The sequence below is a fragment of the Pelophylax lessonae genome (genome assembly GCF_965119305.1).
Source record: "Pelophylax lessonae genome assembly, chromosome: 3".
NCBI classification, from domain to species: domain Eukaryota; kingdom Metazoa; phylum Chordata; class Amphibia; order Anura; family Ranidae; genus Pelophylax; species Pelophylax lessonae.
The window spans coordinates 144,560,748-144,704,926 of NC_138770.1; the positions used below are offsets into that span (position 1 = coordinate 144,560,748).

The 144,179-nt window shown below is 44.6% G+C and overlaps 1 protein-coding gene across 1 annotated transcript; it reads left to right on the forward strand.

Annotated features, from left to right (window-relative positions):
• Positions 1 to 1,619: 1,619 nt before the first annotated feature.
• Positions 1,620 to 93,649, forward strand: LOC309550411 (ornithine decarboxylase 1-like; the record flags this gene model as incomplete). The annotated part of the gene is made up of 12 exons (XM_082250795.1): positions 1,620 to 2,086; positions 3,204 to 3,311; positions 58,523 to 58,579; positions 58,668 to 58,770; positions 58,916 to 59,086; positions 59,176 to 59,348; positions 63,371 to 63,505; positions 90,792 to 90,957; positions 92,194 to 92,356; positions 92,871 to 92,983; positions 93,229 to 93,443; positions 93,526 to 93,649. 12 exons carry the CDS (start codon positions 1,620 to 1,622, stop codon positions 93,647 to 93,649), a joined length of 1,995 nt encoding a protein of 664 aa, XP_082106921.1.
• Positions 93,650 to 144,179: the final 50,530 nt, after the last annotated feature.

The window sequence follows — 144,179 nt, forward strand, 5'->3', positions numbered from 1 at the left end:
TCCAGAAACAGAAAAAAGGTCCGTACATTGCTGCATGGAAAGGCTCCCAAAATGACATGGTGCGGGACATAGATCTAGAAAAGAAAAACAACCATAAATACATAACAAACAGTATACATGAATAATGCATTTGATTAAACAAAAATCAAAAGAATTTAAACTATAAAGACATATAAGGCAATTACATCAAATGTATCAAAGAGGTATGTAAACAAATAAATCAAACATGGGAAATAATCTCATGGAGAAACCCGGTTATTGCCTTAGTTGATAATAACCAGGGGATTCAAATACCCGGGTATAGTACAATATAAACTCATACTAGATATATAGGAGGCAGAGATCTTGAGATTAAGGTCAGGAGAAAAGGAAGAAAATAAATAGGAGCGGGGATGATACGAAGGAAGACTGGAAAGGTGGGAAGGGAGAGCCAGAAAGGAAGAGAATCCAGCTGACACTATGAAATCACAAAAAAGATTTGTACGAGTGGGCTTCATTTAGTCCGGGAGGGGTGGTGGCATTAAGCCTTTCTATCCACAAAGCCTCCCTTTGTAAGATCCGTTGGTCCCAATTGCCGCCTCTAGGGTCTGGGGGGATGATCTCCAGAACCCTAAAGGAGACACATGCGTTGTTAAATCTGTGATGTAACCTGATATGACGGGTTACTGGCGTGAGAATTTTTCCGCCACCAGAATAATACATATGTTCACCTATTCTCTGTCCGAGCTGTCTAAAGGTTTTACCAACGTAAAACGCTGAACATTGGCATTGCATTAAATAGATCACTCCACTTGTAGAACAATCCGCATAGCTCCTAAGTCTGTGGTTGTTCCCATTTGGCAAATATGTGACAGGGCCCTCCTCAATCCAAGGGCAGCGTGCACAGTTGCCACATTGATATGTACCATATACAGTCTTGGATTCAGGGGGGTTACGGGTATAGTGGCTCTTCGTAAGCAAGTCCTGAATCAAAGTTGCTCTTTTAAATACCACTTCCGGAAATTCTTTTACATATTTTTACATATTTAGACAGTGTAGCTTCCTCACTGAGGAGGTGCCAGTGTCTCTGGATAAGGGCTCTCAAATGATTGTCTGAGTATTGGGTGATAAACCTTACAGTTTGATTGACATTTGTCTTATTTCTCTTTTGCAAAATGTCCTCTCTGTCCCTATGTAGGAGCTGTAAATCACTTGTAAATTGTCACATAAGTCAATATATCGGTTTACTACATATGTTTTTAATTTACAATATTACATTATATTGTTGTTTGTATCCTGCTGTTATCAGTATACAATTTTATATTTTTTCTATAATAAAATTTTGATTTCTATTACACATTTTCTCTTTTTCTAATACCATATCCTTATCAAGCACCCCTATATACAAAAGTCCCAATATACGCCCAAAAACACTTTCTTCTTTGACATTCAGATGGGGACGTGGTGCTTTCATATTTATCTATAATTGGTATGAGCTTGTCTACCCCTTATGTTCTATTAATAGGTGGATAACACACCAGGGGCGTTTTTTTGTTTTTGTTGACAGCTCCACTCTATCTAGAACCTTCTTGTCCTTATACTATTTCTATTATTATTAGTTATTTAATCTTATTGCTGGCATGGATCTTTCGGGTGAAGCCTGGACAGGATTTATGTCGGAAATCCAGTCGACCTACACGTCGAATCACAAAGATATTGAGGAACTAAAAATTTACTCCCAGAAGATCTTTGGCCTATTGAAAAGGAAATCCCACCTTTTCTGGCACATAGACTTTCTACAAAAATACGTTAATGAAGACCTCAACCCGCTGGGTTTACGTCTTCATACGTTCCCTACGCTCAAAAATCCGACAGATACTTTCAAAAAAAGCTGGGAGTCAGCTCTGGATGCCTGCACAAAGAATCTCATGAATCTTTTGATAATTCAGTACAAATCTGACATGAAGGTCTTGGATGATGAGATCAATGATCTCAACTTACAATACAAGCATGTCACAGAACACTCAGAATTTCCGGCCAAATGGCTCGATATTAAAACTAAACTAGAAAGCATGAATCAGGACATCTTCTTCAAAAAGCAGTCCAAGTTCAACCGCGATAAACTCGCTTTCATGGGCGGTTACGCATATAGATGGACACACAACCCTATCCAACTAAGTAAATCTAACAATTCAAGTCAACATCCTTCATCGGATGGGGATCCTGAATTTAATAGACCCAATCCCTCCTCCATTTTCCCACACACGAACACTAGATCGTCGACTACACGGACTCGACCCCAAAAACGCACGCGCAATGCCGGTGGATCACCCAATAACCCGACTGGGAAGAGACGCCATTCACTTCAATCTACCCAGACCAGTGATCTTACTCCCGCACTTCAAAAAATCCTCACTAACCCTCCCTCCACATTATCACTCCATCACCCCCCTCCCAATGATGATGGTATTTTTTTAGACCCACAATCAGGTGCAATCCCGAAAACCAAGAAACAAACGAAACAGACAGAATTTGTCAGTCAAAATCCTACCACAGCCACACCCCCTTATTTGTTTACATACCTCTTTGATACATTTGATGTAATTGCCTTATATGTCTTTATAGTTTAAATTCTTTTGATTTTTGTTTAATCAAATGCATTATTCATGTATACTGTTTGTTATGTATTTATGGTTGTTTTTCTTTTCTAGATCTATGTCCCGCACCATGTCATTTTGGGAGCCTTTCCATGCAGCAATGTACGGACCTTTTTTCTGTTTCTGGAAGGACTATTTTGGGTGCCTCCCCCACGGCGGACACGTGACGCTGGGTGCGTCCTCTACCCCCTTTGGGGATGAGGACGGTACGCCAGATACACGCCGTCACTTCCGGACGCGTTTTGTGATGTCATTCTTGTGAGACGCATGACGCGGCCGTACATTGGCGGGTGTATGTCCGGCGGATGCGCCTGCGCAGTTTGCGATGCGCATTCCCGGCGCCAGCCCGGATGTACGCTAGGACGCATTTTCCTTTACGTCATCTTGGGTGGAGCTCGTGAACCACCATATATAACGGTTCCTTGGCGTTCCTTCCATGCAGTTTGCAGGGACGGGACGCCACCAGTTGCACTACCGCAGGTAATATCTTTCATTTGCTCTATCTGAACCAGGGAATTACTTTTTCGAATAGGACTTTTTTTCATTTGGTCATCTATACCTTTTTAGGTTATGTGCTAAGGATCCTGTTGTGGACATTGAATGCTACACGATCCTAGATTTACTACATCTAATATACCCGCTCCCTGTCCATTTGTCCTATCCGGAATCTACTGGGTAAGAATATACCTGTATATCCCATGTTATATTTAGGCTATGCATTGGAGGTTTTTCTCCCAATTCTGCTAAGCTTTTATATATAAATATACATATGTTTATCTTCTCTAGATGCATTTTGGATGGACCACTATTAGAGGGTGGATACACCATCCTATGCAATACATTTGAATTTATACTTATATATGGCTTATTTGTTCTCTCCAATTTTCAGATAGAGATATTCATTTATTGCAGTATTGCCTTTTGGTTCAGTGGTTTGAGCTCCCGTGCCCGCCCCCGGGGGAACCGTCCCCCTACCTTGTGGTCCCGGTCCTCCACTATTGCTGGCTTCTTGGTTTACCAGACAGGTGCGAGAATATGGATACTTTAATATACTTATACTCATTACTACTAGAAATGTAATACACTGCACAACTTTATATGGATCTGTGTAAAACCTCATATGATCTGTTATGTGTTATGTGATATATTCTTTTTTCTATATAGACATTTATTATTTGTCTCTCTCTTCATTCTTAGTGTTGATATATTCACCAAGTGATACCCCATAGAGAAAGTACCCCTGAGGAAGCATCTTAAGGCCGAGAAACATGTTGGGTTGATACTCTGGGTTTCACCGCTATCCTGCATAGATACCTCTTTTCGGATGAGTTTTGGGTATTTGACAATCACCCCTATGTAGGAGCTGTAAATCACTTGTAAATTGTCATATATGTCAATATATCTGTCTACTGCATATGTTTTTAATTTACAATATTACATTATATTGTTGTTTGTATCCTGCTGTTATCAGTATACAATTTTATATTTTTTCTATAATAAAATTTTGATTTCTATTACATATTTTCTCTTTTTCTAATACCATATCCTTATCAAGCACCCTTATATTCAAAAGTCCCAATATACGCCCAAAAACACTTTCTTCTTTGACATTCAGATGGGGACGTGGTGCTTTCATATTTATCTATAATTGGTATGAGCTTGTCTACCCCTTATGTTCAACAGTGTTTGTTAGTTTGTGTTCCTGTCTGCCGTGTGCTTCATCCATCTTTCTGTGAACCGACTTTGGCTCGTCTCTGACTACTCCTGTTTGCCTGTGACCCTGACCTTTGGCCTGTCCCTTGGTTATCCTCGTCTGCCTGTTGACCTGACCTCAGCTTACCCATCACTATCTCTTGTGTCCTGAGTGGCTGCTTCCCCTCTGTCCCTACGGAGCGTGACCCGGGGACCCCAGGGGCCGCGACCTGGGCCCAGTTGCAGCGAAGTCCATCCTCACCACTAGAGGTTCTGGTGAACAACTGCTGGGTCTTAGACTCCGCGCCCTGGGGAATCTTGGGCTCACGTTTCTGTCCATCCGCAGCAGTCAGTTATTGGGTTCACTACCTTGCGGTGAACCCCTGCCTCCAACAGGGAGCAGTTGTCACCTGGCCACAGCTTTATACATTCCTTATTTTCCTCCAGCACTAACTTGCTAGAAGAACACCACCGGTACACTTGACAAAGATGATCCTGACACAGCACAGTCAGATCTTAGAACAACAGCCTGTTATAGGCAGGAACCCGAGGCCCCTATAAATCTGTAGCAAAAAGTCAGTGTCCAGGTTCCATTACTGTGGCTACTGGTCCCAGCACCACCTCTTCAGGCACTGCTAGGCCACCTGGCTGCAGCTGGCCATCTCACTAGCCATCCTGGCTATTTCTCCACAGTCCTCCCTGACTGACACCATAGTCCTCCCAGACTGCTCACTCACAAGCCCACCCAGCTGACTCCACTGGAGAACTTCTGGAAGTGCTGATCTGCTCCTGCTGTCCTCTCCTTGCTCCCGTGCCTCCAGGAAGGATTTCCTCCACGTGTTATAGAGGGTCCCTCCAGCACCTGAGCCCCAGGCCCGAGGTCACCCCCCCACCCATCCTTTTTGCAGACCAGGACAATTGGGGACGCCCAGACACGGTGGGACTTATGAATCACCCCAAGCTGCAGCATTTCCTCCACCTCCCTTTTTATGTTGGCCAGCACCTCCAGAGAGACATTATAGGCTGACTGTTTAATGGGAGGATGTGCCCCTGTGTCCACCTGGTGGACAGCGAGGTGGGTCCTCCCAGGTTTTCGCATAAACCTGCTATCATGTACTGCCAGCACTCTCTTTTGCCCAGGTACCTGAGTGGGGGTAAGATTGGAGTTTATCTGGAGGTCTGAGTCTAATTCCCTGGTGTCAGCTAGCAGATCTAGAAGTGGATTAGCCTCCTCAGGCTCTGGCCTGCTGCAGACCGGCATGACATAGGTCGTGCGCTCATGATGGGCTTTGATCGTGTTTACATGAAGGGCCTTCTGCCGTCTACTCCCTTCTCCCGAACTGCCTGAGTAGTCTTCTCCCTAGCATTACAGTCGTACCAATGTTTCTGCCTGGTCAGAGACCTTTAGGTCAGCAGTTTTGCCCTTCCAGGTCTCACATATTAGGTCCAGGGGCCATCGTACCCTCTGCCCATACAGAAGTTCAAATGGGGAAAAGACTGTGGACTCCTGGGGCACCTGTCTATAAGCAAACAACAGATAAGGCAGAAATTCACAGTCCTTGCCCTGGGATTACACAAAGCTGTGCAACATTTGTTTCAAGGTGCCATTGTTTATGGATGATAAGGACTGGCCATTATATACATCATCTGTATTTTCTGACAGAGCTTGCATCAAGTCGGACCCAAACTGGGGGCCTTGATCGTTGTGAGCTCGGCCGGTAATCCCATTCTTGTGAAGATCCCCAGCAGAGCATCAGCAACCTTGCCGGTCCGAAGGGAGGAGAGAGCCACAGCCTCTGGATAACGCGTGGCATAGTCGACAACTGTCAGGATATAACATTTGCCTGAACTGCTAGGGATGGCTAGAGGCCCAAAAATATCCACTGCTATCTTCTTAGAAGGTTCATTAATAACAGGCAAATGTTGTAGTGGAGCCCTGTGTACATCTCCTACCTTGCTAACTCGCTGGCAGGTAACACAGGACCGACAGTAGTCAGCTATGTCAGCGAGCATGGTATACCAATAAAAATTATGTATCAACCTCCCCGGGTCTTAGTGATCTCCAAGTACCCTGCTAGGGGAATCTCATGAGCCACTTTAGTAACTGCCCCCTGAACTGACTGCGTACAACAAGCTGCCTCCTACCTGTGTCAGTCTCATTCCTCTTTACAGGCAAACCCTCTCTGTACAGTTTTCCTTTGTCCCAGTAGAACCTTTGTTGATCATTCTCTGCCGTGGGTGATCAGCTAGACTCCTGAGCTGCTCTAGTGTTTGGTCTGTCCCCAGTGCTGTCTCAAAGACAGAACAACAAACCCCAGCAAGCAGTCCTGTGGCAAACAAAGACAGCTTCTGAGGCTCAACAGAGTCCACTGGGTTAGACAAGAAGAGGGCCCAGAGACCTCCTTCTGCTGTTCTGTGACCAGGACCTGCACCTCAGCTGCCTTTGCAGCACTGCGAGTGACTACCAATATTGGCAATGTATCATCATCATCACATTTAACATTTATAGTTGTAGCATTACTGAAACATACACCTGTTAACTTCACAGGCAAGGGGTATCCTCTCCTTCTTTGGAAGAAAGAGGACCTTGTATTCCACTCCACACTCCCCAGGTTGCCCAGATATTAAACCCACATCTGTACACAGTACCTTGAGGGGTCCAAAGGGTCCTGTGGGGGTGTTCTCAGCAGGGGCATACTATACCGTAGGACACAGGTCCCTAAATTGGCACCCAACAACACAGCAGTGGGGATCCTCAGAGACTCCCACCTCTCTTATCCCACTTCCTGCACCCCAATCAATGAACATATATGCACGGGGCATGCGAAAATGGGTGCACCCAACTACGGTGAGGGTGAGAAACTTCTCTGGGATGATGTCTGTTTCTTCTATCACCTCTGGTCTGACCAATGTGACTTCAGCTCTGGTGTCACGAAAACCAGTTACAGTCTGGTTGCCTACGAAAACTGGTTGCAAGCTGGCATTGGTTCCCTGAGGTTCTCCACTGATGAACAGCACAGCGGAAAGGTTGCTGGCTGGTTGGCCAGATGATGTGTTCTTCTTCTACTCAGGGCACTGCGTCATGAGATGGCAGTTTTCCACAGGTGTAACATCTGCGGTTGCCAGTCAGGAATGGCTTGGCCTCAGGAACTGCAGTTGCTCACCGCTGAGAAACTTGGTTTTCAGGTGGAGGAAGGGTTGATATGGGTGATTTCCCTCCTTTCCAGCCATTCAGAGGAGCCTTGCGATGGTCAGATACACAAGAGTTGATATACACAGTAGGTATCTGGCAGTTCTGCTGCTGCTTTGGCAGGGGCTGACTTCCGCTCTGACTCAAACTGTCTGACGTCTGCATGACAGATGTGCAAAAGTTGATCCTCAATCATCAGATCTTCCAACGACTCAAAAAAAATCAGCTTTTAAGCCTCTAGTCCTCCCCCGGGATGTGGTGCGTAAGCGACTTACCACATCCATATATGAGTCCCCAGGCTCCTTTTGCAAGGACCTAAATTGCTTCCGGTACACTTCCTGGGTTAACTGATTCTTTTGGATGATCGCAGGCTTTATGGCCTCATATTCATCGTCCTGCTCCGCTGGCAATTCGACATAAGCATCCAGTGCCTTGCCTCGCAGTTCTGGCGTCAGGTGCCGGGCCCATTGTGCTTGTATTTTAGTTGAATAAATAGCATTCATAAAATATTTTAGTCAACAAAATTACCACTGCCTGCGAGGCCGTCTCTGTACAACTGGGCTCTGAATTAGTAGGATCCCTTTTCGGGTTCAGATTCCCTCGGTATCTTGTCTGGCCGGATATCATACTGCTGTAGGGTATAATTCGTGCCGTCACAATTTTTAGTCTTGACGTCAGTTCCTCTTAATGCACACTCAGCAGTGAGGTTATTTTTGCTCATCTTTTTATGTTCCGATAAACAAGGCGTTTTGCAAGTAGAAAAGATAGAACAGAAAGCAGAGATAGGAAGGAGCTGTAGAAAGTAACAGAAAAGAGGGGGGTTTTTGGTTGAGCTGACCCTTGTGTGCCATAATCCTATTAATTAGAGAAAAAGGAACTCCATGATACAAAACAAGTTTGCTCAAGGAGATAAAGGTTTAGTGGACTTTAAAGGCACATATTAAGTAGGCAAAAGACTACCATAAGTATAAAAAACATATATTCTTTTATTTAACCAAAGTTTTTTTTTAAAAAATAGAACAAAAGTTCAAGAAGCAAAACTATACAATGACATACATATTATTTGAAATAAGAACATTCATCATATCTATAGGTCAAAATATTAGATACACAGATATTGTAGTAGTTACACTTTGTGAGTATTAGGATCGTGGTCTGAAGAGGTCGACGCGTTTCGCCTTAGCTTCTTCTGGACCTCAGACGCTAATATACAATTTTATCTCTTTTAGTAGAAACAGAAACATGCAATTAGTACAAGGTATTTTATGTTACATTTTATTCCTATATCTTTTATTAATTTGTTAATCAAAACAACACACCTCTCAAAATGCAGAAAAACCGTGTGATCCGTGGTCATCAGTATCAGTATATCATATTGATCATAGAGTAGTAAAAAATAGGCGGGAAGTGAAGAGGGAGAAAAAAGGCCCAAAAACTGGTGGAATGGGCCACCTATATATATGGGGCAAAGGGGAAACATATAAATCTCAAAAAGGTATTTCAATATCCTCAAATATTAGTAATGATTTATGTTATATTTACCTCAAATTCCCACACTGGAATCTATCGAGGATTCAGGTCGGGATCAGAGTAGTGATATGGAGGCTGCTATTGGCTGTATCACATGAAGGTCTAGTAAAAGAAGTAGTGTATATATTTATTTGTTTCCATCTCATCCATTCAATAGAAATGGAGAGACAAAAACATAAAACCAAAGGTTCTATACTTATAAATATATCTCCAAATTAATTCATTTTACCTTTATATCCTTCTGTCTAATCTTAGACCATATTGGGACCCAGTCCCCTTATAGCAGTAGATATTGATGTCTTGTAACGTTAGATGGAAAAGTTCCCCCCAGATTTGTAGTGTATCCGCTAGGGTGTAATCAGATAATAGTAGATTATATTCACAAAAAGGGGGTATATATCTCAATTTAAATCCCTTATGTTAATGTATATATTCATATATACATATATTTTATTACTTACATAGTAGAGTATATTCCAGTGTAAAACAATGGTATTATGGATATTGCAGCTGAAATTGCTTGTGAATATAGTTCCCAGGGATAGAAAAGGTATAGTCATCTGGTTCAAAAGGGGGCGACCTAAGACAATTTCAATAGAAAAGCATGTCTAGATTAGTTGGACTATATTGCCAAGATTGGGGTAGATAGTTTTAAAAAAGCTCAAAAAACTTACTGCGCCAAGAGCCTCCATCAGCCTGTTCGTATCCCGCCATGTCCTAGGTGTGTGTGTGTGTCGCATATATACCTGATCATTACCTAATGAATTGTGATCTGGTGTTTGTTTGTTGTCTCCGCGCACCGGAAGTGCGTCACTTTCCCGCCTTTGTCTCTTACCTTAGGACGCAACCGGAAGTGCGTCCTTTGTTTACATTGTTTACATCCCCTTTGCCCCATATATATAGGTGGCCCATTCCACCAGTTTTTGGGCCTTTTTTCTCCCTCTTCACTTCCCGCCTATTTTTTACTACTCTATGATCAATATGATATACTGATACTGATGACCACGGATCACACGGTTTTTCTGCATTTTGAGAGGTGTGTTGTTTTGATTAACAAATTAATAAAAGATATAGGAATAAAATGTAACATAAAATACCTTGTACTAATTGCATGTTTCTGTTTCTACTAAAAGAGATAAAATTGTATATTAGCGTCTGAGGTCCAGAAGAAGCTAAGGCGAAACGCGTCGACCTCTTCAGACCACGATCCTAATACTCACAAAGTGTAACTACTACAATATCTGTGTATCTAATATTTTGACCTATAGATATGATGAATGTTCTTATTTCAAATAATATGTATGTCATTGTATAGTTTTGCTTCTTGAACTTTTGTTCTATTTTTTAAAAAAAAACTTTGGTTAAATAAAAGAATATATGTTTTTTATACTTATGGTAGTCTTTTGCCTACTTAATATGTGCCTTTAAAGTCCACTAAACCTTTATCTCCTTGAGCAAACTTGTTTTGTATCATGGAGTTCCTTTTTCTGTAGAAAGTAACAGTTGTTGTATGTCTCTTTAAAAAACAAAAAATATGCACCGGCTTGTCTCTAAGGACTGTTTCCCCAAACTTTATAATCCTTCAGTGCAGAGCTTATTCCTAACCGCGCACTGAGTGCTCTAATGCAAAACTATCCCATATATGCTGCCAGCCAATATGTGATGAATGCAGGTATCAGATCCCTGCCCTCCTAACTAACTCGTGACTAAGGACCTGCCAATCTAACACCACGCTGTCACTTATGTGACAATTTCACTCTCAGCTGCACCCTGCACTAAGATTTTCCAGCTCGTGGGACCACAGTCTAGGTGCCAGCAGCCTGAGAGCGATTGTCACTGGGCTAATTAAGCAATTAACTCTTTACTGCCACCCCCCCTTCTTTTGGACCGAGAAGGAGGAAACTTGTAATTTTAGTAATACCAATTTTGATTTAAGAATGAATGTCTGTAACACACACTGTCACCACAGACAGATATATTCAGAGATTTATTGCTCAGTAGCACTGTTCAAGAGACAAGTTCTTTTTTAGCTTGCATTAAGAGCCAAGTGTAACACTTTTCAAAATAAGGTTTTTATTAATGAAAAGGTGCAAATAAAATATTTACAGAAAAAAGGTGAAATAAAGGTGGGAAGGAGAATGTGCACAATGTTCTTTGGTTGAACAGAGTTCGGTCGATGAGCCAGGGGTTATCAGTTCTCAAACTTGGCAGATGTTTCTGGTTTGATGGTACATGAGAACTCTCAACTGTCTTGGCATCTCCCTTTTTCTCTGGGATCAAAGGGGTGTTGACAGATGCCCCTGGCCAATAAAATGTATAAGGAGTGCCCATGGGCTGTCCTGGGTTTATAACAATACCATGTCCCTCCCTTACACACAGTTTTATACCACTATTCATATCTTCCAATATGTACTGGTTGTATTCTTGAAACTGATAGATTATTGTTCAGCATTACATTAAGTGTCCAGGGATATCAAACATAGGGTAGCTCAGATAAACTTGTCACCCAGGGAATATCTGACAACTATCTTCCCTTCTCTATGTGCTAGCCTATTTAAGTATGACCTTGATACATTCAGTGTGACATTCCCCATTTAAAGATATACTTATTATTAATGTGTCATGTTCCTGTCTGAGTTTATGAATCGTGTGAGAATTTGTTAAGTTTTGAATTGGGCAGAGGTCTCCAAAGGGTCACTTTTGGCTCTGATGTCCTTTTACAATCCCCCTTAGTTCTGGGTATAATTTTTATGGCATGCTCTTTATTCTTAATGGATTTGGCCATAGTTTTACGATAGGCCTTGACAGACATCATGCCAGAACTCAATTAGCTGTTTACAGCTCTGCACAGGCTTAAGAACTGGTTTTTGATGCTTCTAAGTTGAGATAACGGCTCTTTTGAAGTGTGCTAAAGTTAAGACTATAAATTCCATGAATTAAAGGAGGCTGTGTAACTGTTCTGCAAGACTGTCATGGCTGACCTATGATTCCTGAACAACATGGCCGCTAGCTACGGCTTTTCGTTTCTTCAGTGCGTGTTATCATTACAGAAGGAATATAGTAGGATAACATCAATAAATAACTATTCACACTTCAGGACAGCTTCTTTAGTAGAACTGTGTAGTAGACTGTACAGAACGGAGCAGAGTCCCCTTTAACTAGAGGCAATTGAGTGGACTCTGCTTCTTTAACCACTTTAGCCCCAGCCCTATTTCGGACACTTTTTGTTCACAAGTTAAAACCAGTATTTTTTCCTAGAAAACTACTTAGAACCCCCAAACATTATATATATTTTTTTAGCAAAGACTCTGGAGAATAAAATGTCGGTCATTGCAAAATTTTTTGTCACGCGGTATTTGCGCAGCGGTCTTTAAAACGCCATTTTTTTGGAAAAAATTTGAAAAATCACATTTCACTGCATTTAAAAAATACTAAACAGTAAAGTTAGCCCATTTTTTTTGTATATTGTGAAAGATGATGTCACGCCGAGTAAATAGATACCAAACATGTTACGGTTTAAAATTGCGCCCCCCCGTGGGATGGCGACAAACTACGGTCAATAGAGATCTCAATCTGCGACGCTTTAAATTTATTTAACGGTTACCAGTTTAGAGTTAGAGTGTAGCTCTTTTTTTTTAATTATTGCCCACGCTCTGGCGATCGCGGCGATACCTCACATGTGTGGTTTGAACAGCGATTTCATTTGCGGCTCGACTTGCGTATACGTTTTTTTTTGTGCGCGAGCTAACGGTGACGGGGACGGCTAGATTTTTTTTTTTTTTTTTTTTCCTATTTATTTTTTCTTTTTTTTAAACTTTATTACAGGTTTTTAAAAAAAAAAAAAATCTGATCACTTTTATTGCTGTCACAAGCAATGTAAACATCCCTGGTGACAGCAATATGTCGTGACAGGTACACTTTATGGAGGGATCGAGGGTCTAAAAGACCCTAGACCCCTCCACTACACTTCCCTGTATGCAAAACGCCGAAAACGGCATTTTTGCATACAGCCGTTTTTCAAATCTGCCGCCTTTTGCAGCACAGTAACCCGGACGTGACGTCATGGACGCCGCCTCCGGGTTACGTCATCGGAGACCCGATCGATGCCGTTTCCGGCATTCATCGGGACTCCATCCAGCCGGCGGACGTGCCGGCTGGGTGCTCGGGGCTCCCGGTGGGACGGTAGCCCCGAGCAAAGCCGCGGAAGGCGGCGGGAGGGGGGGGACGTCCCCTCCCGCCCCCCCCGGGTAACGATCGAGCGGCTCCCGAGCCGCATCGATCGTTACCGACGGAAAGCCGACCGTCGGCTTCAAACAACGGTACCGGGATGATGCCTCTAGCTAGAGGCATCATCCCGGTATAACCACTCAAAGTCAGCCGACGTAGAGGTTACGTGACTGGTAGTAAAGTGGTTAAGACACCAGCCAGTGTCCTTTTTAGCTTATACCCAGCAGCTGACTTCTAGCACCCAGAGGGGGATTCAGCAACACCAATCTCTAGAATCCCTTTAGGGGGGGGGGCTGTTCTCACAAGGCCCTGGACGCAGGTCACCTTCCTCTGTGATACCAGGCAGGATCCATGGACATACTCCCTCAGTCAGCTCTCAGGAGAAACCTAGCTTCAGCATATAGTGTTCAGGCCCCCAGGATGCCCACCTGAGGCCGCATGGCAGTCTGTGCTGGGGAGAGGCGGCAGGCCCCCTTCCCAACTGGAGCTCTCCTCTCTGGCAGAAGACACCCTTCCTATGTGATCACAGAATATAAATACCCTTCTTCCCAGCAGGCATAGGGGCCCCATATTCATGCTGCTGGTCTGCATGGGTCACTCCTATTCATCCAGCACTCTCCAAAGTTGCCAAGATACAGAGGAGCCATTACAGAAGCAGCAACCCTATGAAAGCTGCTATGTTTTATCTAACAGTCTCTTGTTAAGCAGAAGACCACACTACGCTAAACTATATACAGTATCTTACAAAAGTGAGTACACCTCTCACATTTTTGTAAATATTTTATTATATCTTTTCATGTGACAACCCTGAAGAAATAACACTTTGCTACAATGTAAAGTAGTGAGTGTACAGCTTGTATAACAGTGTAAATTTGCTGTCCCCCCAAAATAATTCAACACACAGCCATTAATGTCTAAACCACTGGCAACAAAAGTGCGTACACCCCTAAGTGACAATATCCAAATTGGGCCCAAAGTGTCAATATTTTGTGTGGCCACCATTATTTTCCAGCACTGCCTTAACCCTCTTGAGCATGGAGTTCACAAGAGCTTCACAGGTTGCCACTGGAGTCCTCATCCACTCCTCCATGACGACATCACAGAGCTGGTGGATGTTAGAGACCTTGCGCTCCTCCACCTTCCATTTGAGGATGCCCCACAGATGCTTAATAGGGTTTAGGTCTGGAGACATGCTTGGCCAGTCCATCGCCTTTACCCTCAGCATCTTTAGCAAGGCAGTGGACGTCTTTGAGGTGTGTTTGGGGTCATTATTATGTTGGAATACTGCTCTGCGGCCCAGTCTCTGTCACAGTACATGTTGGCATTCATGGCTCCCTTTAATGAACTGTAGCTTCCCAGTGACGGCAGCACTAATGCAGCCCAAGACCATGACACTCCCACCACCATGCTTGACTGTAGGCAAGACACACTTGTCTTTGTACTCCTCACCTGGTTGCCGCCACACACGCTTGACACCATCTGAACCAAATACGTTTATCTTGGTCTCATCAGACCACAGGACATGGTTCCAGTAATCCGTGTCCTTAGTCTGCTTATCTTCAGAAAACTGTATGCAGGCTTTCTTGTGCATCATCTTTAGAAGAGGCTTCCTTCTGGGACAACAGCCATGCAGACCAGTTTGTGTGCGGCATATGGTCTGAGCACTGACAGGCTGACCCCACCCCTTCAATCTATGTCTTTTTCCCAAAGACAACCTCTGGATATGATGCTGAGCACGTGCACTCAGCTTCTTTGGTCAACCATGGCAAGGCCTGTTCTGAGTGGAAACTGTCCTTTTAAACCGCTGTATGGTCTTGGCCACTGTGCTGCAGCTCAGTTTCAGGGTCTTGGCAATCTTTTTATAGCCTAGGCTATCTTTATGTAGAGCAACAATTTTTTTTTTCATATCTTCAGAGAGTTCTTTGCCATGAGGTGCCGTGTTGAACTACCAGTGACCAGTATGAGAAAGTGAGAGCGATAACACAAAATTTAACACACCTGCTCCCCATTCAAACCTTAGACCTTATAACACTAACGAGTCACATGACACCGTTAAGGGAAAATGTCTAATTGGGCCCAATTTGGACATTTTCACTTAGGGGTGTACTCACTTTTGTTGCCAGCAGTTTAGACATTAATAGCTGTGTGTAAAGTTATTTTGAGGGGACAGCAAATTTACACTATTATACAAGCTGTACACTCACTATTTTACATTGTAACAAAGTGTAATTTCTTCAGTGTTGTCACGTGAAAAGATATAATAAAATACTAACATAAATGTGAGGGGTGTACTCACTTTTGTGAGTTACTGTACATCCTAGCAACCTTCCCAGGAGGGTGCTACACTGGTTACTGGTATACAGTGTTATAGATAAGTATGTATTAGCACTTCCTGTCTCTCGGTGATGGCTTAAAACCCCAAGAAGGAGAAAGTGGAGCGAGAGCGAGGAGCTGATACCACATGTTCACATTCAGCAGCTACATTACAGGCAGTCCCCGAGTTCCGAACATCCAAGTTGCGAATGACTTACGAACAGAGGTGGTGTGACGTCACTGCCGGCCACTTGCGCTCCACACTGATCCCAGATTACAGCCAAGCAGCCATCTTGCAGCACCATGCACATCCCACACTGCAGTACTGCATGGGCACAAGGACCCAAATAAACCCACATCACTGCACGCCCATAAGCACTCAGAACATCCCACATCACTGCACAGCCAGAAGCGCCTGGAACCTGTGGAGCTGGTGAGATTACAGTACTGTACTCTGTCCCCACTACTGTCGGGAGTATGCCCTGTACTTGTACCTTTAACTTCTATGATAGCAGGACTATTACTGTACAGTATATCCACCTGTGTTTGAGCTGGAGTTCATGGCATCTGCCTATGTGGAGCTCTCATTTAATTGTGTGTGTTATCATACCATCTAAAGTGTTTTGATGTCCAGGGGCATTGTCAAGGAGAAGAAGAATTTTGAAAGGAATGTTTTTGCCCAAGCAATAAAGTTTAACAGCAGGGACAAAATGGTTCAAAAACGATTCTTCTAAAGACCGTAACTGTAACCCAAGGCTTTGAATTTGCCCACCAAATACCAGTAGGGGATGCCTTAGTGACATTTGGTAGTGCCCTCACATTTAAAAAGTGATGCACTAGCAAAGGCTTGAGCTTTAAATCCCCAAATTCATTACCCCAAGCAATATATACCTTAAATATATGTACAGTAATTAGGTTGTGACGGAAGTGTAGGTGGGACAGAACGCACACGGAGAGCAGGAGTGCCAACAAAGCCTTTTATTGATTGGTAGCGGGTAAGCTCACAAAGAAAGGGGCCAAACAAAGGTGCCCAGGGTCAGATCCAACGTGGGTAGGACAGAGTTCCAGATAACAGGGGTAGTCCGTAACAGGGGGCTCCCGATAGAATGGGCAAAGTCCTGGCCAGCGAGGGATTGGGCCACACACGGAGCAGGGCAAACAATGAGGTGACAAAGTCCAGGCAGAGTTCTGGTAGGCCCAGTGTTAATCCACTCACCAGCAGGCAGGTACAGGATGAATCTGTGTTCTCTGGCCGCAGCCCAGGGACACACACTCTTCCACACACAGGTGTATTCAACTTTCCAACAGTAGACAGTCCCCAGGAAGGGCTGCTGGAGAAATCCCCTCCTCCCCTCTAGAAGCTAATACACATGTACATCCCATAATAGGTTGATCATAAGGCAGACAGAACAACAATATACCAAAGGAATGCAGGTACTTAACAATAACAAACCCCACCCCATCTCAACCTATCTAGCAGAGGTCTATGGGACACCATTTCCAATATTATAACAGTCTGAAATTGTTCATCTTTATATATTTCTTTGAGGAATATTGTTCTTAAATATTGCTGTCATAGGTTCAACACAAACCACGCATACAGAACCCAGGATAGCCGGGATAACACCAAATGCTGAGTCCGGTGTGGTTTTACAGCGAGTCTGGTTAGTGCAGACCCAACTGGGGTTCTTGGTCACCCTGTGCCCCTAATAGACACAGGGGACTTACACATAAGAGGAGACTAGGCGGCAGAGAGAGGGTTTTCCCAACCCCTCTAAGGTAAACTGTGTTCCACAGGACCTCCAACCACAGTGACTACCGTCACATAGGTGTTGGAGAGTGGAAATCTATTTGGATCAATAAGCGGCAATGTTATTGCATTATTATTTAAAAAGGGTGATAGGAGAGATTTAAAGAATTGGAGACCATTTCTTTGTTCAACACTGACTGAAAGATTATTGATAAAATGTTAGCTGATCAGGTGAGGGGTATGATTGAAAAAATGGTGAGTGATGAGCAGACATGTGCAGTACTGGGGTGTAACGCTCATGCGTTTTTGTTAGTGGATGGATTTGCAGCTGCAGAATTGTCACACTCAGTAGTCGTGTAGAGATTCTGTTGAACAAACATATCCAACTCTCAGGACTTCATCACTGTGCACAGCCTGTTTATGCAATATACATACACTCAATCTGATGTTGATGGAGGGATAGAATATGTGAGAGTATATAGGTGAGAGACAGGCTATCGTATGGTGAGCACCTAGGAGTAGTATTAGGAGAGTGTTTAGGTGATGGTAGTAAGCAGATAGGTTCTAATGTCAAGTATAGTGCAGATGGTAGGGGACAGCAGATGGAGTATACAAGACAGAGTAACCTAGTGCAAGGATAGTTGATGGTAGTCCCAAGAGCTAACAGTCTATGCAGATGATAGGAAATAGCTTAGATAGAGATAGTCCTGGTATATGCAGTAGATGACAGTAGAAGTGCAGGTTAGTAGGGAATCCCCTGTGGGGTACTTATCACTAGATAGGTAGTAGTAACAAAGTTCAGTAGTGAGAGGTGATCCAGTAGCGAGATACGGATCGGCAGCGAGGTTCCGGTTCAGTTCAGGCAAAGGGAATAGCCAGCAGCTCCAGCTTCACAAGAGAAGGTGCGGTGAACATGTGGTTTGAACGCGCAATGAGTGAGAGAAACCCGGCGATTGAAATAGCCGCTCATAGCGGCGCTCAGCGATGATGTCAATGCCCTTAAAGGTGTATGCGTCCCATTTGGATAGCAAGATGGGACGCAATATTAAGAGAGAAATGTGGAAATAAGGGTACCAGAGGTACCAGAACATTACAGTACCCCCCCCCCCCTTAAGGCCGGCTCCGGAAGGCCTCTAGAACCGTTTTTTCCGGGTATTTCGAGTGGAAATTGCGAATCAGTCTAGGGGCATGTATATCGGAGGTATCCAGCCAGGTGTCATCTTGGGGCCCATAGTTCTTCCATCGTACTAGATATTGGAGTCTTCTTCTATGGATACGGGAATCCAGAATCTCCTTTATCTCAAATTCTTCTCCACCTTCAACTTGTACAGGAGGTGGAGGTGATATGGTAGGCCTTATTCCTTGGTTAGGAACATGGGGCTTTAGTAGCGACACATGGAAGATGGGATGTATCTTGAGGTCTGTTGGTAATGTGAGTTGTACTGCAGCTTTTCCAATAAGCTTCTTTATTGGGAAAGGTCCCAAGAATAGAGGTCCAAATCTTTTACTAGGGATCTTAAATCTCAGATTTTTTGTAGAAAGCCAGACAAGATCCCCAATGGCATATTGGGGAGAGGGTTTCCTACGGAGGTCGTAGTACCTCTTTTGTTGGCTATGAGCATGTGAGATGGTATTGTTGAGTAATCCCAGGGAATCCTTTATCTGGGCAAGATAATCAGATGCCACTGGATTACTTGATGGCAAAATACGTGGTGGAAGGAGTGTGGGATGAAACTCATAATTTAAGTAGAATGGACTTTGTTTAGTAGTGCTGTGGGTCGCGTTGTTATAGGCGAAGATCCACCCAATCGTCCTGTAGATATGAAGTATAGCAACGTAGATATTGCTCAATGCACTGGTTAACTCTCTCTGTCTGTCCGTTGGTCTGAGGGTGGTAAGGAGAAGTAAGTTTACGCTCTATTCGTAGTATCTGACATAGAGCTAGCCAAAACTTTGAGATGAATTGTGAACCACGGTCAGACAGCAGTGTTTTTGGAATACCATGTAACTTAAAGACATGTTTCACAAGTAATTCTGCTGTTTGTTTGGATGAAGGTAGTCTTCGGATAGGAGTGAAATGTGCCATCTTGGTCAGATGGTCCACTGACACTAAGATGGTGTTGAATCCTTTGGAAGGTGGTAGTTCCACTATGAAGTCTAAGGATACCACTTCCCACGGAACCTGGGGTATTGGTAAACTACAAAGTAGACCCGATGGTTTCGTATTGTCAATTTTAGACCTTGCACAGATATCGCAAGATGAAACGAACTTTTTTACGGTTGTCTTCATGTCTGGCCACCAAAACTGCCTAGTAAGTAGATTGAAAGTTTTAGTCATACCCATATGTCCTGCCATAGGTACATCATGCGACAATTCCAAGTAGGGGGTATGTATAATTTATCATTGTAGTAAAGGAAGCCTTCTGCGTCAGCATTTAGTTGTGGTGGAGGTGAATCCAGTCCTATGCTGTGCAAAATCTCCTCCTTCAGGGAACGAACGACGCCGACAATACGTTCATGTGGTATTATAGGAACTGAGGGAACCTCGGTGCAATCATTCTCGGCTAATCGTGAAAGCGCATCCGCTTTTTTATTTTTGTCTGCAGGTGTGTAGGTTACTAAAAAATTAAATCTCAAAAAGAATAATGACCACCGTACCTGCCGGTGGGAAAGAGTTCTATTAGTCTGAAGGTATTGAAGGTTTTTGTGATCAGTATATATAAGGATTGGCAATTGAGTACCCTCAAGTAGATGTCGCCAATTCTCTAGTGCCAGTTTTATGGCTAGCAACTCTTTCTCACCTACTGGGTAATTCACCTCGGGGCTGCTTAATGACTTTGAGAAGAAAGCAACTGGGTGAAGAGGTGAGGTGTTTGTTGGTCGTTGTGAGAGAACTGCTCCTACTGCCATATTTGACGCATCTACCTCCAAGATGTATTGAAGGGATGGGTCTGGATGGCGTAGTATGGGAGCAGAAGTAAAGCTTGATTTCAACAGACAGAAAGCTCCATTTGCTTCTTCTGACCATTTGAATGATTTTTTTGTGCTTGTGAGTTGTGTGAGAGGTTTCACAATCGCAGAGAAGTTCTTAATGAACTTCCTATAGTAGTTAGAGAATCCGAGGAACCTTTGTAATGCTTTGCGAGTGGTTGGCACAGGCCAATCCAGAATGCAGGATATTTTGCTCATGTCCATTTTGATTCCATTTTTAGATATAATGTATCCTAAGAATAGTACTTTCTCTTTATGGAATAAACATTTTTTTGATTTAACATATAAGTTATGTGCAAGTAGTCTTGACAACACAAGTCTTACATGTTTTATGTGCTCAGGTAAGGAATGAGAATAAATAAGTATATCGTCCAAATATACTACAACACAAACATCAAGCAAGTCTCTGAATATCTCATTTATAAAACGTTGGAAGGCTGCGGGAGCATTACACAACCCAAATGGCATCACGAGGTACTCAAACAGTCCGTATCTGGTTCTGAATGCTGTCTTCCATTCATTCCCCTCACGGATTCGAATTAAATTGTATGCCCCTTTTAAGTCCAATTTTGAAAAGTAGGAAGCTCCGCGCACCTGTTCGATAAGTTCAGGAATAAGAGGTAAAGGATAACGATCCTTTATTGTAATGGTATTTAATTGTCTGAAATCAATGATAGGCCTAAGACTAGAATCCTTATTGCGGACAAAGAAGAGTCCAGCAGCAGTGGAGGAAGTAGAAGGTCGGATGAATCCTTTTGCCAAGTTTTCATCCAGATATTCCTTGAGATGAGAGAGTTCATCTTGTGAAAGAGGATAGACGTGACCGAAAGGCAACTTACTATTAGGGAGTAGATCGATACAACAATCATAGTCCCTATGGGGAGGCAACACTTGAGCGTTTTTCTCAAGGAAAACCTCCAATAAATCCTGATAACATTTTGGTATAATGTCATCCGACACCACAAACAGGATCCTACCATATGGGAGGAGATTACACGTAGTTTCGCAATAGTGAGAAGAGAAGGCTAGCGTTCTTGTTTTCCAATCGATGATTGGTTGATGTATGTGTAACCAGGGAAGTCCCAAAATAATGGGAAAATGTGGTGAGGTTAATACATCAAAGGTGGTGGTCTCCACATGAGACTTGTCAGCAGTTACAAGGAATGCCTGTGTCTGATTGGTGATGGGACCGGAGGATAAAGGGGTACCGTTAATAAAACTAACAGAGACAGGTTTGGGTTTTGGAACAATAGGTATTTTATTTAAGGAGACAAAACAAGTATCAATGTAGTTTCCACAAGATCCAGTGTCGATCATAGCCTTGGTGGTGATCCTAGTTTGGTCCCACTGCAATGTCAATTAAACAAAAAGATAAGGATTAGAAAAGGAAGTTGTTAGTCCCCCTAGCAAGACATTTGAACACTCACCCTCTTTTTTGCGGACAAGGGGACAGCCGCTTATCAAATGATCCGAGGATGCGCAGTACATGCAGAGATGTTCGGTTTTCCTCCTGGCACGTTCGGAAAGGGTCAAAGGTGGGCGTATCATTCCTACCTCCATAGGAGTAGGGTCAGCAGGCGACATCCGAGAAGGACTGGAAAATGGTAAGCCCATCTTCTCAGCCTTTCTTTCTCGCAGTTGTCTGTCAATATTGATACTGGTCTGCATCAGGCCATCCAAAGTGCCAGGTAAATCCGCTCGGGCGAGCTCGTCTTTAACGGCCTCTGATAGGCCGAGTCTGAACTGCGTTTGCAAAGATGTGTCGTTCCACCCTGAATCAGGGGACCATCTTTTGAAATTTGTCACAAAATCTTCAACAGGTCTCCTTCCTTGTTTTAAAGCCCTCAATTGGGTATCAGCAGTACTCTGCCTATTGGGGTCTTCATATAAACTAGCGAGTTGCGCTAGGAATAAAGGATAGGAGTTAAGGAGTGGGTCATCTTTTTCAAAGAGAGCGTCTGCCCAGGCCCGGGGTTCACCCGTCAGATAGGAGATAATGGTACAGACTTTAATTTGGTCAGTGGTGTAGGTCAGAGGTTTTAACAAGAAAAGCAATCGACATGCGTTTCTAAATTCACGAAATTTACTCCGATCACCAGTAAACACTAGAGGAGGGTTTATCTTAGGCTCACGGGGCTGAGCAACAGAAAGCTGCGTGAGACGGCCAACCTGCTGTCTTAAAGCCTGATTTTCGTTTTTTACCTCTGTAAGAGCAAGGATCAATGCATCTACTTGCTGTTTTAATTGTAGTACCTGAGTGGGTAATTCTGCTGAGTCCATAATTTTTTTAAGGCTCGTTCAATCTGCAACGCTCATGCGTTTTTGTTAGTGGATGGATTTGCAGCTGCAGAATTGTCACACTCAGTAGTCGTGTAGAGATTCTGTTGAACAAACATATCCAACTCTCAGGACTTCATCACTGTGCACAGCCTGTTTATGCAATATACATACACTCAATCTGATGTTGATGGAGGGATAGAATATGTGAGAGTATATAGGTGAGAGACAGGCTATCGTATGGGGAGCACCTAGGAGTAGTATTAGGAGAGTGTTTAGGTGATGGTAGTAAGCAGATAGGTTCTAATGTCAAGTATAGTGCAGATGGTAGGGGACAGCAGATGGAGTATACAAGACAGAGTAACCTAGTGCAAGGATAGTTGATGGTAGTCCCAAGAGCTAACAGTCTATGCAGATGATAGGAAATAGCTTAGATAGAGATAGTCCTGGTATATGCAGTAGGTGACAGTAGAAGTGCAGGTTAGTAAGGAATCCCCTGTGGGGTACTTATCACTAGATAGGTAGTAGTAACATAGTTCATTAGTGAGAGGTGATCCAGTAGCGAGATACGGATCGGCAGCGAGGTTCCGGTTCAGTTCAGGCAAAGGGAATAGCCAGCAGCTCCAGCTTCACAAGAGAAGGTGCGGTGAACATGCGGTTTGAACGAGCAATGAGTGAGAGAAAGCTGGCGATTGAAATAGCCGCTCATATCGGCGCTCGTCGATGATGTCATTGCCCTTAAAGGTGTATGCGTCCCATTTGGATAGCAAGATGGGACGCAATATTAAGAGAGAAATGTGGAAATAAGGGTACCAGAGGTACCAGAACATTACATGGGGAGAACGATTGCTAAAAGTCTAATGTAGTGTTCTTCAAACTGTGGCCCCGGCTTCGGATGTGGCCCGCTGCTTGCCTTTATCCAGCCCTTGGAGAACTATTCCTTCCACTGACACCAGCAATTGGGCATAATTACTGTCACTGATACCAACAATAGGGCACTATTCCTCCTACTGACACCAACGGCAGGACAGAACTCTTCCCACTGATGCCAATGATGGTGCACTATTCCTTCACCTGATACCAATACTGGAGCAATATTCCTCCCTCAAATACCAATAATGGAGCCACAGTCCAGTCCCCTCAAAGTCTAAAGGCCAGTAAACCCACCCTTTGTTTATAAAGTTTGGAGACCCCTGGTCTAGTGGGGTTGCATGATGGTGGAATAAGGATATAGGTCACGGGATGGCTGTTTTTAGGATTGATTTTGAAAAGGCTTATGATCGGGTTGTGCATGAGTTGTGCATGAGTTTATGTTAATGGTTTTGGTAGCAAGATACGGATCGGCAGCGAGGTTCCGGTTCAGTTCAGGCAAACTTGGAGTGCCTGCAAGGATGATTGAGTGGATTAAGTGTATGTATTGTGGGATGGTGAGTAGGGTGCTTGTAATTGGGAGGTTGATGAAATGTACAGAGATAGGGGTGTCCTTTGTCCCCTGTTTTGCATATTTGTGTAATTGAGCTATTGTTACGTATGCTGAAAAAAAGTAAGTTGGTTAGGGAAGTGGAAGTGCCTGGGGAAACTGGAAAGTGTTTGAGTGTGATTGGTTATATGGATGATGTCAAAGCGGAGTTCCGGCCTCAAACACCTTTTTTTAACTAAAAATACCCCTATAATACTAATCCATCGCCCTTTACAGAACCTCTATTCTCATACTTACAAGGTGTACAGTATTGGATTTTAGTCAAAATATTACTTTTAAAAATGCTGTCTGAGCGTGGCCATCTTGGATGTGGGCATCTGAAGCCGCAGTGTAATCTGCTGTGTCCTTCTTCCTGATTCCAGGGAGTGTTCTGGGAGTTCTTCCTGATTCCAGCCTCCTGGGAGTGATGACAGACAGCTCCCAGGATGCAATGCAAAGGCGGAAGTGATGTCGGTGGCCGTGGCCACAGAGGAGGGAGAAGGAGGAAGTACAATCAAAAATACCCTGAAAATAAGGTAAGGGACCCCCGAAAAAAATTGAAAATGCCCAATTGTTGATCAGCATAGAGAGCACTCCAGGAATTACTAAAGTTGCAAAATAGGCCGGGCCTGCACTTTAAGGTAGTATGCAGAAATGTAGCTGGACTAAGGATGGTGAAGTTGTTCGTAGATGTGTTTTGTATGGTGAGTTGGTTTAAAGTTAATATGGACAATAGTGGGTGTAAATTCTTTGGTGCATGGGGGGTGAAGGTTAGAGTAGTGTTTATATGGTAGAGAGTTGGGAATATATGTGTGGTAAAATTCAAAGAAAGATACAGTTTTGGACAGTAAAATGTTTGTCTTTGGAAGGAAAAGCTCTGATTAACAAATATGTTTTATTGCATATCTTATTATTTGTATATTATGTATTTCCTGCACCGTATAGGATGTTAAAGAGGATTTTAAAATATGTTTTACATTGTTATGGTCCTCTGAAATGGAGAAACTCAAAAGAGGAAAGGTGGTGAAAGGTAAGTTGAATGCGTGTGAAGATTAGTAGGCAGGATAGTCTGGCTGGGTGTTTGCTGAGGTATGGGGGTGTGGGAGTGTTTAGGAGGTGTAAATTGTTGATTTTGATCTGAGAAAGCCTGTTTATCTTAATTCGCCATGATTTTATGCGAGGGTTGAGAGGGAATAATGCGGAATTGTTTGAGTGGTATAAGTAAAGTGTTATGTTGTGATTGTAGGAAATTGATGAGGATGGTTGACAGGAAGGAGGAATTGGACGTAATTGGATGTTTGAATAAGGAAGATCAATGGACAAAAGGATGTGGCATGGATAGTGATGCATAAGTACAGTGCCCGGGGCAAAAATACCAAATTGCCCCCCCCCCCAACTTCATGATGTGTGAGCTTTTGAGGAGGAGGGGGAGAGAGAACACAACCCGCACCTCCTATTAGCTCCTTCCTCCTCTCCTTGCCACTTTCAGCGCTGGGCTGACAGAAGTACTGATGCCTTTGTCACTACTCCTGTCAGCCTTATAGTAGAAGGAACTTGCGTTGCCCCCATCCCTACAATACATGCTGTGCCCAGGGTGGCCGCCCCTCATTTCCTCATTAGAGCTTTTGCAGGTGCACAGCTGATTGATAATTATGAAACCACTCCCATTAGACTCACTTTCCCACCTGAGCACAGAGAAAGAGAGGGAATTCTTCAGAATAACAAAAGGTCAGAACCTGTAACAAAGTTTGTTAAAATTCCTGCAATGTACATACATAGATCACCCAGAGGGGGATGTTTTTTTCTCCACAATTGTAAAGTTATGCTTTAGGTTCCTGAATCCAGATTGTCATTACACAAGTGGCGGCACAGGTAGGAATGGTTGTTTGAGCTTTGGCCTGGGTGCAGATAGAGCCCCAGCTGGTGACTACTGTGAAGAAGGCCCTTGTGTCCTTCCGCATATCAGTAGGCCTTCACTGCATCTCTATATGAAAGAAGATTTAGGAAACAGATCAGTATAAAATACATAAAATATTGTAGACTTGGTATGCAGGTACTTACAGCAGGTAAAATAAATATTGAACACATCATCATTTTTCTAGGTAAATATATTCTAAAGGTGCTATTGGCATGAAATTTTCACCACATGTCGATATCAACCCATGCAATCCATACATACAAAGAAACAAAAACAAATAAGTTATGTGTAATAAAATGGAATGACACAGGGAAAAAGCATTGAACACACTAAATTACATTTTTTTAATACTTCATACAAAATCCTTTGTTGGTAATGACAGCTTCAAGATGCCCCCTGTATAGAGAAACCAGTCGCAAGCATGGTGTGATTTTGGCCCATTCTTCCATACAATCAGTCTTCAAATCTTAAAGGTTCAGTGGGCCTCTTCTATGAACTCTGATCTTTAGTTCTTCCCTTAGATTTTCTATCGGATCCAAGTCAGGTGATTGGCTGGGACATTCTAGCAGCTTTATTTTTTTCTTTGAAACCAATTGGGAGTTTCCTTGGCTTTAGGATCATTGTCTTGCTGAAATGTTCTCGTTTCATCTTCATCATCCTGGTAGATGGCAGCAGATTTTTATCAAGAATGTCTTAGTACATTTTTTCATTCATCCTTAAAGCGGAGTTCTGGCCAGCAAAAAAAATGTCAATGAAAATACCCCCGGGACAGTCAGGGCTAGTACATTCCACAATGGATAGCCTCTGATCTGTCCCGGTTCGCATTAAAATTTCTTCTCCAGCGCTGCCATCTCAGGTGTGGGCAGCTGAAGCCAGTGCGATCCTCTTCTGCGTCCCCTTCCGTCCTCTTTGGTCCCACGATGCACTGCGCCGGCCCCGCCGTCACTTCCGGGGCTGCAGCGTCATCCCTTCACAGCTTCTGGACATGCCCAGAAGCTGTTTAGCAAGGTATGACGCGCCTGCACCGGAACTGACGTCGGGGCCGGTGCAGGCGCATTGATCCCTGATGACGTTCAGCTCCCAGGAATCATTGCAAAGCGTAAGTGACGGCGCGGGCCGCGGCCGCCGAGGGAGGAAGTGGAAGAAAGGTGAGTATATTTTTCTGCAATTACAAGGTAAGTAAAAAAAAAATCGTAATTATCCATTTCTGTTTCAGGGGACCTAGAAGCAAGCGGATGGCCCAAAATCGACTATGTCGATTTTGGGGCCGGAACTCTGCTTTAAATCAATGATATGAAGTTTATCAGCACTGTATTTTGAAAAACAGCCCCACACGATAATGTCCCCACCTTCAAAGGTCACTGTTGGAATGGTGTTTTTGGGGTAATGTGTAGTGCCATTTGATCTCCAAACATGGTGTGTATTATGGCATCCAAAGAGTTTAATTTTGTTCTCATTTGACCAGACTTTATTCTCCCAGCATTTCACAGGCTTGTCTGAATGTTGTACAGCAAACTTTAAAGAAGCTTCAACATGCTTTTTCTTCAGCAATGGAGTCTTGTGTGGTGAGCGTGGATACAGGTCATGGCAGTTGAGTGCATTACTTTTGTTTGTTTACTTTGGAAAAATTGTACCTGCTAATTCCAGGTATTTTTGAAGCTCTCCACAAGTGGTCTCTTGGCTCTTGGACAACTCTTTAAATAATTCTTTTCCCTCCTCCGTCAGAAATCTTGCAAGGAGCACCTAGGTTGTGCCCGGTTTATGGTGAAATGATGTTCTTTCCACTTACGGATTATGGCCACAACAGTACTTGTGTGACACCTTGGTAATGAGACACTTTTTTATAGGCCATAAGTTGAGACTGAACCAGCTGATTTTAATTTGCACTGACAAGGGACAGAATTGCTTTCTAATTACTGATAGATTTCAGCTGATGTCTTGGCTTTCCATGCCACTTTGTACCTCCCTTTCTTCATTTGTTCAATACTTTTTCCCCCTGTTATTCCATTTTTATTACACATAACTTAAGTTCTGAACATGGGCGTAGGAACCGGGGGGGATGGGGGGGACACATCCCCCCCCAGGAAATAATGCGGGGGGGACAGGTATGGTGAAATCCCCCCCAGTTTAGTACATCGCCGGTCAGTGGCGTGTGCCCGCAAAAAGCCCCGAGTCTCGTGTGGATGATTTTCTGTAATTAGCCCCGAGTGTCCGTCCACTGTCTCATGCTTCCCCTCTCCTGCCTGGCCTGCCGCACTGGTTGCTACTGTCGCCTGGCGACGCATCTAGCAACCAGTGATGTCACTCATCACGTGACCAGCAGGAGAGGCTCTCATTGCACAGCTCGGCGGAGGTTTTTAAATGCCTCCTCGGCGCGTAGAATCGGCTCCGCCTCCACCCGCCTCCCTCTTCTTCCGGCTGTAGAATGTGTAGATCAGAGCTGTTCTGTCAGAACAGCGGCAATGGCGATGGCAGCAGGTGAGTGCCAAAGCAAGGCTCCCTATGTGACTCTATAGGAGGGGGAAGGGGCAGCTGCGTATGGAGGAATTGATCTTTACATATTCCTTCTGCAGCTGCTGGATGCTTGCTTCTCCTCTCCCTTCTGCAGGCATTCAGCAGCTGCGGAAGGAATATGTAAAGATAAATTCCTCCATACGCAGCTGCCCCTTCCCCCTCCTATACAACTTCTTTTGCTGGCCGGGCCCCCCAGTGCTGTCTAACACCCCCCTACTTTCCAACACCCCCACCAAGTGCTCTTCAGCCCCCCTCTCTCCTGCCCCCCCCCCCCATGTGCTCTTCAGCTCACCACAGTGGTTTTCAGCTCTCCCCCCCATGCTCTCTGCACCCCCCCCACCTCAGTGATCTACAGTTCCCCCATTGCTCTCCAGCCCCCCCGTTCTCTCTGTCCCCCTGGGTTTACATGCCCCCCACCCCAGTGCTCTCCAACCCCGGCGCTTTCCAACCCCCCTGCAATGCTTTCCAAACCCCCCCTTAATTCTTTCCAGTCCCCCCCAATGCTCTCCTGTCGCCCCCTCCTGCCCTTCAGCATCTCCAGTGCTCTCTGCTTCCCCTGTGCTCTCCGGCCCCCCTACTGCTCTTCTATCATAACTACAGTCTCTGACCATCTCTTGTATGTTTACAGTCTCTGACCATATCTTGTATGTCTACAGTCTCTGACCATATCTTTTGTCACGTCTGCAGTCTCTGACCCAGTGGCGGCCGGCTCGTTAGGGGCGCAGGGGCGCCACCCCCCCATCCATGCGTCCGGCCCCCCAATCTGCAAGCAGGGGCGCCGGACGCATGGAGTTCAATGGGGCATTTTTTTTTTCATCACCTGATTAGAGCCAGGCGATGGAAAGGGTGGTCTCTGGGGCGCAGAGCAGTGCGTCTCGAGTCCACCCATTGTGTGACAATAGCGAATGAAAATTCGCTATTGTCACACCGATCCTCCTCCTGGCCAATCAGGAAGCGCGTCCGATACACGCTTCCTGATTGGCCACAAGGCAAACCCCATGCCATTGGCCCAGGAGGAGGCGGGACCGGAAGTACTGGAAGAGACGCGGCGGGACCAAGCAGAAGAAGCCGTTCGGGGGACTGAGGAGGAGCCGATCGCTGCCGCTGCTGCTCCAGGTAAGTAAGGGGGCACACACGCTGATCTCTGCATTGGGGACATGTATACTGGTCACTGCATTGGATGCACGCACGCTGATCTCTGCATTGGGGACATGTATACTGGTCACTGCATTGGGGGCGTGTATACTGGTCACTGCATTGGGGGCATGTATACTGGTCACTGCATTGGAGGCACGCACGCTGATCTCTGCATTGGGGACATGTATACTGGTCACTGCATTGGATGCACGCACGCTGATCTCTGCATTGGGGACATGTATGCTGGTCACTGCATTGGAGGCACGCATGCTGATCTCTGCATTGGGGACATGTATACTGGTCACTGCATTGGATGCACGCACGCTGATCTCTGCATTGGGGGCATGTATGCTGGTCACTGCATTGGAGGTGCGCACGCTGATCTCTGCATTGGGGACATGTATACTGGTCACTGCATTGGGGGCACGCACGCTGATCTCTGCATTGGGGACATGTATACTGGTCACTGCATTGGGGGCATGTATACTGGTCACTACATTGGGGGCATGTATGCTGGTCACTGCATTGAAGGGGGCATGTACGCTGGTCACTGCATTGAAGGGGGCATGTACGCTGGTCACTGCATTGAAGGGGGCATGTACGCTGGTCACTGCATTGAAGGGGGCATGTATGCTGGTCACTGCATTGAAGGGGACATGTACGCTGGTCTCTCTGCATTGAAAGGGGGCACGCTGGTCTCTTTGCATTGAAAGGAGGCACGCTGGTCTGTTTGCATTGAAAGGGGGCACGCTGGTCTCTTTGCATTGAAAGGGGGCACGCTGGTCTCTTTGCATTGAAAGGGGGCACGCTGGTCTCTCTGCATTGAAAGGGGGGCACGCTGGTCACTCTGCATTGAAAGGGGGGCACGCTGGTCACTCTGCATTGAAAGGGGGGCACACTGGTCTCTCTGCATTGAAAGGGGGCACGCTGGTCTCTCTGCATTGAAAGGGGGCACGCTGGTCTCTCTGCATTGAAAGGGGGCACGCTGGTCTCGCTGCATTGAAAGGGGGGCATGCTGGTCTTGCTGCATTGAAAGGGGGGCACGCTGTGGTCTCTCTGCATTGAAAGGGGGCACGCTGGTCATTTTGCATTGAAAGGGGGCACACTATACCTTAATTACTGAAGACCCCTTTCACACTTTTGGGACCTCAAAGTCACGCAATTTTTTTACAGCGTTTTTTGCCGCAAAGCAATGTCTATTACATTTTTCTGTTTGCGCCCCCCCCCAAAAATTTTGAGCACCAGCCGCCACTGCTCTGACTATCTCTTGTATCATGTCCGCAGTCTCTGACCATCTCTTGTATCATGTCCGCAGTCTCTGACAATCTCCTGTATGATGTCCTCAGTCTCTAACCATCTTTTTTGTCACGTCTGCAGTCTCTAACCATCTCTTTTGTCACGTCTGCAGTCTCTAACCATCTCTTTTTTCATGTCCACAGTCTCTGACCATCTCTTGTATCATGTCCAGTGTCTCTGACCACCTCTTGTATCACGTCCAGTGTCTCTGACCATCTCTTGTATCACGTCCAGTGTCTCTGACCCTCTCTTGTATCACGTCCACAGTCTCTGACCATCTCTTGTATCACGTCCACAGTCTCTGACCATCTCCTGTATGATGTCTGCAGTCTGCAGCCTTTCAACCTAATTTACTGAAACTGTACAAAGGCACCCTAAACCCTGTGACAACCAATTAGAATTCAACTTTTGCTAGTGTGATGTCAGATAAGTAACATTTTGTTTTGTGCATTGTTTCTTGAACAAGCTCTTGATGATCAACTTTCCCAGGAAGTCATAGAGGAACTGACTCACCATTTTCTGGTTACAGCTAATTTGGAAATATTTGGTGTTGGTGCTTCATCTAGGCTACTGGGAAATGAATTTCTCTTGTGTGTTGTGGATGTTCTGGGACCTCTGCTATTTCGAAAATGACTTAAGCAGTTTCATAGGAGCCTCCAGAAAGGCTTCTGCATAGGACACCCTGAGTGCCATAATCGGTGCTCTCGATTGCTTTTAAGGGAAGAGTTACAAGTAAAAGTGGAGATTGGAAAGTTGAGAGATTAACATGCGTGTGGTCACATTTTATAAAATTTTATGATGGGGCATTGGGTGGAGCTTGGGCGGGACTTACTTTAAAATGTGGGCGGGGTCATCAAATTTAGGTTTGGGCTGAAGCCCCTGGTCTTTTTCTCACCTAGCAACGCCCCTGTCGCCGGTGTTCCGGCCTATGTGGTGGCTAAAGGGGGGGTGGGGTTTACGACCCAGAAAGGCGCCGATTGGCTGCCTTCTGGGGGCATAGCCTGGGCGCAGGAAAGAGCGCTTGGCCACCCCCACCTTCGTGATGTCCTGGCTGTGATTGGTCCAGTCTCCAGCCTGGACCAATCATCATCCAGGACATCCGATCCATGACGTTGCAATGGGGGCGGTGCCGGTGCGTGCGTCAGTCACTCACTGTCACCGCCGCTCACCTTCCCGCCGCTTCCCGCTGCAGAGAAGAGGAGAGGCCGCCCGCCGGTTCCCGCCGCAGAAGAGGATGAGGGAGAAGCCGCTCACCTCCCCGCCGCCGCCGATAGCTGAGCCGCCGCCAGGTAAGTGCATTGGGTTGAAGGGAGCACGAACGCTGGTCTCTGCATTGATTGGGGGACAATGCTGTGGCACTCTGCAATCATTGGGGTACAATGCTGTGGGCACTCTGCAATCATTGGGGTACAATGCTGTGGCACTCTGCAATCATTGGGGTTCAATGCTGTGGGCACTCTGCAATCATTGGGGTACAATGCTGTGGCACTCTGCAATCATTGGGATACAATGCTGTGGGCACTCTGCAATCATTGGGGTACAATGCTGTGGGCACTCTGCAATCATTGGGGTACAATGCTGTGGCACTCTGCAATCATTGGGGTACAATGCTGTGGGCACTCTGCAATCATTGGGGTTCAATGCTGTGGGCACTCTGCAATCATTGGGATACAATGCTGTGGTGCTCTGCAGTGATTGGTGACAATGCTGTGGACACTCTGCAGTGATTGGGGACAATGCTATGGTGCTCTGCAGTGATTGGGGACAATGCTGTGGCGCTCTGCATTGAAAGGGGCTTGCGCGCATATACCTGGCGAGTAAAAATGCTGTCCCCCCCAGATTTGTGTGGGTTCCTACACCCTTGGTTCTGAACTTATTTGTTTTGGTGTCTTTGTATGTATGGATTGCATGTGTTGTTACCGCGTTATGGTATGGTAAAAATGTTATGTTAATAGCACTTTAAAGGCCCATACACACAATAAGAAAATCGGAAGTAAAAATTAGTCCGATGAACGATCTGCCAATTTTCGGATCGTTAGTATAGTGCTTTTGACAGCCAATTCCGAATTTTCGTACGACAAAAGCTGAATGTGCAGGCTATAAAATTTTTATCGTACGTGAACACAACGTCCGATTTTCATTCCATTAGCAAAATTTTAGTCCGAAAAAAATCGGAACAGCAAGATTGTGCATGCTCGAAAACGAAAGAATACATACATAGCAATTCAGCACATGACATCACTTCTGAAGTTAAATTTTGTTGTACGAGAATTTTCGTATAAAAGTAACTTCTTCACTTTCCATGTGAAACTAGCATGCAACAAAACTGATGGAAATTCGTCCAATAATCTGATTGTGTGTACGAGGCTTTAGAAATATATTTACTTGGAAAAATGGTGTAATACTTATCCTACTGCAGGGCTGAATTTTTTCCAATTCCTGAAGTTGGCCTTTAAATACATGGCTCCTGTACTTTGTGATGTAAATTGATACATGCATCTGTCCTAATCGCAAGTGAGGTTGACAAACTCTTTTTGCTTTTTTGGTTAATATAGGGATTTGGCTGGTACTTGTAGTGAGCATCAGCAAGCTGGAAAGCTAATCTGATCAAGGAATTCTGACAGTGAGATGGTATTTATTACATTCTGGTGAGCTACAAAGATGGGGCTCTTTGTACATAAAACTTTCTTCTAAATGAAGACAATTTCCATGGCCTCTATATTTTGTGGCTTGAGCTTGTTCTTGGCTAATATTTATTTTCAGAGATAATCTTTACCTTTTGTATGCACACATAACGTGTATCGGAGATCTATTGCATAACACATAAGCCATTAGTATTGGTCTTGTGATCTTTAGTGACTGCCTGACACATTAGCCTTTTTCTTGGAAAAGACCAAAATAACTTCTAGTCACCTTTAGCACCCGAGCTTATCTTGCAGTCCTACCCTGGGCCTGTTAGGTCATGTGATTAGTGACATCATCAACAACGATAGATATTCAGTTAGAGAGTGGTGCAAAGTACAAGCTCTGGCCTTGGGAATGTATTGTGCTTTATGGTTTCTGAACGGAAGAATGATTATCTGTCAACAGGACTTGGTAATACATAGAAATGCTCATTAGTTTCCACAGCAGTGACATCAGTATGGTCTCCCTTTTCTTTTAGAAACCTGGTTTACTTTTTATTTGTAACACTTGGAAAAGTGGAAGTGTTTTTTATCACCTAGTGACGGTAAAGGATTCAACCACAAAAAAAGTGTTTCGATTTTAGACAGGACACTTGTGAACGAAATCATTGGGTAACTTTTTAGAGCATAGCTCTGGGCAGATATTTACACTATTTATTCTAATTCAGAATCATTAAATGTATGGGTTCCTTGGGCATCAAGTGGTGCAGCCCTGACCTTCAGGAGGTCTGTACTTCCCTTAATCCTCATGTTAGGGCTCTCCTGGGAAGTTCTGAGCCAATTTTATGTCCCCATTCACACCTGTGTGTTTTTTACACACTTGCCGACTGCCCGCCGCAGTTTTACTGCGACAGGCTGGCTCGGCTGCGCAAAACGGCGTAGCCCTACGTCAGTCACACACGTGGTGATGGGGCTGCACTAAGCAACAGGGATGCCGATCTACGGGAGCGGCAGCCGCAATTGCCACCGGGCACCCTCGATCGCTTCATTTTGAGAAAGAAGGACGTGCAGCTGTTGTAAACACAGCTGACCGTTCTTCTTTCTGAAATGATCACAGAGCGCCTGTGATCCTTCTATATAGGATCTCTGTGGTCATTTCACAAGCCCATCCCCCAAACAGTTAGAAAACACTCCCCTAGGCTCACACTTAATCCTTTGATCACCACTGTGTTAACCCCTTCCCTGCCAATGTCATTATTACAGTAACATTGCATATTTTTACCACTGATCACTGTAGTAATGTCGCTGGTCCCCCCCCCCCCCCCAAAATGTAAAAAATGTCAGTTAGGGGATGATCTGTCTGCCGCAATGTCGCAGCCCCGCTAAAAATCGCAGATCGCTGCCATTACTAGTAAAAAAAAATAAAAAAAAATAAATAAATAAAAATGACATAAACCTTTCCCCTAGTTTGTACACGCGATAACTTTTGCGCAAACCAATCAAAATAAGCTTTTTTAGATTTTTTTTATCAAAAATATGTAGCAGAACACAAATTGGCCTAAAATGATGAAAAATTTAGATTTTTAAATTTTTTTTTTTTGGGATAATGTTATAGAGCAAAAAGTGAAAAATATTGTGTTTTTTTTTTTCAGAATTGTCACTTTTTTTTTGTTAATAGTGCAAAAAATAAAAATCATACAGGTGATCAATACCACTAAAAGAAAGCTCTATTTGTGGGGAAAAAAGGACATCAATTTAATTTCTGTACAGTGTCGCATGACCGTGCAATTTTCCATTAAATTAACGCAGTGCTGAATCGCAAAAAATGGCCTGGTCATTAAGGGGGCAAATCTTTCCTGTCCAAAACTGGTGTGTTGGCCAATGCACGACAATGCTTAACAAGAGGATTATAACTATTTTTTATGTGGCTCATTTACACCTGTGCGTTTCTCTTCCATGCGTCCAGGGAAAAAAAAGTACAGGTCCTTTTTTTTGGTGCAAAATTGTGTTGTTTTGATTCCATACAATGAGTGCACATGAAAAACACATAAAATTTAAATGCACAAAACATTCATGAAACTGCACAAGCCTAGCCTCATCTATTAACCACTTGCCCTCTGGAAATTTACCCCCCTTTATGACCAGTTTTTTTTTTTCTGTACGGCACTGCAGTATTTAAACTGAAAATTGTGTGATCCTGCGACGCTGTACCCAAATAAAATGTATGTCCTTTTTTCCCCACAAATAGAGCTTTCTTTTGGTGGTATTTGATCACCTCTGCTGCTTTTATTTTTGTGCTATAAACAAAAAAAGACCGACAATTTAAAAACAAAAAACAAAAAAAAAACAATATTTTTTACTTTCTGCTATAAAACACATTCAATAAAAAAAAAAAAAAAAACTGGAAAATCTAATTTATTCATCAATTTAGGCCAATATGTATTCTGCTACATATTTTTGGTAAAAAAAAAAAAAAAATCCCAATAGGCGTATATTGATTGGTTTGCGCAAAAGTTATAGCGTAGACAAACTATGGGATATTTTTTTTTACTAGTAATGGCAGCAATCAGCGACTTATAGCGGGACTACGATGTTCCGGTGGACAAATCGGACACCTTACTGACACTTTTGACACTTTTTGGGGATCAGTGACACTAATACAGTAATCTGTGCTAAAAATATGCCCTGTCACTGTACTAATGATACTGGCAGGGAAGGCATTAAACATCAGGAGCGATCAAAGGTTAACTGTGTGCCTAACTAGTGTGTTTGTGTAGTGGGGGAGGTGCTTTTACTAGGGGGAGACATGGATCCATGTCCCTGCTTTGCAAGAACACAAGATCCATGTCTCCCCTACTGACAGAACAGCCATCTGCCTTGTTCACTTAAGCCCCGTACACACGTAAATATTCGGCCGACGACCGATCGGCCGATTGTAGGCTTGTTAGTATGATGCTTCCGACAGCCGACATCGCATTTTCGGCCGAACAGAATCTGTCGTGCAGGCATTAAAATTTTTGTTGGCCGTCACCAGAACGGCCGACTGTTCGCCAGTCAGTACAGATTTTGGCCGACAGACAGCAGATTAGCAAGACTGGGCATGCTCAGAAAAGAAAAAAGACACGGAAAGTTAACCATCACATGACATCACTTCTGCAGTCGGCTGTTGTTGGCCGACAAAATTCGTGTGCAGTCTTTTGCAGTTTTCAACAGACACGACAGCCCTGGACAAAAAACGGCCGATCGTTCGGCCGACGATCAGTACGTGTGTACGGGGCTTTAGTCAGATTGCCGTTCTGCCTCTGTGCTGAATGATCGGCGGGTACCGGTGGACATCGAGCCTGCTATACCCGCAGGTCAGCTCCTGCTGTGTATAATTACAGTGGGAGCGGATCGCTGGGGGATGCGCATTCACGCCCCAAACCCGGAAGTGTCGGATCAGGTACTACATATATCTACGGTGGGTGGTCCGCAAGTGGTTAAAATATAACGGAAAATTTATATCAATACTTACCGTAATTTTCCTTTCCTGATGGACTCCATGGCAGCACACGTATGGGTAGGCTCCGCCTCCTCTCCTACCCTATAGGACCCCACTCCCATAAATCTTTGCTCCATACCAGGAGCCGTGTTCCATAACTAGAACTACTCCAGCAGATGGGAGGGGACTCCTGCTGCCATGGAGTCCATCAGGAAAGGAAAATTACGGTAAGTATTGATATAAATTTTCCGTTTTCCTGACAGACTCCATGGCAGCACACGTATGGGAAATAACTAGCCATACACACCCGGGCGGGTAACTGCTGGTTTAACAGAAAAAGGTTTAATTTGCACCGTCAACAGACAAGACTTTTAAACCAAAGTTGACCGAAGATAAAGAAGCCGGTTCAACACAGTAATGCGACATAAAGGTATGAATTGATGACCAAGAAGCCGCTCTGCAAATCACGTCAGGAGCTACATGAAGAGAAGCTGCCCACGACGTAGAGATCCCTCTAGTGGAATGAGCTGTCACCACCTCTGGAGGAGCCAGTCCCTTGGCTTTATATGCCCACTGGATGGTCTGAACTATCCAACTTGCTATAGATCTTGAGGAAGCTTGTTTGCCCTTGTTTTTTCCACAGATGAGGACAAAAAGATGGTCTGACTGGCGGAAAGGAGCTGTAGTCTCCAGATATAGCCGAAGAGTTTCCCCCACGTCCAAAGGATGGACAGAATTTTCATCTTGAGATTTGAACGTGGGTAGGACAATTTCCTGGTTGACATGGAATACCGACATTACTTTCGGATTGGAGCCAAGCATCGGAACCAATACTACCCGATCAGGGAAAAACGTAAGGAATGGTTCCTTGTAACCCAAGGCACCGAGTTCAGAAACCCGTTTGGCCGAAGTAATAGCCACCAGAAAGGCTGTTTTCATGGAGATGTTTTTAAGGAAGAATGGATCCTTCTGATTCAAGGTAAGTGAGGAAAGAAACTCCAAGACCGTAGGAAGATCCCACTTAGGGAACCTGGGCTTTCTAGGAGGTCTTAACCTAGTAGCGCCTCTGAAGAACTGGCGAACCAGGGAGTGTTTCGCCCATGCAGTCCCAGTGAAGGCCGAAATGGCTGAAATTTGGACCCGAAGGGAGCTTACTGCCAATGACAGGTCCAGACCGGACTGGAGGAAGCCCAAAATATCCTGGATTCCTGGGTCAGAGACAGAGCTAGATCTGCTATCCACATAATCCTTAAACTTGGACCAGATTTTTTCATAGACCTTGTTCGTGCCGGGTCTTCTGGCACTCATCATTGTAGCGATTGCCTCGTTTGGACAACCGAGCGCTTTCAATCTTTCCCTCTCAACAGCCATGCCATGAGATGAAGCTGTGCTGGGCAGGGGTGAAGAATAGGCCCTTGGGACAGAAGGTCCGGCCTGACTGGCAGAGGTATCGGGTCCCGACAGCTCAGCTGGAGCAACAGAGGAAACCACGGTCTCTTTGGCCAGAAGGGAAGAATCGCTATGATCTGCACTCTCTCTGTCCTGAGTCTGTGAAGAAACTTGAAGATGACTGGCACTGGAGGAAACGCATAGGCCGTTTGAAAATTCCAATGATCCGTCAGGGCGTCTACCCCGTAGGCCTGGGGATAACGCCACCTCGTGTAGAATCTCTCCAGTTTGGCATTGCTTGGAGATGCGAACAGATCTACCTCTGGATGGTAACCTAGAGACATGACCCATATGAAGGTCTCTGGATGGAGTGACCACTCGTTGTTGTCCAGAGCAGACCTCGAGAGGAAGTCTGCCTGGACGTTCTGGGCACCCGGAAGATAGGCGGCTGACAAGTTGGACAGATGTCTTTGAGCCCAATCCATAATAGGTTTCACTTCTTTCAGAAGAGAAGGACTGCGGGTGCCCCCTTGTCTCTTGATGTAGGCGACGGCTGTCGTATTGTCCAGTCTTAGGAGGACCGAGGCATCGGTCGCCAGATGCTGAAAGGCCTGGAGAGCACAGAACGCTGCCCGAAGCTCCAGCACATTCGAGACCACCCCGTATGTAGGGAAGTCCCATCTGCCCTGGGCCACCTCCGACAGGCAATGCGCTCCCCATCCCGTCCTGCTGGCGTCCGAGGTCATGACCAACCAGGACGCTGGAACGATTGAATGGCAGTTTAAAAGATTCTTTCGCTGAAGCCACCAGGTTAGGCTGTCCTTCATGGACGTAGTTATCCGAATGAGGACTTCTGGATTCTCGAAATTCCATTGTTGGAGGAATCCCATCTGAAAGGGCCTCATCTTCCACTGTGCCCACTTCACCATGGGAGCCGTGGAAACCATGGTCCCAATTATCTTCATGCACTGGGATGCCCGGAGATGAGAGGCTGATAATGCCGGACGAATCCTGTTGCGAATTGTCGGAATCTTCTCTAATGGAAGGGAGATAGTGCCTCTGGAAGTGTTGAAGAGGGCCCCTAGGAAGACCAACGACTTCGTGGGTTCCAGATGACTTTTTTCCAAATTCAGGAGCCACCCGAACTCTTGAAGGGTGGAAATTACTTGAGATCTGTGAAGCAGAATTTGATCCTGATGTTCTGACAGAAGGAGCAAGTCGTCCAAGTAATGGTAAAGACGAATCCCTTTTGCTCTGATCAGGGCTACTACAGCCAGTAAGATTTTGGAAAAGATTCGAGGTGATGTGGTAAGCCCGAAAGGGAGACAGGTAAATTGAAGATGCACCTGACCCACTGCGAATCGGAGAAATTTTTGCATTTCTGCTGCGACTGGGACGTGAAAGTAGGCATCTTTCAAGTCTATGGATATCATCCAATCCTCTGGCTGTACCACTTGCCGAATTGTAAAAAGTGTTTCCATCCTGAACCTCTCTTTCTTGATGAAGGTGTTTAGGTGTGTTAGGTCTATAACCGGCCTCCAAGAGCCGCTTTTCTTCAAGACCATGAAGAGCGGAGAGTAGATGCCTTGGAACCGTTCCTCGGTTGGGACAGGCACTGCTGCACCCTGGGCAACCAGGGATTCTACATATGTAAGAAGAGTTGACTTCTTCTCTTCTGAACGGGGTAAGGCCGTAGGAATGAAGCGAAGAATGGGGCTTCTGTCGAAAATCCACACATGTCCGTGTGATACGGTTCTGACGGCCCATTGATCTTCGATCGAGGCTGCCCAGACGTGCGCAAACTGAAGCAAGCGTGCGCCTACCCGCACCGTCTGGACAGGTTCGATGTCAAAAAGACTTCGTCGCCTCTCGGCTTGCTGAAGATTTTCCTTTGGAGAACTTCTGCCCTGTAGACTGAGGGCGCTTCCAGTTCTTCCTGAACTCACGACCGGGCCTGTAAAAACGGGCCTCTCTGGCACGATCAGGATTTTGTCTGTTTTGAGGTCTTCTCTGATCTATCAACCGGCGATCCTGGGGAAGGAAACCAGATTTACCACCAGTGGCACGGGTAATAGCACTGTCCAGTTTATTACCAAAGAGGGAGGAACCCTCAAAGGGAATTTTGCACCAGGCCTGCTTAGAGGCAGGGTCGGCCAACCAGGGGCGCAACCACAAGGCGCGTTTGGCCGTGACAGAGGACAGCATGACCCGCGCCGCCAAGCGGATTATATCAATGGATGCCTCACCCAAGAAAGCCGTTGCCAGTCTCAACTCCTGAATGGCTGAACTCCTGGCCACCTCTTCGGAGACAGTCTGAAGTGTAGCCTCCACGCTGTCTACCCAGACTTCCATTGCCTTGGATGTGGCTGCCAAAGCCAGAGCCGGCTTACACGCCATACCTGCGGAGAGATAAATCTTCTTAAGATCTGTGTCAATCCGCCTGTCAAGAGCGTCTTTGAATGAGACTGAGTCTTCCAATGGTAAGGTTACGTGTTTCACCAACCTCATCAAGGCCGCATCCACCGTGGGAGCGGAGTCTAGATGTTTCACCTTATCATCCTTAAAGGGATACATTCTGGAGACCTTAGATGACAAAGAGTTTCTCTTTTCAACTCCCTGCCACTCGTCTGTAATAATTTCTCCCAATTCCCCTAGGAGGGGAAAATGGGAACGCTCTTTTTTGAGGTGTTTGAAGTATTTCTTCTGTTTAGCTGGGGACTCAGCTGGATCTTCCCATTTTAATGCCTCCTTGACCGCCTTAACTAGCGGTGGGACCATAGCAAGTTCAAAACCTACATTCTGGTCTGCCAAATCATCTTCACTGTCTGTAGAATCTTCTGACAGACGACTTGGTTGTGAGGTACCTGGCTCCACTTCATCCCTTAGGAGGAAACCAGGAGCCTCTGAAGAGTGACCCGAAAGCCTGCTCGAATCCCAATCTCTAAGGGATTCTTTTACAATCCGCCTGACCATAGCCTCCACTGGTTGTGCAGTGTCTTGCTTTTCCCTCAAAACCCTGGAATAACAGGTATCACATAGGGATCTATCCTCAGGGATATGGGCTCGACAGCCCCAGCATGATTTCCCTGAACTTCGGTCAGAATGGCGGGATTGCCGCGGAGCGACTGAACTGGAAGTGTGCTCATGTCGTTTAGACCTGGAGCTAGACCTATGACCAGACTTTGATGAAGAATGCCTATGGGCTGAAGGAGAACGATCCTTTGATCCAGAAATAGGGCGTTGGTCAGACCTAAAAGGGCTAAATAGGGAAAGAAAAACACACTTAGGCTCCATTCCACCAGCCAACGCAAGCAGGTAAGGGTTAAGAAAAACTAGCTCACCTGTTGCGCAGGGACTGGCCACCGGGGGGTGGTGAAGCATCCATTTGCAGATAGAAGCAAAAGCCTGCACAGGAAGAAAGTAAGCATACATGTACTGACTTTCGTCTCCACACCAACCCTTTTACCCCAAATGGCACCTGGATCAAAGCATGACTCACCGCTGAAGAGCAGAGAAACAGCACGGGGAAGCCACCGCAACGCCCGCAGACATCCCATTGTAAACAGGAATGACAGCTGCTTAAATCTCCCGGGCGCCGCAAAGCCACGCCCCAAACGACGCAATATCGTCATAGGAGATCGGGAGCGATGCGCGCGCATGCGCAGACGATACCAGGGCCAAGCCTCATCCTGGACAACCAATTGAAGGTCCAGCGAGGCAGGGGGAGGAGCCTAAGCGACGATCTGGAACGCAGGAGCGCTCCACCGCACAAACAGGAAATACAATGAAACCAAAAGAAAGTTTTATACTTTACCACCATGACGATAAACGAACAGTCTCAGGCCTGGATGAATTCATGCGTGTGTGACAGGGCACCAGGGCCTATCCGCTCAATAGCAAGGACGTATTGGCCATCAATGCAGCCCACCTCTCATTCAGGATTTACGGCCTCTTCAGCATTTTAAAATAATATTGCCCGGGTCCACCCGATAAATATCGAGATTGCTGGACATAAAACAGGAGGCATCTGACATCAACAAGGTCCACACGCCACCAGCTCGCCTGAAACCGATAGACGTCCTATAAGGTAAGACTTCCTTCTCGCAGGAGGAGGACGAAAAAGGAACACGGCTCCTGGTATGGAGCAAAGATTTATGGGAGTGGGGTCCTATAGGGTAGGAGAGGAGGCGGAGCCTACCCATACGTGTGCTGCCATGGAGTCTGTCAGGAAATATATTTATATATATATATTTTTGTTGTTTGCTTTGTTGTGATCCCCCTACCTGTTAGAGGGTGGCTACATCCATCCCCCTGTATGAAGGAGCATAGCCACTAGGGATGATCGAACTTTTGAAAAGTTCGGTTCGACCAGAACACCCGAACTTCACGAAAGTTCGGCCCGGATTTCAGAACCCCATTGAAATCAATGGGACCCGAACTTCTGTAATCAAAAAACACCATTTTTAAGCCCTAAAACCCAATAAATGCCCCTAAAAAGTGCCTAGGGTTCTGGGTCATGCCCCATTAACTATTAATCACACAAAAAAAAGTTCTTAAAATTTGTCATTTTTGATAAAAAAGCCAATTATTGAAAAATTAAAAAAAAAAAAAAGAGATTTTTTTGATTTTTACTTTGGATTTAGTATCTGGGGGGTCTAAAAGGTGTGCATGTGAAGTTTCAGCTCTGTAGCATGTCCAGAACCATGAAAAAAAAAAAGATAATTTTTCAGTAGAACAGGGATGTGGTTCGGGAGCCTCCTTTAACTTTAACACCTATATGATCTTTTTTTCTGGTTCTGGACATGCTACAGAGCTGAAACTTCACAGGTACACCTTTTAGACCCCCCAGACACAAAATCACACAAAAAAAGTTCTTAAAAATTGTCATTTTTGATAAAAAAGCCAATTATTGAAAAATTAAAAAAAAAAAAAAAAAAGAGAGATTTTTTGATTTTTACTTTGGATTTAGTATCTGGGGGGTCTAAAAGGTGTGCATGTGAAGTTTCAGGTCTGTAGCATGTCCAGAACCAGAAAAAAAAAAGATCGTTTGTATTAGAAAACTTTAAGCACAGGAATATGGCTTCTCTGCTGTAACACCTTGCCGGTTTAATAGCAGGCATTTTTTTGGGTTCTTTGCAGTCAGGAAAAACATCTGAACTTGTGTATAGTAGTACTGTGCACAAGTTCTGATGTTTTGCCTGCCTCCAAAATTCCCCAAAAAATGCCAGCAAAAACACACATGGGCATTTTTTTTTTGACGCTAGCGTTTTTTTTTGGCATTTTTTGGGGTTCTTTTGAGGCAGGCAAAACATCTGAACATGTGTATAGGGGGGCTATATAGACATATATGTCTGAATATATACCCCTAGACATATATAGGTGTGATAGTAGCAGAAATAAATGCTTGCGCTAATGAAATCATTTACAGTAATATATTTCTGCTACTATCACACCTATATATGTCTAGGGGTATATATTCAGACATATATGCCTATATATACACCCTATACACATGTTCAGATGTTTTGCCTGCCTCAAAAGAACCCCAAAAAATGCCAAAAAAAACGCTAGCGTCAAAAAAAAAATGCCCAGGTGTGTTTTTGCTGGCATTTTTTGGGGATTTTGGAGGCAGGCAAAACATCAGAACTTGTGCACAGTACCACTATACACAAGTTCAGATGTTTTTCCTGACTGCAAAGAACCCAAAAAAATGCCTGCTATTAAACCGGCAAGGTGTTACAGCAGAGAAGCCATATTCCTGTGCTTAAAGTTTTCTAATACAAACAATCTTTTTTTTTCTGGTTCTGGACATGCTACAGACCTGAAACTTCACATGCACACCTTTTAGACCCCCCAGATACTAAATCCAAAGTAAAAATCAAAAAATCTCTCTTTTTTTTTTTTTTTTAATTTTTCAATAATTGGCTTTTTTATCAAAAATGACAATTTTTAAGAACTTTTTTTGTGTGATTTTGTGTCTGGGGGGTCTAAAAGGTGTACCTGTGAAGTTTCAGCTCTGTAGCATGTCCAGAACCCCAAAAAAAGATCATATAAGTGTAAAAGAGGGGTCCCACCATCCCTGCTCTACTGAAAAATTATCTTTTTTTCTGGTTCTGGACATGCTACAGAGCTGAAACTTCACAGGTACACTTTTTAGACCCCCCAGACACTAAATCCAAAAAAAGTCATGCCTGCCTCCAAAAATGCCCGATAAATGCAAGAAAAAGCGCCGTAGAGAAGCCGTATTCCTGTTCTAATAAAAATTATAAGAAAATGCTAATTTTTGGGGGGTTCTGGACATGCTACAGAGCTGAAACTTCACATGTACACTTTTTAGACCCCCCAGATACTAAATCCAAAGTAAAAATCAAAAAATCTCTTTTTTTTTTTTTTTTTTTTTTAATTTTTCAATAATTGGCTTTTTTTATCAAAAATGACAATTTTTAAGAACTTTTTTTTGTGTGATTTTGTGTCTGGGGGGTCTAAAAGGTGTACCTGTGAAGTTTCAGCTCTGTAGCATGTCCAGAACCATAAAAAAAAAGATCGTTTGTATTAGAAAACTTTAAGCACAGCAATATGGCTTCTCTGCTGTAACACCTTGCCGGTTTAATAGCAGGCATTTTTTTGGGTTCTTTGCAGTCAGGAAAAACATCTGAACTTGTGTATAGTGGTACTGTGCACAAGTTCTGATGTTTTGCCTGCCTCCAAAACCCCCCAAAAAATGCCAGCAAAAACACACCTGGGCATTTTTTTTTTTGACACTAGCGTTTTTTTGGCATTTTTTGGGGTTCTTTTGAGGCAGGCAAAACATCTGAACATGTGTATAGGGGGTATATATAGGCATATATGTCTGAATATATACCCCTAGACATATATAGGTGTGATAGTAGCAGAAATATATTACTGTAAATGATTTCATTAGCGCAAGCATTTATTTCTGCTACTATCACACCTATATATGTCTAGGGGTATATATTCAGACATATATGTCTATATATACCCCCTATACACATATTCAGATGTCATGTCTGACATCAAACATGTCCTCAAAAAAGCACTGGCAGTGGCAGCCCCTGCAGCATTAAAAAATGCTTGCTGGTGAGAAGCCACATTCCTGTCCCGAAGCAGAGAAATGATCATTTCTCTATAGCGGTCACCCTGCTATGGAAGGGTTTTGTCACCCTGCCATAGCAGTCACTGTCAGTTAACCCTACACTACACTACGGTCCCCTGACACTTAACACTTTCCCTACAGAAACTAAATTTTTGAAGCTAACTTAAGTGTAAAGGAGCACTCTAACTACACTAGATATCCCTTTCCTCACACTAAAAATAGCTAAATGACACTTTTAAAGTAAAATTAACAGAACTGCTTCCACTCTCTTCCATGTCCAGTATAACAATGCTGGGAATATGGTGGGGGCGATCTTATATACTGGGGGGCGTATTCACTAATGATTGGTCTAGGGACCCCCTAGTCACTCCAATCACATTCCTAGCATTCTTCTGCCCCCTCAATTGGCTTTTGCTAATGGTTCTGGTCCAATCACGGGCTTTTAAAGCCCATTTCCTGAAGCATTGCATTTTGGGCGGTTCTGGTTGCCGAATTCCGAACTTTTTGGGCAAAAAGTTCTAAATTCGGCCGAACCTCGAACACCCAATGTTCGGGCCGAACCGATGGTGGACCCGAACCGTTCGATCATCCCTAATAGCCACCCCTCTTTCTGGCTCTCATGATGGACTATGGGATTTGTAGTGTACATAGAGCAGTGCATATAACCACAACTAAAGTGCAATGCTCCTTTCAAGCAAACAGAAGTGATAGGGAAAAGGAGAGGTTCAGGAGCTCATAGTGGACTTTACAAGGAGTCAGAAAAACAGTAAAACAATTTCATGACACAGGGCTAAAAAGGAGTGGATGGTTATGGATTGTTTTGTAGAATAAGTATTTTGTTTAGTGTCACTTTAGAGTGGCTCTTTTTAGTTTTTTTATACCTTAATTCCCAGTCACACTTGTGCAACTTGTCATTCGACTTTGTACATCAAAACCGCATGACAAGTCATACACCCATGTTTTCTAGTGATAACCATTCATATATGTGTGACTTAGTCGCAGCACCTCCAAAGTAGTTCATGCACTACTTTGGTCTGACTTTCATGCAAATTGAGAGCCAAAAACTTCAATGTCATCCCTCAAAAGTTGCATGAAAGTCATACCTGAATGTTTTCCATGCAACAGTGGGTCTGCCTTTACAGAGGAACAACAAGTCACATCCAGGTTGCATCCACCCAAAGTTGCACTCCAAAGTCACACAACTTTGGAGTCATAGAATGTGAATGAAGCCTTATGGGTCATACACACTATAAGATTTTCTGAAGACTTTTTCCTTTAGATTTACCAAAACCATATAATATGAGGTCAAACCTAAACACTTTCTAATTTGTATGCAATCCGGCAGGCCCTTGTACTACATAGAAAAGGTAAATCTGAAGGAAATCTAACCACAAAAGTTGGATAGTGTGTACTAAAGATAGCTTTACTGTATTCTTTGTAGTAAGGTAAAAAGCCTTCTGCATGTGGTTCCCCTGGCAGCCCCCTGAATACATACCCAAGCCCGATTTTGATCCAGTGATGTGCCACAGTGCCACTGTATATTAGTAATGTTATTCCCTGAATAAAATGAATGGCCCAAGCCACCTACATTTTGTATTTATTTATTTTTGTCTGTAATGCTTATAAAGCCCCGTACACACGATCAGATTATCTAACGATCTGTCGTCCGTTTTTTGTGGCATGCTAGTCTGATGTGGAAAGTGAAGAGGTTATTTTCATACAAATTTTCCAATACGACAGAATTCTACTTCAGAAGTGATGTCATGTGTTAGATTGCTTTGTATGTGTTCTTTCGTCTCTGAGCATGCCTAGTGTTGCTCTTAAGATTTTTTTCCGTTGAAAACTGTACTAATGAGATGAAAATCGGACGTTGTGTTGACGGACGATAAAAATTATATAGCCTGCACATCAGGATTTTTCTGACAAAAAGTCTGAGTCGGCTGTCGAAAGCACCATACTAACAATCCGAAAATCAGCAGATCGGTCGTCGGACGAATTTTCCCTTCAGATTTTCTTATCGTACGTGCCTTAAGATGGATACACACTATCCAACTTTTGTGGTTAGATTTCCTTCAGATTTACCTTTTCTATGTAGTGCAAGGGCCTGCCAGATTGCATACAAATTGAAAGTGTTTAGGTTTGAACTCATATTATATGGTTTTGGTAAATCTAAAGGAAAAAGTCTTCATAAAATCTTATAGTGTGTGTGGCCTATTAAGGCCTGTACACACGATATGAAAATCTGAAGGGAAAATTCGTCCAACAATCGATCTGCCGATTTTCAGATTGTTAGTATAGTGCTTTCGACAGCCAACTCCGACTTTTCGGCTGACAAAATCCTGATGCGCAGGCTATAAAATTTTTGTTGTCCATAATACAACGTCCGATTTTCGTCTCATTAGTACAGATTTCAACGGAAAAAAATCTTAAAGCGGAGTTCCAGCCATTCACTCACCTGTCCAACGGTCCAGCGATGCGGCCGCCCGAAGCCTCGATCCTCTCCCTCGGCGCCGACATCACTGCTGTGGGCACCCGGCTGTGACAGTTTGCGGCTTCACAGCCAGGTACCCACTGCGCATGCGCGAGTCGCGCTGTGCGCCGTGATTGGCCGGCAATCTTCTGGGACCTCTGACGTGTCCCAGAAGATTGCAGGGAGGGAGGGGGAGAGGATAACTTCCGTTCAGGGCGCCGCGGCGCTCTGAGCGGAAGTGGGAGCGGGTACCTGTCAAAAATAGGTACCCGCTCCCCCCCCAAAAAAATGACATGCCAAATGTGGCATGTCAGGGGGTCAGGACTCCCTAAAGCGGAAGTTCCACTTTTGGGTGGAACTCCGCTTTAACAGCAAGACTAGGCATGCTCAGAGACGAAAGAACACATACAAAGCAATCCAACACATGACATCACTTCTGAAGTAGAATTCTGTCGTATGGGAAAATTCGTCTGAAAATAACCTCTTCACTTTCCACATCAGACTAGCATGCCACAAAAAACGGACGGCAGATTGTTCGATAATCTAATTGTGTGTACGGGGCCTAAAGGCCCGTACAAACGTAGCGATTGTCAGCCGAACGATTGGCCATCTTTTGTCCAGTGCTGTCCTGTCGGCTGAAAAGTGCTAAAGACTGCACACGAATTTTGTCGGCCAACAACAGCCGACTGCAGAAGTGATGTCATGTGATGGTTAACTTTCCGTGTGTTTTTTCTTTTCTGAGCATGCCCAGTCTTGCTAATCTGCTGTTTGTCGGCCGAATTCTGTACTGACTGGCAAACAATCGGCCATTCTGGTGACGGCCAACAAAAATTTTAAAGTCTGCACACCAGATTCTGTTCGGCCGAAAATTTGCTGTCGGTTGTCGGAAGCATCATACTAACAAGCCGACAATCGGCCGATCGTTCGGCGGCCGAATATTTACGGCCGACAATCGCTACGTGTGACGGGGCTTAAGTCTCTACCTCATTTCTGTCATTTTCCTTCATGTTTGAGTGCAGCCTAAACACCAGCTGGTGAATCCCACCACAAAGAAGGTCTTGATTCCAAGTTTTTGGCACACTGGTGAACTACCACAGTCTCACTGTATGGAAGAAAATTCGGGAACACAGATTAGTATAAAAAACACCAAAATTGTTAGACTTTTTAGATAGTTTTTACATTGTTTTAATTTTTAATTTTGTAATTTTTCATAGGGTTTTTTTTAACTTTTAAATCATTTTTAAGGGGTTTTCTGCATTTTAAAAAATGTTTTAGCATTTTGTATGTTTTACTTATTTATTTTACAATGCTTATGAGTCCTCAATTCACTTCAGGTGCAGTGTGAGCCCCCCCACCCCCCAAAAAAAAACAAAAAAAAAAACAAAAAAATGTTCACTGTGCCCCCATGCCAATTGTTTTGTCTGTGCTAATCCCCTCCATGCACACCTTATATTAAAAGCTAGATATAAATTGGGGGGTTTGCTATTTTTGTTTAGCTTGCTAGTGTGGGTACACCTTCAGCCGCCAATGTACTTTGCGGGACCTCTGGTGTGTCCCTGCACCTTTAAGATGGAACGGGCTGCTTCCAGAAACACCTGTCTTTTATTGATCCATTGCTCTATATGCTTCAATATGAAGCCAATCAAAGAACAATCTAGGACTGCACCTTACATAAGAGCCTTGTTGAGCCAGTGCTGCTTTTACAAATGTACAACTAACTGTTTTAATGCAACATTTTAGACAGTGAAATTTGTATTTTGCTGGTAAGTGTGCTGGAAAATTTTTTTTAATTTTGTTTGTGTTGTGCAAAGCATTTCTATGTGCCCTGTTCTTTACAAACTGGCTATAAATTGTGGTGGTGGCCATTTTTATTTAGCTTGCTGCAATTGGTGTGCAGACACACTGGATACCTTCAGCTGCCATTGTGCTGTTCTGAGCTTCTGGTATGTACCTGCACCTGTAAGGAGGATAGGACTGCTTCCAGACCTACCTGTCCTTTTAATTAATTGCTATATATATATATATATATATATATACACTAATGTGAGCGTTAGGATCACACCTTAGAGTGGCCTTGATGAGGCTTCCATATATATTTGCATTATGTGCAACTAAAACCTCAGTTTTTATTGAAAATCTTTACAATGTCATTTTTGTGTGGTGGTTGTGCGTAGTATTTTTCTTTTCTTTTTTTCCTGCTTAGCTAGTAAGGCTACATTCACACCTGAGCGTAGCGTTTTTCGCGCGTTTTTTACCGCGATTTTACCGCGATTTTTGCGGCGATTTTTACCGCGATTTTACCGCGATTTTTGTGCAGGCGTTTTTAGATTGAATAGAGATCAATGGAAAACGCCTGTAATCTGCCCAAAAAGAAGCTCATGTACTTTTTTGAGCGTTGGGCGTTTTGTATACAGCTTCAAAACGCTCAGATGTGAACAGGGGCCATTGAAATGAATAGGATTTGTCTTGTTGGGCGTTTTGAGAGCTGATCCTAGAGCAGAAAAACGCCCCAAAAACGCCCCAAAACGCCTACATGTGAACGGAGCCTAAGTATGTTGGACATTTTTGTTTACGTGTATTGCTTTTGCTGTGTAAAGCCCTTCCATTTGCACCTTGCTTTAAAAGCTTGTTATAAATTCAGGGTGTTTGCGCCCCCCTCTTCAGCTGGTGACGCCTGCTGTGATTAAGTATTTTGTTCTGAGTTTTTAGCACATCAGTGGGCCACCACTGTCTCTCTATGAAGCAGATTTAGGAAAATAGACGGAGAGGGAAAGTAGTGTTCTTAGGCAGATGCCTTTTTAGAAGTTTTGTGATCCCCGAATGAAATGGAGGGTCTCGGCCATGTATATTGGGGGGGGGGTTTAACCACTTAGGCCCCGGAAGATTTTGGCTGCTCAAAGACAAGGCCCTATTTTGCGATTCGGCACTGCGTGACTTTAATGGACAATTGCGCGGTTGTGCGACGCTATACACAACAAAATTTACGTCTTTTTTTTTTTTTCACACAAACAGAGCTTTCTTTTGGTGATATTTGATCACCTGTGCTATTTATTTATGTATTTTGTGCTATAAACAAAAAAAAGCGACCGTTTTGAAAAAATAACAATATTTTTTTTATATGAAATTCTCAAAATAAAATGTAAAAATCTAAATTTTTTTTAACATTTAAGGCCAATTTGTTTTCTGCTACATATTTTTGGTAAAAAAAAATTGCATTAGGCATATTTTGATTTGGTTTGCGCAAAAGTTATTGCGGGAAATATTTGTCATTTTTTTTGTTTTTGTTTTTTTGTTTTGTTTTGTTTACTAGTAATGGCGGCGATCTGCGGCCGGAAAACAGCAAAGTCCCGCACCATGCCAAGGTGTCTCTCCGGTCACCCTGGCAGGTTGACGTGTAATCAGAAACATATGATCCTACATAGCAGGATCGCATAGTCTCTGTTCTTACATCAAGGAGAATGACAGACGGCTTTGTTTACATCAGCCGTCTGCCGTTCTCCCTCTGCAGCGGGAGATCGCAAGTGACCGGCGGACATCGGAGCCGCCGGTCACTCGAGCAGGGATCTCAGTGAACGAGCGGGGGCGAGAGCGCGCCTCCGGCTGTGCGCACTCGCCCCCCACAGGCGGCTGAGCGAGTGACGTACCCCTAAGTCACTTTGCCCAGCAGCGGCTGCCTGCCGCAGTATATCTGCGGTGGGTGGTCGTTATGTGGTTAAATATGCCACAGAAACCTGTATGCATGTTAACCCCCCTGGCGGTCTGATTGTCAGGATTTCTGTGCTAAAAGCGATATTTTGCATAGAAATCTGTTGTTTTACATTTTAAAACTCCCCTTCCCCTGCTGTCCTTCCGCTGTCCTCCAACCCCCCCCCCCCCCACACCGTCCCTTCGCTGTCCTCCCACTGTGTGCTCGGCCGATGCCGGCACCTGTCTTCCGATTCCCTTCCACGTGAGCACTGCAACGCAGGGGGGTGGAACCGGCGGCAAATTATAAAAAATTTAAATACACTAAATGACATGATACAAAGCTGTGATCCTAACGGATTACACTGTATCATGCCATTTCACCTGGTGACTTTTTTCCAGTGCCCTGCCTGTGCTTTTCCGGTTCTTTGTGCCTGGAAAATATTTACTAAAGGCAAATCCACTGTGAACTACAAGTGCACTTGGATGTGCAGTCGCTGTAGATCTGAGGGGAGGTTCTGCAATAAGGGAAAGTGCTGCTGGTTTCTATCATCCAATCATATGCAAGCAAAAATGCTGTTTATTTTCATTGCGTGTCCCACTCAGATCTACAGCTACTGCACTTGCAGTGCACTTATAGTGGACAGTGGATTTGCCTTTAGTAAATAAACCCCATAGGCCCCTTTCACACATGGACCGTTCATTTCATTAGTTCAGTCATGTATTTTTTTTTTTTTTTTTTTTCAATCCACATCAGTTTCGCATCGTTTGTCATCAGTTGTTCATCCGATCCGTGTTTTTTTTTTTTTTTTTTTTTTTTTTTTTTTTTTACGGATGAAAAATAGCACTTCATTTACATCTGCTTTCCCATTGGAATGTATTGATGTCCATTTTTCATCCGTTACGAATGGATGAAAAATGGACGAACTGTCCGTATGTCTGAAAGGGGCCATAGTCTCTGCAGGCTAACCGGCAGCACCCACAAATATCTCCTCTCCTACAATGAAAAGAATCTCCCTCCCCAAAAGCCTCAGTATGTAGAAGGTGTGCTGCCGCTCTGCATCGATAGCAAGAAGGTAAATAAGCAAGTTGGGGCTTTTAGTCCCACGTGGCCCAAAAAAACCTGTTGTCTACAAAAATAGACAGAGGCAGCAGTGGTAGGGATGGGATCAGTGACACTGGCACTTTCTTGCTGTCAGTCATGTCTCAAGTAATGCCCCATCCAATCTGGGGTTTCTGTGCACAGCAAAAAGCTCCTCCCCCGTCACGCTGTTGCCTATCAGCTGACTTTCTCCTGCTGTTTCTGCTTCCTGTCCCAACATGGCATCTGTCTGGATGGGCGGGTGGTTCGCTGTGTGGGTATGGCAGTGAGTGCTCTGCCAACTCCTGTCATTACCGCGTTACCTCTAACATCAGGGGTGCCGGACCCCCCACAGTGAAAAAAGCAGCAGAGTGGGCGAAGCAGAGCGGGCGGGGGGGGGGGTGGGTCAGCCACTGTATTGGGCGTCAATGTAATGCCCAGGAATAATGGACCCACGAGACCCATGTTGGGGGCGGCCCTACATAAAGTCTAGCTTTTATTAAAGCCAGACACACCAAACTTTTGTTAAAACTTGAGAGGTATGAATACCTTTTTTAAAGCCTATGGAAAACCCAAAAATGTATATATTGCAGATTACCAGTCCTTGGATGTAGCGACTGTATTCGTTTCCTTTTACCCAATGACCCTGTTAGTATCACACTTTCTGTAGGGTGACCACCCTCACTATACTGGATCTATGAGGAAGCAGACTTGTCACCTGATTTGGACTCCAAACCCCTCCTCTTCTTCATTGTTTAGGAAGGAGGTGTTTTTGTAGTGCACAGAAGATAGCTGTGAACAACTATATCATTGTTTGATATAACTGGTGATTGGCAGAGCAAAGTGCCACAGTGCATGCTGGGTGTAACGGATCAACCGCCACCCCGACCGGGTACCTCTGTTGACGGGATACTCCTAGTGCTTCCCGAGGGCTCCAAGCACTCCACCAGATACCGTAACCACTTCAGACCCCACGAACCGCCGCAGCTTGGTTAGGGTCTCGCCGTCTCCTATCCACCCTCAACCTACGACAAGGCTCCAGGTTCCCGTGGGTGACCCTCTTTCCCCAGAGAGTGAAGCAGGAACAAGCTGTTACACAAGCTCTTACAAGAGCATAGTGATTATCCAAGGGAGTATGGAGGACATGGCAATCCCTTATAGCCGATTTTCCCCCAATGGGAGACACGACTCTATATTGAGGGTGAACTAACTCAAACTTTATTGGTACAGCTGCTCTTTTATACAGTTTTCCCCACCTGGTTACCGCCCAGGTGGACCTTGTTGAGGACAGGCCCAATGAAAACTGAGTTTTACACTCCCATACAGTGTACACAGATATACAATGTGGGACAAACCCCCCTCCCCCTTAGCAGCCAGTCCACATACACATAAACATCCCATAAGTTTCTCTTAAGGCAGACAGAACAATGTGAGGTCATTAACATTTAACAATGAGACGGGCAGTACACAAACAATAGGGAAGTCTGTGAATGACAGTCTTGTGTGTGTCTCACAGACCAGCATGGAATACACTGTGTAAGGTGGTATTACATTTTCATATTTCTATATGAAGCTATTGCTAGCAAATATTGAAGCAATCAAAAACCATTATCTGTGTCATGGGGCCTGTCCTGAGAGGGCCACCCCTTCTGCTAGAAGTCAGTGGATGGGTGTTCGTCAAGGGGATGCTAGAGAAAGTCCTGAAGATGTCAAGTCTACTGCAAGAGGCCCTAATTCTTCCATACAAGTGGCAGTATGGTCAAAGCCGTGTGTCTGCTTCCACAAATAACCCGGAGAGATCAAGTGAGAGCTGTCCTTATCTACTGTGAATAGTTCAAGTTGGAGTAGCCCACTATTCCCCTTCCCCATCTAAGTTCCACAATAAATAAAAAAACAAATTCCCCTGGACTGTTTGAGTAACGAGCAACTGGGAGTAAGGATGAATGTGTGAAGAATCCTCTAGTGACTGTCTGCAGGTAATTGGAGGAGACCCAAGAAGACATCACACAGCAAGCCCTACAGGGACAGGGCTACTGTCTTCTGACTTGAGCCCCCCTCCGACTGTACCCTCTGACCCTTGCTCATTGCAATGTATATCTTTCACAGATCCCTCCCCCCTACATCCTACTTTTTTTTTCTTTTTTTTTTTTTTTTTCCCCCCTCCTGGTATTTTCTCACCCAACAAAACTGCACCTTCCCCATTTAGGTGCAGTTTCTTTGCTGTAGAGCCTATGACCCACCACAAAGTCAGCGGAGTTATCCAGGAACCCAGAACTCTCCTCATTACACTTGTTTAAATTCTCTAAGCTCCTGCTGTGCATCTGTTGGGTCTCGTTGCAGGTAGTATTTCGGAGTATACCACATTGGGAGGTCCTTTTCTTTAAAATGGCATCTAAAGTCTCTTAAATTTTAAGGATGTGCAATCTTCCTCCAACATTGTCATTTGCACCAATGTGTAATATGACATCTGAATTCTCTCCAGCCCCACTCAATGATTTGTCTATCCAATCTGCAATGTGCCCAAATTTGAGTGCCTGGCAACAGGGCCAGTGCTACCATGGATCCTGGTGGGTCCATTGGACCTGGGTGGCACTTTCAGAGGGGCGGCATATTGTTGCCCAAGACAGTGGTGGAACACCCACCTGCTCTGCTGCTTTCTTCACTGTGGGGGGGCCGCCACCTATCCCACTTTGCGGGGGCTCGGTGCCGCTGCTGTTAGAGGTAATGACAGGAGTCGGCAAGAGAAAGTCATTTCACAGCCAACAGCGTAAAGGGAGAGGAGCTTTCTGCCTTGCATGGAGACCCCATGTTGGAAGAGGCATGACTAACACTGAGAGCAAGTAAAGTGCCAGCGCCACTGATCCCATCCCCCCCCCCCACTGCTGCCTCGGTCTGAACCCCCCCTTCACCACCACCACTGCTGCCTCTGACTGAACTCCCTCCCCCCACCACCACCGATGCAAGTAAATTTGATTTCCTGGTAAATGTAATTTTAATTGCCATGATATAAATGAATGGATAAGGAATGTATACATGGATACAAGTTATGGGCATAATTAAATATTTTTAAACTTATTAACCTTAAATGCTTTGAGAATTGTACCCTTATGTTGCCCATCAGTACTCGTGATGCTCTTTGGCCACACCCAGTGACCCTTGTTTCTCTACATGACCCTCTGATCAGTCACGGCGCTTTCGGTACTTGATGTCCTTCTGTACTAACAGAACCCTCAGTACTAGGTGCTGCTCCGGCCAGGGCCGTGTCTTTAAAGCAGGGCAAAAGGGGCATCTGCCCAGGGCCCGCCATTGCTAAGGGCCCCAAAGCAGCTGCCACTAAAGCCTGCACTGCCTGCCAGCTTGTTTTCAGCTGTTGAGTTCACCACTTCCGGAATCTGGCGCTGGCTGCTGAGTAGGGATGATCGAACGGTTCGGGTCCACCATCGGTTCGGCCCGAACATTGGGTGTTCGAGGTTCGGCCGAATTTAGAACTTTTTGCCCAAAAACTTCGGAATTCGGCAACCAGAACTGACCAAAATGCAATGCTTCAGGAAATGGGCTTTAAAAGCCTGTGATTGGACCAGAACCATTAGCAAAAGCCAATTGAGGGGGCAGGAGAATGCTAGGAATGTGATTGGAGTGACTAGGGGGTCCCTAGACCAATCATTAGTGAATACGCCCCCCAATATATAAGATCGCCCCTGCCATATTCCTAGCATTGTTATACTGGACATGGAAGAGAGTGGAAGCAGTTCTGTTAATTTTACTTTAAAAGTGTCATTTAGCATTTATTAGTGTGAGGAAAGGGATATCTAGTGTAGTTGGAGTGCTCCTTTACACTTAAGTTAGCTTCAAAAATTTAGTTTCTGTAGGGAAAGTGTTAAGTGTAAGGGGACCGTAGTGTAGTGTAGGGTTAACTGACAGTGACTGCTATGGAAGGGTGACAAAACCCTTCCATAGCAGGGTGACCGCTATAGAGAAATTATAATTTCTCTGAATTGCTTCGGGACAGGAATATGGCTTCTCACCAGCCAAGCATTTTTCATGCTGCAGGGGCTGCCACTGCCAGTGCTTTTTTGAGGACATGTTTGATGTCAAGACATGACATCTGAACATGTGTATAGGGGCTATATATATACACATATATGTCTGTATATATACCCCTAGACATATATAGGTGTGATAGTAGCAGAAATATATGCTTGCGCTAATGAAATCATTTACAGTAATATATTTCTGCTACTATCACACCTATATATGGCTAGGTGTCTATATACATATAATTATGTGTATATATACCACTATACACAAGTTCAGATGTTTTACCTGCCTCAAAAGAACCCCAAAAAACATCAGGCAGGCAAAACATCTGAACTTGTGTATAGTGGTATATATACACACATAATTATATGTATATAGACACCTAGCCAAATATAGGTGTGATAGTAGCAGAAATATATTACTGTAAATGATTTCATTAGCGCAAGCATATATTTCTGCTACTATATGCTATATATGTCTAGGTGTGTATATAAATATAAGTATGTGTGTATATACACCACTATACACAAGTTCAGATATTTTGCCTGCCTCAAAAGAACCCCAAAAATGCCAAAAAAAACGCTAGCGTCAAAAAAAAAATGCCCAGGTGTGTTTTTGCTGGCATTTTTTGGGGGTTTTTGGGGGCAGGCAAAACATCAGAACTTGTGCACAGTACCACTATACACAAGTTCAGATGTTTTTCCTGACTGCAAAGAACCCAAAAAAATGCCTGCTATTAAACCGGCAAGGTGTTACAGCAGCGAAGCCAACCTCCTGTGCTGAAAGTTTTCTAATACAAACGATCTTTTTTTTTTTTTATGGTTCTGGTCATGCTACAGAGCTGAAACTTCACATGTACACTTTTTAGACCCCCCAGATACGAAATCCAAAGTAAAAATCAAAAAATCTTTTTTTTTAATTGGCTTTTTTATCAAAAATGACAATTTTTAAGAACTTTTTTTTGTGTGATTAATAGTTAATGGGGCATGACCCAGAACCCTAGGCACTTTTTAGGGGCATTTATTGGGTTTTAGGGCTTAAAAATTGTGTTTTTTGATTACCGAAGTTCGGGTCCCATTGATTTCAATGGGGTTCTGAAATCCGGGCCGAACTTCCGGGAAGTTCGGATGTTCTGGCCGAACCGAACTCTTCAAAAGTTCGATCATCCCTACTGCTGAGCTGCTCGCTATTGTCACTTGTAAATACGAGGGGGGGGGGGGTCTGTTGGACTTGGATGTACACAACACACCCCCAAATCCTGCACACTAAACAGCTCACTGCTAATCACCCCTCAACCCTGCCATCTAAGCATTGCTCCCCCCCCCCCTCAACCGTGCCCCACCAAACATGGCTCAGCCCTCAACCCTGCCCTCCTGCAGGTAGTCATTTATTTCTAGCAGCCTGTCCTCAGATACTGCTTCTATTGGGCTGTGTTGCTAGCGGCACTCAGTTAACCTTCATGGCTGTGTGTGCTCTGCTCGTTGCTAATAGCACGTTCTAAGAGTTTTCGGTCTATTAGCCGGTCAATTCACCTCCCCAGTCCAGAGGCAAGGTCGAGACAAGGAAGGGTTTACCTCCTAGGATTGGGAATATAGGATATTGTGAGTTGACTGAAATATATATTTGGCTTATTGTACATATTATGACACGTTTGTTCTTACTATATTGTTTGAATCTAATGCATTTTGTTGGTTTTATCTTGCTCCAACAGCACAGCAGTGAACCGATCCTTTGAAAGTACGTATTTGCGGGGCTTCTATTTCACTGTGTGAGTTAAGCTAAAGCCCTGTTTGCAATAAACTTGGCTGTCTTCACTCTACAATTTGTTGCATTCTTCATTCTTTTAACATCAGCAGAATGAGTTGTTTTAGCAATGAAGACTTTGACTTTAGCTTCCTCGAGGAAGGATTCACTGCCAAGGATATCCTGGAGCAGAAAATCAATGATGTTTCCTTGTCTGTAAGTATATCAAGTAATGTCATACAGAAGCTTGGTTGCAGGTATAATGACTTTGAAATTGTCTAACTTTAGTAAAATCTATGATTTTTATATATATATATATATATATATATATTAAAATATTTTTTTTTTTTTTTTTCCCCAGGATAAGGATGCCTTTTATGTAGCTGATCTTGGTGACATTGTAAAGAAACATATCCGGTGGCTTAAAGCACTTCCACGTGTAACTCCATTTTATGCTGTTAAATGTAACGACAGCAAAGCCATTGTGAAGACGATAGCCATTTTGGGGGCAGGATTTGATTGTGCCAGCAAGGTGTGCAATAGAACACAAGCCAAGAGAAAAATCCATTATTTATAAATATATTATGCCTTTTGTATAATAATGATGCCGTTTTTCTTCAGACTGAAATTCAACTTGTCCAGAGCATTGGTGTGCAACCAGAGAGAATCATTTATGCCAACCCATGTAAACAAGTTTCACAGATCAAATATGCAGCTAGCTGTGGTGTTGCAAAGATGACATTTGATAATGAAGGGGAACTAATGAAAGTGGCCAAGAATCACCCCAATGCCAAGTAAGAAGCTTTAATATAAAGGCTTAAAATAAAAAACAATTCTGAATATACCTGTATGTTGTATTACTAATGGAAACTCAAAACCTAATAAAGTGGGAAGTGTGAGTTAAAAAGAAATGAACATTCATACTCTCCTAGCTGGATACAGCATCGGACTGATGCTGCATCTATGACCTGCCCCCTTGAAGACCAAGAATTGAGTGCTCAAACACTGCTGATTGTTCAGTTCTCAGTCTTCAGTGAGCAGAGAGACACTGAGTATTTCAAATCCTTGGACCACTACACCAGCTGCATGAACACTGGCAGCTAATCTCTCAAAAGAAAGTTTAGCAGAGACTAGGGGAGTGGGCAGGCTGCTCAGCTGTCACTAGAAACTTTCACCAAAACTACAAATGTTGCTTCATAATGACTTTAACTGCCTCCTGTTTGCCATTGTACTAAGTTGGCTTCCTGAGCAGGGCTGTAGAAGCTGTGGGCTTTTTTTTCCCCTGGGCAAGAGGGGGGGGTGGAGTTCTGCTCTCACACTGCAAGAGTGACACAAGATTGTGCCCCTTGCACCTGCTTCATAGCGTTGGGCAGTGGGCCTTTGTGCAAGATCAGTCCCCTGCCTGTGTAAAAAATGCACCAAGGCAAATATTGGGTGTGGTTCTCATTAGGCTGTGTTTGCGGTGGTGTCTTAAATAGACGCAAGAGTTCAGGGGTCAGTAGTAAGTGATGCAGATTTCAAGGGTCAGTAGTAAGTCGGGCGATTTTTTTTTTTTTTTTTTTTTTTTTTTTTGGGGGGGGGGGGGGGGGGGTTGCGGCACAGAACTCTAACTTTTCTTAAAAAAATAGTTCTGGTTTAGCAGGAGTTCCACTTGAGGACAAATGAGAAAATGGCACCCACATAGGGAGTGCATTGTTGCCAAATGGGTCATAAGGCTAATACATTTACAGTGGGACAAGCAGGGCAGAATAACATGAGTAGGGTGCTTTGACTGGGAGGAAGGCTTAGGTGAGTATGAGGGAAGGTGGGTAATAGTTGCTGTAACCTGGGGAGTTTAGGGAAGCACAGTCCTTTGCTGGTGCCTGTTACACTGTGCCAGTATCTGGAAGCGATGTGAACAAAATAATCCCCCCCCCCCCCCCCCACGCCCTCATCTACGCCCCTGTGAGGGCATGTATATGGCCACTCACGGTTCATGTGCGCCCAGTAATTGAAGGACACTGCGGACCACAAATAGGGGTACAGGGCCAATGAAAACTGGTCACAAAAATCACTTTGTACAGGGCCAATCAGTGATCACACTTTTAAACAAAGCCTTCATGTTGTAGCATTTGAATGTTTTCCTCAGTGATCAGCTGTAAGAGGAAATTGTATTTCTTACAGTGTTAAAAAAAAATTAATAAAATAATCACGAGTGCAGTGACACTATGGTGACATTATACTGCTGTGGTTAGTGATCAGATACAATAGCTGGCTGTTCTGATATGCCAGTGTCTGATCATCAGCCACAGCAAGTACAATGTCTCCCATACCAGTGCAGCCAGTCGGTGTCCTTGATCGCCATCAGACATTTTGGGGCCCCTTAGACAGCTTTTAGGTCTGGGCCTGACCACCAACTATCCCCAGGACCTGCCCTCTGGCCATCCCACCAAATCCACCCACTGACCATCTCATCGATTCCTTTACTGCACCCACTTTTATTTTAACACTCTTACAACTTAACCACTTTAATACTGGGCACTTCCCTCCCTTCCCGCCCAGGCCAATTTTCCCCTTTTAGCGCTGTTGCATTTTGAATGACAATTGTGCGGTCATGCAACACTGTACCTACACCAAATTTGTCATTTTCCCCCCACAAATGGAGCTTTCTTTTGGTGGTATTTGATCACCTCTGGGTTTTTTCCTTTTTGCTAAACAAATAAAAAAAGACCGAAAAGTTTAAAGAAAAAAAAAAAAAAATTTTTTTGTTTGTTATACAATTTTGTAAATAATTTTTTTTCCTGCACTGATGGGCGGCACTGATGGGCGGCACCGGTGGGCAATAATGGGCACTGGTGGGCGACACTAAAGGATGGCAATGATGGGCACTTGTGGGCAGCACTGATAGGGAGGGCACTGGTGGGCAGCACTGATGGGGAGGGCAATGGGGGGCTCCCTGAGCCCTGATTGCCATCCCTGGTGGCCATAGTGGGCATCCCTGGGGTCATAGTGGGCATCCCTGGTGGATCTAGTGGCATCCCCCCCCCCCGAGGGTCTGCACTGGTAATCAATGATCTGATTACCAGTGCCGACCCCCCCCCCCCCCCCCTGTCAGGGGAGCCACCAATCGGCGCTCCTTTACTCGTGCCTGTCAGGCACGAACTAAGGAAAGCCGATCAACGGCTGTTCCTATTTACTATGTGACCAGCCGTGATTGGACACGGCTGATCACATGGTAAAGAGGCTCTTTACTGAGATCGGAGATGCAGGGTGTCAGACTGACACCTCGCATCACCGATCGCCGCTCTGCGCGCCCCCGGGGGGCGCCCAGAGCTGTGTTATCCTGCCGCCGTCATATGACGTCCGGTCAGGATAACACAACCACATTCCCGCCGTCATTTGTCTATAGGGCGGGCGGGAAGTGGTTAATATATGAAAATGAATCCAATACAGCAAAGAAACCTCCCACTGGCTGACTCTGCAGTTGCCCTGCTTTAGCAATTACTAGTTACAGCAACAGCTCGGCCGCGTTGGTAGGGCCTGGGCGGCCGGGGCTTCCTACATGTATATGGGCTGCCCCCCCTGCCCTGATGGTAGCCCTGCCACCACCACAGTTAATCACCAGACCCCTGCAGCCAGCAACAATATTTCTGATTGCTAGCTGAGGCAGTGCAGCCATCAGCGGTGTCATTGCTTTCCACCAATTCAGTAGTGTCACCAGAGTCAGTGCAGCAAGCAGTAGTGTTCTGATAACATACTGCCACACCTTTGCCTGTACTGACCTAGCCGGTGTATTCAGTATTTTTCTACTTGTTGCCTATACTGATCCTTTGCCTGTTTGCCGACCAAGTCTCTGCCTGCGACTGGGCCTTACCCACTATGCATGTCCTGTTGACCATTTTCCTGCGGGACACTAGTCTCATCCATTCATCCATTTCCTGCAGACAACTGCACCCCAGGAACTTTTATTTGTTCACCTTTTGTTCAGTCTATTGTACCTCCTGGCCAGTGAACATGCTATTCCTGAGGAAAGCAATGTACCTGCAGGCTAGGCTTGCTTGACCTAAAGGCATAGGGACTGCTATAGTTGATGCGACACAAAGCTGTATTTCCTAACCACTTACTCTGGGTTGTCTTTACAGTACATGGTTTTTGATACAATCGGTTGACTGACAGTATGTGATACAAGATGTCAGATATGTAATTAGTCCAAACATTGTCTCGCACGTGTGGTATCCCTATACTAAGGAGTAGCAAAATGCAATTTTGGGGTGTAACTGCTGTGTGAGGGAAATGACAACTTTGTGAAATCAAATTTTACTTAAAAATTGTGGCAAAAAGCTACAACTTTAAAAATCATCATGCCTCTTACTAAAAACGTTTAGACTGTCTAATGGGCCATTTTTGGGTGGGAGGAAGTCTGTACATTAGGGTTTGATAACTTTTTTAGTAAAAAAAATGTAAAAAAACAGTGGTTAATAATGCCACCAAAAGATAGCTCCCTGTGTCAAAGATATAACCTTAATTTGGGTACAGTGTTTCATGACTTTGGTAATTGTTTTGACGGTGCTGAAAAATGGCCTTGGACACAAAGGGGTTTTTAACATGCTAGTTTTCCAGTGGTTGCTTTGAGGATGTAAAAATTTGTTGCCACAGGACCGATCTCCTCCTGTGGTATGCTAGAGCTGTTATGTTGACAAATGTAGAAATACTACTAAAATGCCTGAAGAATTTGTTGTACCGAGACCAGTCTATTTTTATCAGATTGAAAGAAGGATGTCTAGCAGATATATTGTAATGACTCAAGTTCTCTGCTTTTTTTTTTTTTTTTTTTCAGACTTGTGCTGCGTATAGCCACAGATGACTCCAAGGCTGTATGTCAGCTGAGTGTGAAGTTTGGTGCCACTCTTGAAACAAGCCTGTTGCTTCTGGAGCGCGCTAAAGAACTGAACCTTGATATCATTGGCATAAGGTATTATTTTGGAAGGCGCCCCTTTTTAATTTAACCACACGCCTACATAAAATTGTAAATATAAAAGGGTAAGTAGGGTTGGGCAAACAGTTCAGAACATTGGCTGTTCGCCCGTTCGAACGCCCGACTTGTTGGGGCATTCAACCAATTTGTTATGCGCGCCGTACAAAGCAATGAAGGATTTGCCCAAGCAGGGCACAGAACATTGTCAACCACGATTGGAGAAAATGATGACTGCCCAATCAATGCTCAAAGACCCACCCACCCCATCTATAGAAGTATCCTTCCCACAGCAGCCATTTGCATTGTGATATTAGAGTGGCGATGGATAGAACCGGGCAGAACAGGGCTCTGTTCATTGCTACTCGCAAGCTGGTGTGCTATTGTTTTTCTATTGTGCGTGTAGAGTGCCAGTTTAGTGTGAATATAGTGATAGTGCAGTATGAGTGTAGTGTGAGCATTTATTATTAGTTTAGTGTCTAGCATTTCAGGGCAGGTTTACTGCAGTATATTGAGGTGTTGGTGCACTTTTACTACAGTATATTGTAGTGGCAGTGGAGTGTCTGTGTAGTGAGTACTCGTTAAAGTGCACCAAACGCCACTTTCTATTGATTAAATTGCATCCACGTGCACATTTCCCCTTCTCTCTATTACATTACGGTAATAAGCCCACCCATCATATCTGGGAGGCCAGCAAGGAGAGGCAGACATTCCCATGTGTCAGACTAGCCAGAGGAGAGTTGCCCATAGGCCTGGTATAGTGGCCAATTTTCAATATGGCCGCACTCGCACAAAAATGCGCGCATGTTTACCACAGCAAAGGGGTGTGTGTGTGCGCTGGCTCACGCAGTGTTAGCTCTTGGCACCCTCTGGCCTTAAAAGAGGGACTGCAGCATATGGAAATGGCTGACTGGTCCTCAGCTTCCTGTTCCTGTGTGCTCCTGATCACCTGTTACCGACTCAGCCTGCCTTTTGGATAGCTCTTCTCTCCCCCAGCTCTGACCTCCGATTGCCCATGGATCTGCTCTTGTTTCCAGTCCTGTGTATGACTTTGGCTTGCCTGACCATGTTCCTATTTCTTCTGTCTGCTAACCACTTGCTTACCGACCTCTGCATCAGTCTGAGTAAGTTTCCTGCTTCACCCTTTCTGCTTTGATTCGCCCTGGTGCCTACCTGCAGTACCCAGCCTGCTGTACCCATCTGCAGTACTTAGCTGTTGCTCCAGCCTACAATACCCATTTTTAGTGATGAGCTGAACACCCCCCTGTTCAATTTGCACCAGAACACCACGAACGGGAAACGTTTGTTCAAACAAACTCCATTGAAGTCAATGGAACTCAAATGTCAAAAATCAAGTCTTCATTTTAAAGGCTTAAATGCAGGTTATTGCCCATATTGCCCAAAAAAAGTGTATGGGGGTCTGGGTACTGACCTGGGGAACATGTACCAATGCAAATTTTTTTTTTTTTTTTTTTTTTTTTTTTTTAAAAAAGCTATCATTTTTTAAGGAGCAGTGATTTACTGATTTTAATGAGGCTTAAAGTGAAACTATAAAAATGTGAAATTCCTTTAAATATCGTGCCGGGAGGGGTCCCCTAATGTGCCTGTAAAGTAGCGCATCTGTCCAATGTATGTAGCCTGCTGCAGCAATACTGACATCTCTAAAGGAAAAAATGTCATATACAAATATACATACAGAATTTAAAATCGCATGTACTTGTCATACAGGGGCAGAAAAATTAGGCCTTTGCTGTTAGTGGTGCCTGAACACCATAAACCCTCGGTTACTCTTGCTGGGCGCAGGAACGGGCCCTGCTGGTAAAAATCCATACAAATTTGAAATCGCATGTACTTGTCATACAGGTGCAAAACATTGGGCCTTTGGTATTGTTGGTGCCTGAACACCATAAGTTACTTTTGCTGGCCAGGGACAGGGCCTGCTGTTAAAAATTACCTATGAAATTTAAATTGTATGCACCTGTCATAAGTGCAGAAAAATTAGGCCTTGGGTGTTGGTGGTGACCTAAACCAAAAACATTGTTGGAAGCTTGCAGAATCAAGATTGAGGAATAGGATAGGCAGCATATGCAGCCTTCAAGGGATAGCAAATTTAATCAGTTACATCAGCATCAGAGGCTTGATGGCTGCTGCTGTTCCAGGACTGATTCATTTTGATAAGTCAGCTGGTCAACAGAGTCTGTGGACAGACGCACTCTTTTTGTCTGTCACAAAACCTCCAGCAGCACTAACATTCGTTCGGAAAGCACGCTGGAAGCAGGACAGGCCAGTCTCCATTGCAAATAGATAAACTGTCGGTGCGAAGCACCTATTCCCTGCACTCTGAGTGGTGCAATCCTCTATCCAGCTCGGCCACAAATTTGCAGATGTCGAGAACTAATGACACGGCAACCTTGTAATGCTTCAGCCTTGCAGCCCCTCGCAAGATCAGGGTGGTCTGGGAACACTATAAAACGATAAACAGACACAAGGGTGCACCGGCCTAGTGCATTATCCTTTTAAGTAGATTTATTAAAAATAATTAAAAATACTCACATTGATTAAAAAAAAAAAAAGCCCATCAGACCAAGTTTAAAATCCTCAGCATCGATCGGGATTGGGTCGTCCCCTGAAGCTGTACAGGTTTACGCGTTTCGAGGCAGTGCCTCTTCAGAGCCTGAGGCTCTGAAGAGGCGCTACCTCGAAACATGCAAGACTGTACAGCTTCGGGGGAAGATCCAATCTCGATGCTGAGGATTTTAAACTTTGTCTGATGTGCTTTTTTATCAAGAACTCGTTTGAGTATTTTTATTTCATTATTTTTAATAAACTTGCTTAAAGGATAATGCGCTAGGCCGGTGCGCCCTTGTGTCCGTTTATCGTTTTACAGTAGCTCCATTGCATTTTGAGCAAGTTCTGGCCAGCGGTCCATCCTCAAGACCCAGTAACCCAGTGGATGCTCACATGGAAAGGTCTCCCAAGTCTGCTCTTGCCCCTAGATAATCATGCACCATATGATGGAGATGCTGCTGATGATTGCTTAAACCTAACAGCTCTGGGTGCTGCCGAGGACTAAAGAACTGTTTAAAGGCATCGGTCAGCCGGCCGCCTTCTCCACCGCTCCTCCTTTGGCTGAACAATGCCTCTGAAACACATCCAGAGAATGTTAACCTCCCAGTGTCTGGAAAGGTGTTACACAAAATTTTCTTCAAGGCCTCCTGAAGATGTTTCATCCTACTCCTTCTGGGAAGGCAGGAAGAGCTCTGCAACTTTACCCTTGTAATGTGGATTAAGAAAGGTTGCCAAACCGTAATTATCCCTCTCCTTGATAGCACAAATTCTCTGGTCCTTTAGCAGGCTTTGCAGAATCAGGGAGCCCATGCAATGTAAGTTTGAGGAGGCATGAGCTTCTGAGTCACTAATGACATTGTCAGGAGCATCCTCTTCCCCAACCACATACAACTCCCGGGCTTTCTGGGGGAATGAAAACTATCCCTTGAAGACTGCTCTTCCTCTTCCTCCAGCTCTTCTGTCTCAAGTGCCCTGTCCATGATTCCACGAAGCGTGTGCTCCAGCAGGTAGACTAGAGGGATAGAGTCAGTAATGCATGCATCATCCCAGCTCAGCATCCTTGTGGCCTCCTCAAATGGTGACAGGATGGGGCATGCATCCTTTATCAAAAGCCAAGCTCCCCTGAGCCTGTCCTTGTGCCATACTCACACAGGTAATCATTGATGGCCCTCTGCTGCATGTGCAGCTGCTGCAGCATTGCCAATGTTGAGTTCCAACTGGTAGGCACGTCACAAATGAGGCGGTTGTTGGGCACTGGACAGGTTGAATTCCTGTTGAATGTCAGAATCTAGAGGACACTCATCTAGGTAGAGTAGGGTGTCAATTGGCCACCATCTCCAATTGCAAGAAACAAAAAGAACCCCCCCCCCCCAAGGGAAACGGGACTTTAAAGGCCAAAAAACACCACAAATTGATAAATATATTTAATATCATGAGCACGCAAATCTGATGAGGCACTGGTTTCCAGAAACACCCTACACGTTACGGGAAATACCCTTCGTCAGGGGTGTGAATATGGGAAATCGTATGCATGAATCGCTTTTCTGTAATAAAGGATATACAAGGAATATATACATTCATTTTCAATGCGTTTACATATTGAGACAAAGTCTTATGGCAGCTGTAATCCTAAGCGGGTAGCATAGGTTGATCCGCTATAGGGCTGCGCATCTTTACTTGCCTCACGATTCGATGCGATTACGATTATTAGGGTCGCGATACGATTCGATATCACAATGCATCACGATTACTGCCCATGCCCAGCCCACTGCCCAACGCTTTTCAAAACTTTTTTTTTTTTTTTTATAAAAATCAAGCATTAAAGAATCCATTTTTATTTTCATTTGCTTTTAAAGGACACTCTTGTCACACTACAGGAGAGGGTCAGAGACTGCAGACACTACAGGAGAGGGTCAGAGACTGCAGACACACTACAGGAGAGGGTCGGAGACTGCAGACACACTACAGGAGAGGGTCGGAGACTGCAGACACACTACAGGAGAGGGTCGGAGACTGCAGACACACTACAGGAGAGGGTCGGAGACTGCAGACACACTACAGGAGAGGGTCGGAGACTGCAGACACACTACAGGAGAGGGTCGGAGACTGCAGACACACTACAGGAGAGGGTCGGAGACTGCAGACGCACTACAGGAGAGGGTCGGAGACTGCAGACGCACTACAGGAGAGGGTCAGAGACTGCAGACGCACTACAGGAGAGGGTCAGAGACTGCAGACGCACTACAGGAGAGGGTCAGAGACTGCAGACGCACTACAGGAGAGGGTCACCGACTACAGATACACTACAGGAGAGGGGCAGAGACTGCAGACATGGTACAAGAGACGGCCAGCAGGTAAGTATGATAGCTTTTTTATTTTATAGAAAAAAAATAATACCCTTTAGTATCACTTAACAAATCATTGCGGAGTCTTTTGGTAGCAACTTAGATAGAATGCAGGTCAACAACATCAATGAAAGAGAAAAAAAAAAAAAGGAAGGCATTCTATCTACAAGTATACTACTTGTAGATAAGTGGATGTTTCCAGGTGGGAAAGTTTATAGGGAAATCTTAGGAAGAACTAGACAGAAAAAAGCCCCAATGTGATGGGCACAGTAGTACACGGGACTGGAGGTACAGCAGAGGTGGGGGGTGGGCCACTTCTATGCTGCACTCACTCACTCCTCACTTACTTTTAGCATGACAGGCTGGTCTCTCATCTTCCGAGCACTCCTAGCAGTGCACCCCTCCTCGTCCTCCCCTCGCAGCTCATTTCCTGAAGCAGACTGTTTCTTCCGAGGGATGTGATGGCTGCAGCCATGTCTGTGTCAGCTTTGAGCAGGACTACACCCGCCCATGGGGGAGGTGAGAGCTACAAATCCCAAGGAAGGGGGAGAGTGTGGTTGGGGCTACACACCATCCAATGAGAGGGCAACAGCGCCGGATGCAGCCAGGCCACCGCTGCATATTAATCCAGCAATGAAACTTCTGTGGAGGGAGGGGGAGGAGCCAGGAATCGATTATTCAGGGTTCCCGCATCGATGCAGAATCGCGAAGGGTCGAATCGCGATGCATCGATCTTTCGATTATATTCCGCAGCCCTAATCCGCTAACCACATAAATATGGAGTGTGGATCAAGGAAATGGGTAAGGGGAAGAACAGACCAAGATGCAGGAAATGGGTAAGGGGAAGAACAGAACAAGATTCAACATCTACATATAGTTTAGAGAGGTGGTCCAAAAGTGTCTCAACACAGGTCCCTGGAGAGCCCATGTATGTAAAAAAAAAATAGAGAGATTTTAAATTTATTTCAAAAAGAGGGACCAACAAGTTTAAAGAAGCTTATTATGGCAGAAAAAAGGGGGAGGGGTGTAAAAAAATTTTTTTTTTTTTTTTTTTTTTTTTTTCTCCTCTCAAAGTAGCGATTGAAAATATACCTGTGTGAACAGCCTTGCTGTATGCTTATCCTCCCTGGTAGGACAAATGGCAGAGTACTGACAAATATTTCTATGTAGTCCTTGGAATAACCAGCATAAGACACTCTGGTGATCATGAACTATACATGGAATGAGGGTTCTGATCGCTATGAGAAAATAGAAAAAGCGGAAAAAATTGTATCCCCATGAGGATTTTTAGAGATGTCCCCCGATGTAAAAAGAGCAACCATAGACCTAAGCAAAATATTTTACCTTGTGAGGATTTGCTAGAACAGAAGCACGTCTGGGTTAGGTTGGACCAGCATCCCAGTGAGCACAGAGGCTCGCTTATATGGCCACCAGACAGCTGCGCATGCGCCGTTCATGGAAGCCCGGCATACATGCGTCGTTCCGCCAATAGGACCTGTAGGCAGTGGAGCGCATGGCTCTGCCCCTGAGATGAGGGGCGGGGCCATGTGCTCCACGGCCTCCCGACGCAGATCGCAGACACAGGAGACCAGGCACTCAGGGGAGAGGACCGCCCCTGTATTCTTACAAGGGGGGGTAAACAGCAGGAAGAAGAGGGTAGCAAGCCGGGGACATGATGGAGTACAGCCAACCCCAATCAAACTGCAATGCCCCCCCCCCCCCCCAAATTGGTCAACAGCATAGAGAAGGGATGGATGGCATATTTGAACAAAAAATCCATCCAGTTTTTCTAAATTAAATTTAACCCCAGTGAGAATACTGGTCATTCATCGTACCATCCTCCTGAAGAGAAACCTTCCAAAAGCTATTCGGCTCATTAAGACCAGGAGGAGAGGTGGCTCTTGGGGACACGATCCAGCGAGATTCTCGTTGGAGCAATGTCTTGTCCCAATACCCCCCCCCCCCCCCCCCTGGGGTTGGGGTGAATACGGTCTAGGAGCACTTGACTGTAGGGAAGATATTTTGGTGGACATCTCTGACCTGCCTTTCCAGAGGAAAATCTGTGTTGCATGTCTTCATGGTGTGGATGTGTTTGTAAATTATTTCCAAAATTCCTGTTTTTGTCTTCCCGATGTAAAAGCAGCCACATGAACAGGAGAGTAGATAGATTACGCCAAAAGTCTGACAATTGACAATAGTGTCAGGGTTTGAAAAATGTTCCATTAGGAAGTTTGAAGTGTGAGTGTTAATGTACTGGCAATATGTACATCCTCCGCATTTATATGTCCCAAGCCTTTTGCATGGATCCCCTCTGAATTCTCCCTTGAATTCACTTTGGATCAGAATATCAAGAATTGATTTGGTCTTTTTGGAAGTTATAGAAGGATGTGAAGCAAGAAAGGGGTTAGGAGATGGATCAATTTGGAGGATGTGCCAGTGTTTGCCCACAATCCGTTGTACTTCCTTGTGTTGTTGTGTGTATCTCGTGACAATGCATACCTGGTCCTTTTTTGGATTGATTTCTTTTTTGATTTGTGTGCATCATAAAGTAGTTGTCTACTTGCTTCAAGCTTTTCTAAATGCCTTTTTGAGGCATGTTTGAGAGTAACCTCTGTAGAAGCCGAAGTCTTCGTTTTATGAGCTTCTTGCAAAAAGAGTTGATCATTCGAGCAATTCCGCCTGAGGCGTAGATATTGCCCGAACAGGATCGATCGAATCAAAGGTTTGGGATGTGAGCTATTTGCATGTAGTATTACCTTGCCAGCAGTGGGTTTATGAAAGGGGGTACTGGACAGTTTTCCATCTGATTCCTTTATGGCGACATCAAGGAAAGTGATAATTGAGGGACTCGAGACAAATGTAAATTTTAAATTCCAAGAATTATCGTTCATGGCTACCATGAAATTATGTAGAAGTTCCAACAGGTCCATCCCACACCATCAGGATGTCAATGCATTGGTGCCAACTCATCACATGGTCCGCCAAGTGCGACAGATTGTCCTCAGGAAGAATCGTTCCCACTCACCCGCCCCCCCCCCCCCCCCGCGATACCCTGATGGTGTGGGATGGAGCTGTACAGGGCCTCGAAAGCCACCAAAAGGGCATTTGGTGGTACATGTAGTCTGTCAAGGATCTGTAATGGGTGTATTGTGTCCTTAATGTGTGAAGAAAGATTTATAACAAATGGTTTAACTTGTTCATCAATGAAACGACTACGATTTTCAGATATTCCTCTTCGGCCAGACACAATCGGGTCTCCCGGGAGGATTATTTCTGTCCTTGTGGACCTTGGGAAGGCAATAGAATGTGGGTATTTTGGGTTGTGTTGTATAAACGTACTCCCATGTCTGTTTTTGGAATTGTTTAAGTAGGTCATGTCGACCAGTAGGTAGAATTCTTTGTCTATCACCGATTTTAGAGATGGGTTTGTACCAATCCTTGTGTAGAATTTTAGTACACATGGCTCTATATTGGTTGTGCATGACCACAATGTTGCCCCCTTTTGTCGGCAGGTTTGATAAGCTGGTGTTGGCTAGTAAGATTGTCAAGTGCCTCTTTTTCATCAAGAGCTAGGTTTGTGATATTGGGGGTAATTTTTAATCTCCGAATGTCTGATGTGGTAGAAATGCACCCACATTGTGATTACTGTAGGGGGAAGGAAACTTGTTGGATTATTTTTCTTAAAGCATTGTTGGTAAGACTGGGAGATTTGTCCTTATCGAGATGTTCATCAAGTAAAGCCTCAATATCTATTTTGTCAATAAGACATGTGCTCGGCTATCTGTTGAATGTCAGGTAGCCGAGCACTGGCATTGTATGAATGCCGGATATGGCCACAGACTTTTCTGGCCTGCCGCAGGAGATCTTGTAAGCCCAAATATGTGTTCAAGAAATGCTGCACCACCAGATTCAGGACATGTGCCAAGCATAGAACATGTGTCAAGTGTCTGTCGGAGGGTGGAGAGAAGGTTGGTGCCATTGTCGCATACCATTCCTGGCTCAAGCTGTTGTGGCGTCAACCATCTCTGAACCTGCCCCTGCAGAGCTGACAGAATTTCTGCCCCGGTGTGACTCCTATCCCCTAGACCAGGGGTAAGGAACCTATGGCTCGCGAGCTGACGTGGCTCTTTGGATGGCTGCTTCTGGCTCGCAGACAAATCTTTAATGGGGCGTGAGCCGCGCTGGACATGTAGTCCCAGAGCTCTGACGCATCTACCACTCAATCCAGTGCCATCAGTGTAGCTGTGCCCGATGCCAAGGAGATTTCTGCACCCATCGACGGTACACTTTGTGGGCTACCCTCAGTTCGTCTCTGGGTGACCGGATTGCTGCGCTATGGACCCCGCGGCCTACTCGCGGTACCGCCGCCGGCTCGTGTGCTGTGCATCTGAGGGCCTTGGCAATCACCGCCCGGTAAGGAGACCTGCCATCCGCTCCCTGTGCCCCGACAAACAATCTCCTTCCCCTCTGACACCCGGGGACCCACGGGAGCTGCCTCTCGCATCCACTTCTGAGGCCCTCAGCAGCCGGCCGCCATTTTCTCAGGGCCTATACTCATCTCCCATCACTCGCAGGCCTGCAGGCGCTTCACAACTCCGGCCTCATTGCATGCCTGCTCTGCTCTCTTCCTGACCGGACTCCAGGCACTTTCACACGGCTCCATCTACTCACTGTATAGCTGCGGCCCATGAATATTAAATAAAGGTTCCTGACCCCTAAAAGCGTATGGCTCACGGAATTACATTTGAAAATATGTGGTGTTCATGGCTCTCTCAGCCTAAAACTTTTACACACTACACACCGCTGCTGTGTGACCAGCCTTTATATGGTGGGGTGTGTACTTGGCCCCCTGAGCCATGATTGGCTAAATTCAGCCTGCCTTTGTCCAATCATGGCAGAGATGATTTGATTGGCCAAAGCATGGAGGTCAGGGTGCATGCTTTGGCCAATCAATGCGTGCATGCAGTGCATTATGAATGCGGGCGCTCAAATTTCCTGCAAACCACATTTGATCATCATTCGACGATCGGGCGAACAGCCAATGTTCGAGTTGAACTTGTGTTTGACTCGAAGCTCATCCCTACGTATTTTCTGTATGCAGCTTACTGCACCTTCCCCTGCAACCTGTTTCCTGCTGTGTGCAGTCTGCACCATCAGCTCCACTTGGTCCTACTGCTCACCTCATCTGGTATCCACCTATGGAGCGATCTCCACACCTGCATCTCTCATCTGTGGCACAGCAGGCAATCCCTGCTTCTCTGGGCTTCGTGTTTCCTGTTTCCACCTTCAGGGACACTGTGCACTCAGCCCCAAGGAGAGCCCTCTCAGCATTTCGGCTTCAGGACCAGATACAAGACACCATGGCACTGTTGAGGGAGCAAACAGCAACTTGTGTCCACAGGCAAAGGTGGACATGGTCAGTCCTAAGGCAGGGGACCATTTCCTCTGTTAGTGATGTCGCTCATGCTATTCAGCCACAGCATGCAGAGGAGGTGGTGGACTAGCTTACTAAACCATCCTCCTCATACTTTGTCACTCAAGCAGAGACTAGTGAGCAGACCACCGCAGCTACAAAAGTGGCTTTTTCTGGCTCCTTGTCCACAGCTACTCCTGCAATAGCCTCTGCAATAGCCTCAGCATCAGTCATGGAGAAGTCATTTGAACACCGCGTCAGCCATTACTTGATTCAGGTCTTGGTTCTGAGGTTGAGGAAGGTAGGAACATGAGCCCACAAAGAGGGGAGAACACTGGTCAACAACAAATTGGCTGTCATGTTCCCTCAGGAGGGGATGATGTCACTGATGCGACTTGGGTGCTGGATAGAGCAGAGGAGAAAGGTAAGGGTAAGGCACAACTCCAATGAGGCAGCCATCATGGAAGAGTGTAGCGAAGCCACTGTATTCCATCACATTGTGGAGCTGTTATCTCCCGGCCCACTTTCCACAGTTCCGCTGTCTGAGCCTTTTCGCACTGTTGCGATTTGCAAACTGCCTCAAGCAGATCCAAGCATGGCAAAAACACCAGCCATTTAGGTACCACATGCTTGACAAGGAATTTAACCTCCCACCACTGATTCCACCACTGTCCATTGGCAAGAGCACCTGCAAGCCACACAAGGGATGCAAATTCTGCTTCTGTTCACTCCTCCCCTTTCAGGTCTACCCCTGCTATATCTCATGACCTCTCGGCAGCCTCCACTGACAGGGATAATGGTATGGTGAAGGGTGTCCCAGGTCCTTGCAGCACACCACCACCTGTAGACTATAGCAAATGTCTCTGCCCCAGCTGTTGCAGCAGAAATAACAGTCACTGCCACCCACAGTCTAAATTCAAGCTTTTCAAAGCTGCTGGCTTTACACTTTGTCTGGTTGATTTTGCAGAATGTGCTGTACCACAATGGCTGGTTCCCAGTTGGCCATTCCAGCTCTGTACCATCACATGGAAGGCAATGTTGTGGCACTGTTGGGCAAGGCAGTCAGTCGCAAGGTCCATATTACTGCCCTGCAGGGGCAGGCCCAGAGGTGGTTCAAGGCATGCCAGCTGGAACCAGGGATGGTGGTGTGCAATAATGACACTAACCCCCTGTTCGCCCTTAGACAGGGAAAGTTGACATGTGTCATGCTTGCCACATGTCCTCAATTTGGTGGTGCAGCATTTTTTAAGCAGGTACCCTGGGTTGGAAGATCTGCTAAAGCAGGCCAGAAGAGTCTGTAGCCATTTCAGGCAGTCATACACAGCCAGTGCTCAGCTGGCTAAAATTTAAGTGGGAAATCCACCTGCCTGTAAACTGCCTGATTTGTGACATGCCTACCAGATGGAACTCAACTTTGGCAATGCTGCAACGGCTGCATATGCTGCAGAGGGCTGTCCAAGAGTACCTGTGTCAGTATGGCACAACGACAGGCTCAGGCTGACTCCACTTCTTTTCCCTACACCAAGGGTCTTCAAACTATGGCCCTCCAGTTGTTCAGGAACTACAATTACTATCATGCCTAGTCGTGTCTGTGAATATCAGAGTTTTACAATGCCTCATGGGATGTGTAGTTCTGCAACAGCTGGAGGGCCGTAGTTTGAGGATCCCTACCCTACACCAATGGCTGCTGATAAAGGATTCATGCACTGTACTGTCACCATTTGTGGAGGCAACAAGGATGGTGAGCCGGGACAATGCATGCATCAGTGACACAAGCCCTGTTGTGTTCCTGCTGGAGCAGACTCTGTGTGTCATTATGGACAGGGTACTCCCACCAGAGCAGCAGGAAGGAAGAGGAAGACCTCCTTTCCGCTCCATGCCCGCTTTATGCAGATACCATTTTTGTGATGCCACCCAACATACAAGAGGAGTATGATGGCAGTTTTGGAGGCATTGAAGCAGAGGAAGACCTGCATCATACCTTTTTGTAAGATGGTTTTTCAGTCCTCCAAACCCTTGGGATTAGTATGTGGCCTGGAGGAGGCAGTTCCAAATACTGTAATTCTCAGTGACCCTGAGGACTCTGCTTCTCTTGCCTCTGCAAACTTAGGGTGCATGGGCTTCCTCATTCTTCAAAGCCTGCGAAAGGTCTCGAGAATACATGGCATCAAGGAGAAGGCTCACGATTGGTTGACAACCCTACTTGACCACCCTTGCAAGGGAAAAGCCTCCGAACTCATCCCAACCACAGAGGGAGCAGAGGAAGAAATACCTTGAGAACATCTTAAAGCGGAGTTTAAGTAATGCCTTTCCAGACTCTGCTAGGTTAGTCTAGTGCTAGTGGAAAGGCTAGTTTTGAGGCTTCTGTTGGTCAAGAGAGGAGCGGTGAAAAAGGGGGCTGCCTCAGATGCTTTTTCATTTTTTTTTTTTTTTTTTTTTTTGCAAGTCCTCTGCCCAGGGCTGTCAGCTTCCACATCCCATTAACTGTGTCTGCATCATTTGGTGGGAGATTATCTAGGCGAAAACTGATATGGAGAGCTTTTCAGTTGATGATCCAGTGTTTACTGGGTCATGAAAGTAGACCACTGGCCAGAACTTGCCCAGTATGCAGTTGGGCTGCCCTGCATCCAGCATGCTGCCAGAGGTTTTGTGACAGATAAAGAGCGCGTCTGTCTACAAACTCTATTGACCGGCTGACATTTGTCAGAATTTTACCATTCCTGGATTAGAAGCAGCTATCAAGCCCCACTGATTCAGATATAAAGTGTTTTTGGGAGTGGCATCTGTGCAAGTCTGACTAGGCTGCCTAGCTTTGTGTGTGTGGTGATTTTTATTGTGAAACTTTTTTTGGTTAGGTTTCATGGGCACAATTCGCACCCAAGGACCAATTTTTCCGCACCAATTTGACAGGTGCATGTTTTATTTTTTGCCAGCAAAGCCAATTCTTGCTTTCATCAAGAGTACATCCAATATAGGGTTACAGTGTGAGGAGACCAACACCCAAAGCCCAATTTTTCCACACCTGTTATTTCTTCTAGTCTGTAAAACAGACTAGAGATTTTTTTGGGATAAATTCTGAACTTGTTCTGAGTGTACTAAAATGTGACCTCACCATACAGACTGGTTCCCCAAGCCATTTATAATGGAGAGCATGCAGTGAAAATGTCATTTTCTCAAATCGTCTTTCAGGGCAGCATCTTAGAGAGAGGTCTCCTCCTCCCACCTAAAACAGGAAACGCATCATCCAATATTTTAAAAGGTCGTCTCATGCCTCAGTTCTTGTTTCCTCCAAACCAACAGGAGCTACAAGCAGTTTACTTCTAGGCTCTGTGCTAGTTGCAAGAGCCTCCCTGTCTGCCTGCCTGCACAAGCCTCTAGGTTAGGCAGCTTCAGGACAGGGGCAACTAGAGGACCCCCCCCCCTCTGGGTTACTCCCTCCTTTTTTGCCTGAGGTTTCGCTCCCACTGGAGGGTAAGCATATCGGTCCCCCCCCCCCCCCCCATCTGCAAGAATTGAACGGATAGCACCCTGAGTGTCTCACCCATTGCTGCAAGGCCAGGAGGCAGAGGGGCACTTGCTGTTTCTCCCCCAGGCACTGGCTCCTACCTGCTGTGATCTGGAGCACATGGTGGACCAAGATGAGTGTCTTGCTCCTGGGATGTGGTGACATCACTTCTGTCCGGCACCATCTTGGTAGAGGTATGAGCAGATGTGTGATACACCACCCTTCTGGTTGCGTCACTTGCAGGTACATCCTGATTGGGTGCAGCAAGTGACATCCCTTCTGGTTCTGCCAAGGTGGCGTTTTTTGGAACATGTAACCTTAATCGTACCGAGCCAGACACCTTCTGCAGCAGGGAGGACAGCGCACACTATTGGCAGGTAAATGTCCACTCATACTACTGATGGGGTAGTTGGGGTGGGCTGGGGCAGAAAAGCTTTCAAGGAACATGGTGTTGAATGTTTGCTTGAAGCTGAACATATTGAATGCTGCACCATCCTGCTCTGCAGAGCCTGCAAGCCAGGACCCCTCCAAGGTAAGCCAGAGCATGCTAAGGCCACCACCTGTACTTGCCAAACCACTATGTGAATAATGCTAATTTATGGTAGTAGCGATTTTTGGCTAGCAGCGTAGATTCCCTCCCTAAGCATATGCTTCCTATGAGGGCAAATGGCAGCCAGCTGGGCCAAAATCTTTGCCAAAAGTGCATAAGCAAACCTGTGGCAAAAGAATACCTGGGAGTCCTAAAAGGATTAGTCTCTACTGTAAAAGTAGGACCCCATCCTCACCCTTCAGTCTGGGTGCAATCAGGTCTTTGTGCTTGATTTTGGTGTGGATTCTGCAACATATAATTGACTGGATCTTGGACTAGTTGTCTATTCAAGGGCCCGCATAAACAAACCTGTGCCTAATGACTGCTTGTTATCACAGGCAGGCAGGGCCGGACTGGGAATAAAATTCAGCCCTGGAAAAAATTTCATACCAGCCCCATAGCATTATTATACCGGCCCAACAGCATAACGCCATTATTTTCTTGTTCATAAAAGGGAAAGCCATGCATTTTAAAGCAAATTTGAAGAGTGTACTATCATAGATAAGATAGTTATAAAAGCATATAGGGCTTTATATATATAAAAGAGCAAATTCTAGTTAAAAGTAGTAAAAGACATGGTAAAGGAGAGGTCAGAGGATGTGCGGACATGGCACAGGAGATGTCAGAGGATGTGCGGACATGGCACAGGAGATGTCAGAGGATGTGCGGACATGGCACAGCAGATGTCAGAGGATGTGCGGACATGGCACAGCAGATGTCAGAGGATGTGCGGACATGGCACAGCAGATGTCAGAGGATGTGCGGACATGGCACAGCAGATGTCAGAGGATGTGCGGACATGGCACAGCAGATGTCAGAGGATGTGCGGACATGGCACAGCAGATGTCAGAGGATGTGCGGACATGGCACAGCAGATGTCAGAGGATGTGCGGACATGGCACAGCAGATGTCAGAGGATGTGCGGACATGGCACAGCAGATGTCAGAGGATGTGCGGACATGGCACAGGAGATGTCAGAGGATGTGCGGACATGGCACAGGAGATGTCAGAGGATGTGCGGACATGGCACAGGAGATGTCAGAGGATGTGCGGACATGGCACAGGACATGTCAGGGGCTGTGCGGACATGGCACAGGACATGTCAGGGGCTGTGCGGACATGGCACAGGAAATGTCAGGGGCTGTGCGGACATGGTACAGGACATGTCAGGGGCTGTGCGGACATGGCACAGGACATGTCAGGGGCTGTGCGGACATGGCACAGGACATGTCAGGGGCTGTGCGGACATGGCACAGGACATGTCAGGGGCTGTGCGGACATGGCACAGGACATGTCAGGGGCTGTGCGGACATGGCACAGGACATGTCGGGGGCTGTGCGGACATGGCACAGGACATGTCGGGGGCTGTGCGGACATGGCACAGGACATGTCAGGGGCTGTGCGGACATGGCACAGGACATGTCAGGGGCTGTGCGGACATGGTACAGGACATGTCAGAGGCTGTGGGGACATGGCACAGGACTTGTCAGGGGCTGTGCGGACATGGTACAGGACATGTCAGGGGCTGTGCGGACATGGCACAGGAAATGTCAGAGGCTGTGCGGACATGGCACAGGAAATGTCAGGGGCTGTGCGGACATGGCACAGGACTTGTCAGGGGCTGTGCGGACATGGCACAGGACGTCAGAGGCTGTGCGGACATGGCACAGGACATGGCAGAATTATCAGGGGCCCTAATACAATGCTTACCCCCCTCCCCCTAATACAATGCTGATCCCCCTAATACAATGCTGTTCCCCTCCTCCTAATACAATGCTAACCCCCCTCCCCCTAATAAAATGATGACCTCCCCCTAATACAATGCTGTTTCCCCTCCCTCCCCCTAAATTTGGGGGGGGGGGGGGATCAGCATTGTATTAGGGGGAGGTCATCATTTTATTAGGGGGAGGGGGGTTAGCATTGTATTAGGAGGAGGGGAACAGCATTGTATTAGGGGGAGGGGCCCCAGGGGGGATGGCAGGTAAGCATTGTATGAGGGGGGGGGTAGGTTAGCATTAGGGGCCCTAATATGCTGATTCTCTCCCCCAAATGCAAGAGGACGAGGTCCCCCAGGCCCCAGACCATTTACACTTGCCTGGCTGTGCTGTCTCAGGCTCTGCTCCGCTCCGCTCCACTCTTCCTTCAGTCACACAGTGTGACCTGGCTGCGATCATGCTGCTACCGCTGCTGCTGGCTTCTGTGAGGTGTGGGAGGGATCGGCGCCGTGACCGTCATGCAGACAGTCAGATGATCCACCGCCGCGCAGCCGCTCCCGCCGGATGTGACGTCATGCCGCTCATAGCGGCTGACGTAGGAAAGACTCCAAGAATGTATCTGTCACTGGAGCACAGCGGGGCCGGGGCTGCAGCCGCCATCACAGCGCGGCCGCGGCGCGGTTCCAATGCTTAAAGCTGCCGCATCTTAAAGCGGCCCCAGGGCCGGCGGCCCACCGGGGAAATTCCCGGTATCCCGGTACGCCAGTCCGGCCCTGCAGGCAGGTGGTTTACTTCTGACTGCTCTGGACACATTTTCAGGCTCAGATTGTCGGCAGCTTTAATTTACTACCAGGACTGACCAGTTTAAGGCTGGCCATGCATTTTCAATTGTTGTGCAATTTTCCTTTGGATTTACCAAAGACCGTGTGATATGAGGTCAAAACTAAACACTTTCAATTGTATCGAATTAGGGATTGTATAATGTATGGCTAGTCGAAGACCTCAGGAATTGAGACTTTGGGGTGCTTCTCACCTGAGAGATTACTTCAGTGTACTTTTCTCATTCCAACTAAACATTTGGCCATGGTCAGGGAGGAGTGGAAGCTGTACCTATCATGGGTTACTAGTATCCACTATACACACACCACTTGGTGCGCTCACCTTCACGCTTTTTACTTTAAGTCACCCACTACTTCCACTGGATAGATGTAAATGCATTGGTAGCCACAGAGCAAGTTTTTTTACCTAGGTCCTGGATTCTGTTATCTGCTTGATGGCATAAATCTCAATTGGGTATGCATTGCAGATAGAGATGCCACCTCATCCCTTTAAATCAGGACACATATTACACAAGTTCTGAGGCTAATATAATGCACATAAGGCACTAATGGTGCTTTTCCACTGCATGGAACGGAACAGTTTGGCGCTTTTCCACTGCATGGTACCGCATAGTACGTGTTAGAACGGTTTGGTACAGCAACGCTTTTCCACTACATGGTACGGCTCGCTTAAACAGTACCACCTTGGTTGTGGTTCCAAGCGTTCCGTACCTATACCATATCCCACAATCCTTCGCATGCAGCCTTGATTGTTTGTCACTACTAGCCACTGATTGGTCAGAGAATCGTTGTAATCCCACCCACTTACTGCTTTAGTGGAAAAGCAAACCGAGTAGAGCCTATACAGTGCCGAAAGGTGCTGACTCGTACCACGCAGTGGAAAAGCAAACTGAGCCGAGCAGTGCCGAGTGGAGCTGAGCCGGTACTTGCAGTGAAAAAGTGCCATAGTGAATTTAATCAGCCACAGAAGCTGTATAATTGTGTCCTGGTTTAAAGGGACAAGGTGGCAGCCCTAATTTCAGACCAGGGGGTCTTAGTTGAATGCACCATGACTGTCCTTAGGGTTCTGAAGCATGCTAGTATTTTGTCTATCTTGAACATACACATGAAGTGGATATATTGGGGGCAGGATCTCTGGTGGCTGTAGTTCAACTAGATTTCCTTTTTGTTTTGCAAATTGAATTTGCAATCTGTGACTGCATTTCATAAACTATTGCTCCATCTATGCTGTTACTAATAAGCCTTCTCTTAGAAGCAGGTTTTTTCCAGAAGTTTCCGTATGATGGTGCACAGGGCCAGCCTTTGGGGTGCGCAAGCTGTGCGGCCGCACGGGGCGCCATGGGCAACAGGGTCGCCGTGCGGCCATCACAGCTCAGACTGTGAGTCGCAGTTAGTTACTCACATCAGTGGAGTCCAAACGAGTCACACCAGCAGGTGCTGCCAGGTCCCCCTGCCCTGGGACTGGGTGAAGATCAATGCATCGGCACCTGGAAAAAAAAAAGGCTGCTGCCGGCCCCCGAAAGGCACACTGCGCAGGCGCAGCTGCTCGGGAAATCCCGCACACGCTCGGCTATTCTCAGGCAGACAGCGCATGCGCAGTGGCGTCTAAGCGCCAGGAGGCGCCATATTTAAATGCAAAGTCACCGTCCACACAGAACGGTAAGTCACTGAGCCCTGTGCTGTGCATCTACTTTTTTAAGATAAATAATACAAAATAAAAAGTATTTAGCCTAGACAATGAAGGGGAGGATATAAGGGACTTAACATAAGGGGAAAAAAAAGTAAGTAGTAAAATACAATAAAATAATACATAAAAATGTTTACTACATAATTGCATTGGTAATGGCAGTTACATACATGTATGTAGTGTAATGTATACATGTATGTAATTGCCATTACCAATGCAATTATGTTGTAATAAACATATTATTTTTATTATTGTATTTTGCATAATATTTTATTTGTCTTATGTTAAGTCCCTTATATCCTCCCCTTCATTGTCTAGAATAGGGATGGAGGTGCCTGTTTCACATGTGGAAGAAGAAAAAGTTTATTGGGGACTTTTTGTTTGGAGCACCCAGGTTTTTTAGCACATTATATGATAGATTTGTGTATTGAGATTTATTTAATATTCGTGGTACACATCTAATGCACTGTATTTTAATGCACATTTTTGTTGCACTATTTATTTGAGGTGTGCTATCATTGTATACTCATTAGTTTACAGTCACGGTATTGAGGAATTTTTTATGTGAGTTCACATTTTTATTCCATCACCGTTTGTACTCTGTAATCATTTTTTGCACTTTGGTGCTGCATTATTTATTCATTTTGGCCTGTTTCACATGCACCTCGTAAAGTCCCTGCCTTTTTGAGGAGGAATAATTAGAGTGAATCACCAACCTGAATATTGGATATACTCTGTAATAAAACTTGTATATTTATAATCTTACCAGCCAATGCATACAAATGTTGCGGCGGCATATGTAAACTGCGTTAAATCTATACATGTGGGGCATCGCCAAAAACTTTAAAGTGAGAGCAAGAATTCTAGCCCAAGACGTCCGCTGTAGCTCTAAACTGGTAACCTGTAAAATTTTTTAAAGCGTTGCCTAAGGAGATTTTTAAGTAACTAAGTTTGGCGCCATTCCACGAGTGTGCGCAATTTCAAAGTGTGACATGTTGGGTATCTATTTACTCGGCATAACATCTTTTACATTATACAAAAAAATTGGGCTAACTTTAGTGTGTTTTTTTTTTTTTTCTCAAAAAAAAAAGTGTTTGAAAAATTGCTGTGCAAATAGTGTGACCTAAAAGGTTGCAATGGACGCCATTTTATTCCCTAGGGTCTGAGTAATTTTCTAGCAAAAGAATGATGATTTTTATATGTAGGAGCGGATTTTGCTGTCTTACGTCTGGGCCACTTTTTGCGATTCGGCGCTGTGCGACTTTAACTGAAAATTGCGCGGTCATGCGACGCCGCACCCAAACAAAATTTACGTCCTTTTTTTCCCACAAACAGAGCTTTCTTTTGGTGGTATTTGATCATCTGTGCGGTTTTTTTACTTTTTTGCGCTATAAACAAAAAAAGAGCTTTTATTTTGAAAAAATAACAATATTTTTAACATTTTTTTTTTTTATATGAAATTCCCCCCAAAAAAGATGTAAAAACCATTTTTTTTTTTTTTTTTTTTTTTAAATTTTTGGCCAATTTGTTTTCTGCTACCCATGTTTGGTAAAAAAAAATCGCAATAAGCGTATTTTGATTGGTTTGCGCAAATGTTATTGCGTTTACTAACAAAGGGAAAGATTTGTCATTTTTGGTGTTTTTTTTTTTTTTTTTTTTTTTTTTTTTTTTTTTGCGGGACTGCGACATTGCGGCGGACAGATCGGACCCCTGACTGACATTTTTGACACTTTTGGGGGTACCAGTGACATTACTGCAGTAATCAGTGCTATAAATATGCACTGTTACTGTAAAAATGACACTGGCAGGGGAGGGGTTAATGTATGCCTGGTGCTTACTGACGTGTGGGGGGGGAGGTGACTGTGTGAGACAGGGACAGATCGGATGCCCAGCTATGCTGAACAGTCCGATCTGTCACTCCCTGTCACTGAGGAGATCCGCCCGCTCTGTTTACACAGGTGGGCGGATCTCCAAACTGGATTCCCCGACGATCGGGGCAGAGCAGCGGCGATCGCCGCTGCTCCTCCCCTGGCCCGACTCCCGCTGTGAATGAAAACAGCGGGAGCGCGCCTCCGGCGGCGCGCGAGCGCCGCCTACAGGGGAGGAGTCTGGCGACGTAGGTCTACGTAGTCAGACCTACAAGAGCCACTTTGCCGCAGTAGTACTACGGTACTCAGCGGTAAAGTGGTTAATATCTGTATGCTGCTGCTGCTAATCTTGGATGGACCGCTGCAAACCGATAATTTGTTTGTATCCATACTTAAATGGCCTTTCTTTTACATACATATGTATTTTTTATTGTATTGTGTTGCAGCATTATGGGTCCTAAAAAAATTGTCAGGTGCTCAGAATATAAAACGGAGGGCCCTTATGGATTTGGAGGACCAAAAGAGTGCTGGAGCAATAAAAAAAATATTTGTAACACCAGCAGCTAGTGGTTTACAAACCACAGAAGAAAAAGATGAAGAAAGCTGCAGTAGCCAAGTAATGTGCATGTTCAGCTCAGTGAGCCTTCAACATTTAGAACCTCTTTGGAAGAAGAGGATGCTAATACACCTTCTGGCCCAGTGTCTTTTGATGAAACCTAAGCACATGTGAAAAATCAAGCTTCACAGATCCTGCTTTGTGGCCAAAATTGATTTCTATGAACATTGATGGTATTTTAGAGGTTGGTCCTGTACAGGTGCAAGATGTTGATTTTTAAAAAAGATGCCTATAATGGGCATTTCTTCAGCATATTACAAAAGGAAATTAGACAGTGGTGAAGAGCAAAAACGACGATGATTGGTATACTCATCTGCCAATAAAGTATTCTGTTGCTCTTGTAAATTATTTAATAAGAATCCTAAAACATTGCTTGCCCTTGGAGGATCAGATGACTGGACACATATGTCAGGTATTTTGAAATCACATGAAACACCAGTGTTCATTTTACAGCCCAGCAGATGTGGCATGAAACACAACTGAGGCTGAAATCAAAACATGCGATTGATCAAAACTATCAAAATCTCATGAGCCATGAAAGGCAACACTGGAGATCTGTGATGGAGAGGCTGTTAAGCATTGGCCAGTTTTTAGCAGAGCGTAATCTGGCCTTCAGAGGATCTTCAGATTGACTTTTTACATCCAATAATGGAAATTTTTTAGGTCTCGTAGAACTATTAGGAAAATATGACAGTGTGATGGCAGAACACTTGCGCAGGGTGGTATAAAAAAAAAAAACTGCAGACCACTACTGCGGAAAAACAATTCAAAATGAAATAATCTTATGGCGAAACAGGTAATTGAGGAAATAATAAATCTTATGGCGAAAGGTAATTGAGGACATTTTACAACGCTGCAGAAATGCAAAATATTTCTCAATTATTCTTGACTGCACTCCAGATATTAGCCATAAGGAGCAAATGTCTTTTACTATTCGATTTTTGGAAGACGTTTCCGGAAATTTTCAAGTAAAGGAACATTTCCTCGGTTTCAATAAAGTAGAGGATACAACTGGAAAAGCATTAAGTGATTTCCTCGAATTTCTTTCAGAAAAAAATTTGGATATTGATAATTGTCGTGGACAAGGTTATGACAATGGAGCCAATATGGCAGGAAAAAACGACTGGAGTTCAATCCAAAATTTTAAACATCAACCCAAGAGCAGTATTTGTACCATGTGGCTGTCATTGTCTTAATCTTGTAATTGGAGATGCAGTACGCTCATGCAAGGAATCAATGCAACTATTTGGTATTATTCAGCGCCTTCATGTTCTATTCTCAGGATCAGTAAAGAGATGGAAAATTATGTCTGACCATGTTTCTGGCCTCACTTTAAAACCTTTGTGCACCACGCAGGGGGAATGCCGTAGAAATTGTCTTAAATCACTAAGACATAATCTAGGCGAAATACAAGAAGCATTGATTGTTTTGTCTGAGGAAACCCACACTGAACCAAACATTTGTCATTAGGCTAACACACTAGCTCAGCAAATCGTGGAGTTCAAATTCACAATGTCATTGTGTTTTTGGTATGAGATATTGTACCAAGTTAATGTTAGCAAGGCTATGCAGAATGAGGCTGCTGATATAATTTTAGTCTCAGACCTAATCCACAAATGTCACCATTTTTTAATAAATTTCAGCGAGTCTGGATTTGAAAGGTCCTTTCAAATTGCAAAGGAACTAGCAGAAAAAGTGAATGTGGAGCCTGTTTTTAAGCCTTCTCGTATTCACAGAAAAAAAGCCTTGTTTGAATATGAAAGCCAAGATGAACCTTAACAGATCCCACTAAGAAATTTAAGATTGATTTTTTTTAGGTTTTGGTTGATACTGCTACTAAATCTTTGGAGGAGCGTTTTACTCAGATGGAACAACACAACAAAGTATGGAGATTTCTATACAACATGAGACAACTTCCAGCAAGAGAACTTAAGGGACTGTTGCCTGCAGTTACAGAAGGCATTAGAGAAGAGCAGCCAATCGGACATTAATGGTCTAGATCAGTGGTTCTTAACCTGGGTTCGATCGACTCTAGACTCTAGATCTTTCGGAAGAGCTTTGGCATATTCAAAGCCTACTACCTCAAGATGTCACAGCACCCCGCCATACATTCAATTTCATAGTGAGAAATGGCCTGACTGACACATTTCCAAACCTGTGGATAGCATTTCGGATTCTATTAACAATTCCAGTTTCTGTGGCGTCAGGAGAACACAGCTTTTCCAAGTTAAAACTCATTAAAACATATCTGAGATCATCAATGACTGATGACAGACTAACCTCTTTATCAGTATTATCCATTGAAAGTAATGTATTGAAGACGTTGGACATGAACAACGCGATTGATGAGTTTGCAAAGGCAAAAGCACGTAAAGTTGTATTGTATTTTGAGTTGCCGACCGCTCACTGGAGCTCTACTGCGGCAAAGTGGCTCGTTCCCGTCCAGCGACGTAGACCTACGTCGTTGGACTCCTCCCCTTGTGGGCGGCGCATGCGCGCCACAGGAGGCTCACTCCCGCTGTATTCAGTCACAGCGGGAGTCGGGCCAGGGTAGGAGTGGCGGTGATCACCGCCGCTCTTCCCCGATCGTTGGGGAATCGAGTTTGGAGATCCGCCCGCTTGTGTAAACAAAGCGGGCGGATCTCCTAAGTGACAGATTGCAGGGTTCAGCATAGCTGTCCACAGCATAGCAGTCCACATCTGTCCCTGTGTCACTCAGTCACCTCCCCCCACACACGTTAGTAAGCATCAGGCATACATTAACCCTTCCCTGCCAGTGTCATTTTTACAGTAACAGTGCATATTTATAGCACTGATTACTGTAGTAATGTCACTGGTAACCCCCAAAAGTGTCAAATGTCAGTCAAGGGTCCGATCTGTCCGCCGCAATGTCGCAGTCCCGCAAAAAAATCGCATATCGCCGCCATTACTCGTTAAAAAAAAAAAAACACCAAAAATGACATCTTTCCCATAGTTAGTAAACGCAATAACTTTTGCGCAAACCAATCAAAATACGCTTATTATGATTTTTTTTTTTTTTTTCCAAACATAGGTAGCAGAAAACAAATTGGCCAAAAATTTAAAAATGTGATATTTTTTTTTTACATTTTTTTTTTTTGGGGGGGGGGGGGGGGGGGAATTTCATATAAAAAAAATTTGAAAAATATTGTTATTCAAAATTCACGCTTTTTTTGTTTATAGCACAAAGTAAAAATCGCACAGGTGATCAAATACCACCAAAAGAAAGCTCTGTGGGGAAAAAAGGACGTAAATTTTGTTTGGGTACAGCGTCAGAAGGTGCATATTAGGTTTACCAATGTTCCCAGGTACAGTATTATTGCATTTGCACAAATATTATTATTTCTCAAAAACAATGTTAAAAAGATTGCACTGTTAGCTGTTTTTTCTGTATTTATTCTGTATTTAATATACATCATTGTTACCAGTCTATCCAGTTATTATTGTAATTGTTTGCGCATGCACTTTTAACTGTTATTAAAACAAATTATTTGTTACAAATATTTTTTTCCTCTTTGTGTATGTTTAGGTGACCAGGGGGCGAGGGGTGAAGAAGGGCAGGGGGGGGCAGTACAGGATTAGCTCGCACAGGGCGCCTGAACACCTCAGGCCGGCCCTGATGGTGGATTTACACAGAACTCTTTTTCATGTGTTCTTTATAGAATGACATGGGGGTTCAGTTGTTTCTACTGCATCCCTTTGAATATATATTCAGGTGGCAATTACACATGGAGGGCACGAGTCTTGGCTGCTAAAACTTCTATGATGGTTCTGCAGTTTATTATTTTTCAATATGTTATTTTGTCTCCACTTTATGATCTTGTTTGGACATGAAATAGACTATCAGGTAATGGACATCTAGTTGTGAATGTTCAACTAAAGTTCTCCACGTTGCAGACCAAGGCTTTTGCCATTATCTGTGACTGTTTATTTGCTACTACTGAGTCTACTTTCTGCATGGGCCTCTGCCGCAAGGGCCATGATTTGGGAAGCTTTGATTATACGCATACTGCTTTAACTCCAACTATTTGCATTTGGCAATATGTTTGTCTTTATACATAATGTGTGTGGTTTGGGGATCAGGCCTCTGGGTAGGAGCCTGACTGGGTTGTATCTTTCCATGTATATGGACTGCCTGGAGACCTAGCTCCTGAGGCTTCATCCAGCAGACAATCCTACCTCACACATTCAGATTCTCAGACTTGATACACAGGAAGAACACCTGACATTTGCATTCAGATGAGGGACCGTTGTATTGCGTATGCAAGAATGTACTGTATGATTGCTCATATGCGTAGTAACTGATTGGCAGTCTACCAGGTGTATTTCTGTGTATTTCTTTTGTGGTCAGAGCGCTTTCCTGGTCATTACTTTCTACACTGATGGTCAAGGGCGTTGGTTGTCCATGCTTTCCATGCTTTAAGTAGCTATTTGGACATATCAGGACTTGCAGTGGTAAATATGGTCTAGGCATCGTGGAATTCTACTATACAGTTTTATGCTCCAGTCTCTATAGTCTTTACAGTAGTTCACTCCGATTTTAGGTATGGGTGATCTTGGCTAATTTCAGACCCAACCAGGGAGAGAAAGCATGCTTGCATTGCCTTATTGGCTGCTCATTGGATGGTGCCTGAGTGGTCCTGGGGCCAATGACACTTAGCAACCCAAGTGGCATCATAGCAATGTTTTTTGTGACCATTTTTGTAGGGTGGCATTCTGATCACCGCTGTAGGGGGCTTTTGGTCCCTATTGTCTCCAGTGCGTAAAACATTATTCCAATGGGCCACAGAGTAATCAATTTCAGTATGATTCCTAAAACTGATTTAATTAGGGGTTCCCTCCTACTCTTCATAGGCATAGGTAGAACCTCAGTGGAGTCAGTGTTCCTTTCCCAAATCTTTGACATCAGTATGGACAGAGGAAGGGGTTTGCCTCAATAGCTCCACAGAGCTGGCAGTTAGATCAGACTAGCATCTCTTACATCTATCAATCTCAACCAGGTACCACCCAAGGGATTTGCAGCCCATTCTACCAGGGCCTGACCATCTTTATATGTGGAGAAAGTGGGAGTTACGCCAGACAAGATCTGCCAGGCTGTAGACCCCACCCCCCCACCTTTCCGTAGTGTTACTCGCTAAATCCTCAGATGCTGCCCTGAAGGACGACTTGAGAAAAACAGTTGGTACCTAGTAACTTTTTCTAGAAAGTCTTCCAGGGCAACACCCATACCCATCCCCATCCCCATTTTTGTAGGTGGTAAGCTTTTTATGGAGGATTAGTGTAGATTTGCCTGTTGCTCCTCTGATACTTGTATGTGACCACCTTTAAAAATGGTGGATGATGGGTCTCCTCCCACCTAAAACAGGAAACGCATCACAGATGCTGCCTAAACTCTACATTTATAAAGCCAAAAAAAATACAATCTGTGCTACAGCAGATTCTATACACGGTACAGATGCGCCACTTTACAAGCACACCAAGGGGACCCCCCCAGGCACTATATTTAAAATTTTTCAATTTTTTTTATTATTTATTTATAATTATATATATATATATATATATATATATATATATATATATATATATATATATATATATATATATATATATATATATATATATATATATATATATAATATGTGTGTATATGTATTTTTTTTTTTTTTTTTTTTTAGCATCAATAAATCACTGCTCATTTTTTTTTTTTTTTACAAACCTTTTTGTTTTCATTGATATGTCCCCCCTGCCCCCAGGGCAGTACCACCATATATCCATTTTGTATGCCCAATAACTTGCATCTAAGCCCTAAAAATGGGAACTTTATTTTTTTCCTGTTCAGGTCCCATAGACTTCAATGGGTTTCATTATTCCGCTCCAAATTTTTGCGCACAGGGGGTAGTTTGGCCCATCTCTAATAAGGGCTGATTATTATTTGAGGACACTTGGAGAAGTAACAAATGTATTCATCATGATAGTTGAAAGCTCCATAATTCCCTACATCATGTCTGGATCAACACAATCGGAATAGCTTTTATTTTCTAAACATTAGGCGTTTAAAAATCCTTGTTTAAGATGTACAGATGAGTCTGGAGTATCACATTGTCTTCTATCCCTTTTCTTTAGCTTTCATGTTGGCAGTGGCTGCAGAGACCCACAAACCTTTGTACAAGCTATATCCGATGCTCGCTACGTCTTTGATATGGGAGCTGCACTAGGCTTCAACATGCATTTACTTGACATTGGCGGTGGCTTCCCTGGATCTGAGAATTCCAGGCTGAAATTTGAAGAGGTAAAAATGTTCTTTATTGTGATTCTTAATCTAGCCGTAGACTTCAATTCGGCCAGTTCAGCAAGAACCGCCCAAATTTTGATCTACGTATGGGCAGGCTGGTTGTACTGAGGGTGATCGCTTGATTGACTTCAGTACAACTAGCCTGTTGGAATATTTTGGTCAATCATGGAGTGCTGGGAAACTTCCCACTGTCAGAATACAAAAGCTCCAAGGGATGGATTCCTCAACACTAACCGTGTTGATGGAGGAATTTTAAGCATTTCTTTCCTGCAACCTGTTGCAGGAAAGAAAATTGCTTAATATATGGCCTGCTTTAGGGGTAAAAGCCATGTAGCTGCCATTGGCTCTAATAATCTCTAAGTATATATTTAGAATTTTTAGAAACTTCTAACAGATGGCTGGGTTTGTAAAGTAATGAAAGTTTACATACATGTGGATCATCCACTCTTTGTGCCAAACATGTTGTAATTCCGCAGTCTGTGATTATCTTGCGTCATAAATCCAATAGGGAGAACTGTATACTCCTTCCTCTGAATCCTTCGGAACTAGCATTATAGCAACACTTCTGTGTGCAGGAATTAAACGAAAAACTTGAGTACATAGAGCACAAAGTGTGATTTAGTTGGATACACAAATTGATAAAGCCACAGGATTCTATGTTTTTATGGTTGTGACTTAGAATTAAGGCTATAAATTCAGTGTAACTGGAAACCTAATGCACATACTCTCCAATATTGGGAAAGGAAGTAAGCTGGAGTGAGCAGTCTGTTTTTGTGCCATTGGGTACATTGTTTCCGACCTCCCTGTCTAGTTTAGGTTTCGAATGAACAGTATTTTGCCTTGGTGAAACTTAAAGTCGCAACCAATGAAAAGATGGCATATCCTGATTTGAGCCATTTATGTATGCAAAATAGATGCTCTTTTGATCTGGATGGCAATACCTTATGCCTATTTTTTCAGCCTTCCTAGAGTGCTGCTCCTCATACCAGTAAGATGAGGGAATCCTCTTTAGCAGTGTGTCTAATTTCAATGGATGTAGCAAATCCTTGAGCAAACTAGATTGCTTTTAGAAAGGGTGAATTAAATGGAATTCTGCATTTTGCCTGTAGTTCTTTGTTGAAGAAAATGTTCCATATCAGTTGTGAGTACATTTTATAATTCGCCTAAAGCAATCTTATGTACATCTTGCCTAATTGTGCAAAAGCAATGCTCATTTTCTTTAATTCTGTTTAGATGACATCTGTGATAAATCCAGCCTTGGATAAATATTTCCCTGCTAAATCAGGTGTGCAAGTTATTGCTGAGCCTGGGAGATACTATGTGGCATCAGCATGCACACTGGCTATTAATATTATCGCTAAGAAAATCGTGCTAACTGAACAGATGGGCTCTAATGGTATGTTGTGCACATGGATAAAACTTGCTTGTGTTTCTGATCTTGCTTAAGCCTTATGCCTCGTACACACGGTCAGATAATCGTACGAAAAAACTCGCTTTCGACCTGGTTGCACGATAATCTGATCGTTAGTACACAGCTTTCGACAGCCGATCACAACAGTTCGTCCAACAAAATTCGAAGGGACAAACAGGAAAACTTCTGTCGTACGATAGCCCCGCGAACGACAATCGTGTAATTAGTACACTATGCGTCCGCTAAAAATCGTTCGACAAACACCGCGCATGATCGGAAATAGCGAAATAACTATAAGCTTCCAAGACGTGGCTACGCATTCTGGTTGCTTTCACACAATCGTACGGCAGAAATCATATGGTTAGTACACATGGTTGCATTCGACATTTTGTAGCATGCTACTTTACTCGAACGATATGTCGTACGATTATCTGACCGTGTGTACGAGGCATTACCTGCCGTTTCGATGCACTTGTTAACTGATTAATTTCTTTCATAGATGAAGACTATTCTTCCAAAAAAATGCTCATGTATTATGTAAACGATGGAATCCATGGCTCCTTCAGCTTGATCACGAGGTATAGAATGGATATGGGCATAGTCAATAAAAAGGTATGCTTAAAGGAAGCTCAGAACAGACCAATTGCTTAAAAGGGGATTGTGTGGTTTTTTTTTTTTTCCTTTTTTTCCGTATGGTCACGGGTTTATGAGCACTAGCAGTTGGTCAGGATTTTGTGCACCATAGAATTTGTAGTATAAACCCCTACTGATTGTCTTTACCATAAATTAGGCAAAGTACGGGTTCTTTCCCTGCATGTGTTTGGGATTTTAAGGTTGCATTTTATTTTTTATTGCAGAAATTAAAACCAGGTGAGAGTCTCTACTCTAGCAGCATTTGGGGACCAACTTGTGATGGATTGGATCGCATTGTTGAGCGATGTGACCTACCAGAGCTGCAGGTGGGGGACTGGATACTGTTTGAGAACATGGGTGCCTACACTGTGACTGGATCTTCTACATTTAATGGATTTCAGCGACCAACTCTCCATTATGTCATGTCAAGAGAAAACTGGTAAGGAAAGACATGATCTAAAGAGGCTATGAGATGAACTCTGGTATGGATTGTAAATTTTTAAAAATGTCTTTCTTCCTAGGCAATTAATGCATACTATCCAAGAACACCGTTTTGTTCCTGAGGTGTCGAAGCTGAATGGTGTCCATGTTTCCTGTGCCTGGAAGAATAGAATGGAGTTGAATTCAATTACTTGTACTTTGTAGTTGTCATTGTCTAGTGCAGGGGTATTGAATTTCAAATTATACAGGATTTGTATAGCACCAAGAGTTTGGAGGAATCGGAGGACCCAGCTTATTAGCACTTACACTCTAAAAGGGAGGAATCGGGTAAATGTTCTTCCAGCAGAGGTCTGAATATCCTGCATTTTTGTGCTATGATTTGGATTGATTCTTCAGTTTTCTCCTTCCTTATTATTTTTTTGTTTTTATTGGTGTTGTATCACAGCCCCCCCAGAGAGAGTCCTTCCTTCATATATTCTCTCCCCCCCCCCCCCCCCCCATCAGTCCTCCCTTTTTATTTCTCCTTTGCCTCCTGCCTTTTAACTCAGTCCTACCCATGTATCACATTTCCTCCCCCCCCCCCCCCCCTTCACTGTCCTACCTTACACAACAGAGCAGAGGGTGAGAGGTGCTACAGGCCTGAACTGAGTCGGTAGCTGCTTAGTTTCAATTTGGCTAGCGGCTGATTGGTCATTTCTGAAAGCTCCATGTCCTAGCAACTATTTGACAGCTTGTTAACGTGAAAAGTCCCAGTGTCCATGACGATGATGGGTGCGGCAGTGGTGGTGGACAAGAGGGAGATGACACCCAGGCTGCTAAATCCTGCAGTCTGGATAGTAGGATCATTTGGTCTCGACCATGGTCTGCTATTTAGTGATGCCTGGTCTGGTGTATTTAATGTTATTTACTAGCAGTTGTATGAGATTACTATATTTTGGATTCAGTTTTGGGACCACTTTCACTTTTTAGAGAAAATGTTTAGCATTTAATGCAAAAAATGTGACTGAGAAGGGTCACACTTCTGTGTTCTATGAATACTTTTAACTCCCTTTTTACTTTTTAAGTATAACATCTGCAGCTGTTCATTAAGCATTTTTAGCTTGTGTACTGACAGAAAATATTCTGACCTGTTTTTTCACATAATAAAGTTATGTTAAAAACCATGCACTGGGTCAAGATGGTGGGTTTGCATGCCTAGGTTACAGTGTGTGGTTTGCATGCCTAGGTTACAGTGTGTGGTTTGCATGCCTAGGTTACAGTGTGTGGTTTGCAGCATGCCTAGGTTACAGTGTGTGGTTTGCAGCAAGTACTTGAATGGAGTACCATTCTTGGTTTATTGTGTTTTAACCAGTTCAGCCCCAGAAGGTTTTACCCTCTTAATAACCAGGCCATTTTTTGTGATTCGGCACTGCGTTACTATAACGGAAAATTGCGCGGTTGTGCGACGCTGTACCCAAGTACAATTGATGTCCTTTTTTCCCCACAAATAGAGCTTTCTTTTGGTGGTATTTGATCACCTGTGCGATTTTGATTTTGCGCTATAAACAAAATAAGGGTGACAATTTTTGAAAAAACGCCACATTTTTTACTTTCTGCTATAAAACATTCGCATTTTTAAATTTTTTATTTTTTTTATCAGTTCAGGCCAATTTGTATTCTGCTATATATTTTTGGTAAAAAAAAATCTAAAAAGCATATTTTAATTGGTTTGCGCAAAAGTTATAGCGTTTACAAACTACGGGATAGATTTGTGGACTTTTATTTATTTTATTAGTAGTGGTGGCAACGATTTTTTTTTTTTTTATCGGGACTGCGACACTGCAGTGGACAGATAGGACCCCTAACTGACATTTTTGGCACTTTTTTGGGGACCAGTGACATTACAATAATCAGTGCTAAAAATGCACTGTTAGTGTATTAAATGACACTGGCAGGGAAGGGGTTAATACTGGGGGTGATCAAAGGGGTTAAAATGTATGCCTAAAGTGCTTTCTTACTGTGGGGTGGTAGGTTCTGTGACAGGCACAGAGAGATCACGGTTTCAGCCTAGCTGAAACTGCTGATCTCTCCCTGCCTGTCTGACAGAAGATCCACCTGCTTTGTGTACATAAGCAAGCGGTCTTTGGCCGGTTTCCCTGGCTATCGCGGGAGGGCAGCGGCAATCGCTGCCGCTCCTCTCGCTGTGTCTAAACTCAGTGCGAGCGTGACTCCGCCAAAACCTCTTGCACGAAATCGCATAGCACTACGTGATGTTGCGCAGCCGAGCCACCCTGCCGCAGTAATACTACGGCAGGCGGTTGGCAAGAGGTTAATAAGTATTGCACACGATGGTAAAATCATACGTGTACTTTTACTTGCTACAATTTTACATGTGAAACATGCTGCCATATGCCAGGCTATTGTCTACACCCTCCTCTGCTAAAATGATGTAACAAATTACTAAAATAAAATGGCAGACAATCAAAACTTTATGGGTATTTAAGATGTGTGCTGCATAAAATATGTAAATGGCACTTGCTTACCTCATATTGAAAATGCTAGTGGTCTCATTCCTCAACTTTAGAACTTGAGAATGAGAGACACCTCAGGGAAGCAGAGACCTGCAGTGCGCTACATGTGACATGGCAGAAAGCGGGTGTGGTCAAACTTAACAGTGGAAAGAACTTAAGGGAATGGTTAAAGGATGAGTTCATCTTTCATAAAAAAAAAATGCCCATCTTTTTGCAGGTAAAAGTTATTTGTTTAAGTACAGCCTGTAAAGCATTGCACCCATGGACATTAGATGGCAAGTGCAATGCCAGGATCCTGCAGACTGTCGGTCACATTTCATTGAGAACCACAAGCTCTCTGCTGAGGCAGCTAATGGTACTTGTAGTTCATTCACAGGAAACTTAATGACATGGCAGTGTGGGCGGAGCCCTGCACAGCTGTAGTGTTTTAAAAAGTGACAGGGTGTGCAGGGAGAAGATCCTCCTGCCTGCGGGCACAATGCATTTTGGAGGTGGGGGTATCGGAGTGAATAGAATTCTAGGATGCATCACTAAGAGGGATCACCTGCAGGGGGAAGGAGGTTCTAATTTCCCTATATACAGTTTCTCTCAAAAGTGAGTACACCCCCCTCATATTTTATTCTATTTTCATGTGACAACACTGAAGAAATTACACTTTGCTACAATGTAAAGTAGTGAGTGTGCAGCGTGTATAACAGTGTACCTGTGCTTTTCCCTCAAAATAACTAAACACACAGCCCTTAATGTCTAAACCGCTAACAACAAAATTGAGTACACCCCTAAGTAAAAACATTTCCAAATTTTGCTCAACTAGCCATTTTCCTCCCTGGTGTCATGTGACTTGTTAGTGTTACAAGGTCTCAGGTGTGAATGGGGAGCAGGCGTGTCAAATTTGGCATCATCATATCGCGCTCTCTCGTAATGGTCACTGGAAGTTCAACATTGCACCTCATGGCAAAGAACTCTGAGGATCTGAAAAAAAGTATTGTTGCTCTACATAAAGATGGCCTAGGGCCCAGTGATGGTGAACCTTGGGCACCCCAGCTGTTTTTGGAACTACATTTCCCAACATGCTCATGCACTCTGAAGTGTAGCTGAGCATGATGGGAAATGTAGTTCCAAAACATCTGGGGTGCTAAAGTTCGCCATCACTGTCCTAGGCTATTAGAAGATTGCTGAGACCCTGAAACTGAGCTGCATCATGGTGGCCAAGACCAAACAGCGGTTTAATAGGACAGGTTCCACTTAGAACAGGCCTTTACATGGTCGACCAAAGACATTGAGTGCACAGGCTCAGCGTCATCGCCAGAGGTTGTCTGTGGGCAATAGACATATGAGTGCTGCCAGCATTGCTGCAGAGGTTGAAGGGGGTCAGCCTTTTAATGCTTGGACCAGTGGCGGCCTGTGCATAGGGGGCGCCAGGGCGCCGCCCCCCCCCCCCCCTAAAAAAAGAAAAGAAAAAAAATTACAAAAAGATCAATAAAGTTTTCAAAAAAAAAAAATTGTGTTCGCCGGCCTATGTGGAGGCTGTGGGGGGGGGGGGGTTTACGACCCAGAAGAGGCGCCGATTGGCTGCCTTCTGGGGCGTAACCTGGGCGCAGGGTACAGCGCTAGGAAACCCCCACTTTCGGAATGTCCTGGCTGTGATTGGTCCAGTCTCTCATCATCCAGGACATCCGATGCTGACCCGTGACCCCGCTGACGTCGCGTACGTCAGTCACGAGTCAGTGCGGTGGACGGACGGGCACTGCAGAGTGGACTCAGCGGAGACTCGGAGAGCAGACCGGAATCGGCTTCAGAGAGACGGACGACCCGACCAGACAGTCACCTCACCAGGCCGCAGCCGCGCAGCGTCTCCAGAGGAGTGGAGGTCATCTGGACTGGAAGAGAAGACTCGATCACCACCGGTAAGTGAGCTGTGGTGCTCTGCAATCATTGGGGGACAATGCTGGCCCTCTGCAATCATTGGGGGACAATGCTGGCCCTCTGCAATCATTGGGGGATAATGCTGGCCCTCTGCAATCATTGGGGTACAATGCTGGCACTCTGCAATAATTGGGGGACAAAGCTGTGGCGCTCTGCAATAATTGGGGGACAATGCTGTGGCGCTCTGCAGTGATTGGGGACAATGCTGTGGCGCTCTGCAGTGATTGGGGACAATGCTGTGGCGCTCTGCAGTGATTGGGGACAATGCTGTGGCGCTCTGCAGTGATTGGGAACAATGCTGTGGCGCTCTGCATTGATGGGGGCACGGAACAGTTGCATTGAAGGGGGCACGCATGCTGAACTCTGCATTGTGGGGGCACAGAACAGTGTTTATTGCATTGAAGGGGGCACAGCAGTGTTTATTGCATTGAAGGGGGCACAGCACAGTTGCATTGAAGGGGGCATGCACGCTGAACTCTGCATTGTGGGGGCACAGCACAGTGTTCATTGCATTGAAGGGGGCACAGCACAGTTGCATTGAAGGGGGCATGCACGCTGAACTCTGCATTGTTGGGGCACAGCACAGTGTTCATTGCATTGAAGGGGGCACAGCACAGTTGCATTGAAGGGGGCATGCACGCTGAACTCTGCATTGTTGGGGCACAGCACAGTGTTTATTGCATTGAAGGGGGCACAGCACAGTGTTTATTGCATTGAAGGGGGCACAGCACAGTGTTTATTGCATTGAAGGGGGCACAGAAACTGCATTGAAGTGGGCATGCACGCTGAACTCTGCATTGTGGGGGCACAGCACAGTGTTCATTGCATTGAAGGGGGCACAGCACAATGTTCATTGCATTGAAAGGGGGCACGCACGCTGGTCTCTGCATTGAAAGGGGGCACGTACACTGGTCTCTGCATTGAAAGGGGGCACGTACACTGGTCTCTGCATTGAAAGGGGGCATGTACACTGGTCTCTGCATTGAAAGGGGGCATATACCATCTCCTGTACCATGACCTGTGCCACGCCTATACCATATCTGTGCCATGCCTGTACCATGACTTCAAAGTCACGCAATTTTTTTACTGCGTTTTTTGACGCGAAGCAATACCTATTACATTTTTTCTTTTTGCGCCCCCCCAAAAATTTTGAGCACCAGCCGCCACTGGCTTGGACCATACGCCGCACACTGCATTAAATTAGTTAATTTTAAAAATAACTGACACATACAATTTTGGATGATGGTCATATATGTAAAAGATGCCAGAAAAAAATGGGACTGTGCAGGCCAAAGAGGGATATTGATGATTAGATAAAATACATGCTTTTATTGGATCGAAATTAAGTAAAAACAATACAAATGTCAGTTGAGAAAAAAAAAGGTAAGAATATTCTGACCAGACTGAGCACTATATAAACTGGGTCTTCGGTGCTGACATGTTTCACTAATCACTTCCTCAAGGCTACAACGACCATATAGTACTCCATCTATGAAAAAGAATAACATCTACATACAATAGTCACAAATTATGATATATAATGCTTAAATATGGAATATTTATAACAGTGCTGAGATTCTCTGCCAAGTTACTGAGGACAACCACATGGCATTGGCTGGTCTACAAGAGGTATGTTAGAACCTGTCTGATGTCATTTGGAATAGATGGTGGTGATGTATACTAAAACTGGCTTTTTCTTTTAAATTCTAGCCGAAGGGCTCTCTATTGGGTGCGTTTTTTATTTACTGATCCACCCTTCAAGGGGATATAGGTTTGAGCTCTAGCTACTTTTACTAATACAGAGGGATAATCGGGGCAGGATCAACAACCCATTCCCTCTAACCTTATGGGGTGATGGGAAAGGTTTCCTATCTATAAGGGGACAGGACCCTGTGAGGTAATGTCTCTCCGTATAATTATATGATAAACCCAGTATATATGGTATAAATACCATTCTCTTATGATTCAATTTGACCTTTCAGGGAGTTCTCTTGTCATTAAGATCTAGATTGTAGACCCTGTATCCCTGTATTGTTTGGATACACATCAGAAAATAATAACCAATACCAGTAGGTTTATTTTTGGTTGGGCTGTATAGACTGATAGAATCAGGGTATGATCTCTTCCTTTAGGGGACTGGGCTGCAGGGCAGTATTGCAACGTGATAACGACCCCAAACATACCTCCAAAATGACCACTGCCTTGCTAAAGAAGCTGAGGGTAAAGGTGATGGACTGGCCAAGCATGGCTCCAGACCGAAACCCTATTGAGCATCTGTGGGACATCCTCAATTGGACGGTGGGGGAGCACAAGGTCTCTAACATCCACCAGCTCTGTGATGTTGTCATGGAATGGAAGAGGACTCCAGTGACAACGTGTGAAGCTCTGGTGAACTCCATGCTCAAGAGGGCTGGAAAATAATGGTGGCCGCACAAAATATTGACACTTTGGGCCCAATTTTGACTGGTGGTGTACTCCCTTTTGTTGCAAGCGGTATAGACCTTAATGGCTGTGTGTTGGGTTTTTTTGAGGAGACAGCAAATTTACACTGTACACTCACTACTTTACATTGTTAGCAATGTGTCATTTCTTCAGTTTTGTCACATGAAAAGTTATAATTAAAAAAATTTACAAAAATGTGAGGGGTGTACTCCCTTTTGTGAGATGGTGTAAATCTTTTGTGAGACCTCCAGAACTGGACACCGTATTCTAAATGAGATCTCTCCTACAAAAAGATAAGATCCGAATACAGAGATGGTTAACAAAAATAATGAAAGGTCTGGCAGAAAAAAACATATCTTCAGGAACTTAAAGAGAAAGTAAAATTCTGCTGCAGACATTTTATCCGGAGGGAAGCCTATAATACCTATAGGGAAAATATCTCCTAAACATGTACTGTGTATATTACATGCAGCCTGTGACATCCCTGGTGCATTCGCTCGGAAACTGCCATGGGTGCCGTTCCTTCCAAGCAATGTGCTGTGGACAGGAGTAATGTCATCACGGCTCCAGCCAATCGCAGCACCAGAGCCCATGAACCCAGTAGAAACTGGGGAAAATGTCAGCTGTGTGCGGGCGCTGCTAGAACAGCTTTGTTCTAAGGTAAGTATTACCGATGCATACTAGCTCATTATGCCTTTGTCTTACAGGGTATTTTTTGGCAGAGTTTACAACCACTTTATTATGTATAGTCTGGAGGAGGGAAAGAAGAGAAAAAAGACATGATTGAAACCTTTAAATATGTGAAGGGGTGAATAAGGTTCAGGAAGGCAGTTTTTTTTCAATATGAAACCAAAATCAAAAACATAGGAACATGACCTCAAACTAACTATAGGAAAGGCCAAAACGAATCTTCGTATTTTACTGAAAGAGTAGCTTGCAATAACCTCTGCTTCCAGCGGAGGTAGTTAGCCAGTCAACCGTAAATAGCTTCAAATATTCTTGAGATTAACGAAGATCTATACTCAGAAAAAAATAAATAAAAGAAAATAAAACATGAATAATATTTGATGGACAACTGTATTTATTTATTTTTTTTTTCCCCAGTCATCACTATTCTATGTTAAACCCTAAATATGTGTGTAACAAGCTTCTAAAGGCGGACTTCACCTTGATTGCTGTGCCACAAGCACGAGTCTCTCAGACACATAGCTGCGTCACTTACTGCTGACCCATGAACTGTCACTCTTGACCCCCTGAACTCTGTGTAACTATTGACTTCTGTACTCTGCCTCAGTTACTTCTAACCCCTGACTTATGCCTTTCTTACTGACCTCTAAACTCTCTGTTACCACTGACCTGAATTCTGCCTCATTACTGACCTCAGAGTCACTCACTACAAAGTTCAGAGGCCAGTGCTAAGTGAGGCAGAGATCAGAAGGGACAGCGTGCAGTAGTAAGTAACCCTCTAACCTTTCCACACCTTCTCCCTGGACCCTTCACAGTACTTGGGGTATTGTAACTCTGACTCTTCTCCCCCATTCTCCTATTCCCTGGTATAGTAGCTGGAGCTAGATTACAGTTAATCATAGCCCCACCAACTGAACCAGGGATACTATGAGTAGTGCGAAGAGTCCCAGGGAGAAGAATCTTACTGTAGCTGCACTCTTTAGAGGAAACACTGTTTATGCCAGGGAAGGGGGTGAGCGCTAAAGGTCCGCTAGGGGGATGGGCTATGATTGACTTGACTGTGATTGTATAATAGCTCCAGCCCCCTACTCCCGCGTCGGTCTTTAGCACCTACCCCCTCCCTGGCATAAAGCTAATCATTCATAGAGCCCCACCACCTACTCTCTGTGCCAGCCTTTAGCACCCACCCCTTTCCCCACTATAAACCATACTTCCTCTATAGGCTGCCTATGATAGGCACAGCTGCAATGAAGAGAAGGGGGAACCGAATGGCCTTTCGCACCTGAGAAGGCTAATTAGTGGATCAGAGTGCTGGAACAGAAGGCCCGTGTATTCATGGAAACGTTACAGGACAACTACATGTCTCAGTTGGTGGATTCTCCTACTAGAGAAAATGCAGTCCTGGATCTATTGATCACTAATGACCCAGACCTAATCTCGGAGGTAGGAGTCCAGGACAACCTGGGCTCCTGCGATCACAGGATGATCACATTTAGCGTAAATAACAATATAACAAGACAAGAGGGGAACATAAGTACCCTAAACTTCAGAAGGGCAAACTTTCTCAAATTGTGCTCAATGATGGAAAGGGTAGACTGGGACCAAACCCTGGGAACACTGACCACGGAGGAAAAATGGGAATGCTTTAGGAACATATTACAAATGCATCTTGCAGTGCATTCCTATGGGAAATAAATTTAGAAGAGACAAAACCAAACCTGGCTGGCTAAACTGTAATGTTAAAAACTTATTAGGGGAAAAAAAATGGCCTTCATGAAATATAAAAAAGAGGGCACAGCATCGGATTTCGAGCAATACAAGGAGGCAAATAAGAAAAGTAAATATCAAAATGGCTAAAATCAACTTTGAGAGACAAATAGCGGAGGATAGTAAAAAGAACCCAAAGAAATTCTTTAAATATATAAACAGCGAAAAAACTAGGGCAGAGCATGTTGCTCACATAACTAACGATGATGAGAGGATGGTTACAGAGGACACTGAAAAAGCAACCGTGTTGAATTCTTTTTTCTCGTTAGTCTTTACCCATGAAAAGGAGGGGTACACTGCCCATGACTGTATGGTTAGTAGTAATACACAGGACTTGCCACTATGGCTAACAGAGGGTGAAATCAGAAAAAGGCATGTCCCGGAAAATTATAGGCCTGTCAGTCTGACATCGATAGTATGTAAACTTCTGGAGGGGATGATAAGGGACTATATCGTAGAGTTTGCTAAAGACAACAACATCATCAGCAGCAGCAGTAATCGGCACGGGTTTACAAATGGGTGTTCTTGTCAAACCAATCTCTTAACATTCTATTAGGAGGTGAGCTGTGAGCTAGATAGGGGGAGACCAGTGGATGTGGTGTACCTGGATTTCGCTAAGGCGTTTGATATAGTTCCCCACAAGCGCTTAATTTATAAAATAAGTTCTGCAGGCATTGATTGCAGGGTTTGCTCTTGGATACGGAACTGGCTAAAAGGGCATGTCCATAGGGTGGTAATAAATAGCGCATACTCAGACGGGTCTGAGGTGGTAAGTGGGGTCCCCCAAGGCTCAGTCCTGGGACCAACCTTTTTCAATTTGTTCATAAACAGCATTGAGGACGGGATCAGTAGTTCTATATCAGTTTTTGCAGATGACACAAAATTGGGCAGGGCAATAACTGCACAGCATGAAGCAGATATCCTACAGAATGACCTGGACAAAATAACAGAGTGGGCAACGACATGGCAAATGAGGTTTAATGTGGAGAAGTGTAAGGTTTTGCACTTGGGGACTAAAAACATAAGCACAATAAACTTTAGGGGGGGAATCTTTGGGGGAATCAAAAATGGAGAAAGATCTGGGAGTCTTGGTAGAGGATAGACTAGGCAATAGCATGCAATGTCAAGTGGCAGCTGCCAAAGCCGGCAGAATATTGACATGCATAAAAAAAAGGGATGATTTCCAGAGATAAGACTATAATCCTTCCACTTTATAAAACTCTGGTCCGACTACATCTGGAGTATTCTGTCCAGTTCTGGTCACCAGTCCTCAAGAGGGATGTGTTGGAGCTGGAGAGAGTCCAGAGAACGGCAACTAAACTAATTAGGGGATTGGAGGACCTTAATTATGAAGAGCGTCTGCAATCGCTTGATTTATTCTCCCTGGAGAAGAGACGCCTGAGAGGGGACATGATAGCAATTTATAAATACCTCAATGGTGATCTCAGCATAGAAAAAAGCTATTTAGTCGAAAGGATTGCATGAGGACTCGGGGGCATACAATGCGATTGGAGGAGAAGCGTTTTAACCCTGTTAGGGCTACAAGATTGTGGAATTCTCTACCACAAGAGGTGCTTTCTGCGGGAAGTATGGTGGCTTTCAAAAGACTCTTAGACGTACATCTCAAGGAGAAAAACATTCAGGGGTATGAGAGATGATTACGGCCACACACACCTACACAGGTTGAACTGGATGGACTATGGTCTTTATTCAACTTCACCTACTATGTAACTATATGTAACATGTTCAGCACTGCAATCTAAGATTTAGGCCCCTTTCACACGAGCGGACCATTCAGATCCACCTGTCAGTTTTTCAGGTGGATCTGAATCGATGCCCCATGCATCTTTATGGGGCATCGGATGTCAGCGGAGACATGTCCGCTGACATCTTATCTGATCCGGCCCGTCAAATCTGGACGGATGGAAACCCTATTTTCCATCCGTCCAGAGGATCGGATGAGAATGGACAGGCGGTCCGTTCTCATCCGATTCCCCCATAGAGAACAGCGGGGACCTGACAGCTCTGTCTCTGCACACAGCGCAGACACAGAGCTGACATCCGCCTGCTCAGCGGGGGATCGGCAGATCGATCCCCCGCTGAGAAAAACGGAGTCCGCCGACCGACTCCAATGTGTGAAAGGGGCTTAACCTGGATTCTGGATTCACTGGGATTTTGTTCAAATCTCAGGACTGCTCTACCAATAGAGGGATGGTCGGGAGGTATGCTTGCCTCTGGTTTAAGTACTTCTTTTACTTGCTTTTTCTTACTTGCTAGAACAAAGTACATACCTATCAAGAAACTAGCATTTTCAGAATTTGCCAAAGGCAACCTATTTAGTTTTTTTCCTTTAAAACATGGTAGCTCTGATCTCTAGTAGTGGGTAAGTGTTTTAACCTGCTACATGTCTATAGATTTAACAAGGAGTGATTGTGTTTGGTGGGCTTTACCCATCCACGAACACCCATATATGGGATGTATCTGGGGCTTCACAACTGGCTTTTCTCAGATGTCGAAACGGACTTTAGTTCTAGTCCCAATGCTATACACCTTTCCTGACCGACTCCATGGCAGCACACGTATGGGTAGGCTCCGCCTCCTCTCCTACCCTATAGGACCCCACTCCCATAAATTTTTGCTCCGAGCCAGGAGCCGTGTTCCTTTTTTGTCCTCCTTCCGCAAGAGAAGTCTTACCTTTTTATAGGATGCGTTTTCTTACATACCTGGTGGCGTGTGGCTTTCCTGGATGATGCCTTTCTACCTTAGTCCAGCAATCCCAGTACTACTGGGTGGACCCAGGCAATTTGAAATGATGCCGGAAGATGCCGTAAATCCTGAATGAGAGGTGGGCTGCATCGCTTGGCCAAACGTCCTTGCTACTAGCGGGAGGCCCTTATGCCCTGATGCACACGCCAGTCTCCGGTTGAGGAGTGTTCCAGGTCCTTCTGTCGGTGTTGGTGGTAATGTATTGCTTACTTTTATATTTTGTATCGTTTTGCTTCCTGGTTAGTATGGCGGCTGGAGCGCTCCTGCGTTCCAGACCGTCGCTCTCGGCTCCTCCCCCTGCCTCCTGAATCCTAATTGGGTGTTCAGTGTGAGGCTTGGTTTCCAAGTGGTCTGTGCATGAGCGCACGCCATTTCCGGTCCTCCATGACGCGGCGGCGTCGGGGGGCGTGGCCTTGTGGCTCCCGGGAAATTTAAACAGCTGATGGAGCTGTCGTTTTTGGGATGTCTGTGGGCTTTTGCGGCAGCCTCCCCACACTGTGTCTCTGCCTGTGTTTGGTAAGTCCTGTGCTGGGTCAGTCCTGCTTGAATGGGGGAGGGGAAGGGCGGCTATTGGAAGGTAAGATTGAGCTCTTACATCCTTCCTATTGCAGGTTATCTCACTGTGATTTGCAATGGATACCTCACCGCCCCCCGGTGGCCAGTCCCTGCGCAACAGGTGAGTTTTTAGCTTTAAACTCTCGCTTGTCTGCCAGCTGGCTTACTGTAGCCTGAGCTTTCTTTCCTTTGTTTTTCAGCCCATTTAGGTCTGACCAACGTCCTGCATCAGGATCAAAGGATAGATCACCTTCAGGCCATCACCATGCATCATCCAAATCCAGGCACCGTAGATCCAGGTCTAGGTCTAGGCGCCATGAAGATTGTCCAAGCCGGTCTTCCCGCCATATTGACCGCCCGCACGCAAATCTTGCTGTGGTTGTAGGGCTGTTGTCCCTGAGGATAGATCCTTGTGTGATGCCTGCTATTCTCGGGCAATCAAGGAAAAACAGGTCCCAGATCAACCATTGGAAACCCTGGTCAGGCGGATCGTGCAAGAATCCCTAAGGGATTGGGATCCCAGCCGGCTGTCTGGTCATACAGCTGATACTCCAGTTCCCCCTCAGAGGGAAGATGTAGAGCCAGGCACTTCCCAGCCGATTTGCTTCTCGGATTCCTCTGAAAGTGAGGATGACCTAGAAGACCAAAGTTCAGGCTTTGATTTTGCTCTCCGCTAGTGAGAGCGGTAAAAGAGGCGTTAAAATGGGAAGAGCCAGCAGATTCCCCAGCAAAACAGAAGAAATACTTTAAACACCTCAAGAAAGAACGGGATCATTTCCCTTTTCTGAGTGAGCTGGGGGAAATCATTACAGACGAATGGCAAGGAGTTGAAAGAAAGAATTCCTTATCGTCCAAGTTTTCCAGGTTATATCCTTTTAAGACCAACAAAGTGAAGCATCTTGATTCGCACCTACAATTGACGCAGCCTTAATGAGGCTAGTCAAACACGTTACCCTTCCTTTGGAAGATTCCGTCTCATTTAAAGATGGTCTGGATAGACGAATTGATACGGATCTCAAAAAGATCTATCTGTTAGCTGGTATGACCTGCAAGCCAGCCCTGGCCCTAGCAGCCACATCCAAAGCTATGGAGGCTTGGGTAGATAACGTGGAGACCACACTGCAAAGTGTCTCAGAGGAAGCAGCCAGAAACTCGGCTGTGTATGAACTAAAGTTGGCAACGGCCTTTTTGGGAGAGGCTTCCATTGATATCATTCGCCTGGTGGCGCGGGTCATGCTCTCTTCTGTCACGGCCAAACATGCTTTGTGGTTACGTCCCTGGCTGGCCGATCCTGCTTCCAAACAAGCCTGGTGCAGGATTCCGTTTGAGGGTGAGTCCCTTTTTGGCAACAAACTGGACAGTGCCATTACCCGTGCCACTGGTGGTAAATCAGGTTTCCTCCCTCAAGATTGCCGTTTGCTTGACCGCAGAAGATTTCAGCACAAACCAAGTTCAGATCGATCCAGAGAAGCACGCTCTTACAGGCCTGGGCGTGAGTTCAGAAAGAATTGGAAAAGATCTCAACCTACAGGTCAGAAGTTCAACAAGGGGACACCTTCAAGTGGTCGGGAGACCACAAAGTCTTTTTGATATCGGGCCTGCTCAATCGTTGCGAGTAGGCGCTCGTCTACGTCTGTTTGCGCACGTTTGAGCAGCCTCGTATACAGACCAATGGACCGTCAAGACCGTGTCTCATGGTCACGTCTGGTCTTTCGAAGAAACTCCAATTCTGCGGTTTATTCCTACGGCTCTACCTCACGTGGAAGAAAAGAAGTCAATTCTTCTGTCATACGTAGATTCCCTGATCTCTCAGGTGCTGTCATCCCAGTTCCGGCCAAAGAAAGAAAGGTTTCAAGGCCTTTATTCACCTCTATTCATGGTGCTAAAGAAAAGCGGTTCCTGAAAGCCGGTCATAGACCTGACTCATCTAAACTCTTTCATAAGGAAAGAGAGGTTCAGGATGGAGACACTCTTCACTATCCGCCAAGTGGTGCAACCAGAAGATTGGATGATCTCCATAGATCTAAAAGATGCCTATTTCCATGTCCCAGTGGCAGAAGAACTACAAAAATTTCTTCGCTTTGCCGTGGGTCAAGTGCATCTCCAGTTTACCTGTCTCCCTTTTGGGCTCACCACCTCACCTCGAGTCTTTTCAAAGATCTTACTGGCTATTGTAGCCCTGATCAGATCGAAAGGGATCCGACTGTTTCAGTACTTAGACGATCTGCTTCTTCTTTCTCAAGACCAAGCACAGATTCTACAACACAGGTCTCAGGTAATCTCCACCCTTCAAGAATTCGGGTGGCTCTTGAACCTGGAGAAAAGCCATCTGGATCTGACAAAATCCTTGATCTTCCTGGGGGCACTCTTCAACACCTCCAGAGGCACCATCTCTCTTCCAGTAGAGAAGATTCCGGTGATCCGCAGCAGGATACAACAAGCAATGTCAATCCCTTATCTTCGGGCCTCACAGTGTCTAAAAATAATAGGGACTATGGTCTCCACGGCCCCCATGGTCAAATGGGCACAGTGGAGGATGAGGCCCTTTCAAATCGGATTCCTCAGTCAATGGAGCTCCCGCAATCCAGACATTCCTGTGCGGATAACATCCTCTATGAGGGCGAGTCTGTTTTGGTGGCTACAACGGGAAAACCTCCTGAATTGTCATTCGATCATTCCCGTTCCTTGGATCGTTGTAACATCGGATGCCAGCCGGACGGGCTGGGGTGCGCACTGCCTGTCAGAGGTGGCTTAGGGCAGGTGGGACTTTCCCACCCTCGGGTTGGTCTCAAATGTCCTGGAGCTTCGGGCAGCTTTTCGTGCCATCCAGGCTTTCCATCACTTGGTGAAAGGGTCCTCGGTCCTCCTACGGCTAGACAATACGACGGCAGTCGCATATATCAAGAGACAAGGGGGCACCCGCAGTTCCTCCCTTCTGGAAGAAGTGAAACCGATCATGGCATGGGCCCAACGGAATCTTTCCAATCTATCAGCTGCTTATCTTCCAGGAGTCCAGAACGTTCAGGCAGATTTTCTGTCAAGAACCAATCTAGACAACAACGAATGGTCTCTTCATCCAGAAACCTTCAAGTGGGTCATCTCTCTGGGGATTCTTCCGGAGGTAGACCTGTTTGCCTCTCCAAACAATGCCAAACTGACGAAATTCTACTCGAGATGGCGTTATCAACAAAGCCTACGGGGTAGATGCTCTGACGGACCACTGGAAGTTCCACAAAGCATATGCTTTTCCCCCGGTCCCAGTGATATTTAAGTTCCTGCAGAGACTCCAGAGAGAGAGGGTAGAAGTCATAGCAATTCTTCCGTTTTGGCCAAGGAGGCCCTGGTTTCCCCTATTGTTCCAACTGAGCTTTCGGGATCCTGTTCCCCTGCCATTCAGGCCAGACCTTCTATCTCAGGGTCCAGTGCTGCATCCATGCCCAGTGCAGTTACATCTCATGGCATGGTCCTTGAGAGGGAAAGACTAAAAGCTCTTGGCTGTCCAAGTGCGGCAATGTCCACAATGATGAGTGCCAGGAGACTGGGCACCAACAAAGTCTACGAGAGGATCTGGTCTAAGTTTGAGGATTACATGTCTAATGAGTCGGATTCCATCACTAATCCTAAGATCCATCACATTCTGGGGTTCCTCCAGACAGGCTTAGACCTATCTCTGGCTGTTGGCTCTCTCAGAGTACAGATCTCAGCAATCTCTGCCTTCACGGGGACCTCATGGGCAAAACACCCTTTGGTCCGGCAGTTTTTCAGAGGTGCGTCAAGAATGAGACCTCCCAGGAAACCCAGGTTCCCCAAATGGGACCTTCCACTAGTCCTTGAGTTTCTCTCAGCAACAGTTTTGGAACATGGAGATTCCTTCTTCCTTAAGAATCTGTCTATGAAGACGGCCTTTTTAGTAGCCATCACATCGGCTAAACGTGTCTCTGAAATTAGTGACTTGGGTTGCAAAGAACCATTTCTGACATTTTTTCCTGATTGGGTTGTCCTGGTCCCTATGCTAGGGTCCAATCCGAAGGTAAACTCAGTTTTCCATGTCAACCAAGAAATTGTTTTACCTACATTCAAGTCTCAAGATGACCAGAGTACCCATCCGTTGGATGTGGGCGAAGTCCTACAAACATACTTGAAGTTCACAGCTTCCTTTCGCAAGTCAGACTATCTATTTGTTCTCTTTTATGGAAAGAACAGAGGCAAGAGGGCTTCTTCCAGAACTATTTCTAGTTGGATAGTTCAGACCATCCAGTGGGCATATAGAGCCAAGGGACTGGCTCCTCCGGAGGTGGTGACGGCTCATTCCACCAGAGGGATTTCTACGTCATGGGCGGCTTCCCTTCACGTTGCACCGGATGTCATTTGCAGAGCGGCCTCATGGTCCTCAATTAACACTTTCATGTCACACTATTGTGTTGAACCTGCTTCTTTATCCTCAGTTGATTTTGGTTTAAAAATTTTGTCTGTTGACGGTGCAAATTAAACCTATTTCTGTTTGACCAGCAGTTGCCCACCCGGGTGTGTATGGCTAGTTATTTCCCATACATGTGCTGCCATGGAGTCTGTCAGGAAAACGGAAAATTTATATCAATACTTACCGTAATTTTCCTTTCCTGATAGAACTCCATGGCAGCAGGAGTTCCCTCCCATCTGCTGGAGTAGTCTATATATGGAACACGGCTCCTGGCTCGGAACAAAAATTTATGGGAGTGGGGTCCTATAGGGTAGGAGAGGAGGCGTAGGCTACCCATACGTGTGCTGCCATGGAGTTCTATCAGGAAAGGAAAATTACGGTAAGTATTGATATAAATTTTCCGTTTTTTGGTAGCCTTTTCATTCACCTAACTCCAATAGAAAGTTAGACACATTAGGGTCCCTTACACATGGGTGTTCCACCTCCATACTTTTCTCCCATCTGTTGATTGATGAAAAACAGACAGCAATTAATTCATATGGGCAAATGAATATAAACAGATCATTGTTCATTTGAATCCCAGTCTGTTCTTTTTTTTTTTTTTGTTTGTTTTTTCTTTTTTAGATGGAACAAGTCTCTAGTTAAAAAAAACAGAAGTGGATCTAAATGAATGTAAAAAGGCAATGGTTCCTTTTTGCATTGGTTAAGTACAGAGATGTATAGTAACTAAGTAGAACTACTTCACTACTGTACTTAAGTACTGAAAGGCGGTATCTGTACTTTCCTAGAGTAGAATTTTTTTCTTATACTTCCACTTTTACTTCACTACATTTTTTCAATGATTTCAATACTTCTACTCCGATATTTTTTTTTGTGCTGCATAGTTACTCGTTACAATTATAAAAATTACCATTGCCAGAACAGTAGATGGCAGGTTTCATGAAGCTCAAAACATGTGTATTATCAGCGCATACGAAAATAAATGCTATTGTATGTATAAATAAAAGCTGCATTTGAAATAACAAAAAACAATATGATGTTCAAACTTTTGACTTCTTTCTTTAATAACTACATAACACAGTACTTGTACTTTTACTTTCAGTACTTGAGTAGCAATTTTTTTTAAAAAACTACTGGTACTTTTACTTTCAGTACTTGAGTAGCAACATTTTAAAAAAAAAACTACTTGCAATACTTAAGTACAAAAAATGTTGAATACTTTAGTACTTTTACTCAAGTCACTTTTTGATCGAGCACTTCCACTTCTACTCAAGTATGGGTTTCGAGTACTTTATACAACTCTGGTTAAGTAGCCAACACCTGCCTGCATCCTTAAAACCATGACTCATCCTGCAGTTGGTTCTGCCCTTGCTTGCGGTTGGAGGTACTCGGACTCCTGCGCCTTGCAGTCCGCTGAGGACACTAGGACAGTGGAATGTAAATAAAAGGACCGGCATAAAAGACATGACCTTTAGGTCTGGTATGGATTGGGCAAGATACAAGTTGAGGGCAAGATACATGCCCTCAACATGGGGAGGGTGTTTTGCCGGGGGGGGGGGGGGTGACCGCCCCTGCAGAGTGCCATGTCCCAATGTTGATGACAAGGATCTCTTCCCCACAAACCTGGCCTGATGGTTGTGGGGGTGCAGGGCAGTGACTTATCAGAATCTGGAAGCCCCCAGATTCCAGCCCCCCCCATGTGACTGAGTAAGGAGTAAATAGTACACATACTCATTAACAAAAAAAAATTGCGTGTGCCCTAAAAATACATATACATATAGTGGTGAAAATTGAGTTCCCCCTAGTTTTGACTGTGGTGTCTTATGTGCCCCCCTATATACTGTTCCTAGAGTCGCTACTGGCTGCGCCCTTATGCTTCCTTTGGTTTCTGTCCATGTATCCCTGCATTCTCTGTTGCTGTGGTGCTCCCCATTGTATTGTCTCTTGTCATTTTGCATCCTGCTCCTCATCGCTGCTGTCTGTGTCATTCCTCTCTGCCCGATTGCTCAGTTTCCCCACTCTCCTGTGCTCCACGCTTTTTCCCTATGTCTTCCCCCCCCCCCCCCCCTAGCTTTCTTTTTAGCTTGCTGCAGTAGTCTCCCTCGGTACCTTGTGTCCTGTGTGTACCATGTGTCCTTCCAGTGTGCAATTTGTTTGCACTGTGCCCACACAGGTATAAACCCCATTGATGCCACTGCCACAAGCACCTATAGTACATCCTTAGAAGGGCAGTATGATGCTGTTTTTGAATTGGAATAAACATTTTATTTTCGATTATTTGAACATATGATTTATTTGTCAGATTTTACTACTGAGAACTGCTATATCAAGACATTTTAGCACCATCTTGAGGTCATTTTCCATATAGCACTCTGGTTATTTTTCATCATGATCAGAGGCTAAGAACACCTGGGACTGTAAACTCAAGATCTAGCAGGCCAATGGAGCAATTAAACACGTGAACCCAGGTACCGTTCCTCACAGATGTGGGAGCAGTGTGACTGCAGTCAAACGGAGGTGTGCCAGAGTCGCAGGATTTAAGGAGCCACCCTGTCTTCTCCAGAACCACTGGAGGTGTAGATGTTGCGCTGCAAGGCATCTCGTGGTCATTTTCCATCTAGCAATCTGCTTTTTGTGTTTCTTTGGATTGTCATTCCACAGCTCCCAGTGGAATAGTCTGAGCAGCTGGGTAATGATACACCTTTCTTTGGCTACATAACCTCAATTACAAGCTGGTAGCACCTGGATATTTGTAGTCATTGCACAGCTGTGCATTCTCAAACCCAGGTTGTCTGCTTTTGGGAATTTAAGTCTCTGCGTATGCGCCGATTTACAAAAGTATCAGCACATAGCTGTGTACAGCCATTTGCAACTATTTATATCTATGGGAGGCTGTACACAGCACCATAAGCTCCTGGGCACCAAAATATCAGCGTATTTGCACTTTACTGGAGAATGAGCCCATGTGCACGAGCTCTTAGAATGCTATACAAATGACCACATACATTTGGAACTGTTTTTTGGCAAACATTTCTGCTTTACATTTACTGTTTACACAAGGGACACACCTTTTTATTTTTGTTTGTAAATTTCCATTTGGTTGTAGAATAAGTCCCCGTTCACACTAAGGCGACCTGTGAGGCGACCTGGTCGCCTCACAGGTCACCTTCCATAGGGAAGCTGCAGACCCGTTCTAATAGGAGCGACACAAGTCGCTCCGACTTAGAAAAAGGGTCCGGAGCTTCTTTGGGGCGACCCGGAGGCGACCGCCATAGACTTCAATGTTATGAAGTCCGTGGCGGCCGCTCCGAGGTAGCGGCGCGCTGCTCGCACCGCGACCTCGGAGGTCGCCCCCCCAAGTCGGATCGCGGCAATGTGAACGGGGCCTAAGAGCCCATTCACACTAGCACGACTTGTGAGGCGACTTGTGTAGCCCCAGGTCGCCCCAGGTCGCTTGACATAACAAAAGCAATGTTAATCAATCAGTGCTGTTTTAATTGGCACTACTGAAGTCGCTCTGACTTCAGAAAAGGGTCCTGTACTACTTTGAGGCGACCTGTGATCCGACCTCTCCCATATACTTCAATGGGAGTCGCCTCCTTATCTTAATTGAAGCGACTTGTTATCAGACTTTCCAGGAAGAAGAAAGAGATTAGCCAGGCATTCCCCACATTGCAGCCATGCCTATATGGTGTATATATATATATATATATATATATATATATATATATATATATATATATATATATATATATATATATAATGTAATGGTATATATATTCCATTATCTCTGCTTGGTCTGTGTGAGTGGCACTGGTGGACACTGATATGTAGCACTGGTGGACACTGATTAGTGGCACTGATACGTGACACTGGTGGACACTGATACGTGGCACTGGTGGACACTGATACGTGGCACTGATACGTTGCACTGGTGGACACTGATTCGTGGCACTGATACGTGGCACTGGTGGACACTGATTCGTGGCACTGATATATGGCACTGGTGGACACTGATTCGTGGCACTGATACATGGCACTGATACGTGGCACTGGTAGACACTGATACGTGGCACTGATATGTGGCACTGGTGGACACTGATTTGTGGCACTGATACATGGCACTGATACGTGGCACTGGTGGGCAATGAGGAAATGAGTAAAACAAAACAGAAAAGGGAATTAGGTCACAACACATCATATTCTGATTGAGTCGCGCTGAAGACTCGGTAAAGTCGCTGTAAAGTCATGGTAAAATCACTGTAAAGTCACGGTAAAATCGCAGTAAAAATTTGCTCCGACATGGGGCGACTTATGGTCGCGGCAGTGTGAACCGGCTCTTAAACAGACAATTTTTAAAAAGTTTATGTAGTTTTGTAAATTGTTTGTTTTTGAAATGTGTGATTTTTTTTTGTAAAGACTAATTTGCCCCCCCCCCCCCCCAAAAAATTCCAGCTTCCCTGTGTACCAATATACCAGGGGTCTCCAAACTTTCTAAACAAAGGGCCAGTTTGCTGTCCTTCAGACTTCAGAGGGCCTGGACTGTGGCCAGTGGGAATAACCTGTGCCCTATTTTTACTGTCAGGGGGAGGACTAGCCCCATCATTGGTGTCCATGGAAGGCAAAGTGCCTTAACCTTAGTATAAGTGGGAGGAATAGTGCCCCATCAATGGTGTCAGTGGGAGGAATAGTGCCCCATCATTGGTGTCAGTGGAAGGAATAGTGGCCCATCATTCCTGTCAATGGGAGAAATTGGGCCCCAAGGGCCAGATAAAGACAAGCAAAGGGCCGCAGTTTGGAGACCACTGCAATGTAACAATGTATTTGTGTTGCAGAAAAGAATAAACTTTCTAGGTATTATTTAGGACAAGGCTTACCTCATCCTCCATCTTGTTCCAAAAAAAAGGGGCATGACATCCTGGTATGTAGATTTAGGACATAAGATATAGGAAGGAGTTCACCAGCTGACCTTATTCGTACACACCTTGCACCTGCCCTCCCCCTTCAGGAGATTGCTCCCACCCCCCTCTGTACTGACATGCAGGCTGCAGTATTGAAAACAGAAGTATGTCCCTTAAGTTTGTATACACCATATATCTATTGTACAAACACCTTTTAGATCCACCGTAAACTATGTAGTGTCGGGGCCTGCCTGATTGGATACAGAGTGATTGAATAGATAGGTGGGTCCTTCTATTACAGTAAAACCTTGGTTTGAGAGCGCTTTGCAAGACCAGCAAATTTTTAATATAAATTTTGACTTGATATACAAGCAATGTCTTGATATACAAGTAGCGTCATGTATAAAAAAAGAAGAGAGGAGCCTCTAAAGTGTAGCAATATGGTTACATATAATGAAGGTTCAATATTTAGCAACTCACATGGTTGATGATTAAAACAGGCACATGTAAGTATGCAGGCATCTGGGGTAAAGCTGTTCACATAGACCATCCTCTGCACAGCCATCTTCATCACACCCTTCCCCGCTGCACTCCACGAGTGATTCAAAGTCTCACTTTCAGATCACTCTACTGCAGGCTATTCTTCCCGGTCAGGATTGCAGACTGACAGTGGTGAGAGCCGGTGGTTCAGAAGATGTTCTATGTGAACAGCTTTACCCCGGATGCCTGCATACTTAGGTGTGCCTATTTTAATCATCAACCATGTGAGTTGCTAAATGTTGAACCTTCATTAAATGTAACCATATTGCTACACTTAGAGGCTCCTCTCATCTCTATTATATTCTGTAGCTCTGCTAGATTTTGCTTCTAATCCCCTTGGGAAGGCTGCATATTGTGGATGGACATTTTATGGTTACACAACCTAATCTTTGTATATAGACTATAAACCGAAGGACTTGTGGAACGAATCATTTGAGTTTCCATTATTATTTTAATGGGGAAATTCACTTTGATATAAGAGTGCTTTGGATTACAAGCATGTTTCCAGAACGAATTATGCTCGCAATCCAAGGTTTTACTGTGTGTATATATATATATATATATATATATATATATATATATATATATATATATATATATATATATATATATATTTGGTAAATCTAAAGGGAATTCTACAGAGATTGTACAATCAGATTGCATGGTATATGCCTAATGACTTCAGCTGGTGAATTCCTTCCTGTGTCTTAACAGTTTTGTATTCCCTTCTTCTTCTTCTTTTTTTTTTTTTTTTTTTATGGAACAAGCTGGAGGCTAAGGTAAGGACTTGTCTTAAAACACATAGAAAGCTTTTTTTTTTTTTTTTTTCTCTCTCTCTGCAACAGAAGTACATTAATGGTATATTGCTACATAGGGAGGCTGGAATTTAGAAAAAAAAATGAACTTAGGGTTTTTTTTTTTGTGAGTCTATTTCATTTAAGACATTTTTTTCTTGATCCTTTTAAGGTAGGAGTCTTAATAATGATCCACTTCTGGAATTGTTGGTTTGCGGTGTAGATATTTGAGCTTCAGGCCTGGGGGTAGCCTAACAATTATCATGAGGAAAATCCTGGTGCTGGGTCTTTTACATATGAGTGGGCCGGCACTTCCTCCCTAAATGGAAGATTTAGGAAAAAAGATCACTACACTAACAGTTGTAAACGTTGTAAGCAAATACCTATATCAGCATTGTGGAACTACAAGTGAACACATAACTAGTTCAGTATACAGTTCTAATCACATACTAACAATAGGAACATATATAACTGTATTAAATTACCTATTTTTGGCCACTTGCTTCCATAAAACTGACTCTGCGGATCTGTCTGTACATATCTCCTCTCTCTGGTGGAATGAGAATGCTAGCAAGGTGTGCATGAGACTTAGACCAAGATGAGTGTAAGGCTGGCTGTAATTGGCCAAGACTCTTGCTGAGTGTGAGATTGGCTGTGATTGGCCAGAAACTCCTGATGGGTAATAAAGTTTAACTCTGTGCTTTCTGGATTCAATTCTGCTGTGTCTGAGCTTACCTTACTGCCATATAAATGAATCTTACAGGCATATTTTCATTTTGCTTCTGTGCACAATATACAACTGTTATATGACATCCAAACATAAAGTCGCAGTAAATAACTGCTTTTGTCTCTCACATATAACCATATGCACTGTATTGAGGTTATTAGCAAGTCTAGCTGTATATGCATGTAGGTCATATTAGCAACCTAGGACAGGTTTTAGCTGGCCAGCTACACTGGCTCTGTGAAAAAAATGGTGTTAATCACCGAAAACCTGCGCTAAAGGATAATTCGATTTTATGTAGTGTAAATAAACAAATATGTATGTGGCGTGTTCCAACAAGTGAGCAGCAACGTAAACGTGAAATTGTGCTTAACCACTTGCCGACCGCCGCAAGTACATATACTGCGGCGGTCAGCCCCGTGCAGGCAAAGTGACGTATGGGTACGTCACTCGCCTGCGAGCCCCCCCGCTCGTTCATGGGCATCCCCGCGTGTGTCACTGGTGGACCCGATGTCCGCCGGTCACTCGCAATCTCCCGCTGGAGAGGGAGAAAGACAGGCGGCTAATGTAAACAAAGCCGCCTGTCATTCTCCCTGGTGTAACAGCAGAGATCATACGATCCTACATAGCAGGATCATGTCTCTGTGGTTACATTAAAAGCCACACCCCTTTACAGTTAGAAGCACGCCCCTAGGGACACACTTAACCCCTTGCTCTCTAATAAAGTTAACCCCTTCCCTGCCAGTGTAATTTTTACAGTAACAGTGCATATGTATAGCACTGATTACTGTAGTAATGTCACTGATAACCCTAAAAGTGTCAAAAATGTCAGTCAAGGGTCCGACCTGTCCGCCGCAATGTTGCAGTCCCGCAAAAAAAACGCAGATCGCTGCCATTACTCGTTAAAAAAAGAAAAAAAAACAATAAAAATGACAAATCTTTCCCTTAGTTAGTTAGTAAACGCAATAACTTTTGCACAAACCAATCAAAATACGCTTATTGCGATTTTTTTTTTTACCAAACATATGTAGCAGAAAACAAATTGGCCTAAAATGTTAAAAAAAATTTAATTTTTTAAATTTTTTTGGGGAGAATTTCATATAAAAAAATGTGAAAAATATAATTTTTTCAAAATTGTCGCTTTTTTTTGTTTATAGAAACATATAGAAAAGAAAGCTCTGTTTGTGGGAAAAAAGGACATCAATTTCATTTAGGTACAGCGTCACACGACCGCGCAATTGTCCATTAAAGTCACGCAGTTCCGAAACGCAAAATAGGGCATGGTCTTTGGGCAGCCAAATCCTCTGGGGCTTAAGTGGTTAATGACCCCTGATGATATTGGCTATGCGCTGATGAAACGCAGCGGAACTTCCGGTTTCTATTTGGAAAGCAGGTGGAACGTGGAAGCGTTTTTTCCTTGGTTTGAAACCGCGGTCTCCTTGTACATTGGCTCTTTGGAATTTTTGGATTGTAGTAAGTGCAACTTTATGATTAAAGTATTTTTTGCTGATACTACACCATGAGAGCCCCCTCTTTTGTCTCTATATATATTTTGTGGTCCTAACGGATGTCATAAACGGGCTGATTAATGCACCTGAAGGAAGAGTGACCCCCATACATTCCAGCTGCTTATATATGTTGTGGTGGGACCATATAATGGAATAGCGTCCTTGTCCAAGGAGTTCAGTGAGATCATCGCTTTATCTAACCCCCTATAATTAAGGGGTCCGATAACTCTGGTAAGCGGTATTTTGTACACACTGGGTGGAAAGGTGAAGGTGAACTTTATCTCTGTGAACAGCAGCAGTGTCTCCCACAAGAACTTTCCTGAGATTGGGATATCTTCTATGGCTTTCCCTCACTAGAGACTTTTTATTCTCACCAATTTTCACATTTCACTATTATTTGCACTGATTGATTGATGGTTTTTATATATATATATATATATATATATATATATATATATATATATACAGTGGGTACGGAAAGTATTCAGACCCCCTTAAATTTTTCACTCTTTGTTATATGGCAGCAATTTGCTAAAATCATTTAAGTTCATTCTTCTTCCTCATGAATGTACACATAGCACCCCATACTGACAGAAAAACACAGAATTGTTGACATTGTTGCAGATTTATTAAAAAAGAAAAACTGAAATATCACATGGTCCTAAGTATTCAGACCCTTTGCTCAGTATTTAGTAGAAGCCCCCTTTTGATCTAATACAGCCAGGAGTCTTTTTGAGAAAGATGCAACAAGTCTTTCACACCTGCATTTGGGGATCCTCTGCCATTCCTCCTTGCAGATCCTCTCCAGTTCTGTCAGGTTGGATGGTAAACGTTGGTGGACAGCCATTTTTAGGTCTCTCCAGAGATGCTCAATTGGGTTTAAGTCAGGGCTCTGGCTGGGCCATTCAAGAACAGTCACGGAGTTGTTGTGAAGCCACTCCTTCGTATTTTAGCTGTGTGCTTAGGGTCATTGTCTTGTTGGAAGGTAAACCTTCGGCCCAGTCTGAGGTCCAGAGCACTCTGGAGAAGGTTTTTGTCCAGGATATCCCTGTACTTGGCCGCATTCATCTTTCCCTCGATTGCAACCAGTCGTCCTGTCCCTGCAGCTGAAAAACACCCCCACAGCATGATGCTGCCACCACCATGCTTCACTGTTGGGACTGTATTGGACAGGTGATGAGCAGTGCCTGGTTTTCTCCACACATACCGCTTAGAATTAAGGCCAAAAAGTTCTATTTTTGTCTCATCAGACCAGAGAATCTTATTTCTCACCATCTTGGAGTCCTTCAGGTGTTTTTTTAGCAAACTCCATGCGGGCTTTCATGTGTCTTACACTGAGGAGAGGCTTCCGTCGGGCCACTCTGCCATAAAGCCCCGACTGGTGGAGGGCTGCAGTGATGGTTGACTTTCTACAACTTTCTCCCATCTCCTGACTGCATCTCTGGAGCTCAGCCACAGTGATCTTTGGGTTCTTCTTTACCTCTCTCACCAAGGCTCTTCTCCCCCGATAGCTCAGTTTGGCCGGACGGCCAGCTCTAGGAAGGGTTCTGGTCGTCCCAAACGTCTTCCATTTGAGGATTATGGAGGCCACTGTGCTCTTAGGAACCTTAAGTGCAGCAGAAATCTTTTTGTAACCTTGGCCAGATCTGTGCCTTGCGACAATTCTGTCTCTGAGCTCTTCAGGCAGTTCCTTTGACCTCATGATTCTCATTTGCTCTGACATGCATTGTGATCTGGAAGGTCTTATATAGACAGGTGTGTGGCTTTCCTAATCAAGTCCAATCAGTATAATCAAACACAGCTGGACTCAAATGAAGGTGTAGAACCATCTCAAGGATGATCAGAAGAAATGGAAAGCACTTGAGTTAAATATATGAGTGTCACAGCAAAGGGTCTGAATACTTAGGACCATGTGATATTTCAGTTTTTCTTTTTTAATAAATCTGCAACAATGTCAACAATTCTGTGTTTTTCTGTCAGCATGGGGTGCTGTGTGTACATTCATGAGGAAGAAGAATGAACCTAAATTATTTTAGCAAATTGCTGCAATATAACAAAGAGTGAAAAATTTAAGGGGGTCTGAATACTTTCCGTACCCACTGTATATATATATTATATATATATTTACATTGAATATTCATCACTTAATTACCAAAATTTATTACAGTATTTAAATATATTTTTTTGCGTGGCTAGTGGGATATTTTGATCACTATTGCATATTGATTTATTTTTAAAGCTGCGGCACCATTTGTTGATTGCTTCACTTTTGTACACAGTAGTTGGAAGCAGGAAACGATTTATTAGCGCGAGAGCCTGCCTGATTTTAATATATTTATATAATATAACATGGATTAAAAAGAATATCTCTGGGGTTTAAAAAAAATACAGCTGGAACTCTGCTTTAAGGCATGGAGTTCTGTTTATTTATGGGAGTGGGAAGTGATGGCTATAAAACATCAGTCAATCAGTTCCAAATGTACAGTCACATGACACAAGTTTCTCACATAGAATCAGCCAATGACACACTGGTATAAATTCAAATATATAATAGAAAGGGAGAGTACACGATTGTGAATGAGCAGAACAGCGTGCATGGCTTCCTGCCTAACACTACACAATGAAACCAGCTCGTAGATCCGTGAACGCTGCTCTGATAAAACTTGTGCATATATTCCTACCACTACTAATGGCATGAATCCCATTCAGCAAAGCTCAGAGAACAATGCCTAATAGGATTATACTACTGTTCCCATAGATGTTAGGCTATCGGCAGGGAAAGCGCCATGCTGTTTCCACTATTGTGATCAGGCTCAGTAGAAAGTCATGAGCGTATATCCCTTCATAAAGGCAGATAGATATCAAAATGATATTGACTTCACAGAGCAAACATACCCCTGCTGAGCGGACAAATCTGCACATTATACAGGAGACCCAGCTGGAGGTCATATCCTTGCTGCTTGATCCTTGAACTCCTCACCACAATACACATAGATCTCTAAGGGTACACAGATCCGGCGGAGATGTCTATGTAAAGCGAACCCGTCTACACATCTAAAGGAAGGTTTTCACTGTCAGTAGTCTTTCCTCAATGCTGGTTCGCCTGTAAACGCTCTAATGAGCGTATTTCAAGCAAATGGCACAGGATGGGTTGACTACTGCTTTAAAAGCAAGTTATAAATTGGTGTGGTTGCCATTTTTGCTTCGCTTGCTGGCATAGGGACACATTGTACACCTTCAGCTGCCAATATACTTTGCTGGGCCTCTGGTGTGTCCCTCTATGTCCCAGGTGGTGATGTCATAGGGGAGGGGATCTACACCGGGGGATACATATTTTTTTAAAATAAAGTACTTGACCAAAACTGTGTCCGCCTTTTTTTACTTTTTGAACATGGGTAGGAGTACCATGTGCTCCATACTCATTCACGTGGGGGGTCGAAATCTGGAGGCCCCCTAGTTAAAGGGTGCTTCCAAATTATGATAAGCCCTCCGCCAACAGACCCCCACAACCACTAGCCAGAGTTGTGGGGAGAAACCTTTGTCCCCATCAACATTGAGACAAGTTGCTTTGGGGGGGAAGCCCCCCTGCCCTAAAGCACCCCTCGGTGTTGAGAGCATGTGGCCTGGTATGGTTCAGGGGCGCTCATTTGTCCTCCCATTATCCATACTCTGATAAGGGTCTGGTATTGATTATGGGGGGGACGGCGTGCCGTTTTAAAAAACAATTTGGCATGGTATAACGTTTTTTTAATGTTGGAAATTTTTTTTTTTACATTCAGCTGTCAGTGGGGAACCCCGCAGACAGCTGATGACTCATTGGCTGTTAGGGAGGCCGCAGATGCCCGCTCCTTAAAGCGGAGCTCCATCCAAAAGGGGTTGATCCACTCGTTTGTTTTCTCCCCCCCCCCCCTCCACTGCCACATTTGGCACCTTCGGGAGGGGGGGGGGAGAGGAAGCGGGTACCTGTTTGTGAAGGTTGGTCCCCCTCCTTCTTCCCCTACTGCCAGGCCGTTCATAAAGTACAGCGCAGAAGGCAGGGTCACGGTTATAAATCACGGTGCTCTGTACAGCCTACCTAATGCCCCCCCAAATACCGCATTCGAGATGCTTTTCTGAATAGAGCCCTCTGTTACTGTGAGTGAGGTAACAGAGGTATGCTGGACTGGTGGAGTGGGCACAGGCTTAACATGTCCCTTCTTTACGCAAACATACAAGGAAATCTGGCACCACTGCAGGGGGGAGAAAGGGGGCGCCAGGAAGTAAGGGGAATCGGCACTGCACAGGGTGATTAGGGTGTGCCCAGGCACACCCTGTGCATACGCCTATGACGCTGCCAAAGAAAAAGAAAAGAGCAGAAGAGGAAGTCATGTGACAGTGCAAAAAGAAGCAGGGTAGGGGTGTTTTGTGACAGTGAGGTGAGATTGTATGTTATGGGGATAAACAGTAAAATACAGTTACAGTGTGCCTGTGCTTGTGTTTCAGGTTTGTGCCATGTCATTTCTAGGCACATTCCTTTTTATACTATAGGCATCTGCATGCTATAGAGGTTTTATTCTAAATGATGTGGATAATTAAAGCCATAAATCCATTTCTGCATATATGTTGCATGGTATTGAATGATGCAAGAAACTCAGTATGACAGCTAGGCAACTGCCATTTTTAGAAGTCAGCATTGGGAACTTGCATTTTCTCTCTTGGCTGTATTGGTTGGTTTCATTTTATTGATATACACTAGATGGCAACAGAGATCTGTGAATGTGCTGTAACATACATAGTAAAGGAATACTGTAATTATAATACCTGTGTAGTTATGAAATATAGCTAAAATGGGTAATTCGCAAAAAACAAATATTACAACAGTCATGTTTTATATCAGAAATGTATTTACCTTATGTAATGCTTATTTCTGCTACAAAAATGATGCTAAATTATATCCTTACTCTCTATAAATAATCCATACACATCCACAATGTAATGCTTCTGCAATCAATATTTTTTAAAATGATTTCTTACTGTGTTTTTCTGCCTCATTGTAACATCCTCCATAAGCTCCCAAAACTCTCCTTTCTCCCCTTACTTCTGTTTGTAAAAGTAGTGCATGTTAGCTGCAGTCATGTGCACTACTGTATGCACACTACAAAACCCATCCATTGATGCTCAACCTGTGGCCTTCCAGCTGTTGCAGAACTACAAATCCCACGAGGCTAGCAAGGCTGATAGTTACAAGAATGACCCCTAAAGGCGGAGGCATGATGGGACTTGTAGTTCTGCAACAGCTGGAGGGCCACAGGTTGAGCACCCATACAGTAGTCTATAGTGCCTAGTCCTCCTCAGAAGCAAGTAAGAGAGGGTGGCTATATTCCTATATACAGTTGGACCATGGGGAATTAACATAACCACCCTCTAATAGGAAGTTGATGCACAACATAAAAAAATAAATTTGGAGATTTGGTGGAGACTGAGAACAGCAGAAGGTACTTATTTTGAGTTAAGAATAGACTTGAATTGAGAATAGAAATTTAGTATAATAAGACTAGAAATAGATTTCAGTTATAAATAGAATTTATTTTCGTACATCATGGGACACAGAGCTATAATCATAACATATGGGTTATATAGGCCACCTATAGGTGAAGAACACTGGCAACCAATCAGAATTGATGACGCCCTATATAACCCTTCCCACACAGGAAGTACCCCAGTTTTTTCGCCAGTGTCTAAAAGGTGAAGGTCGCTGTGGAGAGGTGCTCCACATGTTTATGTTTCAAAGAAGAAGAAAGAAGATTATGCTATCATACCCCAATCAAAGATCATTGAATCTAAGGGGTTAGCTATCAGATCCAAACAGTCAATGGACTAAAAAGATGATACACAAGCCACGAGACGAGGTTTTGCCTGTAACGCTGTCCTTTTTAGGTGCTGGACCGTGGGATCCGGACCCTTGGAATACCAAACCCCAAAGGCACTCCGTGCAGGGTGTTCTACAGGTCCAAGGCCGTGGCCCCTCTTATATAAGGGACCCAGTCCTTGAAGGTCTTTAACCACTTGCCGACTGCCGTCAGTATATTTACTGCAGCAGTCAGACGCTCCTGGGCAAAGCGACGTAGTACTACGTCGCTCACCCAGGATCCTGTAGGGGGCGAGCGTGCGCTGCCGAAGGCTCGCTCCTGCCCCCGCTCGTTCACGGGCATCCCCCCCCCCGAGTGACCGGCGGCTCCAATGTCCGCTGGCCACTCGCGATCACCCACTGGAGAGGGAGAAAGGAAGACGGCTGATGTAAACACAGCTATCTGTCATTCTCCCTGATGTAAAGTCAGAGAGTATACGATCCTGCTATGTAGGATCGTATGTCTCTGTGGTTACATCACTAGCCACGCCCCCCCCCACAGTTAGAAACACACCCCTAGGGATACATTTAACCCACTGATCACCAATAAAGTTAACCCCTTCCCTGCCAGAGTCATTTTTACAGTAACAGTGCATATTTATAGCACTGATTACTCTAGTAATGTCACTGGTACCCCCAAAAGTGTCAAAAATGTCAGTCAGGGGTCCGATCTGTCCGCCGCAATGTCGCAGTCCCGAAAAAAAAAATCGCAGATCGCCGCTGTAACGAGACCCTTGCTCGCTCGCTCGCTTCCGCTCTCCCGACACTCCTCTGCTACTAGTAAGTCAGCTTGCAGATTGCAACATCTGATGGTTCGCTCATCCAAGGCTCCGGGATCCGAACTACAGCTATGTGCCATTCCGAATCCATTAGAACAAACACCAGGCAGGCTGTATGCAAGTTCAAACAGGAAGACATTTATTGGAAGTACACACACACTTTTATACAGAATTTGGAACTTCCCGCCCCCAACAACCGTTTTCCAATTGGTCAATTGTAAAGTACATGTAGTCCTCCTTCAGGTCCTCCTTAGCTACGCAAATGAGGACTTGAAAATGAGTCAGCAGGGATTGGTCCGATAGCTTGATTAGAAGGACTGTTATGAGTAATGAGACAGAAGCCCCAGGGGGCAATCAGTGTACACAATAGCCAGACACAAAACAATGGGAGGTCATTAACACTTAACAATGCGAAAGTGCAATCCACCTTCCCTCCCAATGCACAACAAAAGGAATACCTGTCTGACATTGAAAGATATGTAATATACCCAGCATTTAGGAAGAACAGATTTCATGGCAAATGGGAATAAATCTTTATATTCCTATATGGAGATATGGCTGGCAAATATGACCGTCCCATCTGAAGCAATTCAAACCATTAATCATCTGTCTTTAACTTCCAGTGAGGGTGAGTACTGTCACAGCCGCCATTACTAGTTTAAAAAAAAAAATGACATAGATCTTTCCCGTAGTTAGTAAACGCAATAACTTTTGCGCAAACCAATCAAAATACGCTTATTGTATTTTTTTTTTTAAACAAAAATATGTAGCAGAAAACTGGCCTAAAATGTTAAATTTTGATTTTTACATTTTTTTGGGGGGAATTTTCATATAAAAAAATGTGAAAAATATAATTCTTTCAAAATTGTTGCTCTTTTTGTTTATAGCGCAAAAAATAAAAATCGCACAGGTGATCAAATACCACCAAAATCAAGCTCTGTTTGTGGGGAAAAAAAGGACTTCAATTTCGTTTAGGTACAGCATCGCACGACTGCGCAATTGTCTGTTAAAGTCACGCAGTGCCGAATAGCAAAATAGGCCCTGGTCTTTGAGCAGCCAAATCCTCCGGGGCTTAAGTGGTTAAGACCATGCTCACCGTGGGGAGTGAAGATTGGATTCTTGTTTATAGCGGTTTCCTGCGGCAGGACTGGTGAATCCATTTTAAATATTTACACAGCAAACAAAAACCTTAAAAGGTTAAAATGTTGCAAAATTGTAAATATTTTATGCACTGTTCCCTTTAATAAGATTACAGAGGCTTGTGCCAAGTGTATGTCTGCTTGTAATTACTTTGTAGCAGGTTTATGAAAAGTATGTTTAAAGTCTGTTTAAAGCATATTGTTACACTGTTTCCTTACCCTGAGCGGATTTCCTGAAAGGCTTCAGCTGGGACAAACAAGATACAGCCTAAACTGCTCTCTCCCCATTTAGTTGGTTAGCCCTGGTGCATAAGCGTTCGCATGTTCACCGCTGCTGGATCGCGTGCCGCGTGTCTATGGTGTTCACCCATTCACGCGCGCAGGAAACTCCGCATTTAAATATAGGCGTTTGCCGCGTGGTGGGCGTGCTGTAACGTGGTTTGGCGTGCGAATGGACTCCACACACCACGCAGCACATGCATAAAGGGGCACGTTCTGCAAGGCATTGTTTCCAACACACTAGCCTCTGCCAGGCTGAAGGGGGACACAGAGCAGCAGCAGCTGGGTTGCTTGAGTCACTGTGGATGTATGTTACTGGCACTAATAGGTCCTGTATCTTTTGGTAATCAGGGTTGTGTGCATTAGGCTGTATAAGCTTAGCACAGACCTTGAGTACACTTTAAAGGTAGTACCTCACGTTTGTCTTGCTATAAAGCAATGTCTGCCTGAAAAAGGGCTGGAGGGAGCACAGTTGGAAAAGGCACTGTCAGGCCCTGAAGGTCCTAGTCATGCTTCCACTGTGTCTACTCCTCCTGATAAGCCAGTGGCAAATATTCAATCTGAGCCATTACGGTTGTCAGGCATAGTAGCTACTCCGTGTACTTCTGCCACAGCCTATGTTACCAAGGACGATTTGGCATCGGCATTAGCCAGCCTAGAGGGTAGGATTGCTGACATGATTGTAGCACCACATGGAGGAAAGAAGCGGGTTAGATCCCTCTCTCCTGAGCCGCCCCCTGAGTCAGTTCAGGATTGGGCAGAGGATGTGGAAGATGTAGCTGAAGATGACCCTATAGAAGGTCAATCTGAAACATCTCTATCAGCCTCTTAATCCCAGAGATTGTTTATCCAGTCTCTTGCTGAGATGGTCTGGGCTGAGATTAAACTCACGCCCCTTGAGTCAACTGAAAACTATTTTTCCTCCCTTGGCTCACTGCGCCCTTCTCAGAGTCCTCGGTCATTTCCCATGCATCCACTCTTGGAACAAGACGTGTATAATGACTGGGATCATCCAGATTAGATCTCAGGGGAGAAGAGTACGTTGCTACCTGTAAAGAGGAAGAGCAGGTGTCCTTCCTTAAGATCCCCAGCACACATAATACCAGTGCTTCCAGTTCCAGGCAGTGGTGACGCCCTCAACCGTCTGCATCCGGACCCGAGCCTTCAGGGCAAGGTCAGAAAAAGCGCTGGGCCCAGAGATCAGCCAAGTCTTCCTCTAAGCCCTCTAAGTGAAGGGAGGCCCCAACTCGCCTGTGTGGGGGGAAGGCTCCTGCAGGTCTCAGGGGTATGGGTGGAGTTGATTCAAGACAACTGCGTTGTCTCCACCATTTCACAGGGATACAAGCTGGAATTTCGCGTATTCCCGCATCCTCGGTTTGTGAGGAAAAACAAAAGGTTCAAGGGTTTTTACTCAAATCTATTCATAATCCCCAAACCAAACGGGGAACTCAAGGCACTGAATCCGTTTCTGAACGTTCGGTCTTTCCGCATGGAATCAATTTGTTCAGTCGTAACCTCCCTGCAGGGAGAGGAATTCCTAGCATCCATAGACATCAAGGATGCATATCTTCATGTGCCTATATTTCCGACCCATCAAAGGTTCCTTTGTTTTGCGATTGGAAACCATCACTTTCAGTTTGTGGCCCTGCACTTCGGGTTGGCCACAGCACCAAGAGTGTTCACAAAGATCCTAGCTCCAGTATTGGCTGTTCTAAGGTCCCGAGGGATATCAATAATAGGATATCTGGACGATTTATTACTATTGGATCAATCAGTGTCAGCTCTGAGCCAAAATATCCTTCAGACTGTACATTTTTTGAAACGTCTGAGTTGGGTACTGAACTTAGCAAAGTCAGCATTACAGCCAGTCTTTGCATGATGTTACTGGGGAAGATGGTGTCAACATTCGAGGCAATTCCCTATCCTCAATTCCATGCCAGACCCTTGCAGAACAACATTCTGTCTGCATGGAATGGAAAAAATCAGTCGCTGGCCTGGTTCATATCTCTGCTACCAAGAGTACGACATTCTGAATTGAGGGTTGTTGACCAGAAATCTGGTGAAGGGGAAATCCTTTCTTCCAGTGACCTGGAAGGTGGTGACTATGGATGCCAGTCTTTCCGTCTGGGGAGCGGTTCTAGGGGAAGCCACTGTCCAGGGGAAATGGTCTTGGGTAGAGAGTCCTCTTCCCATCAACATTTTGGAAATTCAGTCGGGCGCTGACGTTCTGGATGTCCAGACTTCGGGGTCACCCTGTCAGGGTGCAATCCGACAATGCCACGGCCATGGCTTATGTCAACCATCATAAATACAGATGTTGTTCGGGCCATGGTGTCTAGATGGAAAATTGCCGACATCCCTAATGTAAACTTGGAAACAGAGGAACTCCCCTGGGGGCTGGACTTTAATGGCAATTGACCATCAAAATAGTAGTAAAAGTGTATGCACGAATGTAAAAGTATATAAATTTATTGTGAACATACAAATTAGAAATAACATACAAAAATAAATATAAAAAATACATGGAACATAACATGCGGTAAAAAATGCGTCACTGTAGAAACATACAAGGCGAGAGCATATGAAGTTTCCCAAAACTAGAACTGACGCGTTTCGGGTAGAACCCTTTGTCCGAAGGTCAATTGGGATACAATTCTACATATAAGTAAAGAAAACAAATTAGTTTTATTTTATAATACAATGTTTTAAACAGTAAGAATATACATTGCATTTGTTGTCCAAGAAAATGTTTTACAAAAAAGAAGAAAACAGAGCGTAGATTATTTAGATGGGTAAGTAATGGGTATTACATAAGAATATGTATAAATACGCACCACTCGTTGAGTTTCCAGATGGAAGCAACCTCAGACAAAAGTCTGCTACAGTCCAAAGAATCTGCAGCGCTAAATAGGAGCGTGCCAGTTAGGGGGAGGCGAGAAAACTGAGGGGGAGGGGGGGGGGAGTAGTAAGAAAGCCAGCAGCAAGTAAATCAAGGACAAATCGTGCTGTAGCTTATTTGTTGGTTTTATTATGTCTAGGTCCTCCGTGGCCTATCCCGCGAGGATCTCAAAAGGCAAGTTGCGCGGTATAGAAGAGTATCTGAGTAAAGAATCATAATATTAGGAAATATTTGGAATAAAAGTAAAAAAAAGATGTCTGGGGGAGTAAGTAAGAGAAAGGGGAAAAAAGAGAAAGAGAAGAAAAGAGAAAAAGGGGGGAGGGGGGGGAAAGGAGAGAAAGGGGAAGAGTGAGGGGGGAACAAGAAGGAAGATGGACTAGAAGGGGAGGGAAAAGTGATGACAAAGAAGGTGAAGGGAAGGGGGGAGGCCGAAGGGAAAGGAAGAATCCGAAGAGAAACAGGGAGAAGTAAAAACAGGAAAGAACAAACAAATAGGGACATTATTCTTATTCTTAGTCACTACCTCTCTCCAGATATTTGGGCACCTTCACTTTTTTCACTTGATTTTACAGGCAAGCATGAATTAAAAATCCATTTTTCTTTTCATACATCACGGTACACATAGCCTTAATCGTAACATATGGGACGTCCCAAAGCAATGCATCTGAGGGGAGGGGGACACCAAAAAATACCACCATCTGACCCTTAACAGAAGGATTACACCGCTGTCTGCAGTACACTGAGGCCAAAAGCAGACTCCTCCTGGGTTCCAACATCCACACTATAAAAACGAGTGAAGTATGCACCAACGACTAGGTCGCGGCCTTGCAAATCTGAGCCATAGAGGCTTGATGGCGATATGCCCAAGAGGCACCTACTCTGGTAGAATGTGCCTTTACAGGAAAAGGTGAAACCTTTCCTATTAAACCATACGCCTGGGTAATAACCTGGCAAATCGAACAGGAAATCATAGATTTAGATGCTGCCACCCCCTTCCTGGGGCCTTCTGGCAGCACAAACAAGCTCTCGCTCTTACGAATATGAGCTGTTTCCTGTAAATAAAATTTAATTGCACGCATTACATCAAGGGAATGCAATAACTGTTCCTTCTCTGAGTGAGGATCTGGAAAAAAAAGAAGGTAGTAATGATGTCCTGATTCAAATGAAAGGCGGACACTACCTTGGGCAAAAAATCTGGATGAGGACGTAAAATCCCCCTATCTTGATAACATTTCGAGAATGGCTCTTTACAAGAAAGAGCTGCTGGTTCCGATACTCTTCTAGCCAAAGTTATCGCAATCAATAAGACCAGTTTCTTGGTCAAAAGAACCAGGGGAACCTGCCCCAGAGGTTCAAAAGTCTGTTTTTGCAAAACTGCCAACACCAAATTTAGGTCCCAAGGACACAACGGTGGCTTCGCTGGAGGAAGCAAACTCTATATTCCCCGGACGAAGGTTTGAACCAACGAATGGGAAGCAATTGATTCCTGGAAAAAAAACAACAAAGCTGAAATGCCCTTTAACCACTTTAAGACCGGAAGATTTTCCCCCTTAGCCCCCATTCACACTAGTGCGACTTGTCCCGCGATTTTGGACCGCAAAATCGCATGACAAGTCGTTTTCCATTATTTTCAATGAGCCCCATTCATATCAGTGCGTTTTTAAGTCGCACCGACTTCAAAAGTAGTTCCTGCACTACTTTGCCACGATTTTAATGCGTTTTGAGGCATATAGCCTTGCCATTGCTTTCAAAATCGCGTCAGAATCGCGTCAAAATCGCGCCGCAAAATCGCGGAAAAATCGCTGTAAAATTGCGTCGCACTAGTGTGAATGGGGCCTAAATGACCAGGCCCTGTTTTGCGATTCGGCACTGCGTTATTTAATGGACAACTACGCGGTCGTGCGATGCTGTACCCAAAAAAAAAATTGACATTTTTTTCCCACAAATAGAACTTTCATTTGCATTTTAAATAATTTTTAGCCTACTCCTAATAATCTAAATGACACAGAAGTTTGTAAACGTACCTTGTGAATATCCCCACACATTTACTTCCTTGAATTCTGTAACCTAGATTCACTATGCCCTGTGAATAGGCACTGCTGTGTCACACATTTCACAGAGCCTACCTTCCGAACTACAGAGTCAGTACAGGAATCACTGCTTGCAGTCAGGTACCAGGTGCTGGAGGCCAATGGAGAGAGGTCTTCCATTGCAGCTAAGTTCTAGATTACGCTGAAGGTGAGACAGGAGGAGTCAGACACAGTGGCACAAGTCGCCTGCAAGATTGCTTGCTGAAGGACTCAGGGAAACTGCTGATGTACTGAGTGGAGGCTGCAGGCAGGTGGCACCTGTGAGATGTGACAGGTCTGCGGGAACACTGAGACAAAGGGATAGTCAGTGAGTATCCGGAGGTGGGTGGATAACAGAGTAGACTTGGTCAGGTGGGAAGCCGAGGTCAAAACACAGGAAGGCAGGCAGAGAGACTCTACAACAAGCCGAGGTCAAGGAAGCAGGCAGGAGAAAAGTCAGGAATAGCCTGGTCAGTAATGAAGAAGCAAGGGAACACAGGAACACTGGAAGTTGAAGATCAATCAGCAACTTCAACCATTGACAAGCTTCCTTATAAAGGCCCATGCGACGTGCTGGTGGAGAAGCTGGGTCCTAGAGTCCTTCTCCTGCCGTTGGTGCCCTGACACTTGTAGGCAGCAAGGTACCATGGGCTATGTAGTCCTTAGAAACTGAAAGTAAACAGCTGCTGGGAATCCAGGAAGTTGTGGAAAGTGATGGCGAACAGACAGGCAGCACTAACAACATGAGGGGGAGAATTTTCAACTAAGCTTGTGTTGAATTGTCAAAAAAAACTTTTGTATTTCTATTACAATGAAAAAGTTCTAAAATGAAGGTGCATGCTGTGACTATAGATTTCCTTTAAAATGATTGTAAAGTCTTGTTTTTTTTTTTTTTTTTTCCTTTAAAAATAACAAACATTTTATACTTGCCTTACCTGTGTAACGGTTTTGCACAGAGCAGCCCCGATCCTCTTCTTCTCAGGTCCCTCTTTGGCTCTCCTGGCCCCTTGCTCCTGTCGAGTGCCCCCACAGAAAGCAGCTTGTTATGGGGCAAACAAAAGAGAAAACAGGCGCCTCTGAGTTAAGACTGCGATTTAATATGGCAAACAAGTAATAAAAACTTACATCAAGGTAAGTATAAGCAGACAAGATGGGTCCTTCCGGTGTCCATGTGGAGGCTGGGGCTTGGAGTCATCACTGTGGGTCTGTAATCCTCTCCTCTCTTCCTCTTCCTGTCCAGCAGGAAGTGGAGGGTGTCACAGCAGTGAGATGGAGGCTTGGACAGCAGGGTGAAACCGCAGTGAGATGGAGGCTTGGGCCGCACGGTGGCCGTGATGCTTGTCCACAGGATCTTCCGGCGCAATGACTGACGCGTTTCCGAGCATGCGCACTGTGGGGGGAAAAACAGCGCGCGCTCCTTTTTCAAAGTCCGATCCGATCGCTTCTGCTCCCCAACAGGCTGGCCCTGAGCATCCAGACTATTTCCTCATCTCACCTTAAGACTTTATCATAGCCTTGATGTGCTACTATATGGACTATCGTTTTTATGTAGTGCTAACAGCTTGCGCCACTTGTTCCATTTCTAGCTTGTTATGGAGCACCCGAGCCAAGCTGCAGCTCCATGTGTCTATTCTCACACTGAGCCCTGGTTCAGCCCCGCCCCCTCTCTTGATTGGTTAACTGACTTTAATTGACAGCATCAGGAGCCAATGGCGCTGCTGGTGTGTCTCAGCCAATCAGGAGGGAGAGTCACGGATGGCCAAGGCACTTGTGGACATCGCTAGATAGAAATGGGTAAGTATTGGGGGTTGCTGCTGTACACATTTTTTTTATCCTATTGCATAGAGTTCATTAAGATAAAAAACCTTTTGCCTTTACAACCCCTTTTAAGTATATTTCATTATTACAGGGACAGAAGATTGAAATGTGGCTTGTAGGAGTTTTCATTTTTCTGTAATATTTTTTAGCTTTTTCATTAAAAGAGAACTTTTATACTAAAATGACCTGTGCGGATTACATCGGTGTTTATATGGTAGGTGATGATTTTCTCTCTCCAGACTCCATATCCTTGTCTACTGTGGTACCATACACATCTTTGAAAATAATTAAAATCAAAATGTTTCTTTCTGCTTTTTAAATATATGGCGTATCAAACCATTTTCACACTTCCTCCTTCTTCCCCTTGAACTTTTCCTCCTTCTTCCCCTTGATCTTTTCCCCTCTTTTTGCTACTTTCATCTGCTACCACAATTGACAAATGTACCTGTTCTACCTGGTTCCTTTTCCATTGACAGGGTTACATGGGTTCTCTTTCACCACACTATGGATCAGATACTGTATGGTATGGCATGGTTATAAACTAACGCAACCTAAATCCCTAAAATTATGCTGTGGCTACTGCCTAGTTTTACTTATTTTGTTCTTGCGCTGTCTCACTATTGTATTACCACTAACCACTTGCCGACCACCTATATACGTCGGCAGGTTCCTGCTAATCGCCGTACCTGTACGGCAGTTCTCGGGAGCGATCCTGGGGGCGTGCGCGTCCACTTGCTAGCGGGGAAGTTGGTCCACGGGGTCGGCGGCCGTGATTGCTGCTGGGCACCCGCGATTGCTCCCTATGAAGAGAGAATGGCGTTCTGCTGCTGTATACACAGCAGACCATTGTTCTCTCTATTAACACAGAGCTCCTGTGTTCCTTCTATTTAGGAACACAGGTCTCTGTGTTGATGTCACAAGCCCATCCCCCTCACAATTAGAAAACACCTCAGAGGCTCACATTTAACCCTTTGATCGCTCCTGGGTTAACCCCTTCCCTGCCAGTGTCCTTATTACAGTAACAGTGCATAATATTAGCACTGATTACTGTAGTAATGTCACTGGTCCCCCCTAAAAGTGTCAAAAATGTCAGAAGGTGTCCGATCTGTCTGCCATAATGTCGCAGTCCCGCTAAAAATCGCTGATCGCCACCATTACTAGTAAAAAATAAATAAATAAAAATTACATAAATCTTCCTCCTAGTTTTTAGATGTGATAACTTTTGTGCACACAAATCAAAATACGCTTATTGGGATTTTTTTGTACCAAAAATATGCAGCAGAATACAAATTGGTCTAAAATGAACTAAAGTGATTTTTAATTTTTTTTTTTTTGCAATGTTATATAGCAGAAAGTAAAAAATATTATTTTTTTTTTTTTTTTTTCAGAATTGTCGCTATTTTTTTGTTTATAGCGCAAAAAATAAAAATTGCAGAGGTGATTAAATACCACCAAACGAAAGCTCTATTTGTGGGGAAAAAAAAGGACATCAGTTTTATTTGGGTACAGCGTCGCACAACTGCGCAATTGTCCGTTAAATGTAACGCAGTGCCGAATTTAAAAAAAATGGTCTGGTCATTAGGGGGGGAAATCTTCTGGTCCAGAAGTGATTAAAGAGTAACTCCACTTTTGTTGAGAAAAACGCAATCCACTGTGGGTAATTGATGTACATTGCAAACATTGTTACAGATTTCTACCTGTTTCTGCTCTCAAAGCTGTTTGTTCCACTTTTTGCCTTTTGGATAGTGATTCTGAATGGGAATGACTAATTCATATTAATCAGCTGGTGCACTGTGTTCTGCTGAGAAAAGTTGCAGTGTCTACATCCCTTTAGAAGTGATTATCCCTTATGGTGCATCTCACTTTACCTTATCTACTTACGGAGTTCTTCACCCAAACAGGAAATTATATTTCTGGGAAAGTTCTGCACGCCATCTCTCTACAGAATGCCTCCAGGTTGCCATATTGCATTGAATTTTACAGAAAATCACAGTGCTGCAGTTTGAAAGGGGAAGGTCATTTTTGTTTTTAATTATTTTTTATTTGGTTTTCAACAAATGCAATATTACAGGAAAAAAAGTATGCTATGCAGAAAGAGTGTCAATATAAATATATGCTGGTTACAATGCGTAGATGACCTAGTTGTACAACAAGTTCAGTATGTAGTTTAGGGGTGACAGGTAAATTGCATGAAGTAACCAATAAGTCTGACATTAAACTGTGTATATTGGATATATCCAGAAAGGAGGGAAAGGTCATTTTAAATAACAAAAGAGGTATTGCTCCATAGGGGGCAGTAAAATATGGGGTTTTAAATGGTGACTCCCAAATAATCACACATTATTATATATATATATATTAAAAAAAGTCAAATCAATATTTATTACAAAAATCTGTTCAAAAAATACATATACATCATAGCTGGGGCAGAGAAAAAGTCCTCAAACATAAAGACATATATGGAGACAGGGAAAACAGTATTATCCTGATACACATCAGTTTTTACTCAGGAAAAGGAGGGGTACACTGACCATGACTGTGTGGTTAGTAGTAATACACAGGACTTGCCGCTATGGCTAACAGAGGGTGAAATTAGGGAAAGGCTGGATAAAATTAACACAAATAAATCACCAGGCCCGGATGGCGTACATCCGAGAGTACTCAAAGAACTTAGTAAGACTATATCTAGACCACTGTTCCTGATCTTTGCTGACAGTATTATGACAGGAAATGTACCAGGGGATTGGAGGAAAGCTAACATGATACCGATATTCAAAAAAGGGCAGAGGCATGTCCCGGGAAATTATAGGCCTGTCAGTCTGACATCGATAGTATGTAAACTTCTGGAGGGGATAATAAGGGACTATATCATAGAGTTTGCTAAAGACAACAACATCATCAGCAGTAACCAGCATGGGTTTACAAATGGGCGTTCTTGTCAAACCAATCTCTTAACATTCTACGAGGAGGTGAGCTGTGAGCTAGATAGGGGGAGACTGTAACGCTCCTGCGTTTTTAGTATAGGCTGGATTTGCAGCTGCAAAATCTCCACTCAGTAGTCATGTAGAGATGTGTTGAATACCAGATCCAACTCTCCAGGACTCATCACCGTGGGCCTGTCAGCTTCAACATACAGATATATACACACTCAATGAGATGTTCCTGGAGTGATAGGATGTATATGATAGTATGAAGGTGATGTGCTGAAGGGACAGGTGTGAACAGTGACAAGGATGGTAATCACTTGATAGGTTTGTATAGGAGAGTTCAAGATGGTATTTAGGAATGCAGATAGGTTAGTATCAAGTATGCTAACAGGTGGTGAGGACAGCAGATGAAAAATACAGGATAGACTAACCCAGTGCAAGGATAGATAGTAGTAGACAGGAGAGCTAGCAATCTATGCAGCAGTGCAGATGATAGATGGTAGTAGGCTCAAGAGCTAGCAATCTATGTAACAGTGCAGATGATAGGATAGTATGGATAGGTAGTAACAGTCCTTAATGTGCATAGGTAGATAGTGCAATAAGGTTATGGAGGGTTCCCCTGCGGGGGTACTTATCACTTGTAATGTTAGTAGTTTAGAGAGGTCCAGTAGATAAGGAATGATCCGGTAGCGAGATACAGGGATCAGTAGCGAGGTTCCGGTCTGCTCCAGGTACAGGGAATAGCTGGAGGTTCCGATCGAGAGACAGGCTTGAAAGCATGTGGATAACAAGGCAGGTTGAACGAACAATGTGAGTGAGACCGCCGGCGGTTGAAATAGCCGCTCTGCGGCGCTCAGCAGTGACATCATCGTTCTTAAAGGTATATGCGTACCACCTGAAGAGAAAGGTGGGACGCATTACAGAGAAAGTGGTGATTAAGGGTACCGGAATCTTACAGAGACCAGTGGATGTGGTGTACCTGGATTTCGCCAAGGCGTTTGATACAGTTCCCCACAAGCGCTTATTTTATAAAATAAGGGCTGCAGGCATCGACCGCAAGGTCTGCTCTTGGATACGGAACTGGCTAAAAGGGCGTGTCCAAAGGGTGGTAATAAATAGCGCATACCCAGACTGGGCTGAGGTGGTAAGCGGGGGTCCCCCAAGGCTCAGTCCTGGGACCAACCCTGTTCAATTTATTCATAAATCGCATTGAAGACGGGATCAGTAGCTCTATATCAGTTTTGCAGAAGACACAAAATTGGGCAGGGCAATAACGGCACAACATGAAGCAGATATTCTACAGAATGACCTGGACAAAATAAATGGGCAAAAATGGGCAATGGCATGGCAAATGAGGTTTAATGTGGAGAAGTGTAAGGTTTTGCACTTGGGGACTAAAAGCATAAAAGCACAATACACTTTAGGGGGGGAACCTTTTGGGGAATCAAAAATGGAGAAGGATCTGGGAGTCCTGGTAGTGGATAGACTAAGCAATAGCATGCAATGTCAAGCGGTAGCTGCCAAAGCAGGCAGAATATTAGCATGCATAAAGAAAGGGATGTATTCCAGAGATAAAACTATAATTCTACCACTTTATAAAAATCTGGTCCGACCACATCTGGAGTATTCTGTCCAGTTCTGGTCACCAGTCCTCAGGAGGGATGTGTTGGAGCTGGAGAAGGTCCAGAGAAGGGCAACTAAACTAATTAGGGGATTGGAGGACCTTAATTATGAAGAGTGTCTGCAATCGCTTGATTTATTATCCCTGGAGAAGAGATGCCTGAGAGCAATTTATAAATATCTCAATGGTGATCTCAGCATAGAAAAAAAGCTATTCAGTCGGAAAGATTGCATGAGGACTAGATGGCATACAATGCGTCTGGAGGAGAAGCGTTTTAACCTCAGGCAACGAGGGGGGTTCTTTACTTTTAGGGCTACAAGATTGTGGAATTCTCTATCACAAGAGGTGGTTTCTGCGGGAAGTATGATGGCTTTCAAAAGACTCTTAGACGTACATCTCAAGAATCAGAACATTCAGGGGTATGCAAGATGATTACGGCCACACACACCTACACAGGTTGAACTGGATGGACTATTGTCTTTATTCAACCTCACCTACTATGTAACTATGGAACATAGGTATCACCACTACATAGTTGCTAACATGTTTCACGGTATATTAGAACCGCTTCTTCAAAGCAATTAGTTTGTTCTCATCAAGCTTCACAGATGTCCATCAGCTGCTATAACAACTGTAGATCGAATATGTTCCAGCTAAGGGGAGACAACATGTGAGTGCATCAAGGCTGCCTGCAAGGCCGTGTATCTTGTCAGGAGTCCAGAGTGAAATTAGATACTTTAAAGCAGAGTTCCAGCCTATTTTGCAACTTTAGTGATTCCTGGAGTGCTCACTACATTGATCAACAATTGTGCATTTTAGATTTTTTTCGGGGGTATCTTACCTTATTTTCAGGGCATTTTTGATTGTTTTTCCTCCTTCTCCCCCCTCTGTGGCCACAGCCACCGACATCACTTCCGCCTTTGCATTGCATCCTGGGAGCTGTTTGTCATCACTTCCAGGAGGTTGGAATCAGGAAGAACTCCCAGAACACTCCCTGGAATCAGGAAGAAGGATACAGCAGATAACACTGCGGCTTCAGATGCCCACATCCAAGATAGCTGCGCACAGACAGCGTTTTTAAAAGTAACATTATGACTAAAATCCAATACTGTACACCTGGTAAGTATGAGAATAGCGGTTCTGTAAAGGGCGATGGATTAGTATTATAGGGGTATTTTTATTTAAAAAGGTATTTGAGATTGGAACTCCGCTTTTAAAGAAGTTTTTTGTTGATTGATCCAAATGGGATTCACAGCAAATCCTCTTACAGCATCAACACCGCATGCTCAGACATAGTGCCCATACATTGACAAGTGAAATACACAGAGGTCCTGCCACCAGATGCCTGGTTCTCCCGAGGCCCCGTCCAAAAAAATATATATATATATTTAATAACATTAAATTACATTATGGCTTGTGTTGCAATTGTCCTGCTATATATACTGTATATATATATATATATATATATATATATATAACGGAAAATTTATATCAAATACTTACCGTAATTTTCCTTTCCTGATGGACTCCATGGCAGCATACGTATCGGGTTTGGCCCCGCCTCCAAACCTACCCATAGGACCTCACTCCCATAAATCTTTGCTCCTGTTCAGCACACGTGTTCTGTAACTATCCTCCACAGAAATCCGGGAGGGAACTCCTGCTGCCATGGAGTCCATCAGGAAAGGAAAATTACGGTAAGTATTTGATATAAATTTTCCGTTTTCCTGACAGACTCCATGGCAGCATACGTATCGGGAAATAACTCGCCGTACACACAGGGTGGGCAGGTGCTGAACAGAAAAGTTTTAATGCATTTTGTCAAACAGACAGGACTTGCAAACCAAAATTCACAGAAGAAAGAGCCGCTGGCTCAACACAGTAATGGGATAAGAAAGTGTTAATAGAGGACCACGATGCTGCTCTGCAAATGACTTCAGGAGCCACATGTCTGGATACTGCCCAGGAGGTAGAGATGCTCCGCGTCGAATGAGCTGTAACTACTGCTGGAGGGGTCAAGCCCTTAGCCCTATAAGCCCACTGGATGGTCTGGATGATCCAAGAGGAAATGGATCTCGTCGAGGCTCTTGAACCTTTGTTTTTTCCATAAAAGGTAACGAAAAGATGTTCTGATTTTCTGAAAGAGGAAGTGGCATTTAAATATCTCTTAATACACTCTCCAACATCCAGCGGATGAACCGAAGATTCTTCCTCTTCCTGTCTAAAGGTTGGTAATACTGTTTCTATGTTTTCATGGAAGACAGAGGTCCTTTTTGGTCTCGCATCCAGCATGGGGATGAGCACCACTCTGTCAGGAAAAAAGGTTAAGAAAGGCTCTTGTGTCCCAAAGGACCCAATTTCCGACACTCTTTTTGCTGAGGTTATAGCCACCAGAAACACTGTTATCAGTGTAAGCTCTCTTATGGTCAAAGAATCAAACATGTCTTGAATTTGACTCGCCAGGAAATCCAGAACTAGTGGCAGATCCCACTTGGGAAACCTGGGTTTTCTCTGAGGTCTGATTCTCACTGCCCCTTGGAAGAACTGACGAATTAGGGCATGAGTGGCCCAGGAGATCCCTGTAAAAGCAGAAATAGCCGAGACCTGGACTCTGAGCGAACTCACTGATAGAGGCAAATCCAGTCCTGATTGGAGAAAGCTCAATACATCCTGGATCTTAATTGAAGATTGAGGATCAGGCCTTGTATTCAGTTGTGCAGAAAATTTTTCCCAGATTCTCTGATACACCCTGTTCGTTGAGCTTCTTCTAGCACTAAGTAGTGTCGAGATTGCCGTTTCTGGACAGCCTAAAGCCTGTAACCTCCTCCTCTCAACATCCAGACCTTGAGATGTAAACGGTCTGGGCATGGATGGAGTACAGACCCCTGGGACAACAGGTCCGGTCTGAAGGGTAGCGGGATTGGATCTTGGACACTGAGTAGCGTCAGAAGGGGAAACCATGGCCTGTTCGGCCAGAAGGGAATCACCGCCACTACCTCCACTGGCTCCGACCTGAGTCTCCGAAGGAACTGCAACACAATCGGAATTGGTGGGAAGGCGTATGCCCTGTGGAATCTCCACTGATCCGAGAGTGCATCTATCCCTGATGCTTGTGGATCTCTGAATCTTGAGTAGTACTTCGGCAGTTTGTGATTGCAGGGGGAGGCGAAGAGATCTACCTCTGGAGAAAACCCCAATGTTAGGATCCAGTCGAACGTTTCCTTGTGAAGGGACCACTCGTTGTTGTCCAGATCCACTCTGGACAAGAAGTCTGCTTTGACATTCTGGACTCCTGGAACATAAACCGCTGAAAGATTCGAGAGATTTTTCTGTGCCCAGGACATAATCGGCTCCACTTCCCTCAATAGGGACCAGCTGCGTGTACCCCCTTGTTTCCTGATGTATGCCACTGCTGAGGTGTTGTCCAGGCGCAGCATGACAGGTTGGTCTTTTGTCAGGTGAGCAAATGCTCGAAGAGCTTGGAATGCTGCTCGGAGTTCTAGTATGTTGGATACTATTCCTCGAGTGGAAAACTCCCACCTGCCCTGTGCCACCTCCGACAGACAGTGGGCACCCCAGCCTATGTTGCTGGCGTCCGAGGTAACCACTACCCACGGAGCTGGTTTCAGAGAGTGGCAGTTCAGCAGGTGGTCTCTGCATAGCCACCAAGGAAGACTCGCTCTCATTGAAGGGGTTAGGAAGATGCGTTGATCCAGATGCCACGTATCCCATTGCTGAAGGAATCCCTTCTGAAAGGGTCTCATCCTCCACAGGGCCCACTTCACCATGGGGACTACTGCGACCATAGTCCCGATCACCTTCAGACATTGACGTGCCTGAAGATGAGAGGATGAGAGGGCAAAGCGAATCCTGTCTCGGAGAGTCCCTATCTTTTCCTCTGGAAGAGAGATAGTCGCCTTCTCTGTGTCGAACAGAGCGCCCAAGTAGATCAGGGACTGAGTTGGAATCAGGTGACTCTTCTCCTTGTTGAGTAACCAACCAAACTTCTGGAGAGTGGACACGACCTGCTCCAGATGAACTAATAGTTGGTCTCTGTCTTGGGACAACAGGAGTAGATCGTCCAAATAGTGGTGAAGACGGATACCTTTCAATCTCAGTAGGGCTACCACGGCCAATAATATTTTTGAAAAGGTCCGTGGAGATGTTGAGAGCCCGAATGGGAGACAGATAAACTGAAGATGTAATCCTCCCACTTCGAACCGGAGAAACCTTTGAAAATCTTCGTCCACAGGGACATGAAAGTAGGCGTCTTTCAAGTCGATGGACACCATCCAATCTGCCGGCTGGACTGACTGCTGTATGGACAACAGGGTCTCCATTTTGAACCTTTCTTTTTTTATGAATTTGTTCAAGAAGGTCAAATCTATTACTGGTCTCCATGATCCGTTCTTCTTTTGGACCAGAAAGAGCGGAGAATATATTCCTTGGCCTCGCTCTGACTCTGGAACGGAGATGACAGCCCCTTGAGCAATGAGAGCTTCGACGTAAGAAAACAAAATCTGACGCCTTTCTTCTAGACATGGTATGGCAGTAGGCAGGAACCTTGAGCCTGGCCTCTCCTTGAAGACCCACTTGTGGCCTGAAGACACCGTCCTGACGGCCCAGGGGTCCTGAATCGAAGCCGCCCAGACATGTCGGAAGGAGCGTAGACGTGCACCCACCCGACATGTCTGAGCGGGCCCACCTTCAAAAGGACTTAGTGGGCTCGCGGTCCCCAGAGGAGACATTCTTTGTCGTCTTCCTGGAAGACTGTCTGGATCTCCAGTTCCGGTTGAACTCCCGACCAGGTCTATAAGAACGAGCTTCCCTGGCCCGGTCAGGCACAAATTTTCTGGTAGGCTGTCCTTTCTTGACGTTGAACTGGCGCCGATCCTGGGGAAGAAACCCAGACTTACCGCCTGTAGCCCGGGTTATGGCCTCGTCCAGTTTATTCCCGAAAAGGGAGGACCCCTCAAAGGGAATACGGCACCAAACTTGCTTTGATGCCGGATCCGCCACCCAAGGGCGGAGCCAAAGAGCTCTCTTAGCTGTGACCGAGGACAGCATAACTCTTGCCAATAGACGGATCAAGTCTATGGAAGCCTCCCCAAGGAACGACGCGCCCAGCCTAAGCTCCTGGATTGGAGCGCTTCTGGCCACCTCCTCCGAAACAGATCTGACCGATTCGTCTACCACATCAGCCCAAGACTCCATGGCCTTGGATAGAGCAGCCAAAGCCAGGACTGGCTTACAGGCCATACCTGCTGTAAGGTAGATTCTCTTCAAATCAGAGTCCATCCTTCGGTCCAACGGGTCTTTAAATGAGACCGTATCCTCTAAGGGAAGGGTCACGTGCTTGACCAGTCTCATGACTGCTGCGTCAACTAGGGGAGGGGACTCAAGATGTTTCACATCATCCTCTTTGAAGGGGTAAAGTTTAGCCATCTTGGATACTAAGGAATTCTTACGTTCCACCTTTTTCCACTCCTCCAAGATGATTTCACCCAACTCTCCCAGGAAGGGAAAATTAACACGCTCCTTATTGAGCTGTTTAAAGTACTTCTTCTGCTTGGGAGGGGGAACAGCTGACTCCTCCCAATTTAAGGTCTCTCTGACCGCTTTAACCAGGGAAGGCACCAAGGTATATTCAAAACCCAAGCAGGGATCCTCATCTTCAGAGTCGCTACCTGACAAGAGCATCGACTGATGGCTTGTGTGGGCTGACTCGAAATCTTCCTGTACCTGTAGTGCTACAGGGGAGGGGCTTGGGGAAGCC